At 31.8% G+C, this 144,179-nt stretch overlaps 3 protein-coding genes across 3 annotated transcripts in view; all 3 read right to left on the bottom strand.

Annotated features, from left to right (window-relative positions):
- The window catches only part of LOC113396629 (DNA-binding protein D-ETS-3), a 76,411-nt gene extending 36,054 nt beyond the window's left edge, over positions 1-40,357 (bottom strand). Inside the window, exons 1-3 of the mRNA XM_026634641.2 lie at positions 39,985-40,357; positions 38,685-39,070; positions 32,571-32,657 (exon numbers count right to left, since the gene is read on the bottom strand). Coding sequence (XP_026490426.1) covers positions 32,571-32,657; positions 38,685-39,070; positions 39,985-39,989 — 478 coding nt within the window. The 5' untranslated portion in view covers positions 39,990-40,357. The remainder of the gene's footprint in view (positions 1-32,570; positions 32,658-38,684; positions 39,071-39,984) is intronic.
- On the bottom strand, positions 20,713-23,418 carry LOC113396620 (dynein regulatory complex protein 11-like). The gene has a single exon (XM_026634629.1). It carries the CDS (start codon positions 23,416-23,418, stop codon positions 20,713-20,715), a length of 2,706 nt encoding a protein of 901 aa, XP_026490414.1.
- A 21,360-nt stretch (positions 40,358-61,717) lies between the features above and the next one.
- On the bottom strand, positions 61,718-127,364 carry LOC113396550 (succinate dehydrogenase [ubiquinone] flavoprotein subunit, mitochondrial-like). The gene is made up of 11 exons (XM_064220356.1): positions 127,177-127,364; positions 126,543-126,616; positions 123,548-123,720; positions 122,196-122,351; positions 67,011-67,168; positions 66,362-66,526; positions 65,177-65,376; positions 64,353-64,547; positions 64,033-64,177; positions 62,853-63,088; positions 61,718-61,870 (listed from the first exon to the last, which is right to left on the bottom strand). The coding sequence occupies exons 1-11, from the start codon at positions 127,190-127,192 to the stop codon at positions 61,718-61,720; spliced, it is 1,671 nt and encodes a 556-aa protein (XP_064076426.1). The 5' UTR covers positions 127,193-127,364.
- Between the last annotated feature and the right edge of the window lie 16,815 nt (positions 127,365-144,179).

Genomic DNA, 144,179 nt, shown 5'->3' with positions numbered 1-144,179 from the left:
CGTCACTACTCAATTTTACACGTAGGGGTGAATAAAAAAAGGTAGGGCCTTCCCCTGTACTCGAACTATCTCCATACCAAATGTCATCTAAATCGGTTCAGCAGTTAAAGCGTAAAGAGTTTACAGACAAAGTTATTTTCGCATTTATAATATTAAATATAGATACATGCAGATCAAGTCAATATTAAATCTCTAAATCATTATTTTCACCTTTGAAATATTGCTATAAAATGTTTTCAGCTGCTCAACAAAAATATTGTTATTAAAAGTTATCAAATGTAAATAAAATCTACCTGTCCCGTAAAATTCGTAAACTTTCCATTATTATCCCCTTAATTTTGAAATTTTCAGAAGTACTTGGTAGCTCGTAGTGGATTTCTTATTTATAAAAAACCCAATTAAAAAAAAAACGTCTTTCTATACTCGGCAGTATTCATAGTTTAGTTATGCGTAGTAGTATGCTTAGTGCGTAGCGTAGTAATTTCCAACATGATAGGACTTGGCAGATAGGTAGGCCGATTTTGAATGATTTTAGGGTCAATGAAGCTTCTCTTTTCTATCGACTTGTCTGCTACCATTCATAATGAAATATGTTTCTTGAAATTATGCGACGTGTTGTTTGCAAGTATCATAACGCAAGACGCTATTTGAAATGAATCCTTTTGAAGTTCGATATGGATCGAATTTACAACAATGATAAAATGAAAAAGTCAACTAAATATAGTTACTATTAAAAGTGAACCGTCAATTTATTATAATTAAATGATATTTCATTATAAATTAATTGTAATATATCACTTTTAATTATAACTATATTTAGTTGACTTGTGAACACCATAACGCTTCAATTATACATAATCAATCAAAAAAATAAATCACCAAAAGCTAACGAATGAAAATTAGTTTTAAAATGTAACTATTTAGAAAAAGCCATTTAAAATAGTTTCAAATGTAGACAATAAATACTACGGGTTCCCGTAGACATTGCTACACATATATGCTACGTAAACGTAGCATAAAATGAATTGTAAATTTTGTTTAAAACTTTTTTACGTTATATTTGTATTTATAAAAGGTTAACGGCATATCAATTAAAAGCTTTTCAGAACTGGTCGATATTAATAAATAATAATACTGTTTTTACTCGACCGAAAAAGACCATTTGTTTCAATGACAATAAATCCAATACTTATGAATAGGTATGACTTATTTAAGCTTACACATTTAGCTGCAATAAATATAATTGCTGTTATTACGTCTCTTTTCGTACTACCTAGTGAGTTATGTCATATATTAAGATTAAACAATATTCAAAACATCTTGGTTCCTACGGTTAGTAGTGTATTGGCAATATAAAGAACAGTTGAAATTTACGATTGGTAGTGGTGACCTCTTTCCATCAAGTGTTCCATATGCCGCCAACCAATTATATAATATATATATAAAATCATACAACTTTTTCATGTATGAAGTAAAAGCTATTTGAAAATAAAGTTAATTGTTAATTTAGAAACAGATCAAAAAATTCTATTTTGTATACTATGGATATATAAAAACCTGCTAGAATGTACTAGTGAATAATATAAACAAACACTGCACATTCGCTTGCATTGATCTGTGTACTTTATATATCATGTGTAAACAAGCAAAATGTTCGAACATTTACGGTTGTCGATGTGCAAACATTTTTATTGTTTACACATTTATTACCGTAACTGTTCGTTTTATGCACAAATCATTTAAATTAGTTTAAGTCACATATTTAATGGTATTTGAGTTGCTTTAAGTCGACTTGCAACCAGTAAAACAGGAATAAAAGATAAAAGGACTCTTGATGGTCTCTCCAAAAATGTATGAAGCATAATTATGTGGCGACATTGAGAATTCGAAACACAAATAGGAATGTGTCTTATTCAAAAGCGTGTCGAGCTGGTGCTAGTTACGTTAAAACCCTCTGCTGCAAAGGAGACTATGTGACAAGAGACGGTGATTAAGGGATGAAGCTATTCCGCTATCATTATGTCCTTTGGAAGTGCTATGAGCCGCGGGGTAGAGTGGCAAGTTTTAAAGGAACCTTGAAGTTGTAAATGGGCGTATTAACGCCTTTTGGTATACATTTGCCACTCGACTTTCAAATGCATGTTTTCGTATTTGGTGTAAGTAACCGACGACACGAATATTCGTACGTGACGGAAAATTGTTTTTTTGTTTTTTTGTTATTTTCGTCCGTTTTCAAATATTTTTATCGAATTAATATTATTTTATTATATTATAATATGATAAATGTAGTCAGATGCTAATAATTATTAATCTATCATCCGTATAAATTTATATTTCCGAGTAAAAAACGATTGTTATGTTCAAGATGGACACCGCACTTGCTAAAACTATCGCCAGTAAGGTTTCGCCAGTATTAATAAATATATAAATAATAATGATAGTACATATAAGTGAGTACTTTAGAACTTCCTTTATTTATTGCCGTCATTATTATAGTTGTCTTATTTAGGTTAAAACTAAAGCATTTACTCAGTTAAAGTTAACTTATGTATATATATTAAATATATAAACATTTACAAAATAGAGCAATCCGGTTTATTTATAATCTTGGAACTAGTTCCTGGACTAAACTAACTAGACTCTAGAGACGGGATGTTTATTAGTAGGAATACTCACGGTTGCGTCACAATTTATTTATAACATTAGTATTTATATTCAAAGTAACATTGATCACTTCGATGGAATGAGTGATAATCATTGTATGGATAAGCTTATAATTTCAAGTTGCCGACTCAAAGTCAATAAATCCTTCTCGGGGCAAGCTATCCTTTTGTATAATAAATTCCATAGATATTTTTAAATTTGTGTGAGTCATAAATTCAAATCATTTGTAAAAAATACGTCAATAAAAAATGCATATTATTCAACACTGGATTATATAAATGATAAAAAAGCGCGCAATAAATACTTGTTGACTTACAGGAAGCATATATTATATGTGTACATGTATTTAACTAAAATCTTTTGTATTTTAAATATTGGAAAAGAGAGACTACTGAGTTTCTTGCTGGTCCTTCTCGGTAGAATGTACATTCCGAACCGATGGCAGCTTCACATAATATACATTTGTAAAATGACGATTCAAAAATGTTTGTAAAAGCCTACTTGAATAAAATATTTATTTGTTTTTTATATGACAAAATGAGGAATTAACTAAGATAATCAGTAGGGAGAGTAAAACAGCTACCATCATCAATAAAAATAATTACGAAAAGAGCTAATATCATATCATCTTGTAAGACACCGGCTTTGTTCGTAGACAAGTTTCGGTGAAAGCCAGAGCGGAACTTGCTAAAGGCGTCCTCTTAATATATTGTAAAAATAGCCAAAATCTTCATAAAATATGTTAAGAGAACATAAAATCAATATATAATAAATACAAGTTTACAAAAATAAAAGCATTATCAATCAAACAAAGTACTTCGTACTAGGGTCAAGAAGGTAGCCGTATAGAGGATTTAAAAGACTAAGTCTTAAATTGAATCGGTTTAATTAAAACCCTTTTTTAAGACACTGAAGAAATATGACTGCGATCAAATACGATATATGAATTTGACGTTTTACGAGGGAGATCATGACAGCCATTTTACATATAGTCGTAAAACTGGAGATATTAAAATTATTTGTGTATGTATCACAATTGTTTGCAATATCTATTGATAGATAAATAAAAAATATAAAGTTGAATAAAAAAACCCTTAGAAAAAAACAATCACATATGGGCAATAAAAAAAAAAAGTTTCGTAAAAAAATACATCAAAAGTGTAATAATTGGTTAACAATACTTTTGAAACATTTTTGTACTCAGTCTGTGATATATCATAATCCAGAAAAGGTAACGACTAAAACTGATATGATTGTTACTTAAATATTTGTGCTATATAAAAAAAAAATTTATTAACTTATTTCTTATTTAGAATTTACTTGGTGGTAGTGATTTGTGCTGCCGTTCTATTGCAGTAGAATAACAGACTCTATTATTCTACCGCCAAACTAGTAATACTTATTATTATTATTGGTATTTTTGTATTCCAGTTTGAAGGGTAAGTAAGCCAGTATAACGACAGGCACGGGTCATAACATCTTAGTTCCCAACGTTGACGGTGCATTGGTGATATAAGGAATGGTTAATATTTCCAAGGCGCCATTTCTCTGAGCAGTGGTACCACTGCGATGTGCCCATCCGTCTAATTATTTTATAAAATAAACCTCGGGAAAGTATATTTTTACCGTAATTAAAACAGCCCTGTGATTATTTCAAACGATAAATTAAGGTTTAGCCAAAAAGCCAATATATATTATGAGGTATAATGCGACATCTGAATTATGTCTTAACTTTGTAACAAAAACATAACATTATTGATTAAGAATACATTCAGATCAATTTAAGTACAAGGATTTGACATGAATTCACGTACTGTATCGTTGCGGGTTTACTTTGAACATTTAATTAAAGATGTTACGTAATACGGAGCGCGTTTATATCTTTTGGTAAGTAATATTGTAAGTTTGGTGAGTAATATTGTAAAATCACCTCTTTATTTTGCTTTTATTTGCTTGATTGTTTATCAAAAAGGCTTAAAAGATAAATGAAATGAATAAATAGTAGGACTTTATATATAATAATAGACTTAGATTCAAATGTCCGTCTACTTGGTAAAGCTTAAAAACTAAGCTTTATGTTCATAACGTTGCAGTTCTGCAATGACAACTGACTGACATTTTACTGACTGTAAACATAACTATGGGGAGTTACTTACAAGATTAATTACATAATCATTATTAATAATTACGAGGTTATATAAATATATAAAGACCCTGAACACAACACCGGCGCCACTTCACACCACAATCACAAATAAAATGGCATATTCACCAGCGAACAGCATCGAGAAGTTGGTAAATGTGCCCGACCGACTGAGGTAGTCGGCGGATCCTTTGATGTCAAGCATGGCGCGATCAAGGCATCGACGGGCGCATCATATCGAGACGTGCGTTACTCATGGCGCTACCGACACTCTATCAGCCCGACAACCGTCAGTGTCTTCACTATCGTAGGCGGAGCCTCCCTTAACACCGCCCTCAGTCCGCCTCTCGCACCCTCGCAACACGCCCCGCCAATAGCGAAACACTCCGGCTAATCTTTATCAGAGAAAAATAAACAGGGAGAGGGGAGATAATGACGAGGCGCTTCGACGGCGCTGGTAATCACTGCGCTTTGTGGGCCGCGACAGCCTGTTAGCGAGCTTATCCGACGATGGTTTGGCGAAAATTGAATGCTTTGTGTCGCTCTTAGTTCTTTTTTATTCACGTTATTGCGCTGCCTCGCGACAGAGGAAAATCGAAGTTGGCATTCCGTTCATAATTTTGAAGCAATTTTACACTTGATGCGTTATAGAAGGATCGTTTACGACAAGATAGGGCCACTAACGAAAAGAATTATTGCTGTCTAAATATATATACGACATCAATGTCTTTGTAATTTTATAGGTATTATTATTTTTGAAATGAGTTTTATCCTTCAATCCTATTCTAGACAAATACTAATAAAGAATTTTATATCGATAAAAGAATATGTACTACGTTAATTGTTTTTATAATATTTTTACTCTTTTCAAAGGTCTTTCTCAAAAAAATATTTTTTTACATCATTTAATAAACCTTTATTTTTTTTTGTTCATATTTCAGCACCCCTTGTACTAAATAGCAATTATTCCATCTGCTGTTATATCTAAGACATTTTACAAAGAGAATAATGAGCGATTAAACACGCCGATTCTCGAACTCGAGTATTCATGTTAAAACATAAATTGGGGTCAATTAAAAGAACCGTCATAAGTTTATGATTGTCAATCATGTGACATACCTACATTACGTATATAAAATGAATGTATTCATAGGATAAATTTTAAATATACTCTATACAAGTATACTTTTCTAACCTCTTTTAAATTGACATTTTATAAGATTGAATTTAGGAAAAGCCTACGTGCCACGAGCGGTTCAGAGTGTAAATTCTACCGCGATGTAACGGCGAGAAGGACCATTATACATGTAATCATCATTTATTGTTTTTGTGTCGTGTATAAAAAAGAACGAATACTAACTCCAAGCTTTTTTATCATCCATATTCTATATTATAAGTATAAATATTTTTTTATATAATATAAACTTTTTTTATAAAATATCACGCTTTTGAACAATTACATTCAACAACAGTTAAAAAAGACAGAAAATTCTTCATCATTCTCAGAAGATCTTGGTATGTTTTTCGAATGTTATTCAGAATATTGACTTCAAAAGAACGGGACGCTTTTGGCCGTTTGTCCTGGACATATTGTTTTTATTTCTGTTGGTTTTGAATACTGGAACAATAAAAGCGGCCGTGTTTTATTTTTCTGTAAATTGCGCCACTGGCCCCTATCTTGATGATTGTCCATATAATTGGTTGAGTTTTAGACATATTGTCCGTTTTTATTCATGTTCCAACATGTATTTCATGTTGTCTTTTACAATTTTCATTGTTCATAAAATGACGCAATTAAAAGATAAAGTCAAAATAAACATTACAAATGATTTTATTGATTGTCAATATATATATATTTTTAATTGAATAGTATGGAAACTGGCACGAGATTTCAAGACTCACTCACATCCAAATATCCAAAGCTACACCGTTGGACTTGTATTCTTTCCAAGTTGTCTTAATCTTAAATATCTACACATAAACACGAATAACAGTACACGTCGAGAATAGAAATCCGCCTAATATTGTTATGGATTGAAATAATTTCGCATATCGTTTATCCAAATCAGTAATTGTTGATTCTTGATTTTTCGAAGATGTAAACGTAAAATTTTGTAACGCTGTCACGTACCCGAAACAGATAAGGTTACACTCCAAGATCTCGTAAACTTCGGGCCCCTCACGCTGTTTGCATGGTGTTTAATACGAAACACCATTACAAGCATCATTCATCATAACAGTCCCCCAAATATGAACTTGCTGAGCATAAACGTTACCGGCTACTGATATATAAGTACAAATCATTGAATTAATTATATTTGATATTATTTTTATTACTTTTTATACTTATTTAATATTTTGATAACTTTGTGATTATAACTTTATTTTATTTTTTAATCAATTGTTATTTCACCATATGTAATTTAAAATTAATGTTATGTCGTTTTATTTTTTCAATCAATTGAATGTCTCTATATTAAATTTGTTTTATTTTAATTGCAAATTTTAATAATTTAATATATATTGTTGATTTTATTTTTAATTTATTTCTATTGACGTAAATATTATTATGTAAATTTAGTCTTTTTTTACTTGGAATAAATGTTTTTGATTTTTATTAATTTGTCCGGTAATATGGAATACTAAGAATTATTATATACATAGAAAGTAGGCTTTTATGGTATTAGTTGTACTAGAAAACTTAAACTTATAAGTATATACTTAATGAAAGCTTCACTAGTTTAATAAAGTTATTACGTAATCCAAAAAGTCAATTATAACGAACTTTAAGTATCATGTCCAATTTAAACTTTACAGGATTATGTTTGCGGATATCAATAAAACAATTTCATACCTTTGAGCCAATTAAAAAAAAACAGCCAAAGACAAAAAAAACAAAAACAAAAAAAAAGCCAGAAGGTCTACGACAGCTAAGCAAGCAAGCACATCGAGTTTTGTCATTTGATTTGTTTTGACGATATATATATATTATTTATAGCAATAAATTAAATTGAATACAGTGAATGTACCAAAAAATAGGCTTACATTTGAATAAGGATAAGGTTTATAGGTTAATCCTTCTTGGAGCAAGGTATCCGTTTCTATAATAAAATTCCGCATAATTCCGATATAACTTAATAAAATATTTTAATAAAAAAACATATTATTCAGTACAAGATTATATATACGATAAAAAAGCGTCTATCTATAATATACGTCCATTCAGTTATCACAGCTCTAATTTTATTTATACTTTTTATTATTATAGTAAATATTTTTAAATAACAGAAATATATTTGCAATATAAATGAAATAGAAGCGAATTTGTCGTAGACATGTGTATGTATAACGTCTCGTCGACTTTTAGGGGTGAGTTCAGCTTTTATTTCTCTTTGCAGCTGCATCGCAGTTTAATTGAGTTTTACACGTAACAGAAATTCAATTTCTAGTAAAATGTATTTGATAGATTTTCCGTGTTTTCCTTTACATATCTAAAGGCGAGACGACTCATTGTGAATAAACTGTTAATCTAATCATAGAAACAGAGGTTTTTGTTTTTATTACGAAAGTATTTAGCTAATCAATATATATAACATTTTTTTTTTGTATATATTTCTGCTATGCGTGCCACAACTATTCATGCGATTCTGATGAAACTTGGACTTGTGATGCTGAGTTGCACGGCGAACGCCTGTGAATATACTTTTGCCACAAAACATTTATTAAGAGCTCCAAGGGACCGTATACCTTACTATTTGGTATTTTATTATTTTGTAATGACAGACATGTTTGACTTTTAATATATACATTTTTTTTAGCATTAGCAGCCTGTAAATTTCCCACTGCTGGGCTAAACGCCTCCCTTTGAGGAGAAGGTTTGGAGCATATTCCACCACGCTGCTCCAATGCGGGTTGGCGGAATACACATGTGGCAGAATTTTGTTGAAATTAGACACATGCAGGTTTCCTCACGATGTTTTCCTTCACCGCCGAGCACGAGATGAATTATAAACACAAATTAAGCACATGAAAATTCAGTGGTGCTTGCCTGGGTTTGAACCCGAAATCATCGGTTAAGATGCACGCGTTCTAACCACTGGGCCATCTCGGCCATTATACTCTTTATGTAAATACTTATTTCACTCATTCGAAGACGGGACGATTAACTAGTAGCTAACATTCTCAGGCGACAAAACAACTATTTACATCGAAGACTTGATGATAATGATGATGACGTGATGATGGCATTCTTATTGATATTCCACGTGGTCAGAATGTGCTCAATGTTTAATATCAATTTGTTGTTAAATCATACTAATGATATAAATGCAAATATTTTGTCTGAATAACATTGCTATTGAATATACATAATTCAATAGATAAGAAGATTCGGTTATAGGTACATATTATAGTAATTTTTGATTTGCTTCGTTCAGCTAAGATGTATTGTGAGCCAACCGAAGCTGTACAATAACAGCTTTAAACATATTAACTAAATGAAATGCGTTTAAAATATTTATCGTCCTTAATACTGTAATAATTCATCATATCAAGATCTCTTCACATTGATACAGATAAAAAAGTGTTATAAATTAACATTTTAACGTTAAAATTACAAATTCAATTCCAAATACGTGAAATGAAAAATTTTCTTCTAAAAACCCGAATGGTTTAATGAAAAATACGGCGACTCTTTGACAGAACGATCCGAGCTTTGATCAAAGCTTGTGAAAACCGATCGAGAAGTAAAGAGCTTTGGATACTTGATTGCTTTTTTCATTTGTGGTGTTTTATTTTTAGGGAAATTTATATCGTACCGGGAGACTTTATTAGTTTAAATGCACAGACGTCAAAAGTAAAATAAAATAAAACACTTTATGCTCATATTCATAAACAAAAACAATACAAGAGCTCGTTGTACAGAAATATGTAAATGAAGAAATAAAATTAATTTTATCGTATTAACTACTAAACTCATTTTAAAAGCCAATTAGTCAAAACAATCCAAAGGTCTTATAGTGATTAAACGTGACCTGAACACCTCGGGGCGTGAAGAAAGATGCCTTAGTGTGTGTTACGTGTCTTATCTTTGTATGTGTGCGTGGCGGCATGATCGATGCAGCAGCGACGTTGCCGCGCCGCGTACTTCCGCAGTGTTGCCGCTACTTACAGTAAGGGTGTTTAAATACTTAAGACAAAAATGTTTTTAATTATATATATCTATATAATTATACAATAATTGGAATATAACGTACAATACACTTTATAATATTAATTTTAAATATGATATAGCTATTTTATTTTAGCTTTCTATTTATTATAAGCATGTTATAAATTATGAGACTCTCGATATATGTATATATCCATATATACATATTAGGTCATCAATTAGAATTATCTGCAAGTAAATAAAAATATATTTATTTGAATTAAACTCTATTTATTTCGTCTTAATAATTATCGTATTGTATACCTACACTCAAACAAAGTGTTATGTAGTCTGTGCTCAGCTCACCAAAGATATTAAATGTTGACTTATTGGGTAAAGAAAAGAAATATCCTAACTGTTATACATATATGAGCAATAAAATTAAGTAAATATTTCCATGTATCGCTATTTATTGCATTCATATAATATTTTATTAAGAGTCGCTCAGCACATATCTAATATTGAAAGTAATGGTTATGAAATAATTAATAATGAAATCAAAGACTTTGTGCAAGCCCGTCTAGGTAGGTTCCCATTCATTACATTAGTTGTTGTTGTTGTACTCTTTAGCTGTATTGTTGTGTTCCGATTAAAAGGGTTGGTGGATCATTGGCGATGTAAGGAACTGCTAATATTTCGTACAGTGCCATTGTCTATATGGGCGGTGGTGACTTTTTTATGTTATAGGTAGTAAACGGGCAGGAAGGTCATCTGATGGAAAGTGACTACCACCGCCCATGGACATCTGCAACACCAGGGGTCTTGTAGATGCATTGTTAGCCTTTAAGAAAAGTGTATGCTCTTTTTTTGAAGAGTCATATCGGTTCGGAAAAACCGCTGGCAAAAGCTGGTTCCACAGAGTGGCTGTGCGAGGAAGAAAATGCCTTATATATCGCGCTTTTGTGGGTTTTCGGACATCTAGGTGGTTCGGGTGGAACTAGGAATTTTGGCTGCTGAATTGTAGTGAAATTTAGCAGCCCTGTTTAATCCAAACAATTCCTCAGAACATATCCCGTAAAAAATGCGGTGGAAGATCCAGAGTGAATACTCTACGCAAAGCCAAATGAACAAGCGGATCGGCTAGGACTTGATCGTCGAAAAATTCGAGCCGCTCTGCGTTGAATACGGTCAAATGGAAGAAGCTAGTACTGGGAGCACCCGCCTAGAGGTTTCAGGCGATGGGCCAACGTGAAGTACCGTCTTGCCTTGCTGAACACACCAAGCTTGCACGGCTAGCTTTAGCCGGCCCCAGTCCGAGACTTTGTTTAAGGAAGACTCATTTTCAGACACTAGTTTGTTCCGGTTTTCGTCGACGTTTTCCTGAGAAATATTAGCACGGCCGGTGTATAAAGTGTGTACCGACTGTCGTCTGCATACTAGAGAATATTTATGATTTGTAATAAGTCATTGATATGCAGAAGAAACAGACTGGGTGATAGTACGCAGCCTTGTGGAACACCAGTATTGACGAATTTTAAGCCAGAGCATGCACCATCCACAACGATCTTAATGCTCCGATCTGGCAAAAAGCTGGTGATCCAGTTGTATAATTTCTGGGATGCTGTAGGAAGGAAGTTTCGAAAAAAGCGCTAGAAGTGCCATACGCGATTGAAGGCCTTCCTTATTTCCAAACTGGCTGCTAATGCCTCTGCTGTTTTCAACTACTCCGCGAATCTATGTGTAAGGTAAACTCTAAGATTACCGGCGAGCGATCCCGGCAGAAACCGTATTGGCAGTCGCTTATCAGCTGGTGCTCCTCTAGGCACCGTAGGGGCTGGCAGTTTATAATGGACTCCATTACCTTGGAGAATTTTTGACGGGTCTTAGCGGTTGTCTTTTTTAAGGATCGAATGCACTAAATATGTCTTCCAGAATTTGGGTTGATGCCTAATACGTAGGATTGCCGGAAAACGCGTTACGACCGGTGCCAACTCGAGAGCACATATCCATTGCACCATTTGAGGGATGCCATCGGTTTCACTCGACTTATGAACAAGGAAATAAATGCAGACGTCATCCAGAGTCGAGTTCGATGTGAAGAGAGAGCCTAAAAGATCAGCTTTGTCCTTCACGGTATGAACCAATGACTCACCATCCCTGTGCAAAGATGGAAAAGAAGGCTGACAGAAATTCCCTAAGACAGCCTTAGCGAGTGACCAGAACCACCGCACCACTCTCTGGCCAATTCTGGTAATGTGCTCCGTCTTCGTCGTAGCAATGACGTTTCTGAAGAACCTAGAGGCAGAGTTACATTCCTTTTTGAATCCGCTGGTATTTACATCACGAGACGCTGATGCTTTAGCCCAGGCTTGATAGCGTTCCTGATTTCGACGTGACGACGTTTTGCGGAAGCGACCAAACCAATGCTGTGACATGCCACCGATGGGTATTGCAGAATAAGGAATGAATAGATCCATACCCTGAAGCACCGCATCAAGAACCGCATCCCTAACAAATACACGATGCCAGCTTACAAAGCGAGGCCGTGAGGAGCGTGCAATCAGCACTACTCTGGACGAGACAGTGATCCGACGATCTTAGAAGGGGATCTACGTTAAACTGGTAGCTGTCCAAAAGAGAATCCAGCAGAAGGTTCAACAAGGAAGGTGTATGATCCTCCACGTCCGGGATTCATATTAGAGAGGTGAACAGTTGTATCAGATCATATGCTAAAGCGATGTCAAGAACAGAACTACCCGCAAGATCGGTTGTGCGTGAGCCGAGGGCGTGTTGGGTATTAAAATCACCAAGAATAACGATCTCTGCGGATGGGATCTGCTGCAGCACAGAATCTGTAGCTGTAGCTTAAACAGTCGGTCGGTTACAGCATAGCCGCTATGATACGAATAAATGTATGCGTAGATTCGCGGATGACTATTGAAGCCTCCACGCAGCCAGATAACCGATAGGTTTTGCCCTTCAAGACTGCCGAGGTGTCGAGAGCATATCATCTCTAACGTAAACGCACAGCCCAGTTTTTGATAAAAATGAATCCAATTTGTAGCAAAGATAAGTGGTATCAGTCAGAGAGGACATCTGGGACTCGGTAAGAGAAAGCAAGGCCGGTTTTGCCATCTCAAGGTAGAAGTGAAGGGCATTCAAGTTGGAGTTGAGTCCCCTTATGTTGCATAAGTCCACAGCGAAGGTGGAAGGAATTGCCTTATGATGCCTGCTACGCTTGCCCCAAGCAGTGACGAGTGCAAACTTGACCCCCTCCCCAGAATTCGGAGGGCAGCTTGAGCATCCCTGCTCAGGCAGTGTACAGCCTGAGTATGAATGCCCAGAGAGTGAATCTCCACCGCAATCGCTGATGTTATCCTCCTGGGGTAATGATACCAAATTCAGCACAACCATCATGTTTTAGGGGGGGGGGGGTTCTCACATACCGGACGAAACGCGGCTTAGCTGCCACAACGTAGCGCCACCACTTTGATCTTAAGACCAAAATAAAAAATATGATATTTCACATAATTAATTTAATTTTATCAGAGGTAAATACTGAATCTGTAAATGAAAACCAAACATACAATAATAGAATAACCAAGTATTACTAATTTATATTTCATACTAATCAAAGAGCTTCATAATTAAATAACTCACACTCAACTGAACCGAAGTTACGAAATCAAAGCGTATTTATTTATGTTTACTTCGACAGATCCTGGCTTTATCCGTACTTAATTTAAAATTAATTCAGGCAGGCGGCGTGCAGGAAATGAGCTTAGAACGTAGAGAGGTGGCAGGGATAGGGTAGAGGGATGAGGGAGGAGTCGGTGCGTCCCAAATTAAGCGGAATTTTCATACGTGGCTATGACGACTTGTCAACATTTTAATCACAGAACTATTTAATGGTTATTGGTAAAAGCCCACGGGAAATACATGAAATCAGTTAGAGTGGAACTGTTATTACCTTTTAAATATATGACAACTTATATATATGATAACCTTATATGACAACTGAAAATGATGTGATGAGGTCGAAATTACTGTGGTTTGTCGCTTTTGGAATTAGGGAAATTAATCACCGAATCAACTTAAGAACAACAGGCTTGTCACTTTATAAAATATCAAATTAAAATGTATTATATTTTACAGCGAAAACGTATTTCAGTTATCGACCCTCAATTATGTTTTTTGTTATTAATGTATCCAATATATTCTCAGTAGTGCTTACTTTGTCGTTAAATTCAAGAGAAGTGACATCGCTATAACAAATTTCTGTCATTATAATTATATAAAATTTACAAGTACGAATTCGTTGTCTATGTTAAAAACTATATGATTATGAAAACGCGCCCTTATACCGATTGCTTATTGCGCGGTACATGGCATTATTTTTTTATTTCCATGATTTAGAGCCAAGAAACTCAATTATCCTCTGATTCGATTGTATGAATCGTTCAAGATTTACAAAAGAAAAACGTTTGATTTTTATTTTTTATTGATCGCTATAAAGATGTTAAGGAACAAGTAATAAGAGTCCAGTGAACTGAATGTGTGCCTCTAAATATAAAATCAGCAGCTCAAATCCAGGTAAGAATTATTGTTTTTTTTTTATTTGAGAGATGACTAAGGACATACAGTCTAACGTTTTTCAATAACACGATGTTCCTGGCAGTTTCCTAAAGCTAATTAATTCAACAAAGTTTTCACTCTCGATTATCACAAATAATATCAATAAACATCGTTTATTCATAAAAATTTACTATACAAATCGTACACATCTTGTATATCTTGTATATAGCGTAGGCCGATTTTTGTCCCAGTGATAAAAAATCGGTTATAGTTTCATTTTGAAGAGCTCCAGCTGTAGATATGCAGAAAATTAAAGAGGATTTTGCTAAATTGTTACAATTTAACAAAGAAATAGTTTTAGAGACCGGAAAAAAGTTACTGGCCGGTAAGAGAGCGGTACTATGGCTGTATAAGTAAAAAAAAACGAAAACGTAAACCTTCTAACTGAACTAATGTATACTATTTGATAGTAAAAATTTCATTTAAAAGAACTTTCATCATTTTGGCGCCAAATGTAGATGACTAAAAGAATGATGAAATAACTAATAGAATGAAATGAAATCAAAACAAAACCGAAATAGGTTTCGAAATTACTAAAAAATATTTTGAATAAACGCGAAGTTTCGCGCGAGACCTACTAGTTCATTTGAATATAGAAAATGTATAATGTTACAAATAGCGACTGGGTACGACTCTGCCTGTCTACTATCCATATGTCTATTTCTGTCATTTGAATTAAACTTAGGCATTGACTTCACGTGAAATCATACTATTGTGAGCAGTTTGATTATTATTAGTCGAACTCCTGCACTGTAAGTAGTACATAGGAAAATTAATTTCCTAATTAATAATTATATGTACATACGAATCTTATAGCGAATCCTTTTAATCTAGTCTTACTAACAACTTATTTCACTTGAAGTTGAAGATACAAATATATAGTTATTTTTTTAATTTTCTTTCAAAAAATGTTTTTTTCGTTAGATTTTAAGTAATAATTTTAAATTTCAATTCATATATTTCTTAATAGTATATTTGTTTATTTTTTCTATTTGACATGGATTTGTTTCATAAACATGATTTATTATAAATAAAATGAAAACATATAAAAAACTTTTGTAATCGGAACGGATTTAATTGTAAAAATTTTACACTTTGACAATACGAAGTGGAACATTCCGCTCTGTGGCGGACTCATCACAGACCGACGAGGGTCTTATTGAAAAACTTTGTAGTTTTAATTAGTTTACTGGGGAGATGGGATGAAGTACCTAAACCGACTCGCCTTAGGTTTTCACGTACAAGTCTAGACAGTACGGGGATAGGAGCTTTATAGGAGGTAATGAAATCATAAAAATATATAGAAAAAAAATATGTAAGTTGTGTCACGTAAATTAGATATTTAACCGACTCGATTTTAAATGTATTAAGGAAATGATGAATGTTATAAGACGAATCAGATTAAATGCACCATTAGTTAGTTAGTAATGCGTTATGAGGATATTTTTACACCCGAAAAAAAATTATACTTGGGTTTGTTATTTGTTTTTAAGTGTCGTATCGGCTTTTATTTATAATGCCCTTTTTACATATTGTATCATAAATTGTATGTCTATTTTTTGTTTTTTTTTTTTTTTTTTATGGCTTTGGTTGGCGGACGAGCTTATGGGCCACCTGATGGTAAGTGGTCACCACCGCCCATAGACAAAGGCGCTGCAAGAAATATTAACCATTTCTAACATCACCTATGCGCCACCAACCTTGGGAACTAAGATGTTATGTCCCTTGTGCCTGTGATTACACTGGCTCACTCACCCTTCTAACCGGAACACAACAATATAGTGTACTGTTATTTAGCGGTAGAATATCTGATGAGTGGGTGGTACCTACCCAGACGGGCTTGCACAAAGCCCTACCACCAAGTAAGTCTATATTAAGATAGAAGTATATTTAAGTAGAGTTACTAGCAAAATGCCCTTATCCCATATATTCGGGGTCGGCGTAGAGTGTTTTGAAACACTGCAAGAAATACGGACTTAGCAATCTTTTACGGTTGGCCGCATGCCACGCCAATCCTCCTTAGGAATATTGTGTAGGTGAATTTTCCGCCATCGCACTTTAAAAGAACCTCATTCAGGCGGCGTTTACGTATAAGACGAGTTGGCTTATTAGCAGGGCCGGATCTACTGTATGGCTTTTTGGGCTTCAGCCCAGAGCCCCGTGGATTCAAGGGGCCCCCATCTATGTCAAGTCAAAAATAGACCATAATGCGAAATAATCCATCATTTTTTTAATTAAGATCGTTTGGTTTGCGAATCCTGCAATTAATCAAACCCATTAATTTAATTCAAGTCTACGTTCAGGTGTGTCTTACGTGGGGCCCTAAGTAGTATTAGCCCAGGGCCCCCTAAACTCACGGTCCGGCCCTGCTTATTAGATCTCTATATAGTAATACTGTACTATGTCGGACACCACACGGTCTGTTTATGTAATAATTAAAAACTTTTTTTTTATATGTAACGGAAACATAAAATACTGGTGACCGCAGGGCTGATTAATTTTTGTCTAGAGAACAGAATCGCCATTCAATGCAGAAATGCTCCAAGCACTCTTACCACCATTCCTTACGGTCATGATTTGTACAGTAACTATTTTTTGTTTTTATCCGTATATAGTTAAGACCTTAATGTTAATAATAATTGTTATGTAAATAAATTAAATTATTTGTAAATGTATTAAGAAATGAAGTAGGAAATAAATATCTGAAATATATATAATATATGTAAAATATAGTATATTATGACGAATAAACAACACTAACATCACCGATGTTACTTGGTCAGTGTCAGTCAGTACGGAGTTTCTAAAACTAGGTCGTTGTTCGGACGATGGAGTCTCTTGCACCTAGTACCGCAGGGTTCACCTCCGGACGTCGCTGTCTCCGCTCCCCGCCGCCATTTCCGCAGGGGGGAAAGAGAGAGAGCTTCCGAGTTCGCAACTACAATGGACCCTTTATGTCTTCCTACCGCTAATCTACCAGCTGATAATGTGATTAAAACTACCTTTGGGGTCTTGAGCTTACAGTGGTTTTATGTTTGGTGAAATTAAAATAATTTCGTGAGACAGTGAGATAGATTGCTTGATAAATGTATTTAGGGGGTGTTTGAGTATCACTAATTTTCAATCTGATTTAAAAATCTTATAGAAATATTTCCTAAGTAGGTATTGGTTTATAAAATATACCTACCGATTCTATCGAAATAATTAAAAACATATTTCAGCTATTTAGTAAATTTATTGAACTAATTGATAAAATAGCTTAATATTTTGTTAGTCTATGTCTCCATTTATCTTAGAAATCTCATTTTAAATATATTTAAGGTTGCATTCATATATATATTCATAATATTTAATATATTCAATAATTTAGAAGCGCATAAAATATTTATTTTTTGTATGGTTAGATTATTTTGGAAATTGTGAGTTCTGTCTTTTAAAATCAACAAGTTGAAATATGAATGCCTTATGTACACGAAAGATTTTTGTAACAGATTTTGTTTCTATCTTTATTTTCACCGTTTTTTCTACAGATGGCTTTGGCGGTAAGTATTCATTGGCATATGTTCACATACCTTCACGTAGGTACGAGCAAAGTTAGTTGGTGCGTTTTAATACGGCCGAAGTTCTTCGAATACTCTTAAATATTTATAGTGAGATCTCTGTTAGAAAAAAATCTAACCGAAGTGGTTTCAACGCTTCAAGAACGATCAATTTTAAGTTTAGGATTGTCTCATGACAGAGAATTACTTCGAAGATGTTGAGTTGTAGCAATTACATAATGAAATTTCGTGTCAAAGTAAAAAATAACCGCCACTATCGTTAAGGGTGACTTGAGAGGAATATCCAAACGTTTCAATGCACATTGCATTCAGAAGAAGTCAGGAAATTAGTTGCCGTAAGAGTTGTAACCGAGAGGAAGGCGTTCGCTTGCTTGTAAACGTTATTTGAAAGCAAAGACGGAAGGGATTTCTGACTCTGACTGCACGTATCACTTGTTTCGATCAATGACACACGCCTGACTTGGATGATCTTAAGTGAAATATTGGAACAATTTGTGAATCGCACCAATGTATGACCAGTTTTTTCATACAATGAAAATTAAATAACAATCCTAAGTCTGATTTCAATTTCCAATTTTAAATACAGTAAAAAACGGAATTCGAAATAGGAGCTAATGAAACTTTTCAAAATGAATATACCTAATATTACAAACATATATGTTAACAACAAAGCTTATGACTGAAAGATGATTTTACCATCAAGAGACAAATCGGTTTTGGAGCCCCGAATAAATTTTATTGCATTTATATTTTATCATTCATATTTCTGTATCAGTGTTGTATCAGCTTAACATTTTTTTATTTAAAATACCAGTCGAAGACACTATACTTAAGTTTCTCGGAATATTGTACAGTTAATGCACTCGTATTGGAGCTAGTTCGTTAGTTGTAATATCGAATAAAACCTATTATAACATAGAACTCTGATTTCTGATTTGATCTTGGCTAAATACATTTATTCAAATCTCGTGTTAATAAATATATGATATTACTTATCATAATTAGCTTATTAAGTTATTAATCAATGAAATAAGTACTTAGTATGACAGCAGAAATAAAAAAAAATGTAATTCTATATTAATATAGAAGTATATTTAAGTAGAGTCACTAGCCATCGTCAAATGCCCTTATCCCATATATTCAGGATCGAATAATAAATAAAACCGACATTTTTAATAAATTTAAAAAATGTTGGTTTTATGATAGCTTAAATATTCATTTCATTAATATATAGTAGACGTTCTTGGGTGTTGTTTATGGTAGATTTGGGACTATTTCACATTAAATGTGCTATAAGAGACTACTTATATAGAATATTCAGATTTTAAAAACAATCAAGACCATATTTGTAATATAATATTATAAATACCTAAATGTATTAGATTCGTTTATTATTCTGAACTTACAATGAACATACTTTAACCATTTTATTTCATAATAATAATAATTATTATTTATATAAATAAATTATACTATTTATTATTATTCTTGCAATTTAACGGTAAAATTTTGATGCAATGGTGATTTGTATAGTAACTATTTTTAATTTTATATAATTAAGACCTTAACGTTAATAATTCTCATATAAACAAAGGAATACTTAAAAAACAACAATATAATAATAATAAATAATAATAAAATTAAAATTGTAAAATTAAATTTAAGTAGCTGTTACAATTTAAAATTACCATTATATAACAGTTTATATTGACAATATAATTTACGCAAAGCAAATTTTAAAAATAAATCTTAATTACATGAAGTTAGAAAAAACATAACACGCCATCTAGCGGAACGTCGCGTATACACGATGAACTAAACAGGCGGCGAAAGTTCATGCTTTGAGACATTATAGTATAATGCCCTCTATCGTATTATGCGAGAACTAGGTCCAAAGCTACGTCATTTCCTATTCTTTTGATGGTTCAACTTTTCAAGTCCATACGAAAGTGGTGCTATTAGTTAAATTGTTACCCTATTACCGCTACTTATTTCATAAAATTACTTATTGAAATATTATGCAGTAAGTACAATGCTATGATCATAAAATGCTATCCTATATTCTGTAAAGTTACAATGAGAATGGGTTTTAAGCAAGTTAGTGTATTTTTGTAAGAAAAATACAGCTCATTCCTGTAATGATTATAAAAAAATTCTCTAACAAAGACTAGAATATTTTATACTATCGTATGCAAATATTTAATTAATCCGACTCCACTTCTTATTTTTTATGAATAATGTTTAGTATATAATTATTACCCTTTATTAAAAAAAAATGTTTTGATTTATGTATATTTCTTTAATCATTATAACATGCCGGTCAATTCTATGCTTACTATAATTTATAAATATTGTTTGTTGTTTTTTTGTATACAATTGTCTGAAATACATGGAAATATCAATATGTATTAGTTAATATGAATTGGTTCCGCGTATGTTCAAAATTTATCCGTTTTTGTTCTTTCCAATATTAAGGATTCACTCCTCTCATTTATGACCAAAACAAAAAATGTAAGTAAAACCATTTCAAATTTATAAATAATTTAAAAATTAACAAAAAGTTACTTTTTCTTTTTATCTGCTTTTAATTTATAAGCCAGCTGAGACTCTAGCATCTGCATGTAGTCAAGATACTTTTTACCCCACGGGGAGTACGACTCGTACCATTCTTTATACATATCATAGTCTGCCTCGCCCGTGTAAACAACATCCTCAAAATCTAAAACGGCATTGATGATTTCTTCAGGCTTTAAAGGCTTGTAGTATAGTTCTGCAACACGCTTGCCATTCATCAATTTATCGATAGCTTTTCTTATAGAATTTATATCATATCCTCGTAAAACCTGTGCGACACAGTGAACATTAAACTCACGATTCATTCCGTGATATTTCATTAGTATTTTAGTTAGGATATATGAAATACTTCCGTAATCCGTTCTCGGCAAAAGAATTAATGAAGGAAAAACTTTGTACATCTGTCCATTTTTTGCCAACCAGGGTTCTGTTGCAGTGCCTAATATTAAAATTTTATCTTCACTGGGAATGAGCGGCTTAATTATCTCTTTAAAAAAATCTCTCTGAAGACGCTTAGGGTCAAACATTTTTTCTTCTTTTGGTACTTTTTTACAGAAAATTTTATCAGCGTTATCGACAAAAATAATAGTGGGTTGCATTAATCTACTTATTCTGTTAACGTACGCAAACATCGTTTTCAAATTTTTCGGTCCTGGAAATTTATCGTACACATTCATCGGCGATAAATCTATAAGTATAGAATTAGTTTCCGTAGCGATTGCATATATCAATGTCTTTTTACCAGAACCTTTAGGTCCGACAAGTAATTGAGAGCGAACTGCATTTGGACACGATGATCCAAGTGTTAGTAAACATCGTAATCTGACTTGTTCTTTAACATCGCCTAAGCACGCTGGTGGAAAACTTGGTGTCCAAAGTACTGCACGTGTATCAGCAGCAGCATAATTTGTATCTCCCCAATAATCATCTAATGTAATGTGTTCATATTTTCTTATAATACCTTCATCGACCAAAGCTTGGAACATAGCCGCTGGTGGAACCTTGTCTGGCTTTGACACTTTAATTTTTTTTGGTTTATTCCTTTTTTTACTCTGTGGAGGTTTCGCAATACCAGCTGCCTGATAGTCCAATTTCAGAGAGTTTTTAAGCATATTTAGTTCTAATCTCATTAGTTCATCGACAACTGGACGTAATTTTAACTGCAAGTCTTGATAAGCATTTTCTGTAATCAGTTTTGATATATAACCACGTATGACATCTAAAGGAGGATCTCTTGTATCTGTGTCTTTCCATTGATTTTGATATTTGTCCCAAGCTTCATGTACCTGGCTGATATTTGTACCAATGGTAATATAAATACCTGGATCATTATCAGGATTAAGTCGTGCCTTTTTATAATCAAGTAATCTTTTTTCTTCTTTTAACTTAGCTTCTAATTTTAATCTTTTTTCTTCCTCGCGAGCTGCTAATTTTTCCGCTTTAATCTGTTCTTTACTTTTTTGTGCACCTTCTGATTTTAGTCGTTTCTCTTCTTCTGTTCGCCACTCAATATACTCTTCTATAGTGAATGTTTCCCCTGTAACAATCAGTATAGAGCCCCCTTCTTCGGGAAAAGGAAACTCATCAAATAGTCTTACTTCATCGTACCATTCACGAAACCATTGCCTGATTTCGGCTGATATATCTTCCATCACGTCTCCTTCTCTCAGTCTAACTACACGACTATTTTCTTTAAGATTTTCTGCAAGCCAATTTTCATAATATTTATTTCTAAATTCACGTCGAGTTTCTTTAACTTTTTTTAATTTCTCCTTTGCTGAGGGTGGTACCCAAGATGGGATTATCATATCAAGCTTTTCTTTTTGCATATTCATAGTTACATGTTCTCGCTTAAGTTCCATAAATCGCCTGTATATTTTTTGGATAAAAGAGGCTGCCCTCGTTCTTAATTCTTCGCTAGCCTGTGGTGCTTTTAAACCAGCAAGTTCAAGATATAAGTCTCTATCCTTATTAAAAGTATGAGTCCTTTCCCGTATAGTATATTTCGACCGTTCCATCCGCTGAATATTTAAAATATGTTCATTATATTCTTGTTGAAGTTTTAATTCCTCTAATTCTTCTGGGGATAAATGTAAAGACTCGGAATCGGATAATACAATTTCTTCTCCCATAGCCAATTTTCTTTTCATCTCAGCTTCTTTTTCTAGGCGTATTCTTTCTTCTTCTTCTAACCTTTCTTGTTCTCGACGTTCAATTTCAGAAGCTGTTGGGGTCGGATCGCCTATTCGGTTACCAGCAAAAATTTGATCAATAATATATTGCATTTCTTTTTGTCTGATTTCGTATGGATAATGAAATGGACAAAGTATTCGAATATCTTGTGGCACCATGAGTAATTGTTGCAGTGCATTATCAGGATATGTAAACTCGAAAAGCTCTACTTCCTCTAGAGTTGTTTTCAGTTCAAGGATACGACAAGTTAGTGCATCAATTATTTTTTTTATAAATGGTCGTCTTTGAACTTGTTCCATTTGATCATAACACTCACACAACTTGTTGTATAAATCACAAAACTTACAATACACTCGAGCAACGATCTCTACTGCGGTTCCTTGAGGCTTGATTCCCACAAAGGCTGAAGCTAATTCTTGTAAGCGTTCATCTTCTAGTATAGCAATTTGCATTTGTTCTTTAATTTTTAGCCATTGCTCGTAATAAGTTACATTCGACATGCTGGATTTTAAATTATATTGTCATTTACTATTAATATTAGGTAATTTTTATTTTTAAAAAAAATCTAAATGTTTTAATAAACTAAGAACATGTTAACAATATATATTTTGACATATTATTCTGTCATTTACGGGCTAAACGCTAACAAAAAAAGGTTTTAAAAAATAATAGAGACCATACTAAAAACGGACATTAAAAAAATGTGAATGGATATGGATTTTGATGCGTTTTTTTAATAGATAGGGTAATTCAAGATAATTTATACGTATAATACTGAATATTATACGATTTTACAGAGTTTAAAATCCAGGGACACAGCGGTTTGTATTGTCTAATGTCAAAAAAACTGTGAACGTTATATATACAGACATTCTGTAGTATAATTAGTGTCAGCATTACACCTGTGCAAAACCAGGGAGGGTCGCTAGTTTAAAATATGTAAAATGGTAGTGATATACTCTTATATCCTAATCCAGTTATTTATTTTTGTGATGTTTATATAAAGATTCTACGGTCGACTATTGGTCAATTCGTCCGTTATTCATGTAATAAAAATGTAAGATGTATTAATTTGAAAGATACGTCTAACTAAAAGTAAAGGAAGTAAAATTACCCTGCAGGGCTAAGACCGCCCCTCCCTTTGTGAAGAAGGTTTGCTTATTCCACCACGCTGCTCCAATGCGGTTTGGTGGATACACACGTGGTAGGATTTCATTGAAATCAGTCATGCAGATTTCATTACGATGTTTTTTTCACTGCCAAGCATGAGATAAATTATAAACATAAATTAATCACATGGAAACTCAGTGATGCTTGCCAGGGTTTGAACCCGCAATCGATTCACATGCAAACGTTCTAACCACTGGGCTATCTCCGATCGTATAGTCTGTAGCCACTAAGTAATAATGTATGTATCTGCTTCTGTCTTTTCTTGGTGCAATTATATCATATACTCCCAAGCAATTTATTTCTTATATCTTGTTCTTTAAAACGTAGGGTCTAACAATACTACGCGGCCCCCGGCGCTGGTTACAATAAAAATGTTTCAAGTGTGCCTCCGTACGTTCCATTGAACATTAGAATCGGCGCACGCGCTCGTCTCTCGCTTCCGGCGAATGACGCGTGCCACTTTTCCTTATTTGGTACCAGTTATGAGAGGTAGCGGGTAACTTTAATATTATTGTACTACTTTAATTCAAACTTAAATGTAAACCGCGATGTAAACTTTAAAAACAATTATCTTTTTTTACTATTTTAAATTTATCTTATATTAAAATAGTATAAAGTATTACATACATCTATATAAATTGATTAAAAAAAGAAAAAAGAATGATGAAATTATTGTTCCAAAAATGATAAACCATAACTGATTACTTTAAATTTAATAGGTTTTTGTAATATATAAGTATTTTTGAATAGTAAGCTTTAGGAAGATTTTAACCGGTTTATTTATTTTAATATTTTCATATTTTAATAATGGTAAACTTGGTATTCAAGTTACTGATTGATACATATATCGTATGAGTATGTTATATATAAATTAATAAGCTTAAGTTTTTAGGATCTATAACGACGATTTGAGATACTTAAATTTTCAGACGTCTTAATTCGTTGTATTAATATTATTATTGCAAAAGTTTGTGATCCGTTCTATGTTTACTAATACGTCACGCTCGATTGATCTGAATGTTTCTATACAAGTATTTCGTGAAATAGAAGTTTATTTATTATTTTTATTATTTATTAATTATTTTAAATTATATCAATTAAATTTTCAAATAAATATATATTTGGTTTTTAATAAAAATTAAATATTTTGATATAAGCATTCGTCATAAATATTTAAACGCCATAGCTTATGAGTAGTACCAAAATTTTGGAAGAGTATCGTCCAAAATGCAACGTAACATTGATTTATTCTCTATCCCTCCGATGTATTCATTTCGGGTGTAGAAATTTTAGCCATTAATTTTGTTAACTCTGTCTCGGGCAATAAAGCCGACTTGGCGAGGGTTAAAGGGATCAATGCTGTTAGTTTATAGAGTTTAACTTTGCTTTGATTGTTCATTTCTTTACTTCAAATTGTAGGTATTTTTTATTTTATCTTATGCTATTTGTATAAACGCTTATCATGACATTATTGTATATTTGCTTGACACTTACACTAACATTTATTCACGAAACGATATCACATAGTTTAACAACTTATATGTATATAAGTATATAATAAACGCGTCACTCACACATGTTCAGAACCTAGCAATATACTAAATTAGTCAAAATATTTGCTAATTCACAAAATAATTAAGACAAGAACGGTATAATATTACTAGGCGTAGTCGCCAAGTGAAAAAAAAAACAGCGGATCAATTGACGCCTTTGTAGTAATGGAAAGGGAACTAAATATTGATTTATAGTAAATAAATGAACGATAATTAAGCATTTAATATTTGCAATGTTTGTATTAATGAAGCGAATATTATTCAATACGTCCTCCACGCATTGTCGTGTTTATATGCCGCGAATACTATAAATCGAACAAACCGTCACCACAGCGAACACTATACATATGCACAAAAATATATACGTATAATATTATAAATGCGAAAGTAGCTCTGTCTGTCTGTTACGCTTTCACGGCCAGCCCTTTTAACCGAATTTCATGAAATTCGGAAGGAAGCAAGTTTGAATTCCACGGATAGAAATATCCTAGTCTTTATTTAAAACCAGACAACCAACCCCCAAAAGGAGAGCGAAGCCGCGAGCGATAACTATGAATTTCATATGTTTCGAAATGTAATTAGTTTTTATGTAATGAATCACTAGGTTTTTTTTTACATATGTATTTAATATGACGTAACTAGCTATTTTATATAGCTATATATATAGGTTTATAGCTAGACTGTTTCAATAATCTGTGTTATGGCGTCCTCATCACTGTCAAGCCTACGCTTGTAGATTGACAAAGATTTAATTATATTAAGTCAATTTAAAATCGTTACAAGCCGATTTATGAAACCTGAAGATAAACTAACAAAGTTTTATTCTCACGAGACCATCACCATTAGTTGCACCGTGGTTAATTTGGACTCGTGATAAATTGGTCACGGCCCCACCCATCCAGTTAGCGACTTGGAGCAGCGGAACCGACCCACTGTTTGATTGACTGAATAATGCACCGCTAACTGTAAAATAATCATCCACGACGGATTATGGATCGCCAATATTAGGAATAGAATACCTATAAAGAATTACTCGTTTAAGAATTGTTATTTACAATTTTATTATAATCTTTCGTTTCTATTGTATTTGATTTATATATTACTAGTGATCGATTCTACCTAGTTATTATTCGTATAATAGTTATTGATTCGTGGAAAAGATATAAATTCATGTTTAGAACATATCTTTTTTACTACTAATTGGTAAAACTTACGTTCGTCAAAAACTAATGAAAAAAAATATCACTATAAACAGGATATAAAATTACGGGACGGTTTTGTTTCTGCCTATCAATACATAGATAATCTTACTACGTGTAAGCATTGCTATATGTGCTCCAACTATCATGATTAAAATATAAAATTTATCTTCCTACCTCTAGAACAAATGTTCTTAGCCACTCGCCTTTATACCGTATGTGTTTCTCTTACAATAGTATTCGTTCTAATTATGATATTTTTACCGACCGTCCTATAGTATCCTCAAAAATTGTTTTAAAAAACATATTTCAATAGATTAAGTAACACAAACTAAACCAATTAAACAATATGCTTGGTCTCTGCTGCTGACGCGACGCTAATTGGTACTTAATATTAAACGCATGTCGTGTTTACATCATGAGAAATGTAATCATATGTATTTTTTTATTGTCATTTTGTTTTGTAGACTTTTGAACATAAAATAAAAAAATAAAAAATCAAAACAAACAGAAATTACATCGCAGATAGAAAACCAAGTTATCAAACACAACAACAATTACGTAATTAAGTCAACCCTTAAATGTCGGAGTGCATGCCTTTTGTGCCGCGATGAGAAAAAACCAGTCCGATGCACGCTTGTCACCGCAGATTTGCCAACATTTGAAACACGCGCACTCATTCGATACGGGTGGTATCCATTAGACCCCCTACATCGAGCTCTATGCCGTATTATTTAAACGTGATTATTATCTTGAGTGTTTGTTATTTAATATTACACTAGACTTGAAACGGTTGGTTTGTGGCTTTTGACCATGCTTTGTAATGTATTTGTCATCAGCATGTCTAATAATACAGGTTGTTATTTTCAAAATCAATGGGTTCGATTCCCAAAAATACTATTAGTTTTTTTTAGAACTCTTTTAGCGTTTAAAATTTAATTTCAGTCGAGGATGCCTTGACTACATACATATTATAAATAAATAAATAATAATAAAAATAAATAAATTGAGAGGCCGTTTTGATATCAAACAGCCTCTGTTATTATCTTTGCCATCTTAACGATTTTTACGTTTAATATAAATATCTTGATATATTAATTTCAAATCTTATTAACAAATAATTCTCAGGTATAACTTAATAAGTATGATATTTTACGTTCGAACTTTGTAGAAATAAATGTAATACAAACATTCAAATGCATTCACGCAAGTACAATTAAACAATAAATCAACATATAAAACATACACGGACATAAAACTGCGTTACAACTGCGGCCAGGTGGGCGCGACAGCTGTGATATAATATTTAAACATAATCTATGATTAGTAGAACTAGTGAATAACTTGACGGATTAATTGATCCCAGAATTTTTATAATCTAACTTGCTCAGCATGCGATATAATAATATAGAGACACAGAGAAGAAAATCTCGAAAGGTCAATTGCTCGTACAGTTAAAGATTATGTCTCTTTCCTCTCAGGAAGAACGACGGAACTGACTCTTGACTCTTTTACGTTGCTCTACTATGCATTTGATAATATAAAATTTCGTCAGCGAGAAAATATGCAAATGATGAAAAATTATGAATGCGGATTTCAAACCGAATTTAAATTCCGATAATTGTGCGTAACGTAGACTGACGTAATAAAAAAGAGGCTGAGAAGTTGTTAAAGTATAATATATCTTTGTAATGTATTCTTTAAAATGATATAAATAAAAAAATACTCGTGAATATTTCGTCAAATACCGCTCCCTACGATTGATCCCATGATGTAAACCATGGAATATTATAGCGACAGCGTATCGAATTGAGTCATTATCATGAAGCACACTAGACTCAAGAGCTCTTAATTATTTAGAAATATGATTTGACGACGCGTGCCGGTGTTTAGTCGCGGTCTCGGCGGACCAGTAGTAATATTTTTAACACATATATGTTTTATTTTATAATGATTACGTTTAAATTTATCATTATAATTATGAAACGAATTTATTTGTAAAGTGTCATGTTAATTTAATAATAATAAGTTAGTATGTACAATATCAGCTCAAACTGTGGCTTCAACCGCTTGGTAACAGTTTGTGACGAAAATGCTTCAATAATTTGTTTACAAATACTTTTTCCAAACATTACTCTCTCACAGGGTGAAAAAAGCATCCTATGCCTTCTTGGGGTTGTCCGTACCGAATTTCGTCAAAATCGTTTCTTTGATGAAAAAGTCGTGAAAGCGCAATAGAGTTACTTTCGCCTATATTTATAATATTAGTGCAGCTCAGCATGAGATTTTTATCTTATATTCAAATTTAAATACACTGCGTGGTTGCCGCAAATACTTAAACACGTATAAATAATATACACACACACGTATAAATAAAATACGAAATAGAGAAAAAACATCTTTATAATATTAGTGTCGATGTATTGGTTGTAGAATACATTAATATATTAAATTGTCTGATAAAAAGCATGGGGACTATTGTCTTGTAGACCTGATGTTTAAAGGTCACTTAAAAGTGCTTAAGACGTAAATAAGAAAATATTGGAAACAGGCTTCACAAGCAATAGCTGGTATAACGAGAAATATATCTCATGAGATATTGTTCAAAACATCTGCAACCAAAATACGTAACATTAAAACGCCCTACTGAGCGCGATAACCATCCCTTTGACAGTACTCGGCTAACTTTTAATTGTCTAACCTATCCTTTGAATTCACGCTCCGTTTGCAACTCTAACTTACCGACTGTAATTGTGGCTGTTCGTTTTGCGTAATTTCATATTTAATTTTTTTTTATATATTTTAATCGTTGGATTCTCGATCACGCTACGATAGTTTCAAAATTGCGTTTTTGTGTCATTAATAATGCTTTTGTTCTTTTAATGGATGGTGCATATTTCGTTGAACGATTTCAATCGTGTGATGACCTAGACGCGGTTATACAGCCACGGCACTTTTTAAAATGATAAACGTTATTATAATAACAAAAAAGAGGCTTCATTGAATTAAACATATCGAAAATATAGAGACAAAAACATGTCTCTTTTTGTAAGCGATTATACTTTCATCTTTCTTTCTTTCTATTCTGTTTTTATAATAGTATTTCGTACGATCGTACTTTTTTATTGTACGATGGAATAAAGTTACGTGGTTGAATCGTCATTATTCATTTTTATTAGCTGTTCTCAATAAAATTTCCCTTATTCTGTCACCTACAATTTGGCATTCCGTAGTCAAGGAATCGACGTTGACCGATATATCAATTAAAAAGTTGAGCTCATGTTAAGAAATATTTAATAGATAACGCTTGTTATACAATGCAAGGTTGAATGATTAGAGATCCTGGACTTAGTTATTCTCCAATTTTAATAGAGTACATACATAGAATTTATGAGGTGTCATGGAACGGGTCTAGTATTTTGTTGTTAGGCTTTATGTCCATAAGACTGTCTGGAAAGCTACACAACCACCCACCCAATATTTATTCTAATGCTAAATAGCACTATGTAGTTATTTTATATTGTAAAATTATATCTAACTAACAAAATAACAGAGATTGTTAGTGTTATGGGAGTGCAGAAGGGGCATAACATCTTACGTGTCCAGGGTTTATGACACATTGACCGTACAAGATATTTCTTAAGGTGTCAATCTCGATAGATGATGATGACCATTTATCATCAGGGGCCTACAATAATATATAAGGAGCATCTTAAGTTACCATGAAATGCCTCTGACTTTGGTAATCAGTTCTGATTTTGTGATTAATTTGTATTTAGAAAATATGGTGAGATAAATAATGAAGAATATTCTGCCACCTCAGTATCCACTGGAGCGTCTTGGAGTTGTAACATCTAAAGAAAAGAGGCCAATAAATTAAAAAAAGAATGTGTCAATCGTTTAAGGTACACTTATTATAACTATTTTTATTTATTACAGTTTCGTAAAATCTTTAGGTTATTTACGAAGTCATTTTCTCCAATTTTTTAATCCTTATTGATTATAAAATTGTTTACACTTATTATTAGATAAATACTTCAAGATATATCACTGATTTCAGATTACGTGCTACCAAAAAAAACGGTCGCTGCAAAATTTGTTTTCCGTAACGATAACATTTTGGCCTTGGCAATGATAAATACTCAAATTTGAATTCATAAGCCGGGGACAAATTTTGATCTATATTAGCAAAGAAATTACGACTTAAACCGTTTTTTATACAATTCGTCCTTAAGGTAATAAAAATATAACTAGTATGAAACAATAACGCCTTGCGATTTCTAAAGCAAGATATGTCACGAAATCTTTAAATCGTAAATGTTATTTGTAAAGTAAAATAAGATAAAAGCTTAAAGCAATACTTGGTGTCACTATTTGGAAAACCAAGTTCGGTGGGGCGTAACGGCATTAATAAGGGTGAAGTCATAAGGCGAGATAACTAGAAGGGAGAGGCTTTTTACATAGAAAAGGCATTGCGAAATAGCTTTATATATTTTGCTAAATTAATATAGTCTTTATGTCGCACATATTAAGAGTTGAAGATTTATAGTAATTCAGGGGATCACCGGGACGCCCTTCAAATATATTGTGACTAGAGATAATTTTATTCTAGGTACGTTTGTGAAGACATCGTTTGTGAATATAAAGTATCAATTGCTTACTATAGATTGGAAAAAATCACAATATTTCCATGAAAGACCACCTAGACCAATCGAAGTATCGATGAACCTCTCAACAGAATTGTAACATCCTATAATATGAATTGTTACCTGTTTCACATTGGATTCTATACAATCGAAACTGAATAGAATGACATCAAAGAAAAATGTTTAGCACAAAATCAGACGATGAATTGTCAACCAAATTATTCTGGTTTTCCACATTTTTATAACTACATATATCTTAATTATATTTTTTTTAGTATGGAAGGAGAAGACATGCTGCGCCGACCCCAAGTAAAATTGGGATAAGGGCAGGAGGATGATGATGATCTTAATTATATTTTTTCTTGAGTCTAGGATGATTTTAACAATCACCAACTCTAAAGATAAAAAATTTAGATTAGTAGCGTAATATAACTAAAATATAGACGTTTATAAATAAATATCAGCGCTTTGAAAAATATTTCTAGAGCATAGAGGATAATAAAACGTCACCCTGTGACCCACGGAGCCGGGGCAGTAACGAGGGTCAGATAGTATCTAGTAAAATATATGACTTTCGCTTAATTAGCTTAGATACACGTTATAAAGAAAAAAGTCGTATACGACTAGTTTACACTACAGACTAGCGCCTAAGCGTCCGTAGGTATCTTCACTTCACTGTCTGGGCCAGACAGAAGAAAAACACCTCGGTCTGCAGCACGTTTGAAGCGTGAAAATACGACAAATCAACAAGCTACCGAACACTCCAATACATTTAAAATATTGAATAGAGTGATGCAAACAGAAAATTGCATGTACTTAAAGAAATTATATCTTTAATTTTGCTAGTGCAGTGATAATATAAGTATATTAAATGTCAAAATTTTATTAAAAATTGTCGAAATAAAAACAGGAAAATATCAAATATATAATATCAAATAATATCAGAAATTAAAGATGTTTTAAAACGGAACAATTTATGAAATAGGCTCTATTAAATTAATGCCTTAAGATGTAATAAAGTAAATGGATGAAAAAATACACGGTCTCTACCAAAAATATAAGATTTTTATCTTGCATCACTAACCTGAACATTTCGTTGCTCTCAGTGTATCAGACAGGGTTGAAGAAGATGTATAACCTTTAGTGATGCCACCTGACAGCTTGTCTGAACCTGAAAAATGATTTTAGATGAAAAAACTTTTTAAGTATTTTTTTAGTACTTTGTCTCTATTAGATACTAAACAACTCAAAAATTCCCAAAAAAAACAAATTCTCCCACGCGTATAAAAAGTTAATGCATCATTCTAAATCGGAATCACTCGGCGCAATATGTTTTGTAACTATTTATTTATTGTATAAATATGCTGAGGCACTGGTGGGTCGAGCAGAACGCATAAATCTCACCCGCGAGGGGGACAGCGCATCATTACTGGTGTTTCTTTCGCACAATTAAGTGTTCATTGTCCCCGCCACGGTTCCCATGAAATGGCTGACATAACAAACGGATAGGAAAGCTTGCGCGCGCGCATCATCGACGCGCGCCATCTATTGTCATGATATCGAACTAAAAATGATGTCACTCAATCTGGCCTATTATCATTCCTGATTTATACTTCACGCGCGAGTGCCCATTGATTGTACAATAATTGTTTGTTTGTAGGGATAATTCAAGGGATGACTGTGAGAGTTTTCGTTTGCGGATGACTTTATTGGATTAGTGGTGTTAATGTTTAATAATCTATTTGGTTTCGACTCCCTTCCTTTAGTCAAATATCAAATATGTATTTGTTTAATTTAAAATTATACTTCAAATATTCTTGTATTATGAAATTGATAGACTTTTTTTTTAAAAGTTTCTGTGTAAAATAGGTTTTGTTTAAAATAACCCTATAATATTTATCTTCTGTCTCGTGTTCTGGAGTTACGCGTGCTTTTTTAATGTTTTTACGAAATTTAACTAATAGTTCTGTGTTTTTTTTCTATCTATTAATACTATTGTAATAACCGTCCATTTTAAGTATTTTTAATAATGAATACCAATGAGACTCTCGGCTATTTCTTTATTTTTATTATAGAAATATACCTGCTAATTTTCTTACGCCAGATCTTCTCATGGTGGCAATTCTCCTAACAAAATATCACTTTGTCGCAATCGAAACGAAACAACTTTTAACCGTTTTGCTATTTTATTAACTCAACGATTTAATTTGGGAATAGAATTGGGAACGCATCATAACCGTTTTAAATTTATAATATTAGCCCCTGATTACGATTCAATTGAAGTTTATTTTTGTAAGGAATATAATTCGGAACGTACCATAACTATTGCAAATTAGAGGAATTGGTCAGAGTACTACTTAATTGTAATTTTCACTTTAACTATCAATACGTAAGTGTATTTTTTTTATGTTAAATAATGTAGTTGATATAAATTTACGAAAAATAATAGTGATGAATGATCGCATACTTATCAAATATCATTTGTTCTAAGGATTGTTCTTTGAAGAATACCTACGAGAAATGGGCTGCGAATCATAATTTTTAAAATAATAAGTAAAACGATCCGTTCATAATATACGCACACGCAGAACGTGTATACGTATGAGAGTTGTTAACTATCCCAATCGGGCAAGCCCTGTTCTCTAATGAATATAAATTACGAAACAACAAACCGACCCCAGCCCTTTCGTTACGCAATAAACATTAAAAAAATCAATATACGCGTATCAGGCCAGTTGCAACATGATTTATTGAAATATATTTTATCACGATACGATCTAAAGTACGGTATCATAATTGATGACGATTGTACCAGATTATGGATATAACGCACTCGTGTTTTGTACACTCGTGTTCGGTACGTTTTCAGTGAGTGAGGGCGTTCTGTAATCATTTTCGTGTTAACAACTCTTTAAGTTAGCCCTCCGGGGCTTATAAATTTTAATACGTAGCTCTTAATGACTATAAGATTAGGGTTGGACTTTAAACGTGGCGCATGGATTTTTGCACTTATTTGAATATTATGCTAATAGGTTACGCTCAGTCGCTTTCTTGTTTGTTATTCTTGGCTCGAGTTGAATATTTATCAAACCGTAACTTAGGAAGGTGGAACGTATTACGAGCAAGACATCAATATATTTTTTTTATTAAAAACCATTGTTTTTAATATTAGAAGTAAATGTATATGAACGATCTTCGCCATCCGCCACCGACACCAAAATGTAATAATGTCTTATGTAATAAAAAAATATATATTCGAAATGTTTAAATTTAGAACGCTACTATTATTCAAATCAAATTGATTTTCAGCTGATCTCATATAAGTTTTCGTGATGTTTTTCGGTATTTTTCTTTTTAAATAATTAGGTAGACTGGCAAATGGGTCCCCTAATATTAGGTCAACATAATCCCTTACATCGTCTATGCACCACCAACCTCAGTAACTAAGATATTACGTCCTTTTATCGAAATTAGCAAGTTTACACTCAACGTTTAAACCGGAACACAAAAGTATCATTTATTGCTGTTTGGTAGTAGAATAAACGCTGTGTGCTGTGATACCTACCTATAAGGTTATACGGGTCTGTACAAAGTCCTACCACCAAGTACATAAATGTAGAGACTAAATTTGTATTCATTTTAAACCATCGCATTAGAAAGAGATAGAATAATTTCTACTCTATTTAAACCCAATAAATAATTAATTGCATTCCACAACTTGTTCATAAGTGCTCGGTGAGGTTAAAATATTGAGATCGTTACTTAGTAAAATAGTTTAGTGCATAGATTGTATATATCAGGACTATAGTGTCGATTAGTAAATTACATAATTATTTTAAAATAGCTTCAACTTTTAACCCTTAACATAATGAATGCTCCGGCGTGGCGGCTACAAAATATTTAAAGAATTGCGAAAAATATATTTCAAGTGAGTTTTATAATAGACCGCCGCGAGACAAGATAAAAGCTCTTGGAGAAAATCTACAATTTTAAGTAATTTTTTTTTAGGTGAAAGAGTGTATTGTGTCATTGTGGAGAACTCGCTTTTTTACCTCGCCTCTTGTTTTAAAATAAAAAAACGTCCATATTATAAAGTATGTATAACAATTACTCTGACTAAGCTATACGGTTCCAGTTTAAATTGTTTTTATAAAATATATCAACATATTGGTCGTTTATAAAAAAATCATATTCATAAAATAAAAATTAAAGTTAGAAGATGATTGTGGTATATAGAGACGAAAATTTACAAAAATATTGGAAAATATAATTGTCTCATATTTAACAAACATTATAATTCAAAATTCATCAAATTGCGTAACTTGTATAAATACCTGTAAAATAATCGCATTTGAATAACATAAGTTTAAAGATATGCCTTTCGTTCAATCAATTCGAGATACATTTCAAGAATATAACAGCCATCTCATTTTATCGCCGCACTCGGGAATCTAAAACTGAACAAATCATTTATTTCTAAGCCGCTTTGAATATGAACATTTGAAATGCACCGATAGCAATCTGACTGCAAATTTTCCTCACAAGCGCCGCCCTCGTTAAGGCCCGGGAAACGGGATAGCGCACCCCCGGGTAAGTTTCGAAATAATGAACTCAACGAAGATAATAAAATTTTATTTTCCCAACTAGTATTTATAAGGCTACGATGATCCACCGGGGTGAGTGGGCGGGCGTGTTGCCATAGCAACCGTAGGATAAATCCCACACGCCCCCATTTCGCTCCCTTGACAGCGATTGTAATCTGAACAAGAAAGACCCCACCTTGCCTGTACCTACAGCCTCCCTAGCCTTAATCTGAAAGAGTTCAACCACCGTCCACCGCAAATACAACCCTATCTCCTGCTTCTAAGGTTACTAATACAACACTATAGTTCACAATCGATTTAGTTTGTATATGAACACCTACTTCTAGTGTAAAGAGATATACTAAAGTATGTTATGTTGCTCTGGTTTCATTGTAACCCATTTATGCGGGAGATATTTCTTTGTTTTCTAAAACGCAATATCTGTCTCTTTGTTAATGCCTTTTTATTGTTAAGTTTCTTGCCTACGGCTGGCTTGCGTGAAATGTGAAAATTTCAAAAGATTTTATCGCTTTATTAAGTTTAAGTCTAAATAATTTTATTTTATAATATGATTTCCCTTATGAGATGTGAATTAATAGTTGTCGATTATACAAAATACTATCACTATTCGTGTCATATAGCGTCGCTCTCTCGCGAGTCTTTATTCGATCTCAATCTAGGAATGAGTAAAATAAACTAAGATTTAAGTATTCCATGCGTTTTAACAATAGCTCTGTTAAGCAAATCGTTTTTGTTTATCATAACTTTATTTATTACTTATAAAATCCACTTTAAATAAATCAACTTTACATTCATAGTTTCGAAAGTGAACTCGCCGATATTCAGCACGATAATCGTTATGGATTCTTAAAAAAGATCTTCAGGAATCCATATTTAATGCCCTGGAATCCCTAGATTTTACAGAACTCGAACAACGATGTCAACCGATTCAATTTCAAAGTTATATATATAGTTTTTTCTCCTCCTTTAAATAGATTACGCTTAACACTTGATGATCTATAAACAAAAATTAAGCACATGAAAATTCAATTGTGCTCGCCCAGGTTTGAACTCGGAATCATGGGTTAGAAGTATATCTATCTAATGACTGGACCTTGGTGTTTAGGATTAAATTAGAAATACAGTTTTGTGAACATTATTTTAACTATGTAAATAAATCTTATGTCATATTTGTTATATTACTAACGGATTGAGAGATTAAGCTTAGAGGTGGATTTGTATGTATGCGTGATCAGCAGTGTATGTTTATGTTAACAAGTACGAGTATGTCTCCATGGATAACGCGTCGGTTTTAAAAAATAAATGAAAATGTATACTGTATTTAAATGAATTTCCCAGTGCAGGCAGTAACGTCATACGCCAATGCAGTTAATATTTATACAGATATTTCTATTGATACATTTGTGAATATTTTTCTGAAATATTATCATTGCAGTTGGATAATTTATTTTAGAAAAATATCGACAGCCACATGTGTTATTGAATATTACAATTATAACCTTTAGTCATCAAAATAGCGCATCGCCGTAAGTCGGTTCACAAGATTTCACGGGTGAGATACGATGTGAGTTTTTACAGAATATCACTGCAGATTTGTGTAAAAAATTCTGTAAGACATACATAACGAAACTTTCAATATAGAGATTGTAAATCAAATATCACCTACATATAAACGATATTAGACAAATAAAATAGACATAATCAGCCTGTAAATTTGCCACTGCTGGGATAAGGCCTCCTCTCCCGTTGAGGAGAAGGTATGGAGCATATTCCACTACGCTGCTCCAATGCGGGTTGGTGGAATACACATGTGGCAGAATTTCGTTGAAATTAGACACATGCAGATTTCCTCACGATGTTTTCCTTCACCGCCGAGCATGAGATGAATTATAAACACAAATTAAGTACATGAAAATTCAGTGGTGCTTGCCTGGGTTTGAACCCGAAATCATCGGTTAAGATGCACGCGTTCTAACCACTGGGCCATCTCGGCTCGAAACGATATTATGTTTTAATAATTTTATTTATTTTCTTTTTTATGGAAAACATATTTATTTTTCTTAATTTTATACGTTTATAATACATAATTGAATTGTATGTATCGGTTTAGTTTCCACTTATATAAACAATATATCTTTTGCTTTCTAAGTAAATTAATATATGTTTTTTAGAAATATGTCTTTAGTCTAATAGTTTGGGTTGGTACCACCCACTCATCATATATTCTACCGCCAAACAGCAGTACTCAGTATTGTTGTGTTCATTAAGAAGGATGAGTGAGCCAGTGTAACAATGTGCTTGTAGCACAAGGGACATAACATCTTAGTTCCCAAGGTTGTCGCCACGCCATTGTTTATGGGTGATGGTGACCACTTACCATCAGGTGGACCATGTGCTCGTCAGCTTACCTATATCATAAAAAAACACTAGAGTGATTTATTGTACAGAAAGCTTGTTTGACATTTTATAAAACTATAGAGACTGCCCTTGGAATGGAATAAATATGTATAACTAGAAACTAATTCGAGATAAAAAACGCAATGAATTGGATATAATTCGCAAACAGTAATTTGAATAAATAAATAAATACTCACCTAAACCTTTGTTTTTGTCTATGGAAGCTATCATAGAGTCATCTGTTCTCGTCGTCCTGCCGAAGCCGAGGCTCGTGCTCGTTGTATCCTGGCCCAATTGTCCTCCATAAAAATCACCGAACGCAGTTGCCGTACCCAGCAGCCCAGACCTGTCTTGCAGAGCTGCTTTGGCTTTCTCTACGCTCTGTTTCAGTTGTTCGAACGTGGACTGATGTAAGCGGTAAGGCGGCCATTCTGTAGTTGGCCAGGGGTCTTCTTTTAATGCGCTTCTCTTCAATTCAAGAGCTCCGCCATAGGAGCAGCTACTTTCGTACATTGCCGCTTTGACTCCAGCACGGAGTGTGGAGCACGCTTTGACTCCACACTTCAGTCCCCGGATGTCAACCCTGAAACAAACAAAAAAGGTTTTTTAAATCTATTTTTGCAACACTGAATATAACGCTGATACACGAATATTATCTTTCATTAATGTTTGTTTCTTTATAAATAGAATATTCATATTTTTGTTAAAAAATAAATTGAGATTTCTATACATTTAAATATTAAAATGAAAATGTTTCCAACATATCTTTTTTATTTATTATAATCATACGACGATATATAATTGATACGTTTTTACAAATACATTTTAAGTACGAGGATTTTTAATTACCTTGTTTTTTTTAAAAAAAAAAACATTTATTCCTTATTTTAAATTTAAAAAATATAATGACCAAAGTATATTCGTAACATGTCACAAGAGACTTGATTATGAGTTGTATATTATTTATAAATATGGGAATGTCTTATTATTGAACTTAGTTTCGTAATGCCCTTGTCAACTAACTCCGTGCCTCGGAAAGCACGTTAGGCCGTCAGTTCCGGCTATTATTATACACATCACTATAATCACTCACTCGTAAATTATCATATCCTTTACCTGTTTCTACTTATTATTTACTAGTTAATTTCCGTCTGCGGGGTAGGGGGGAGTAAACGAATACCACTTATACCTGAGTAGGTTTATGCACCTACCTACCTTTTTAAATATCAATATATTATATAAAAGTATCATATACGCAATTCCAGATTATATTTAATATATTTATACATAATCTATTAAGTTTAATTTATTTGCATATATTTATAACAAAACCCTTCGATCTCAACTCAAACATATCTTTAAATAAATAACTTTAAGAGTGTATAATACTCATAAAATTTCTTTTCTATTCATCATTTTGTAATGAAAAGACAGAGACACATTGATGTTTCCGTTGCAACTTTGAATATTCAAAATAATATAAACAAGGAATCTCACCTCATATCGGATATTCTTTTTCGTTTCGGTCGCTTTCCGTCTTTCTTATTCTTATCCGTGGTGACGTTTTTATTTGTGGTATCACATTTCAGTGATACCACTTGACGTTGAACATTCACCGTTTTAATGCGAAAACCAGAAGGTATTAAAGGGAATAACCCTTAAAGGAACATTATCACTATTATTCCAAGAACATCATACACTTTCACATATCGAATAGAGAGTTTTGAAGCTGTTCTGGAAAGGATTTTGCCAATTCACCGTTTGAATGACAGTGTTAATGACCCCGAGGCGAGGAGGTGCTGGACAAATATTGCCTTATTGATCTTAATTTAGAAATCTAGTTAGATATAGTGATGATATCGTGATGATGTCCTTCCGACGACTGTGTGTAACGCGCCTGCGCTGTGCGCCATAGCATTCAAATTGATTGCATCCGGCGTAAGGGAAATGTGTCGTATAACCAATTTATATTTGCTGCTCGATTTGACCACAACGTTGCGCAAACTTTCCAAGGCTCGTATATTTCTTTTGTATTCATATTATTTCTTGATTTCTCAAATTTATTCATAGTTTTTTTTTATGATTTCTAAACGATTTATTATTAAAGATTAAATTACATGTATGTTATAACGTCGCTTGACTATCGGTTAATATTTTTCAATAACGGCTAATCAAAAGTTATTTTATATATGAAATAAAATGATCAAGACGATTAATGTATATTTCATAAACTCTAATTAATAAATAGTACAGTTCCGTAGTCAGTCCGTAATAGTCCCCTTGCTAGAAGAAGATTTCTCAATGGTTTTATTCGATCACACTACTTCACGGAGTGTTGGCTTGCATGTGGCAGAATCTGACACTGTGCCTTCACCATCGAGCAGGAGATGAATTAAACTGAATTAATTATCTGTATATCTGTGAATCTGTTCAACGAGTCTATTCTCACTCGAAATAATATAGATATCATATTCAATTACTGTTACCATCATAGTCTCAACGATAAGTAATATAACTTTGAAGATGATATTCTTTTAACCGACCATATTTCCAGTGCATTAAAAAAAGAGTGATTTTTTATACAATTGGAACAGCGTGTCCCGAAGCTAGTGGCACACGCGTGGGCGTTTGGCGAGGCGGCCACTTCACCGCAGGAAGTCTGGATTACCTTATTATATATCCGACAAAGCGTCATCCGCCGCGTCTCGCTACCGGCCTTCACCTTACTATTGCTCTTGACTTCAATTTGCATATATGAATGTTTGATATTTTTACACAGCGAAAATAAGCCTATTCCGTGAAAGGTGTTTATTTTACTTATAGAGCGTGTACTAGTTTATATAATGCTATTGAGTTATACGTGATTGGAGTATTTTTTTTATATCAATAGCTTAAGATGTTAATTTATAGATATAAAGGTTTTCTTATTGTAATGAAAGTATACTTATATTTTTATATAAGTGTTAATTTAAATGATTCTGATTTATATATTTAAAAATACAATAGTTAGTCTAAATTAGTTCTCAGTAACAATACTTAAAACACATTGCCTGATATAGTTTCTTACAATTTATTTTTGTAAAGGAGCTGATTAATTGCTTGTCATTTTTCGGTATCAAACACAAATGGATGTCGCAAGCAACAACTTCTGATTTATTTTCATTTTCATATTTTATTATAGTGTATGTATTTATTATATATATTATGTATTTACAAAATAATACGAATTATTCACTTCGAGTTAAAATCCAATCACCAGAATGTGTCAAGACTATAACGAAACGGTTGATGATAATCCATATCTAGACAGTTCCACGCCTAAATTGTACAGGTTTAAAAAGACATTGAATCATAATTTTACTAAATACTTAAAAATGAACAGTGCCTAGTTACGCTGTCTTTGAACGCATTGTGTAATATTATAGCGTAGCTTTGAATTTGTACTAACTATACGTCCCAACTTCGCTCGGATACAATAAGGTTCTATATTATTAAATTGAAGAACATACATACATTAAAATACCTGTTATTTCGCCGATATTAATTCTCGAAATTTCTCTGCTATATTATATCTGCTATATACATGTATTACATATATAAGCCCACCTCTTGAATCACTCTGTTTATTGATGAAAACAGCACTAAAATCCGTAGTTTAGCTTAAAATATCGAAGCATTCGGGCGGCGGGAAGCGAGTTTGTTTTACACTACTTTTTGTATAATAATGTATTGTTTTACTGTATTTCATTAGTTATGTGTGTCAAATAAACGGTACGGTTGCTTATAAGTAGTCACTATTTCCTAAACATTTTGTATAAGAAATATAAACGTATCTGTCAACATCACTTTTCATTCAACCATGGGATTCAAAATGCTATGCCCCAACTCATTAAAATCATATTATTGATATGATCTAAGGTGTACAATACTACAGTGTTATTTGATCTATCTCGTAGGGTTCAGTCCGCGTTTGCAATGTAAGCAAAAATGTGTTTATTTACGACATCACAGTAGAAACCTCTAAAATTGACAGTGTTTCTTTATTATATTATCTGTGTATTGTATATATTAAACTTCCTCTTGAATCACTCTATTTATTAAAAAAACCGCATCAAAAACCGTTGCGTACTTTTAAAGATCTAAGCGTAGGTACATAAGGACAGACAGACATAGGGAAGCGACTTGGTTTTATACTATGTAGTGATTTAATAACGCAAAAACAAGGAAAGCTTATATTAAGTGTGATTACGTCTCTGGCTTTAATAAAAACTCTTTTGATATTTAATATTGTTCTTGGTTACTTGTCTGATTTAATTAAATCTTTTTCAGAATCAATTTAAACGAGTACTTCATTCAAGTCGATTTCTTTAATTCAACGATTATTTTTCATAAATCAAATTATTATTTCACGCATTGCTTAAATATCAACTTAAAAATATATATATATATTAGTATTATGAACTTTAAATCAATTAGTTAAAGGCAAAGTTGAAGAGATGTAATCAATTCATGACTTTTGAAAGAACAACTTAAATTCACTTACTTACTTACCCTTATAAGTTATTTCATAATTTAAACATAAAATTAAGTACAAAAACAGAAAATAGTAAGATACGACTGGTCACTTATCACGGAACCAATCGAGCGGGAAATCGATCTGGGTAGCGTGGGGATGAAACTTTTACTGGAGGTTCTACACTTCATTGATTTGTGACACAGATTGTGTGTCTAAGTTTTATACTTCATGTACCTTTCCCTTATTTTATTTTCTTTACACACAGAATGTTATTTTGTCAATAATAGTATAGTGTGTATATATCACCGTAGAATTGTAAATACCGTTAGATTGTAATATATACAGTGAGATTGTGAACTGTCAAAAGATTGTGAACATACTGCTTAAAATTTAACGCATTATTTTCGATTTTACACTGAATTTACAGTGATTTATATGTAGTTGGTGTAAAGATTTTGTGCAAACCTTGGTAGTTACCATCAAATCAACAAATATTCTACCGCCAAGCAGCAATACTAAGAACTTATGTGTTACGTTTCAAAGGTTGGTGAGTTAGTGCTGTAGACACAATCGACATAGCATCTTGGTTACCGATATCTGCATCACATGGTTGGTGTAAAGGTTGGTTCATATTCTTTACAGTGCATTTAATAGGCGTTGGTACCAGATGGTCCATTTTCCAGTCTTATCTTTTAATATCTCAATATCAAATTAAAAAAAAATGTTACTAATGTCATTTATGGTGTTAAAGTTCTTAGTACTAACGTTTTTAACTGCAAGTATTTTTATAAGCTAGTATTTTAATTCTAGTATTGAGTTAATTATTGAGTCTATTTTTATGTTTGTATGAAATTCATTCGTCTTTACAGACGTTTTTTTTAATTAAAAATTTTGAACAACTTCTATAAAAACATTTAAGCATTTCGTTTCTAAAGTTATTCGTATAACATTAAAGATAAATTGTAAAACATAATTTTCAATCTATTTAAATCTATTATATGTATGTATGTTTAATTTACGTGAACACTATATCACTATTTCATGAATCATTTCGTTCCAATTTTACCGCCTCAAAAACTATTTTATTACAATATAAAGTAATTAATTTGGTTTATGAATAATAAATAAAAAAATAAACGAATATATCACTGGCACAAAGGCCCGTTTGGAGCTGGTTTACGGTAAATAGTGTTGTATATCAGTTTAATACTAACAAAATGCATCATAACGCAATACAAACCACCGCCGATGCGTCCATTTGGCACACTCGTGTAAAGCTAACGCATTCATCAACCCATATTATGTTTATGTAAACAATACGATTCTTTCCGAATAACTTAATGCATTTGCCAATGGTAACTTGATGCATTTTTTTGTTTTAATTTTACCTATGATTATAACGAATATTAAACAAGTCGTTAAGTTAGATAAGAAATTAATTGCTAAAGTATCTCTTATTTGTATAGATTTTTCGTATAAATATCTATGTTCTGTGTTTCTTTGTCTAATTTTTCTTACATTTGTATAAGTAAATGATATTTTATAAAAACAGTCGCTATTTATTTTCGATTGTAGTTAAAATCGCTGAAAATCTGGAAAGCACGAAATAAGAGAATTTTGTTGTGCTAATTGATTATCGGACAACTATTAAATTTTTAAATCTAATTAGTAGCTTCTAACGACAGAAAATTAGTCAAATTATGGTAGTTTAGAAGATATGCAAAAACAGATGATCATACATACATAGCCCGTAGATAAAAAAGCATCGTTCGACATAGGTTGTCTGTAAATCAAAACAAGACATATTCTAAAAAGGATTTACCTAAATTCAACCTCTTTTGTTATTCAGAGTGAATGGGAAAGTTCGAATTTTGCAATAACAGAATGTTTTTTTACTGTATATTATTGTAATACTTATTGGCTTTATTTAAAAACGAAAGGGTTCAAATTTCCATTAGAAAATATATAACCCATTTTGATACAATTATTTTTGTTATATTATGTTAAGATATTTACGGCTTATTATAAATACAGAATATAAATAGAAAAAAAGAACAAAATGTTTCATACGTTACCGTCCGTCATAAAATATTTCTACTTTAAGTTTAGAGATAACGCCGTGTCCTACGTTATATATTGTGGTTTAGTAAATTGGGATGACCACTTTTACTGCAAAGTAGTTCTTACTCCTCAGACAATAAGATTCATAGTTTCCACGTAAATTATTTGCGTACACGAATATATTGTAGGTGGTATCAAGTTGTATTAACATAGAGGCATAAATTTCGTCGTGCTTCAAGTCAGCGCTGTAATACTGCTGAATAATATTCGCATAAATCAGAGGCGAATTAATTATTGTTGTCGACTCTCTTACATATGTAGTGGTTGAATACACTACAGTCATAATAACGTATATTTTTTTATGCTCGTCGACTTACTTTTCGAAATTAGTCTCCATGAAAAACCTTTCTACTTTAACGGGATAATATACGAAGATTCGTTTCAGTAATGATAAAAGTTATTTTTTAGTTACCTATATGAATAGTTTCGAGGGATGTCTCTTACTGGATGTAAGTCATACGTCTTTAAAATATTGTTTAATATATAAAAGGATAGATATGCTGAACAGCAATGTTATTTCTCATCAATATAATTCTATTTAATCTGTGTTATTGTAAGTATAAGGGACGTGGCTGACATGATGGCATATTGACTAAGTAAGTAATGAAATGTCATTAGTAATTGTACCAGTTATCCAAACTTAGTTATGTTGGTTAGAATTTTTAGTTACTTTTTCTTAGGCCCATCTAGTTTCGAGTTCCTTTTATAAAAATAATTGGTCTCTCTATCCATTACCGATTTTCACTCATATTTTCATCTCTCTTACATGAACAGACGTCAATAGCTTCGGTTTTGCATTATTAGAACTCCTCGATTCTCTCAATGTTGTTCTCTTGTTCCACCGAGAATTCGTTTGAGCACCGCCTTATATCAAATAAATAATTATAGATAGAACGATACTGTAAAGAATCTTACTCGTTAACATAAACGCAAAATCAACAAATGTGTTATTCTATAAAAACACACTTCGTATCTCACTCGTGAACGATGATGAAAACTGACTTATATTCAAAATCATATAATACTTTGGGTCGCGTTCTGTGTTTCGAGTTTCGATTGTGTTCTAACAGCTAAAAGCTTTAATCATCATCAGATCACATCCGCTCATAAATTTGGGATATGAATTATAAATAACTAGCGACTTGCCCCGGCTTCGCACGGGTGCAATGCTGATACTAAATATAATACGTTCACATCTTTTTCAGTCAGTTCATATTGATCTATATTTTCTATTTTTATATTATTTTCAGTAAGACAACCAAAGGTAGATTACACGAAAAATCAAAATTACATTTCAAAATGTTCTCGGCTAATGTTCTAGTATTCACAGGTAGTCTCACCATGTACTATTACATTACACAATGTGTATCAAAACATAATCAATGATTAGAGATGAGAATTATAATATTGTTTTTAACTATTATATAACAAATATTAATTAATAAAACCAACAAAATATACCATAAAATTAGAAATGAGCACAGATAACATTCTTTTTTATTCGATTGAACTGAATTAGGGTATGTTAAATACACAATGTATTTAAGGTACTTAATTGGATAAGGATTAATGTTTTTATGCTTAAAATCGCTTTGTAAATAAGCCTTTATTTCTCGAAATAAGTGAAGGATAAAAAATGGTTAGGTTTTGTGGGTTTTCCCTAAGAGACAGACATAGGTATACCATCACGGACTTTTTAGTACACCTTTTTAAGGTGTACAATATTGTAGTACATTATTGTAATCTATCTCGTAGGGTCCAGCCAGCGTTTGCAATGTAAGCGCATAAAAATGTGTTTATTTACGTCATTACATTGGAAATCTCTAAAATTATCAATGTTTTTCTACTATATTATGTATATATTATACTTATAAACCTTCCTTTACGCACACTTGTGTCATATATATGACGTGGACATAAACAAAAAGACGCTTTACTATAAAAAAAAATAGCTTACAAATTGTTGATAAATCTTTGTAACAAAACGTAATTTGTCTAACAGATATATTTTCGCCTGGTCATGCAAATAATTTAAGTGCAATATTGAAGAGTACTTTTCAATGGGCTGCTGCTAAAATGTGCTGGCTTGCACCATATATCGTAGCTTAAATGCGTTCAGGCGTGGATTACACAAATAATTAACTGAAATTCACTTATTAAAGAATTCGCAATAGTAAATTGTATATATCTTAAGATCTATCTACCTAGAACTTATGCATATACTAGAAAATCGCAAAGACAGATGGAGCGCGGTGTTTGTTTTCCAAATCATTTAAAAATATTTTAATTTGTCTTATATACATATAAAATAAAGAGGCAAAGAATTTTCAATATATTTTATTACAGCTCCATTTAACTAATGTCCTTCCCTTATAACTTGGTAAATGTATATATTTAAAATATATCAAGAGATCCACAAAACTGTTTCTCAGACAAAAGAAACAATAATAATAAAAGCGGTGCCTTTCGCTTTCCTCAAGACGGTAATCATGTCGTTACATGTAGAACCCATTCACACATATACATGCCCCAATGAATCGTCGTTAGTGGATAAAATGTGACAGATTTTCATTCAACATATCCAAATATAACGATTATTTAAATCCAAATATATATGTATTTAATAGAAACCTAGGTGATTTTTTCTGAACGTTTTTTTTATGTTTAAGGCATATTTGTGGTATATAGTACGAGCTTATGAGCTAGTTGTGAAACACAAAAATTATATGTAATAATTCAAGACTGTAAAGATTATTAAAGGATTAAATGACAATTTGTCGATGTGAGAATGAACTGCTATTGTTTGTTTAATATAAGGAGTAAGATATAATATTTTTATAAATAATTTAATAAAAATATTTATAATATTGATAAGTATTTATAAATCTAAAGGACTTCAGATATAAATAGAAATATTTTGGTGAGCAAAGATCATTGTCGGATGTAACTATTTGAGGAAAATTAACTGAAAAAAATTGGATTTATATAAAACAATAAAGCATGTATTATAATAATAACTTATTTATTAGTAACCTTATGACCGTCGGTCATCCTAATGAATTATTAATAAAAATATTAGAATCAATAACATAATTTTGAAAATAAATTATGTATAGTACATCAAGAGGAACGAGAAACGAATTCAAAATCCTTTGGAGGCAAATGGTGTACGTAACGTCTTGGGTGGTGGCAATTTGGCGTCTTACCTCGAATCACCTGCATCACTTGGATACCGGGGTACCGTCACCGTCCATGTCTGCGGCGCCGGCGGCCGGACACGTACGTCACACCCGGAAGAGCTCGACTTGCCCGCGCGGTAAAAAAAATAAACAAATCGATATATCGGAGAAGCAAGCGAGCGTTCGCGGACAGGAAGCTAGGATAATAGCGAAGCCTCGTCCGGTGGTCGGAGACAGCGGGGTGGGGTGGTTGACGACCACGCCCCTAGGCGGAGCCACGCTTCGCCTGCGCGGGATTATCACCCCTTCGATGCGCTGGCTGATTCTAAACATTTAACAAAAGACCAGCCACAATGCCTCCTTATTTTTGAGATAAGTCACTCCTTCCTATCACTGAGGTAGCATTATTCCTGATACAAAATGTTTAGATAGTGATAAACGTTATTACTTCAGATAACTTAAAAACAGATAAAGTTAAAATTTTTCTTTTTTCATTATTTTTTCCGTTTTAAATTTATTTGGAATTTAAGATTATTTCTAAGCTATCTTTGATTTGCGTATCGTAGGTTACATTGAGGTCACTTTTAATTAAACCTTTCTCGATCAAACTACTTTTTTAATTAAAATCTTGTGATGAATTTGATTTTATAGGATCACCTTTACCTTCCTGTTTAATAAAGATTGTTATCTAACGTGTACGATTTCTTTCAATAAATATATAAAAAATCTACTTGTATTTTAAAAGCCCTAAAACCAATACTATAATGTTTGTGAGACTTATCTATAAAAAGTAAGTAACCGATATAATTATTATTAAAATTTAATCAAAACACAGAGACAAATATAATGTATGCTAGCCTTATAAAGAATCTTTGAAATCGAGGATTGCGGGTACAAACCTGGGCTAGCACCATTGTGTTAAGGTTGTAACAATTATAATTAATCTCCTGCTCGGATGCGAAATACGGAAACCTACATATTATGTCAGAGGAAATCATGGTCCACCAGTACGGTGAAAATGTGAAGTTTGAGCCTTCTCAAGACGAGTAGAGAATTTTCTCAGCAGGATATTTTTTTACCAGGTAATTTTATGCGCTTTTTTCATAAGTGGGAATGAAAATTTTCCCGTAGATTAATTTAAATATAGAAATGATGAATTTGAACATAAGTACAAAAGGATATTCGTGGATTATTTTTTTCCAAAATTGTTGAATATTCCATAGTTTTCGGTAGTTACGGAATCTGGTAAGAGTTTGCAATTATGGTTTTGATACAAGAGAATAGAATAGTTTTATTTTATGCTGTTCCTATTACGTTTCCTTACGACTTTTGACGTCAGTCTGTACGACTGCAGAGTATGAGGTGATTTTATTTGAGAAAAGGATAACTAGTGATTTTCATGCCATTTGATCTCGGTAGAAACTGAATTCCTTTGAATCTTTGGCACTAGATATATGGCATCTATATCAGAACTCTTGGAAGTAATTATGGATGTATAAAAACTTGCTTTTTAGTCCTAATTTTTTTTAGTTTCTCATTGGTCTTGTTTTGTTTACAATTATATTCGTTGATTCCGTACAGAACATAAAGGCTACTATTATGTATAATATGTGTATAATTATTTATTTATTTATTTATTTATTTATTATATTTATAACTATTTAAAAAAATACTATTATATCTTGTCGTGTTTTTTAGCATTAACTCCACGCTTTTTCATCATCAATATAATCTTGTATCGAATAATATGCCTTCTTTACCAATGTATTTTTTACAATTGACTTGAATTTCTGAAACGGCAAAGTTAAAAATGTCCGCGGAATTTTATTATTAGCAGATACCTTGCCCCAAGAATGATTTATTGACTTTGCGGAGTCGGAAAATCAATAAATCATTCTGAATCCTTCTAAATCCTATGGAAACTCTAGGATAGTTCAATGTGAGCGCAAATTATAAGTTTTTATATCTGCTACTTTACTTAACAAGTAAATATTGAGCACGATGATATCTTTTTCAATGAATTCTTCTTATTCGAAACCGTCAATCGATCGCGATTTGCTACAACCATTTCTCCTTAAAACAGATTTCGTTTCGGGCGTACATTTTTGAACACACGTGTTTACTCATTAATTTGCGCGCACACAACAAATAACAATATTGTTGTCATTTGTATGTTATGTTGTTATGTTCTGGTCCGAATATTGAAGGAGAAATTGTATTCAGGCACAAGGGATTTAAATTTAGATACATGACTAGCGGCATTTCGGCTATCAGCTAAGACTACCTCTGACCATCAGGTTTGTTTGCTCGCCTGTTTATTATAAGAAAACTACGTATTGTAGCTAAAATAACCTTAATTATTTCTCTAAAATCATTTATCCTTATCTCATCAATTAATCAATTAGGAGATCGGTTAAATAATTATGTAATAGTTTAGATAAACCTTCATTTTTATTTTTCTCGAATGTAATGTTTTTTTTAAACACACAGATAATATAATCGTTAATTTTAAGATTGACTTTTCAGTTCAGGTGGTTTGGCCGTAAAAGCGTAACACACATAGTAACTTTCGCATTTATAACATCAGTGTAATTAACTGCGATTAACGCATAACAATTTCCATGGGAATATTTCTGTTTTATAATTCTTAATAAAAAAAAAAAATAGGTGTTTGTTTGCATTCAAATTAGTACGTACTTAAATATAAACAATAATTAAAAATAGCTACTGCACAAATCATGAAAGCGTGTTATTGTGACAAGTTCGGAAGCAGCATTTTCCTTTTGAAAAGCAATTCCGTATAGTAGCTAAATCATTTACGTTCGTAATTGTTATATGACGAGCTATTATTAATATAACAATTAGTTACATTTTCTATGTGTAAATCTCATTGTACTTAATAGTACGGTAACAGCTCTATTAAATTACGGTCTATGTCGGTAGACTCTCCAGTAATACTCAGTAAATAGTACTAAAGAACAGCAACTAATACTCGTACTTAAATATTATACTAACTAGATATAATATAATTTAAGTGTAATTTCCAATTTACTTTTAATCTTCACTTAGTGGTAGGTACCACCCACTCATCAGATATTCTACCGCTAAACATCGTACTCAGTATTGTTGTGTTCCAGTTTGAAGGGTGAGTGAGCCAGTGTAACTAAAGATATAAGGGACATAACATCTTAGTTCCCAAGTTCGGTGGCGTATTGGCGATGTAAGGAATGGTTAATAAATAGGAGAGCTGGCTAATATTTAGTTAGAGAATCGGAATTGCTTTTCAAAAGGAAAATGGTGCTTGCAAACTTTTCACAATAATACGTTTTCATGATTTGTGCACTATCTATTTTTAATTTTTATTTATATATTTAAAAGGAAAAAGGAGGATAAACGAATTCAAAAATTAAATAACCTCTAATCATCTACGGAGGATTACGCGTCGATTGGTCATAACATAACCGATACGTGCAGTAGTTTTAAAAAAAGGAATGCATGTGAAAAAAGTAGGTACACATTCTAAAACCCTCTATTTAAACAATTTTTATATAAAATTTTAGAACGGTTTGAGGTAATTAAAATATATATTTTGTAAATAGGTTCTCAATCTATTACATTTTTTTTTATTATTCCCTTAGCTGCTAAATATTCGCGTAGCAGGTCGATTCGTTTAATAGAGAATCGCATAAATTCGCCTGGCAACTACCGCGACAACGGTGAGCGGTACTCGCATTTCGTGTCCCAACCAACCGTACGAATGTGTGCTTCGACGTACCGGGCGAGATAATACTTTATTTAATTATATTATTTTAATAAAATATACCAAATGATTATTCCATGGGATAAAATATATATATATAATCTATATCTAACCTAATATTATAAATGCGAAAGTAACTCTGTCTCTTACTTCTTCAAGCCTAAGCCGCTTAAGCGAGTTAGGTGAAATTTCGTACGGAAATAGTTTGAGTCCCGGAGAAGCGCTCAGACACAGACTCCTTTTTTTTGTGTGACGGTGGTTGTGATGTCGGTAAGTTCAGCTAGTAATAATATAATAAACAGAAGGCATGAATTTTGTGCGTTTGTATGGAACGTAAATTCCGAAACCGTAGTACATATTTGAAAAATTTTGAAAAAATAAAATTCGTGACGATAATAGTCCACTAAGTCGTCCATCTTAAAATCTTCCATTGCGTACGCTGCGTAAATAGTTATAGTTACACGAATATTTGACCGAATAATTTATAAATAATAAAAAGTCTATTGCGGAGTTTCATGTATTCATAATTCTTCTAAAGACAATTCACGGTTTTCATTTTTATCTTTTAAATTTTCGACAAAAGTAATTAATTATTTGCGAAACTTTTTCAACCGGTATGTTAAACTTAAGTATTTAATTTTGTACATATTTTCCAGCACACTGTATAATAATAAATAATTATCGTGGCGATCAGCGATGCGACGGCGAGACTCGTCAGTGCAGAGGGTACAGTTAAGTGGAGCGGAGGGTTCCGACGTTATTATACATACATTATTGGTACTGATATTATTTATACTAAAATTATTATCAATACACAACACTAAATATTACTTTTTGTATGGGAGAAACTATCCACTCATCAAGGGTGGGTGGTTCCTACCTAGGCGGGCTTGCACAAAGCCCCACAACCAAGTTGTAGCAGTAGTTTTAATGTCATATTTTAATATTTCGCGCATGCCACAAAGTGCTGGTGGCTTTATCGTCAAGATTGGTTTTATTTTGTTTGATTTATAATTACTTTCCAATGAGATATAGTACCAAAAATGCCATATCGCTTTTTCCTGAAAATTTTGTATATTTATGTATCTTACTCGCTGGGGAAGAATATTCTTTTTGGATCCGGAACGTTTTTTCCGGGAGCGTAGTTGATTTTTGACTATCAGTCACTTACATGCTAATAGTCAAAAGGTCATTCTATATTGAACAAAGTTTTGATTTTGACTTAGATTTTGATTAGTTTTTAAAATATCAATCAGATGTTGAATAAAAAGAATATAATTATTTATTTATTTTAGTATGTATAAAAATATAATATTGTATTTTTAAATGTTCATTTCTGGAATATTAAAGTAAAGTAAAGAAAAAGCAGCATTCAAATTAGAACTTATTCCACCACGCTACTCCAATACCGGTGGATATATATCTGGCAGAATTTCATCTACACGTTCAGCCGTTTATTTGGAATGTTTTCCCGCCCAGCGTAAGATGAATTGTAGACACTAATTAAGTATACTCGGACTCAAATTCAAGATCCTAAGCCTTTTTGAATAACAATACTTTGATTTGATTTTTCAGTTTTATGCATTTTACTCATGATTAAAGTCATAAATCCCGTATAACAAACTATTCCAGATTCCATTCATATGTCTTGTCGATCAGAAATATTTATGTTTGTGTGTCTAAACACAATCAACCTTAAATTTTAGTCGTCCGCACTAAAAAATGTCTATAGTTTGTAATGTCACGGGCCCGTTTTGTGGGACCGCTACATGCATTGACACGAAATTAGGCTCGTCACATTTCAGAGAAACAGTGTTAAGGATAGAAGCTTGTAGCTTTTGTTCGTTGTTAATTCTAAAATATGTACTTATAGCCTTTGCATACAGAAGCTTGAACTCTGGAGTGATACTGCATAAAAAATTTTAAAAGTTTAAGCCTTATGTTACTACTGAGAAAGGGATTCATTTGGAAGCAATATTTTCCGTAAATTGCTAAGTATTCTTCTTCATTCAAATAGTGTGTCGTGAATTGTCCAATATATACTTTTAATTTATAAGAATAAGAAGAAGCTTAAACTAATTACGACATAACGTAATACAGCCACGAAATTATAATGAATCTATGTACTTATAAAATTGAATAATTAATTACTTGGTGGTGGGGCTTTGTTCAAGCCATCAGGTTATTTCGCCGCCAAACAGCAGTACTTTGTGCTGTTGTGTTCCGGCTTGAAGGGCGAGTGAGCGGAACTACAGACCCATTTTAGTTCCCAAGGTTGGTGGCAATATTTTTTACAGCGCCAATATCTTTTGGCGTTGGTGACCACTTAACATGAGGTGGCCAATTTGGCTGGCAGCCTATTACATAAAAAAATATATAACTCAATTGTAATTACCTATGTAAAATGAATATCAGAAACGAGTACCTACTAATTTTCTTACCGGCTCTCGATAAAAACTACGTTCCGAACAGGTAACTTTAAAATGAAGTCTGGTACGACTCACAAGTGCTCGTAAGAGCCTACTTGAATAAAGTAGATTGAGATTTATTTTAATCTTTTTCATAATAGAAATATAATATGCAACATTGTAAACATACAAAAACTGTCAAGAGGCAAATTTAGTTTGGTTTTTCTCGTTTTCACGTAAGAAATACAAGATCGATTGATGGAATTTTCCTTTTTAGTTTAACAAATTAGATCGGACATCTATATAGTGTTTTAAATGATAATAAATAAATATTAAATATTGGACAACATCACATACATTACTCTGATCCCAATATAAGTAGTTAAGGTACTTGTGTTATGGTTATAACACAAGATATGATATGATATGACTGTACCACAAACACCCAGACCCAAGACAATATAGAAACTGAACTTTTTCTACATCGACTCGGCCGGGAATCGAAACCGGGACCTCGGAGTGGCGTACCCATGAAAACCGGTGTACACACTACTCGACTACGGAGGTCGTCAATATTTTACGTGTTATAATGTATTATATATATATTGTTTTATATCAGTCAGTTGCGTAGCTAACATAGGGCAAGGTGTACTAAAACGATAATGGTGTGGCACATCCGGGCTCCTGAGGCGAGGGGGCTAAGAGTAACATATTTAAATTAAATCAATGACTTGAGTATTAAACTAGATTATATTTCCATATGACGATAAAAAGAGGCGATTCACGACAAATTTAGTAAAGGTTTTGTTTAATTATATATTATCGGTACAAAGTTCTTGTAGGCCTTATGTAGTACAGGCGTAGTAGAGTGAGCTGGCAGAACTCGTCACGAAAGGAAAAAGCGTTATGCCAAAAAAGAGAAATGAGAGGTCTCTAACCTCTCTTTCACTATCTCTTTGTTTCTTTCTAAATGGTTTTATATAAGACTAGCGGCTCGGTACGTGCTTCGCTACGATAAAGTGATATAATACAAAAATGAGTTAGAACATCGATTCATTTCTTAATAAATATATTTACTTAATTGTTAGCTATTTAAAAAAATAATTCAAAACATTTGGATAAACAATATTCTTGGTTTGAGTGTGAATAAACAAACGGCTGGGGGTACCGACTCTGGAACAGGCAATATAAAGTTGGCCGCGTGAAAAACATGATTCTTCCAAATTCACACCACAAACGTGAAGTGTTTGCCCTTGGGCCTTGTTGATGGACATCGCAAATAATAAACAGGATATTGTAATCGTTTGAACTCGAATGGCATATCAGTTTGAGTCATAGGGATACGCAGTATCAAACAAACTTCACCTTTAGATTTACCAGTTAAGATCGTAGTTTCGATCAAATTTGGCAATAACTTTTTCACTGTCAATCTGGTGCCATTACACAGTTTTGGTGGCTTAATATTTCGCAATCGTATAATTAAAGAACATACTTTCAGATTTAAATAGTCCGGTGGCATACCAGCCGGTTCCAATGTATTTAAAAATTCAACTGGAAAGTTCAATGCCTCATCTTGATTCATAAGCACTGTCAATTGATTTATATGTCGTGAATACACCTGGCAGTTTCTCTTGAATTTGAAAATTAATAGCATTGATATTAATGTTCTTTGGTGCTAAAATGGAGCGTTCTCTCAACCAATCATGTTTTATATAATTCTGAAGAATATTCGGAAAAAAACATTCAATCAATTCATCTATCGATTGCACAATAGTACAAAAATTGTTCGGTATAGCGATCAATCCATTGGTCATTGGTCATTTTGTGCTTGTGGACGAACCATCAATCGATACGAATAAAAATTCATGGCACTAACTTTTTTCTGTATATATAGACCTGAAAATAAATGCAAAATGTGATTTTGGAAAATGAAAATGTCAACACACAGAAAATAGGATAATTATTTACCGGTTTGTGGATCAGTCATTGGTATATTGATATGGTAGCCATCGTCACCTTTCCAATGCAATATTGGGTATTGTAATGCATCATAACTACGATGAATTTCCGAAACACGTTGCAATTCCTCATTTCTGCGATGAAGTACAATATCACGGGATTGAAATTATCACCAACAATTACAATTGCAACCTCATCAATTGTGCATTGAATCGCCTGGCATGTTCTCCAAAAGGTGTTCTGTCAGCCCTTATTACGATTTTGTGATTATCAGATGGCATACGATTGAGAGCAATTTTAAACAATTGAATTAATGTGTTATGCTGATGGAAAAACCATTGTAGCTCTCGAATAATTTCTCGTCTTGTATTAGAAACAATTGTACAACGTTGATCCAATTCACGATTTTCATCACCAATAAAATAAATTTGCAAAAATTGATTATCAGCGTCGGGGTACGGCAATAACGAACCAACTTGATGATAAATCTGGCCCTGAATCTGTAACATGTATGCAATTTTAGGTTGTTGGATAAGAATTTTTAAAACTATCGAATACTTTATGATTAAGATTGATACAAATATGGGACAATCCAGTTGAAGTATTTACCTTAAACGTCGGCATGAAATTATCTCTAATAATTTTAGTAGCACCAAAAGAAGTAATTTGAAATGCCGAATTGTATTGTTGAATATGACTCAAAAAATGCTTCGATGTTTGAGATGTCCCAAATATTAATGAATATAATGGTTCGGGTGGAATTTCTAATGCTGGCAATCTAACTTTGCCATTAGCACAACACATGCCGGGCGTTTCAGCTGAAAATTTTGCCGCATCACAATGTGGACATATTACATACATCATTCCAATGTATCCGTACATACTATTATCAATCTGACTGTTATAATTAAAAGCAGCACACATCGTTTCAGTGAAAGTAGCACGACGTATTCGTGATCGCCGTGGAAGATTCAGTACAGGCACAGAGGCAGCAGATCTATTTCGTGCACTACGTTCACGAAATTGCATCTTGTGTGCGTTCATCTGCAGTCTGTGATCATCTTTGTGATGTCACATAATTTGTATTACGCGTTCGCCGACCTTATTTGCTCGTCTGGCTCGTGGCATTGATCCTTCATCCTTCATATACAAAAGAAAAAATGAAATTGAAAACAAATTGCTACATTAATAGTGGTGTATCAATATTTATACATGTGTGTCTGGAAATATACGGGATGAAATATTGGTGGTTATTTTCCCGCAAGATATCGATTCAGTTTCGCGTAAAAATAAAAATACAAAAGGAGTTGGTATTGACTACTAAATCAATTCTTTGCGGGAAAACAACCAACAAAATGTCAATAAAATAATCCATTACAAAATAATAAAATACACAGCAATATGTTTTATTCAAATTAAGAAACACACATACAAGTAATCACTTCAACAGTTCAAAACTTACCGTTTGTGTAAATGTGCGTTTGACAATTTAATTCAAATAAAGCCTGCTAACTACATGAAACACCGACAGCGCACTAAAAAACTGAGTAAAATTTAAAAATTGAAAGTACACGCTACTTTTAAATCGACAAACGTAAATAAATATTTATATGATTTTAGTTTTTAAATAGCAATTAAGTAATATATTTTTTAAAGAAATGAATCGATGTTCTAACTGATTTTTGTATTATTTCTAATCATTTTTAAAATAAGAAATTGTGTTACATGCCAGTATTTAATGCCATGGGTTATTTGGAAATAATAAATTGAATTAAGACGTTTTACCTATTGAAACTGGTGGATGAGTGTACTCATTTTTATTTGATACTTTTAATCTGACAGACAATTCCCAGTCTAAAAAAAAAATTGACCCGCCATTTATTGAAATCATTTGTTACAAAAAATGTGATAAATGATATGAATGAATGAAACACTCGACCGATTTTGTGCAAACTTCACATAAACCATCTGCTAAATAGTCCGAATAAACCCTGAAAATTTGGTTTGGATAGATGAGCCCGTTCTTGAGTTATAAAGTGACAACGAAAAATGCCACTTATTTTTATATATAAGATTACTTCAAATATAATTTTTAATAATTATTATTTTTCTTGTCATTTAATTATTTTCAAATATTTCTACGTGTCTGTAATTTAATACGTAATATATAGCAAAAACAACTTTATTCCAAGTGGGTGTCTGTGAAAAACATATTTTTTTCTAAATAAGTGTACCATTCATATTCAAGGTAGGGTTTCACTTCGTGGCTGTGACGGGTCACGTCAAATGTCAACATGTCGGTATAATTATATAAGATAAACAAATATTACACAAAAACAATAATATTGAAATATCAAAAACATAAAGTATAAAATAATTATGACAAACTATGTAAATAATACAGGATAGCAAAAATGTAATCACCCTGAAAACTTAAAAGTTCAACTCGTAGAACATAGATGGCGTTCTAATTATTACTAATAAACATAATGTTATTTTTGTCACTTGAAACGATTTTGTATGTTTTTGATGAAATAATTATTAAATTAGCCAATAGCTCGAATATTTTATTTTTCAATAATAAGATGGAACTTACTGGAAGGTACCACTTTACGTGTAATCGAGGAACCACGTTGTAGTCACGCTTGATAGCCTTTAGTCATCGTAAGTCTAGGGAAAATATATAGATGTCGCTGCTAACAAATATTTCTACGTGCATTAACTTGGTATATATAACCTTATCTACTAATACTTAACTAAATTAAGTATTAGTGAATAAGTTTATATATTAAAACTTAAGTAAATCAGTACATATTAAAACTTAATTTTATGTACATAAATATTAACTAATAATAAAGGAATAAGTTTGTTGTTATGCATTTGAACATATTGTCATTGTAGGTCAAGCGAAAATATATAGATGTCGCTAGTAGCACATATTTGTCGAGCATGTTTTGAAGAAAAGTTTACAACAGAAATTTTGTGCAAGAGTATGTGAGTCATATTATTAAAACATAAACTACTTGAAACATATTAATATATACTGCATATACGATTTATTTTTAAAATTACAATCATAAATTTTATTCCTTAAGAGGACTACAAGAGCTAAGTGCCCTTGAGAATCGCACGCACACACTTACAAAATCGACAAAAACGGCAAGCCCGTGAACTAAGGGTTAAGCGAGGTAACGAGGTTACGCCCAAATATTCTAATAGATGGCGCCAAACCGAGCGAAGTAAGATTAAACATTAACTTAAAAATAAGATCAATCATAAATCTCATAAAAAATAGATAGGATAACAGAATTGTTTTTTATTTCTTTCGATGTTAGTTATAGTTAACAAATGATTATAAAATAAAACTGATTCAATTAAACTTACAATATTTTTATTTATATTTTGTATACAATAAAATAGACAGTTAGTTTTAACCTTTTTTTCTTTTATTTATATTATTATACCACAATTAGTTCTTATACTAAATATTAAAACATACTAAATTTAAACATTTTATAAAAGTTTGATAATCTATTTATATAATAAAATCGTAAGTGTTCGAAATCTGTAGTGTAGTAACCGTGGGGTAACATACAGCGTAGTGTTTGTTCGTTTTATTAATATCGGTTCACAAAGAAAAAAATATATATCCAATTTAAAAAAAAAATCTAAATATTTACTAGAAAAAAATGTCGTCAAGTCGATTTGATTGAATTATTGGTTAACTAGGTTAATCATACTAGGTTTAATCATAAATCTCATAAAAATGGATAGGATATTAGAATTATTTGTATTGCTTTTGACTGTTATTCGAAAATTATTAAAAAATAAAACTGATTTAATTAAACTTAAAATATTTTTATTTATATTTGGTACTACAAAAAAAACATTTAGTGTTAATTTTTTTATTAAAATCTTTTATTTAATTGCGCTTGTATGTATGAATGTATGTACATATGTCCTGGAATCTTGCAATCAATACTACACCCACTTCCACTAAAGCTATGGAGCTAAAAGTTGGCACACGTATTTAGTCTCCATGACAATGCACGATTCATGAATTGCTGCCACATTCAATCCAATATGGTGGACGTTATAATGAAATTAAAATTTTTGAATTAAAACAATAAATCGAGAGTGATAAAATCTAATGTCAATATGATTATTAAATTTATTGTACAGACGTAATTGTTGTAATGGTAATACAAGGTAGTCTAAAAACTCTTATACACATATTAAATATCTTGTGCAAGCCTAATGCAAACGTTGACTATAATTTAAAGGTGTATTTCGCCGGTGGTTTTTCCGAACCGAGACGACTTGGGAACCTTCAAGAAAAGAGCGTACTTATTCCTGACGGGCCGGCAACGCACCTGCAAGCCCCCCGGTGTTGTAGATGTCCATGGGCAGTGGTAGTCACTTTCCATCAGGTGACCCTTATGCTCGTTTGCCACCTATAACTTAAAAAAAAAAAGAAAAATACAACTTTTGGTGCTTCTGTCGAGCTACTCTTCTCTAATATAGTAAAAGTGATTTTAAGGTCCTCATTATATCTATTTTAAAGCTGTAGACTACATAATACTGCCAAGAAATTCCATTCATGATATAAGTAATATTTATAACTGAATTGTAGGGCTTATATGTTCATCATATTCTTTTAGATCTCATAGTTTTATTAAGTAAATTTGTAACTTTAATTCGTATCTAACGCATGTCTAAAACTCTATAACATACTTTCATATCATCAAAGCCACAATGTTGATTGCCACAATGAAACTGTTTGAGTAGATGTTAATTTATCACGTAATCTGGTACTGACTACAGACAGCTTTGCGTTACCTATATGAAAGCGATCAATACATAAATAAAACTAACTATAACTCTAACCTTAAAAAAAATAATTAAACAAAACAACGGTCGTTTAGTCTGTGGAAATCATATAAAAATAATTCCTGTTTATTATTTATTAATTATAACCACACAATTAAACCATTACATGGAAATTTGTTATATTGTATGTGCACAAGTAATTGGATATTCGAAAATCTATAATCGGTATACTATAAATTGCACGGAGTTTGGAATATTGAAATCAATACTGTTGTTGTGAACTTCATAAATCAAATAAGGTATCATAATTTTTCTTGATTGTTACAATACACAAAAAATAAACTACTAAATACAGCATTTGCAAAAAAAAAAAAACATTTTTCAGTAAAACATTTATATTTAAATATTTGAAAATAACATTAATTATTTAAATAACATTGAAAGGTTTATTTAAAAATTAATACACTCTCGGTACTGGTGGGATGGTTTCAACTTCATTGTCCAATGTCTTATCAATAACTCGCCGGTAGGTTATATCGACTTTCCCAGTTTTTAAATCGACTCTTGACAGGCTGTGTTTCCTCCAATGTTGGTTGATTGGTTTCGGTGTCTATAACAATAAAAAAAAAACGATAAAAAATCCATCTATACTAATATTATAAATGCGAATTTAACTCTGTCTGTCTGGCTTGTTGCTCTTTCACGATCAAAATACTGAACCGAATTTGATCAAATTTGGTTTAAAGGAAGCTTGAACTCCAAGGAAGGATAGTTACTTTTTATGTCGAACAACGAATGGGGCTGGTCAACTAGTAATCTATATAATATAATATACAGCAGACAAGTTATTTAACTATTGCATGATTTTTTATCTATTGTCCACGGGCGGTGGTGATCATTCATTTGCACCGTCCCGTCTGCCTACCTATAAAATAAAAACATAAAATATTTTAAATGTAATAGATTTATTCTATTGTGCCAGTATCATGCAGTATCGTGTGTCCCTATGTTAAGATATGATGTATGTAAATGTATGTGAGAGCAGAGATGGCCCAGTGGTTAGAACGCGTGCATCTTAACCGATGATTTCGGGTTCAAACCCAGGCAGGCACCACTGAATCTTCATGTGCTTAATTTGTGTTTATAATTCATCTCGTTCTCGGCGGTGAAGGAAAACATCCTGAGGAAACATGCATGTGTCTAATTTCAACGAAATTCTGCCACATTTATATTCCACCAACCCGCATTGGAACAGCGTGGTGGAATATGCTCCAAACCTTCTCAGAGGGAGAGGAGGCCTTAGCCCAGCAATGGGAAATTTACAGGCTGTTAATGTAATGTAAATGTATGTGGATTGTCCGGCAACCGTTGTTTGCAGGTCAATGTTAGAAAAGAGACCGTGTATCGGCTAACGCAGTGAAGAACGTCCTCCACTCAGGTGGAATGATGATCTGAAAAAATTGGCGGGACTAGAGGGGGTGACCAGCAAGACTTCATTATTTGGCGTAGTTTGAGAAAGGTCTATGTGTAGCAGTAGACTAATATTATCTAAATAATTATGACGCTAATGATTTCTGAGGTTGCATTTTCACCTGTCCCTTAGTAGGCTTGCTATAATCCATTTCATCAATTCGTTTCGGAAAGTCATCTCTAAAATGGGCGCCGCGACTCTCCTTACGATTGAGAGCACAAGCTACAACTTGAACAGCAGTCTGGAGCATGTTCTGAAGTTCCAAAGTCTCAATCAGATCGGAATTCCAGTTAAGCCGTTGATCTGTTACACGTATGTCTTCGAACATCTTATACCATTTCTGTATCTCAGTGTTTGCTGAAAGGTAATGAAGATTTCATGTTTAAAGATGGGAATAAGTTTTTGCAAATGCATATGCTTGTGATGTCAACATGGCACCATCAACTTAAGGCCATTCTGTATATTTTATATACTACTAGGGATACATACCATCAACCTTCTTCGAGAACGATTCCATGGGATAAAAACAATAATCATGCTAATCATATTTCTTTTGGAATCGGTGGTAAATTTATGAGCGTCAACGAGCAACAGTAATGCTACTTCTTTTTAATGAATGCTATTTAGAAAAAAATTGCCATTGAAGTGTTCTCTCTCATCTATCTCTAACAGTAGTTGTTTTTTCATAATATAGTTTGTACTACTACAGTAGTTTTTGTTTCTCATGGGGAGGGGGGGGAGGAATGGGTATAGACAAATATTGAATTAAATCAAGAACATAAAATTTAAGCTTGTCAATATTCTAAATTTAAACAGTGTAATAGCGAACTCTGACCTTCTGGTAGAAATTTTATATATTTATTTTTAGCGTTTTAAGCGTCCCTTTTTTTAATCGCTACAAAAACGTTTACTCGTTTTTAATGTTGATAAATAGATAGAATTTAGTTATACTAGATTTCTTTCAATATTTGTAGTCACCTGTATAGTTTTAAAATCTTTCCGACTAATAATAGTAAAACACAGACAATACATATTACTAAAAAGGTTATAAATTTTCTGATTTTAGTGCGGTTTTTTGCAAATGGTCTGATGATGATTAAATTAGTTTGAAACTATGCACACTTTTTTATCCATGACAATTAAAATGATAAAGAATATTACAATCTTGACTAAATTAGTTTAAACATGATATGCAACAAAATATTATTTTTATATTGGCATATCATAGTTTGTATTATAGATTATGTTTCTAAATCATTTAAATCCTTCCCAAGCATACAATACAATTACAAATATATTACCTTCACTAAGTAGTTTTTGGTCTCTGAACACACCACATTTGTTTTGCATAGTGGACCTCATTAATTCTCGCAATTCGTGTACAGATGTAGAACCGCCTAAATTTCGCACCTTATTCAGATTGTCAAGGGCGGAGTCGAAAATGCTCTGAAAATATTTTTTATTATTGTTTTGTTATAGTAGGAAGGCACGTCCGCTGGTACCATCATCATATGGTGGTACCCTTTCACCATCTATGTAACTAAATACTTTGTATAAACTATTACCATTTGGTAAAGAATATCTGAATACTATATTTAACAAATGTAGTTAAAGCTCTTACTTTCTTTAAGTCTGGTTGTTTTGCACCGGGCTTATATATTTTAGCTATGTTTAAACCGATTGCTTTGCCGAAAACAACCACATCTAGTATAGAATTTGCTCCCAACCGGTTAGCACCATGGCAGTTGCTTACAGCTTCCCCGGCAGAATGTAGACCACAAACAACCTTGTCACATCCATTATCGTGAATTAACGCCTGAAATTATACATCGTATTGTTAAAAAAAGGTCATGACAATGAAATCTATTGGAAAAAAATAACAGTCAAATTACAGTCGAAGTAGTCTGGAGCGAAATGGAATAATAATAAGAAGAATTAGTGGGTCAGCGTGCACAGGCGAAGCCATTTAGCAATTTATTTTATAGTTAAAACCAAAATGTATAAACATAATATTATGTATTCGATTTATTCCAAGATTGACAAGGATTCGGAATCACTTTGTCGATTTCACCTTGTCTAGTCTACTGAAAGTTACAACATTTCTAAAATCTAATTTGAATCCCTAATTTTTGGAGCTTGTCCAAAAATATTAATTCGTTATTGCGAAACTCGACTCCTTGTGAACCACATTCAACTGTTTTTGTTAAGTACATTTTGGAATAAAGCCCGTGACTGATAGACAAGAGTAATTATTAAAATGTTTTACATTGGATGTACAAAAATATTTTTATACATTAAATTTCAACATCTGTACGAATATTACAAAGCAGAAAAGACATGTTTGTAAAAAAATATATATTAAAACCGGACAGAGTAGCTAATTCATTAAAATAATTGTGAATTTTATTTTTTTCTTTTTAACCTCAACTTTAACAATCTTTGTACCTCTCCTTTGTAATTAATTGGTATGCCACCCATCGTATAATGAACTGTTGGTACGATAGGAACAGGTTGCGTGTAAACATCAGCTCCCGTAAATGTCCATGCCGTCTCAGAAATACCGGGAAGCCTTTCTCGAATTACTTCTGGAGGAAGGTGATGGAGTTGAAGGTATACGTGGTCTTTCTTCGGTCCGACGCCTCGACCTGAAAAACGTAATGTCAAAAATTATCGCTAAATACTTGTTTATTTGGTTAACCATCAAGTAAACAAGAATACAGTGGCTTTGTGCAAGTTTGTCTCGGTATGCGAAACCGCTGGATTTTTAGTGGGTGTCTCGAGGGTATTAGGGCGCACCAGGTGTCCTGAGCACCGGCGAGTTCTATACTCCGTTACTTAATGCGTAAAGCATTTTTCCGACGAGATAAAAAAAGTAGGTGCTACCTTATTAGTTATAGTAATTTTATCTACTGGTTTATAGCGTGAGTGAGCCAATGTAATTAAAAGTACAAAATATATTCGTAATTCCCGAGATTAGTGCAGCATTGATGACGTAAATAATGGTCAGTATTATTCGTCAGGTCGCCTACCGTTATTATTATTTAACTGTGGAAGATATATTGTTTGAGCTGTAAAAGTCTTAGGAACTGTTAAACATAAACCAACATTTAGTAACTTTACCTATATCAATAAAAAAACCCCTACTTATTGCAATCCTATTCACAGAACGAAAAAAAAACCTTACAAGATTTGGTAACAAATTTTCATAACTATTATTTAAAGGCGACTGCTGGTTTTTGCCCTGAACATCTACAGAAATGAAACAAGGTACTACGAACCAACCAGTTCGCCAGTTTTTTTTGTATTATATACTTTTTATAATTTATTCATAAATTCAAATCATTTGTAAAAAATACATTGGTAAAGAAGACATATTATTCAATACAAGTTTATATAGATGATAAAAAAGCGTGGAATTAATGCTTGTCGACTTCCAGGCAGGAGACATAACATACATATATAATTGTATTTAACTAACATGACTGTATTCTTGTCGGTTCTTCTCTGTAGAAACTGCATTCGAAACCGGTGGTACCTTTATTTATCCTCATATAGTTTGTAAAATGACGATTCAAAAGTGCATGTAAAAGCCTACTTGAATAAAGTATATTTTGATTTTGATTGTATTACCTTGTCGTATCTCAGTTGCGATAGATCTTGAAACAACATCTCGACTTGCTAAATCTTTAGCTTTTGGAGCATATCGTTCCATAAACCGTTCTCCTTCACTATTAACGATGTATCCACCTTCGCCACGACAGCCTTCCGTCATTAAACATCCAGACCCATACATGCCTGACAACGACAAAAATATTTTTATGTACCCTACCCTACTTCGTCATTAATATTATATTTATGCTAAACTTTTTTTTATGAAATAATTAAATATATAGTTCGAGAAGTTAATTATAAAATAGCTTTAAAAAAAGTTTAACAAAATTAAAAAAAATTACAAAATACAATTGACTGGATAAAATAATACAAAAAAGAACCAAAATTGCAAGTATTTCAATAATAAACATATAATAAAATAGTTCTTACTATTCATTGATTTTACTCTTATCATGATCAAATTTTTGTAGTATCAATATTTACACAAATTTCACAATGAATCATTCTTATTTTGCAAAATAAAAGAGCATACGATTTTTTTCCATTTAATATAGCCTACGGACCCTAGTAGCGAAAATCACGGAGTTACACCGACATACATACAAATACAGTTCAAGTAGCAAAATAAGAAAGACATCATAAAAAATAAATCAACGTCAAGTTATACCTGTTGGGTGAAACTGTATAAACTCCAAGTCTTGTAGTGGAATGCCGGCCCGGGCAGCCATGGCGCAACCATCTCCCGTGCAGGTGTGCGCAGCGGTGCAGGAAAAATACATCCGAGGGTAGCCTCCTGTTGCTATGACAGTGTTCTTTGCCTGGAAACTGTTACGAACATTTACATTTTAATTGCATTATATATTTATTGAGTTATGCTTTTGGCGCGTTATGAAAAAATGATGAGGTGACATAAAAACTACACGATTAAGTCGCTTGAAATAGGCGAGTCACCCCTTATCATAGTTTAACAAGTTTATTTTATTAAAAAAATTTAATTGTAAATATTTAAATTTGTGAGTGTGGGAAAAGTTATATTTATTTATACTAATACATATTTCTTTTTTATTTTAATTATTATTTATTTATATAAAAAGAAAATATATGTATATCTCTAAAGGTGTAGTAAAAGTAAATTTATGTGAATTAACATAAATCTTTACCTTTATCTTTACTTATTTATTGCGGTTTAGATTTAGTATCCTCTTGTTTTTAAATGTAACGTAATAAAAGAATACGAGTAATCAAAAAACCTATGTAAGTCTTACTAAATTATATATATACAAACGATAAATTTCTCCTCGCTCACTATGCTACAAAAAAATTGAATATAATATGCTACGAAGTCAAACGAAGTACCATAGCCAATTTAAGTCGAGATATTTCTTCGGCTTTTTGTTTCTTCCTGCTGATGTTTATTTCTAACATAATATTATAAGTCAAGTTAAAAAACAAACGATGAGACCTCCTTGCACAGACAATAGCAAGAAAGAATCCCTTCCTTAAATTCAAACGAAGTGATTTAGTCGTGCAAAACAATATGCAAGTTTAAGGAAAGACACGTCTTTCTAAATCTTTGTCTTGCATGTGGTACTTCATACGAGGTCCTCTATAACTCGTGAAATTAGTAAAATCTTAATATTAAGAAACACAGAAATAGAGCTCATCACAATAATATAATCAGCTTAATAACTCTTTTCGAAACAAACGATGAGATTTCTTCGTTTAACTTGTGCTATGAAAAAATAACTTCTTTGAAATAAACGAAGTCATTTTGTGGTAGGCAAAGTAATCTTGTCGTAACCATAGCATAAGTCAAGGCATGTGCTCCTTTCTGTAGACATTGGTGCTGCTGAAACGATTGACGAACACTGAACGTTCAACAAGAAATATTGAACTGTAACAGAATTCGAAATTTATACATTATTATATATTGAAGACGTTAATTCGTCATTGTCCAACGTCTTTAGATAATTTGGAATTTAAATGTACAAAGTTTCATTTTGTTTACTCTCAAAACATAGAACATCTGTAAAATATATTTATTCGAGATTTATTATTTCATGGAGCCTAGTAACAATGAAAAAAAAATCATATTTTTCTTGCTTGATTTAGTTTATTTGTTGTATTGAGACATAAAAATCAGCAATTTTCTGTATTTAGTGATGGTTAATTTTATGGAAAGGAATATTAAGTGAAGGTTTAATGTTGATGAGAATTAATTCTACTTCATTATGCTAGACAATGTACCTATAATATATTTCTTGCATCAAGCTTAGAACATCTTATACGTGTAATATTCTCAAGTGAGTTTACAAATTAAGTATCGATTTTATAAATATTAACCAGAAAACATGTAACATTTATATTATAAACAAAAAGATGAGGATATATCTATAGCGATTTAATGAATTAGATGAATCTTCTTCAAAGAAATGATGACTGAATCTTTCTTAAACTGGGCTAAAACAATAACACTTTTTTTAAATAAACAAAGTGGTATTATCCAGGTCCAAGTTTAAGACAAGACATTAAACATTAGCGCTGCCGGAACGACTCTTACACAATACAACACGTTTGACAAAAGATAATATAAATAAAAACTTAATTCGAGTAAACCTTTGAAAAGTAGAATACGCATAACATTTATATTATAAACAAAACGATAAGGATATATCCATAGCGATTTAATGAATTAGATGAATCTTCTTCAAAGAAATGATGACTGAATCTTTCTTAGACTGGGCTAAACCAATAACACTTTTTTTTACATAAACAAAGTAGTATTGGTACTGCCAAAGCTTAAGACAAGATATTAAACATTAGCGCTGCCGGAACGACTCTTACACAATACAACACGTTTGACAAAAGATAATATAAATAAAAACTTAATTCGAGTAAACCTTTGAAAAGTAGAATACGCATAACATTTATATTATAAACAACAAAATAAGCATATATTCACAATTAGTTAATCAATTAAATGAGTCTTCCTCGAACAAATGATGACTTACCCTTGCTTAGACTAGGCTATAACAAAATCACTTCCTTGAAATAAACGAAGTCATCTTGTGGTAGCCATAGCTTAAATCAAGGCAGGAGGCACTAGTGCTGCTGAAACGATCAGTACACAATATACAACAAACGAATAAGATTTAACAAGATTTATTAAAAAGGAAATTTAAATAAAGTAAATTTAAAAACACAAATAATAAGCAGATATCACAATTAAATATTATCAACGCAACCTTTTAAATCGTGAAAAAGTTATAAATAAAAAATGTAATATACAAGAGTAAATGATCGAACAAAGCCTATTTGAACATTTCGTATAGCTTATAATAACTTAATCAGCTGACTAATTACGATATTAATTGCAGAATCAAGTTGATTAGATTCTTCGTGCCGTCATTTCAATCGAAGTCATCGTAAAGACCTTATTCTATTTAATAAATCGTACCTTACGATGACTGTGACCGAAGTGAGGTAACGAGGTCGCCCTGTTGTACATTTTTATTCTTGATATATAGATTATAAATGTTTTGATTTCATATATTCAAACTAATATCATAATTCAGCTTTAGGAAAGACAATAAGTATTATTTATATTTATTAGACAAACATATAAATATTTATTACATATTATATCTTATAACAAAGATGGCCGCCCAACACCCCTCCAACCGAATCTATTCACTTACGCTGTTTTTTTTATATTTAGCAAAAATTTCTTATTATTTTTATTGCAACTTGACAATATGAGATTACAAAAATTGTTAAAATAAATAGATGCGATTGAGCCACCGCCGACCCGACCTTTTCTACTTCCAAAGGAAGGGGAGGAAATATTTTTCAATTACAATGAACTAAGTGTTCTTTAGCCATTGTAAGCCATACCATCACTAGAATTCCACCAATGTAATGTTTAAAAATCAGAATCGAGTACATCCAACAAAGTCAGATCATAATAAATAAATAGAACAACGTGCCATTTCCTCTATACAACCCATTCTGAGAGAAATTTCAAAAACTTTCGTACAAATATTTAGACATTAATACTTATACTTAATATATATGTATTACTAATAAATATTTAAAGATACTAAAACGTTACAAATACACACATGAAAATCATTTAAGTCGTCTAAATCATTATACAAGTGATAATCTTTAAATTATGAAAGATAATGATCAAAAACAAAAATATTATCAATTAATCGACTTAATAGCTTGTTATATCTTGAAACGTCGTCGAACGGCCGATGATTAGTATGTACTTTAACTTTAATTCTACAAATACACGCTTTTATACTTAAACCCAAATAAAAGCATGTACATGTAAGTATTAAAGTAAAAGTTTCTCTAAAATTAAAGTAAGATAAAATCTTAATAATACAAGAATGACATCCTTAAGAAAACATATATATAATAAACTAGAGTCTATCAGAAAAAAAATCACTAGCTTTACTACCCGAGGCAAATAGCACAGGTTAACACTTGTGCTGCTCAGGTTAAGTCATGCTATGCTGTTTTTTACGGTAGGCAAAAGTGTTGCTGAAACGATTAATAAATTATATAACAAACTGACTTACTAAAACAGATATTCACAATGATTTAATTTTATTACAGATGTTTAATGAGCTTGCTCGAATTAACGATGACTTCTCCTCACTTAGACTAGGCTACAACAAAACCGTTTCTTTGAAATAAACGAAGTGATCCTGTCGTAACCATAGCTTAAGTCAAGGCATGTGCTCCTTTCTGTAGACATTGGTGCTGCTGAAACGATTGACGAACGCTGAACGTTCAACAAGAAATATTGAACTGTAACAGAATTCGAAATTTATACATTATTATATATTGAAGACGTTAATTCGTCATTGTCCAACGTCTTTAGATAATTTGGAATTTAAATGTACAAAGTTTCATTTTGTTTACTCTCAAAACATAGAACATCTGTAAAATATATTTATTCGAGATTTATTATTTCATGGAGCCTAGTAACAATGAAAAAAAAATCATATTTTTCTTGCTTGATTTAGTTTATTTGTTGTATTGAGACATAAAAATCAGCAATTTTCTGTATTTAGTGATGGTTAATTTTATGGAAAGGAATATTAAGTGAAGGTTTAATGTTGATGAGAATTAATTCTTCTTCAGTATGCTAGACAATGTACCTATAATATATTTCTTGCATCAAGCTTAGAACATCTTATACGTGTAATATTCTCAAGTGAGTTTACAAATTAAGTATCGATTTTATAAATATTAACCAGAAAACATGTAACATTTATATTATAAATAAAAAGATGAGGATATATACATAGCGATTGAATGAATTAGATGAATCTTCTTCAAAGAAATGATGACTGAATCTTTCTTAGACTGGGCTAAAACAATAACACTTTTTTTTAAATAAACAAAGTGATATTGGTGTTGCCGTAGTTTAAGACAAGACATTAAACATTAGCGCTGCCGGAACGACTCTTACACAATACAATACGTTTGAAAAAGATAATATAAATAGAAACTTAATTCAAGTAAACCTTTGAAAAGTAGAATACGCATAACATTTATATTATAAACAAAACGATAAGGATATATCCATAGCGATTTAATGAATTAGATGAATCTTCTTCAAAGAAATGATGACTGAATCTTTCTTAAACTGGGCTAAAACAATAACACTTTTTTTAAATAAACAAAGTGGTATTATCCAGGTCCAAGTTTAAGACAAGACATTAAACATTAGCGCTGCCGGAACGACTTACACAATACAACACGTTTGACAAAAGATAATATAAATAAAAACTTAATTCGAGTAAACCTTTGAAAAGTATAATACGCATAACATTTATATTATAAACAAAACGATAAGGATATATCCATAGCGATTTAATGAATTAGATGAATCTTCTTCAAAGAAATGATGACTGAATCTTTCTTAGACTGGGCTAAACCAATAACACTTTTTTTTACATAAACGAAGTGTTATTGGTGTTGCCATAGTTTAAGACAAGACATTAAACATTAGCGCTGCCGGAACGACTCTTACACAATACAACACGTTTGACAAAAGATAATATAAATAGAAACTTAATTCAAGTAAACCTTTGAAAAGTAGAATATGCATAACATTTATAGTATAAACAAAAATATAAGGATATATCCATAGTGATTTAATGAATTAGATGAATCTTCTTCAAAGAAATGATGACTGAATCTATCTTAGACTGGGCTAAACCAATAACACTTTTTTTTACATAAACAAAGTGTTATTGGTGTTGCCATAGTTTAAGACAAGACATTAAACATTAGCGCTGCCGGAACGACTCTTACACAATACAACACGTTTGACAAAAGATAATATAAATAGAAACTTAATTCAAGTAAACCTTTGAAAAGTAGAATATGCATAACATTTATAGTATAAACAAAAATATAAGGATATATCCACAGTGATTTAATGAATTAGATTAATCTTCTTCAAAGAAATGATGACTGAATCTTTCTTAGACTGGGCTAAACCAATAACACTTTTTTTTACATAAACAAAGTAGTATTAGTACTGCCAAAGCTTAAGACAAGATATTAAACATTAGCACTGCCGGAACGACTCTTACACAATACAACACGTTTGACAAAAGATAATATAAATAAAACTTAATTCGAGTAAACCTTTGAAAAGTAGAATACGCATAACATTTATATTATAAACAAAACGATAAGGATATATCCATAGCGATTGAATGAATTAGATGAATCTTCTTCAAAGAAATTATGACTGAATCTTTCTTAGACTGGGCTAAACCAATAACACTTTTTTTTACATAAACAAAGTGTTATTGGTGTTGCCATAGTTTAAGACAAGACATTAAACATTAGCGCTGCCGGAACGACTCTTACACAATACAACACGTTTGACAAAAGATAATATAAATAAAAACTTAATTCGAGTAAACCTTTGAAAAGTAGAATACGCATAACATTTATAGTATAAACAAAAATATAAGGATATATCCATAGTGATTTAATGAATTAGATGAATCTTCTTCAAAGAAATGATGACTGAATCTTTCTTAGACTGGGCTAAACCAATAACACTTTTTTTACATAAACAAAGTAGTATTGGTACTGCCAAAGCTTAAGACAAGATATTAAACATTAGCGCTGCCGGAACGACTCTTACACAATACAACACGTTTGACAAAAGATAATATAAATAAAAACTTAATTCGAGTAAACCTTTGAAAAGTAGAATACGCATAACATTTATATTATAAACAAAACGATAAGGATATATCCATAGCGATTTAATGAATTAGATGAATCTTCTTCAAAGAAATGATGACTGAATCTTTCTTAGACTGGGCTAAACCAATAACACTTTTTTTTACATAAACAAAGTGTTATTGGTGTTGCCATAGTTTAAGACAAGACATTAAACATTAGCGCTGCCGGAACGACTCTTACACAATACAACACGTTTGACAAAAGATAATATAAATAGAAACTTAATTCAAGTAAACCTTTGAAAAGTAGAATACGCATAACATTTATATTATAAACAAAACGATAAGGATATATCCATAGCGATTTAATGAATTAGATGAATCTTCTTCAAATAAATGATGACTGAATCTTTCTTAGACTGGGCTAAACCAATAACACTTTTTTTTACATAAACAAAGTTGTATTGGTGCTGCCATAGTTTAAGACAAGACATTAAACATTAGCGCTGCCGGAACGACTCTTACACAATACAACACTTTTGACAAAAGATAATATAAATAAAAACTTAATTCGAGTAAACCTTTGAAAAGTAGAATACGCATAACATTTATATTATAAACAACAAAATAAGCATATATTCACAATTAGTTAATCAATTAAATGAGTCTTCCTCGAACAAATGATGACTTACCCTTGCTTAGACTAGGCTATAACAAAATCACTTCCTTGAAATAAACGAAGTCATCTTGTGGTAGCCATAGCTTAAATCAAGGCAGGAGGCACTAGTGCTGCTGAAACGATCAGTACACAATATACAACAAACGAATAAGATTTAACAAGATTTATTAAAAAGGAAATTTAAATAAAGTAAATTTAAAAACACAAATAATAAGCAGATATCATAATTAAATATTATCAACGCAACCTTTTAAATCATGAAAAAGTTATAAATAAAAAATGTGATATACAAGATTAAATGATCGAACAAAGCCTATTTGAACATTTCGTATAGCTTATAATAACTTAATCAGCTGACTAATTACGATATTAATTGCAGAATCAAGTTGATTAGATTCTTCGTGCCGCCTTCTATCGATGAGATGGTCATTTCAATCGAAGTCATCGTAAAGACCTTATTCTATTTAATAAATCGTACCTTACGATGACTGTGACCGAAGTGAGGTAACGAGGTCGCCCTGTTGTACATTTTTTATTCTTGATATACAGATTATAAATGTTTTGATTTCATATATTCAAACTAATATCATAATTCAGCTTTAGGAAAGACAATAAGTATTATTTATATTTATTAGACAAACATATAAATATTTATTACATATTATATCTTATAATAAAGATGGCCGCCCAACACCCCTCCAACCGAATCTATTCACTTACGCTGTTTTTTTTATATTTAGCAAAAATTTCTTATTATTTTTATTGCAACTTGACAATATGAGATTACAAAAATTGTTAAAATAAATAGATGCGATTGAGCCACCGCCGACCCGACCTTTTCTACTTCCAAAGGAAGGGGAGGAAATATTTTTCAATTACAATGAACTAAGTGTTCTTTAGCCATTGTAAGCCATACCATCACTAGAATTCCACCAATGTAATGTTTAAAAATCAGAATCGAGTACATCCAACAAAGTCAGATCATAATAAATAAATAGAACAACGTGCCATTTCCTCTATACAACCCATTCTGAGAGAAATTTCAAAAACTTTCGTACAAATATTTAGACATTAATACTTATACTTAATATATATGTATTACTAATAAATATTTAAAGATACTAAAACGTTACAAATACACACATGAAAATCATTTAAGTCGTCTAAATCATTATACAAGTGATAATCTTTAAATTATGAATGATAATGATCAAAAACAAAAATATTATCAATTAATCGACTTAATAGCTTGTTATATCTTGAAACGTCGTCGAACGGCCGATGATTAGTATGTACTTTAACTTTAATTCTACAAATACACGCTTTTATACTTAAACCCAAATAAAAGCATGTACATGTAAGTATTAAAGTAAAAGTTTCTCTAAAATTAAAGTAAGATAAAATCTTAATAATACAAGAATGACATCCTTAAGAAAACATTTTTATAAGATAAACAATATTTGCAAATGACGTTGCGCAATTACAATATATTGTAATTGATATTGTGTTTTAAATGATATGTTGAAGGAACTGAGCAGCTTAATAATAATGCTGTATAGTAAGTATTGCCATATAGTCTAAAGCTCCCTCAATTATTTCTTTAATTTAAATTAGGTTACTTATTCCCTGAAACGGAAGGATTCTTGATTTCAATACAAGATCAAGTCATAAACACAAAAAAAAAAAAATAGGAAACACATAATTAGATTCAAGCGCTCTAGACGACCGATGTACAAAATTTCATATCAATAGATTCGATTCAGCCGCCGCCTACTCCGCCCATAAATATATATATGTCAGCACAAATAAAAAAAGACGCTGATTTGACTTTTTTTAAAGGCAAAGTGCGTAGTCGGTCGGCAGTTGGCGTGGCAGTTCGCACTGACGGAACGTCGGGGCCAGCGCAGAGTCGACTCTCAGAGACACATTTCTCGATCGACAAGCGTTGGATGCACTCGCATTCCTCCGACGGAACGTTTGCCTCGGTTACTCTAAACACTTATTATCTAGTTAAAGACTCGTGTTTTAAATGATATGTTGAAGGAACTGAGCAGCTTAATAATAATTATTATACATATATAATAATTCCTACAGTGAAAAAGGGAAATAATATCCAACATTATCAAAGGATAAAATTCGAGCTGCATGTTAATTTAAGCGCCAAATTTTAAGAGATGCACAAGACATTAAATAGAAACTTAAATCAAGTAAACCTTTGAAAGTAGAATACGCATAACATTTTTATTATAAACAACAAAATAAGCATATCTTCACAATTAGTTAATCGGTTAAATGAGTCTTCCTCGAACAAATGATGACTTACCCTTGCTTAGTAATAGTAGTGTAAACGATGAAATAAGTACATATTCACTGTTATTTTAGTACATTTATAAATCTCCGCCCAACAAATGCTGCCTTCGCCTTGCTTAGACTGTACTGCAACAGTACCATTTCAATGAAATAAACGAAATGAACCTGTCGTAGTCACAGTTTAAGTCAAGACATCTCTTAATTGCTCTTTGTGTTTCGTTCTGCAGATGTTGTTGCTAAATTGTGAAATTAGTAAAATCTTAATATTAAGAAACACAGCAATAGAGTCCAACACAATAATATAATCAGCTTAATAACTCTTTTCGATACAAACGATGAGATTTCTTCGCTTATCTTGTGCTACGAAAAAATAACTTTTTTGAAATAAACGAAGTCATTTTGTCCGAAGCACAAATTAAATCAAGGAATATGTTCTTTTCTTCAGACAAAAGTCCTACCGAAACGAATTAATACAATATATCAAATAAACAAAAAGTAAGGTCATGCCGTAAATTAATTCTGAAAAATAAACCAAGAGTTTCTTCCAAAACAAACAATGAATCATTTATTCCTTAGCCTGTACTACGACGAAATTACTTCTGCAAAATAAAGGAAGTGATCGCGTCGTAGTATTAGTTGAAGTCAAGATATGCCTTTCTTCTCAGTGTTTTTCTTATGCGGGTGTTTAAGCTACAACAATATTACGAATTAAAACTTCAGATAATTCACAATACTTAAATGTTCGATAAATGTTATATGTGATATGTTTAAATATACAGCAATCCAAGGGACTATGACACCTCTTCTATGCACCAGATGCAAAACCCTCATGGATCAGGACTACAAAACATTTGTCACCTCTGTTGAATCGACTCTAGATAATGGCTTAAAACATTTTTAGAACTTTGTTAATAATAAAAAAATCTAACAAACCAATTCCACAAACGATGACCTACGGTTATCTTATATCTCATGACCATAAAGGTATATGTGAGCTTTTTTCCTCCTATTTTGCATCTATTTATCAATCAACAACATACAATACACATTCAGATGGTTCACTTCTAAAAATATCAGCTAAATATAATGGCGCTCTCAGTACTAAGAATTTTCTGCCTTGTTATCATATATTAATTTTAATATAAAATTTAGATATCATCGTGCACACTTGAATAGTTTCGTATTCAGTGTTCACAGTAATAATACATCATATTATAATCCAATTGTTAGATTTTGTCGTACTTACAACGATTTACTTTTAAAACACAGTGACATATTAAACATATTCAATCACAATTTCCCAAAATTTAAAAATATTGTAAGGAATATTATACCTACGATTCAATGATCGACTGGAAATACTTAATAATTTATTGACAGATATTTCTGAATTTATGAATTTAAATCCTCTTCTCTTTTAATTCTTTCTCTTTTTTCGATAATTGTATTATTTTATGATTATTTGATTTCATTTATTATCATGGTCTCATAATTCAAATGGATGTATTGTTATTAGTTTAATAGTAATAAATATTCAATGTTATTTAGATAATTTAATTATTAATGTTACATAATTTCAATTTATTTTAATTTATATATTTGCGGTAATTTATTAATTTCTGATTATTATATAGAATAGTACTAGACTGCATTGATATATAATTGATATGAGCATGCCGTGTGCACATGCTTAGGAATGTAATCTAGCTCAAAATTGTGTAATTCCATAAATTTAATGTATGTTCTGATTATTGAGTATTCTGTTTTTGTTCCTATGAATAAATAAATAAATAAATGAAAAAAAGGAAAACTAGCTCTAGTTAGAATAATTTCATAAGCTTAATGAGTTTTTTAAATGAAATAATAAGATCTGCTGCCGTAGACTGTGCTTCGAAAATCATTTCTTTCAAGTCAAACAAAAAGATGAAATTATAGCCATAGCTTATCCTATACATAAATGTTAGTAAGAAAATTCATCTAGAGTAACCTAAGAAATTACTTAAAATTTAATGTTTATATTATAAAGTACATTTAAATAAACTAGAGTCTATCAGAAAAAAAATCACTAGCTTTACTACCCGAGGCAAATAGCACAGGTTAACACTTGTGCTGCTCAGGTTAAGTCATGCTATGCTGTTTTTTACGGTAGGCAAAAGTGTTGCTGAAACGATTAATAAATTATATAACAACTTACTAAAACAGATTTTCACAATGATTTAATTTTATTACAGATGTTTAATGAGCTTGGTCGAATTAACGATGACTTCTCCTCACTTAGACTAGGCTACAACAAAACCGTTTCTTTGAAATAAACGAAGTGATCCTGTCGTAACCATAGCTTAAGTCAAGGCATGTGCTCCTTTCTGTAGACATTGGTGCTGCTGAAACGATTGACGAACGCTGAACGTTCAACAAGAAATATTGAACTGTAACAGAATTCGAAATTTATACATTATTATATATTGAAGACGTTAATTCGTCATTGTCCAACGTCTTTAGATAATTTGGAATTTAAATGTACAAAGTTTCATTTTGTTTACTCTCAAAACATAGAACATCTGTAAAATATATTTATTCGAGATTTATTATTTCATGGAGCCTAGTAACAATGAAAAAAAAATCATATTTTTCTTGCTTGATTTAGTTTATTTGTTGTATTGAGACATAAAAATCAGCAATTTTCTGTATTAAGTGAAGGTTTAATGTTGATGAGAATTAATTCTTCTTCAGTATGCTAGACAATGTACCTATAATATATTTCTTGCATCAAGCTTAGAACATCTTATACGTGTAATATTCTCAAGTGAGTTTACAAATTAAGTATCGATTTTATAAATATTAACCAGAAAACATGTAACATTTATATTATAAACAAAACGATAAGGATATATCCATAGCGATTTAATGAATTAGATGAATCTTCTTCAAAGAAATGATGACTGAATCTTTCTTAAACTGGGCTAAACCAATAACACTTTTTTTTACATAAACAAAGTGTTATTGGTGCTGCCATAGTTTAAGACAAGACATTAAACATTAGCGCTGCCGGAACGACTCTTACACAATACAACACGTTTGACAAAAGATAATATAAATAGAAACTTAATTCAAGTAAACCTTTGAAAAGTAGAATACGCATAACATTTATAGTATAAACAAAAATATAAGGATATATCCATAGTGATTTAATGAATTAGATGAATCTTCTTCAAAGAAATGATGACTGAATCTTTCTTAGACTGGGCTAAACCAATAACACTTTTTTTTACATAAACAAAGTAGTATTGGTTCTTCCAAAGCTTAAGACAAGACATTAAACATTAGCGCTGCCGGAACGACTCTTACACAATACAACACGTTTGACAAAAGATAATATAAATAGAAACTTAATTCAAGTAAACCTTTGAAAAGTAGAATATGCATAACATTTATAGTATAAACAAAAATATAAGGATATATCCATAGTGATTTAATGAATTAGATGAATCTTATTCAAAGAAATGATGACTGAATCTTTCTTAGACTGGGCTAAACCAATAACACTTTTTTTTACATAAACAAAGTAGTATTGGTTCTGCCAAAGCTTAAGACAAGACATTAAACATTAGCGCTGCCGGAACGACTCTTACACAATACAACACGTTTGACAAAAGATAATATAAATAAAAACTTAATTCGAGTAAACCTTTGAAAAGTAGAATACGCATAACATTTATATTATAAACAAAACGATAAGGATATATCCATAGCGATTTAATGAATTAGATGAATCTTCTTCAAAGAAATGATGACTGAATCTTTCTTAGACTGGGCTAAACCAATAACACTTTTTTTTACATAAACAAAGTAGTATTGGTTCTTCCAAAGCTTAAGACAAGACATTAAACATTAGCGCTGTCGGAACGACTCTTACACAATACAACACGTTTGACAAAAGATAATATAAATAGAAACTTAATTCAAGTAAACCTTTGAAAAGTAGAATATGCATAACATTTATAGTATAAACAAAAATATAAGGATATATCCATAGTGATTTAATGAATTAGATGAATCTTCTTCAAAGAAATGATGACTGAATCTTTCTTAGACTGGGCTAAACCAATAACACTTTTTTTTACATAAACAAAGTAGTATTGGTTCTTCCAAAGCTAAGACAAGACATTAAACATTAGCGCTGCCGGAACGACTCTTACACAAAACAACACGTTTGACAAAAGATAATATAAATAAAAACTTAATTCGAGTAAACCTTTGAAAAGTAGAATACGCATAACATTTATATTATAAACAAAACGATAAGGATATATCCATAGCGATTTAATGAATTAGATGAATCTTCTTCAAAGAAATGATGACTGAATCTTTCTTAAACTGGGCTAAAACAATAACACTTTTTTTAAATAAACAAAGTGTTATTATCCAGGTCCAAGTTTAAGACAAGACATTAAACATTAGCGCTGCCGGAACGACTCTTACACAATACAACACGTTTGACAAAAGATAATATAAATAGAAACTTAATTCAAGTAAACCTTTGAAAAGTAGAATACGCATAACATTTATAGTATAAACAAAAATATAAGGATATATCCATAGTGATTTAATGAATTAGATGAATCTTCTTCAAAGAAATGATGACTGAATCTTTCTTAGACTGAGCTAAACCAATAACACTTTTTTTTACATAAACAAAGTCGTATTGGTTCTGCCAAAGCTTAAGACAAGACATTAAACATTAGCGCTGCCGGAACGACTCTTACACAATACAACACGTTTGACAAAAGATAATATAAATAAAAACTTAATTCGAGTAAACCTTTGAAAAGTAGAATACGCATAACATTTATATTATAAACAACAAAATAAGCATATCTTCACAATTAGTTAATCGGTTAAATGAGTCTTCCTCGAACAAATGATGACTTACCCTTGCTTAGACTAGGCTATAACAAAATCACTTCCTTGAAATAAACGAAGTCATCTTGTGGTAGCCATAGCTTAAATCAAGGCAGGAGGCACTAGTGCTGCTGAAACGATCAGTACACAATATACAACAAACGAATAAGATTTAACAAGATTTATTAAAAAGGAAATTTAAATAAAGTAAATTTAAAAACACAAATAATAAGCAGATATCACAATTAAATATTATCAACGCAACCTTTTAAATCATGAAAAAGTTATAAATAAAAAATGTGATATACAAGATTAAATGATCGAACAAAGCCTATTTGAACATTTCGTATAGCTTATAATAACTTAATCAGCTGACTAATTACGATATTAATTGCAGAATCAAGTTGATTAGATTCTTCGTGCCGCCTTCTATCGATGAGATGGTCATTTCAATCGAAGTCATCGTAAAGACCTTATTCAATTTAATAAATCGTACCTTACGATGACTGTGACCGAAGTGAGGTAACGAGGTCGCCCTGTTGTAGATTTTTTATTCTTGATATATAGATTATAAATGTTTTGATTTCATATATTCAAACTAATATCATAATTCAGCTTTAGGAAAGACAATAAGTATTATTTATATTTATTAGACAAACATATAAATATTTATTACATATTATATCTTATAACAAAGATGGCCGCCCAACACCCCTCCAACCGAATCTATTCACTTACCCTGTTTTTTTTATATTTAGCAAAAATTTCTTATTATTTTTATTGCAACTTGACAATATGAGATTACAAAAATTGTTAAAATAAATAGATGCGATTGAGCCACCGCCGACCCGACCTTTTCTACTTCCAAAGGAAGGGGAGGAAATATTTTTCAATTACAATGAACTAAGTGTTCTTTAGCCATTGTAAGCCATACCATCACTAGAATTCCACCAATGTAATGTTTAAAAATCAGAATCGAGTACATCCAACAAAGTCAGATCATAATAAATAAATAGAACAACGTGCCATTTCCTCTATACAACCCATTCTGAGAGAAATTTCAAAAACTTTCGTACAAATATTTAGACATTAATACTTATACTTAATATATATGTATTACTAATAAATATTTAAAGATACTAAAACGTTACAAATACACACATGAAAATCATTTAAGTCGTCTAAATCATTATACAAGTGATAATCTTTAAATTATGAATGATAATGATCAAAAACAAAAATATTATCAATTAATCGACTTAATAGCTTGTTATATCTTGAAACGTCGTCGAACGGCCGATGATTAGTATGTACTTTAACTTTAATTCTACAAATACACGCTTTTATACTTAAACCCAAATAAAAGCATGTACATGTAAGTATTAAAGTAAAAGTTTCTCTAAAATTAAAGTAAGATAAAATCTTAATAATACAAGAATGACATCCTTAAGAAAACATTTTTATAAGATAAACAATATTTGCAAATGACGTTGCGCAATTACAATATATTGTAATTGATATTGTGTTTTAAATGATATGTTGAAGGAACTGAGCAGCTTAATAATAATGCTGTATAGTAAGTATTGCCATATAGTCTAAAGCTCCCTCAATTATTTCTTTAATTTAAATTAGGTTACTTATTCCCTGAAACGGAAGGATTCTTGATTTCAATACAAGATCAAGTCATAAACACAAAAAAAAAAAAATAGGAAACACATAATTAGATTCAAGCGCTCTAGACGACCGATGTACAAAATTTCATATCAATAGATTCGATTCAGCCGCCGCCTACTCCGCCCATAAATATATATATGTCAGCACAAATAAAAAAAGACGCTGATTTGACTTTTTTTAAAGGCAAAGTGCGTAGTCGGTCGGCAGTTGGCGTGGCAGTTCGCACTGACGGAACGTCGGGGCCAGCGCAGAGTCGACTCTCAGAGACACATTTCTCGATCGACAAGCGTTGGATGCACTCGCATTCCTCCGACGGAACGTTTGCCTCGGTTACTCTAAACACTTATTATCTAGTTAAAGACTCGTGTTTTAAATGATATGTTGAAGGAACTGAGCAGCTTAATAATAATTATTATAGATATATAATAATTCCTACAGTGAAAAAGGGAAATAATATCCAACATTATCAAAGGATAAAATTCGAGCTGCATGTTAATTTAAGCGCCAAATTTTAAGAGATGCACAAGACATTAAATAGAAACTTAAATCAAGTAAACCTTTGAAAGTAGAATACGCATAACATTTTTATTATAAACAACAAAATAAGCATATCTTCACAATTAGTTAATCGGTTAAATGAGTCTTCCTCGAACAAATGATGACTTACCCTTGCTTAGTAATAGTAGTGTAAACGATGAAATAAGTACATATTCACTGTTATTTTAGTACATTTATAAATCTCCGCCCAACAAATGCTGCCTTCGCCTTGCTTAGACTGTACTGCAACAGTACCATTTCAATGAAATAAACGAAATGAACCTGTCGTAGTCACAGTTTAAGTCAAGACATCTCTTAATTGCTCTTTGTGTTTCGTTCTGCAGATGTTGTTGCTAAATTGTGAAATTAGTAAAATCTTAATATTAAGAAACACAGCAATAGAGTCCAACACAATAATATAATCAGCTTAATAACTCTTTTCGAAACAAACGATGAGATTTCTTCGCTTATCTTGTGCTACGAAAAAATAACTTTTTTGAAATAAACGAAGTCATTTTGTCCGAAGCACAAATTAAATCAAGGAATATGTTCTTTTCTTCAGACAAAAGTCCTACCGAAACGAATTAATACAATATATCAAATAAACAAAAAGTAAGGTCATGCCGTAAATTAATTCTGAAAAATAAACCAAGAGTTTCTTCCAAAACATACAATGAATCATTTATTCCTTAGCCTGTACTACGACGAAATTACTTCTGCAAAATAAAGGAAGTGATCGCGTCGTAGTATTAGTTGAAGTCAAGATATGCCTTTCTTCTCAGTGTTTTTCTTATGCGGGTGTTTAAGCTACAACAATATTACGAATTAAAACTTCAGATAATTCACAATACTTAAATGTTCGATAAATGTTATATGTGATATGTTTAAATATACAGCAATCCAAGGGACTATGACACCTCTTCTATGCACCAGATGCAAAACCCTCATGGATCAGGACTACAAAACATTTGTCACCTCTGTTGAATCGACTCTAGATAATGGCTTAAAACATTTTTAGAACTTTGTTAATAATAAAAAATCTAACAAACCAATTCCACAAACGATGACCTACGGTTATCTTATATCTCATGACCATAAAGGTATATGTGAGCTTTTTTCCTCCTATTTTGCATCTATTTATCAATCAACAACATACAATACACATTCAGATGGTTCACTTCTAAAAATATCAGCTAAATATAATGGCGCTCTCAGTACTAAGAATTTTCTGCCTTGTTATCATATATTAATTTTAATATAAAATTTAGATATCATCGTGCACACTTGAATAGTTTCGTATTCAGTGTTCACAGTAATAATACATCATATTATAATCCAATTGTTAGATTTTGTCGTACTTACAACGATTTACTTTTAAAACACAGTGACATATTAAACATATTCAATCACAATTTCCCAAAATTTAAAAATATTGTAAGGAATATTATACCTACGATTCAATGATCGACTGGAAATACTTAATAATTTATTGACAGATATTTCTGAATTTATGAATTTAAATCCTCTTCTCTTTTAATTCTTTCTCTTTTTTCGATAATTGTATTATTTTATGATTATTTGATTTCATTTATTATCATGGTCTCATAATTCAAATGGATGTATTGTTATTAGTTTAATAGTAATAAATATTCAATGTTATTTAGATAATTTAATTATTAATGTTACATAATTTCAATTTATTTTAATTTATATATTTGCGGTAATTTATTAATTTCTGATTATTATATAGAATAGTACTAGACTGCATTGATATATAATTGATATGAGCATGCCGTGTGCACATGCTTAGGAATGTAATCTAGCTCAAAATTGTGTAATTCCATAAATTTAATGTATGTTCTGATTATTGAGTATTCTGTTTTTGTTCCTATGAATAAATAAATAAATAAATGAAAAAAAGGAAAACTAGCTCTAGTTAGAATAATTTCATAAGCTTAATGAGTTTTTTAAATGAAATAATAAGATCTGCTGCCGTAGACTGTGCTTCGAAAATCATTTCTTTCAAGTCAAACAAAAAGATGAAATTATAGCCATAGCTTATCCTATACATAAATGTTAGTAAGAAAATTCATCTAGAGTAACCTAAGAAATTACTTAAAATTTAATGTTTATATTATAAAGTACATTTAAATAAACTAGAGTCTATCAGAAAAAAAATCACTAGCTTTACTACCCGAGGCAAATAGCACAGGTTAACACTTGTGCTGCTCAGGTTAAGTCATGCTATGCTGTTTTTTACGGTAGGCAAAAGTGTTGCTGAAACGATTAATAAATTATATAACAACTTACTAAAACAGATTTTCACAATGATTTAATTTTATTACAGATGTTTAATGAGCTTGCTCGAATTAACGATGACTTCTCCTCACTTAGACTAGGCTACAACAAAACCGTTTCTTTGAAATAAACGAAGTGATCCTGTCGTAACCATAGCTTAAGTCAAGGCATGTGCTCCTTTCTGTAGACATTGGTGCTGCTGAAACGATTGACGAACGCTGAACGTTCAACAAGAAATATTGAACTGTAACAGAATTCGAAATTTATACATTATTATATATTGAAGACGTTAATTCGTCATTGTCCAACGTCTTTAGATAATTTGGAATTTAAATGTACAAAGTTTCATTTTGTTTACTCTCAAAACATAGAACATCTGTAAAATATATTTATTCGAGATTTATTATTTCATGGAGCCTAGTAACAATGAAAAAAAAATCATATTTTTCTTGCTTGATTTAGTTTATTTGTTGTATTGAGACATAAAAATCAGCAATTTTCTGTATTAAGTGAAGGTTTAATGTTGATGAGAATTAATTCTTCTTCAGTATGCTAGACAATGTACCTATAATATATTTCTTGCATCAAGCTTAGAACATCTTATACGTGTAATATTCTCAAGTGAGTTTACAAATTAAGTATCGATTTTATAAATATTAACCAGAAAACATGTAACATTTATATTATAAACAAAAAGATGAGGATATATCCATAGCGATTGAATGAATTAGATGAATCTTCTTCAAAGAAATGATGACTGAATCTTTCTTAAACTGGGCTAAAACAATAACACTTTTTTTAAATAAACAAAGTGTTATTATCCAGGTCCAAGTTTAAGACAAGACATTAAACATTAGCGCTGCCGGAACGACTCTTACACAATACAACACGTTTGACAAAAGATAATATAAATAGAAACTTAATTCAAGTAAACCTTTGAAAAGTAGAATACGCATAACATTTATAGTATAAACAAAAATATAAGGATATATCCATAGTGATTTAATGAATTAGATGGATCTTCTTCAAAGAAATGATGACTGAATCTTTCTTAGACTGGGCTAAACCAATAACACTTTTTTTTACATAAACAAAGTAGTATTGGTTCTTCCAAAGCTTAAGACAAGACATTAAACATTAGCGCTGCCGGAACGACTCTTACACAATACAACACGTTTGACAAAAGATAATATAAATAGAAACTTAATTCAAGTAAACCTTTGAAAAGTAGAATATGCATAACATTTATAGTATAAACAAAAATATAAGGATATATCCATAGTGATTTAATGAATTAGATGAATCTTCTTCAAAGAAATGATGACTGAATCTTTCTTAGACTGGGCTAAACCAATAACACTTTTTTTTACATAAACAAAGTAGTATTGGTTCTGCCAAAGCTTAAGACAAGACATTAAACATTAGCGCTGCCGGAACGACTCTTACACAATACAACACGTTTGACAAAAGATAATATAAATAAAAACTTAATTCGAGTAAACCTTTGAAAAGTAGAATACGCATAACATTTATATTATAAACAAAACGATAAGGATATATCCATAGCGATTTAATGAATTAGATGAATCTTCTTCAAAGAAATGATGACTGAATCTTTCTTAGACTGGGCTAAACCAATAACACTTTTTTTTACATAAACAAAGTGTTATTGGTGCTGCCATAGTTTAAGACAAGACATTAAACATTAGCGCTGCCGGAACGACTCTTACACAATACAACACGTTTGACAAAAGATAATATAAATAGAAACTTAATTCAAGTAAACCTTTGAAAAGTAGAATATGCATAACATTTATAGTATAAACAAAAATATAAGGATATATCCATAGTGATTTAATGAATTAGATGAATCTTCTTCAAAGAAATGATGACTGAATCTTTCTTAGACTGGGCTAAACCAATAACACTTTTTTTTACATAAACAAAGTCGTATTGGTTCTTCCAAAGCTTAAGACAAGACATTAAACATTAGCGCTGTCGGAACGACTCTTACACAATACAACACGTTTGACAAAAGATAATATAAATAGAAACTTAATTCAAGTAAACCTTTGAAAAGTAGAATATGCATAACATTTATAGTATAAACAAAAATATAAGGATATATCCATAGTGATTTTATGAATTAGATGAATCTTCTTCAAAGAAATGATGACTGAATCTTTCTTAGACTGGGCTAAACCAATAACACTTTTTTTTACATAAACAAAGTGTTATTGGTGCTGCCATAGTTTAAGACAAGACATTAAACATTAGCGCTGCCGGAACGACTCTTACACAATACAACACGTTTGACAAAAGATAATATAAATAAAAACTTAATTCGAGTAAACCTTTGAAAAGTAGAATACGCATAACATTTATATTATAAACAAAACGATAAGGATATATCCATAGTGATTTAATGAATTAGATGAATCTTCTTCAAAGAAATGATGACTGAATCTTTCTTAGACTGGGCTAAACCAATAACACTTTTTTTTACATAAACAAAGTAGTATTGGTTCTGCCAAAGCTTAAGACAAGACATTAAACATTAGCGCTGCCGGAACGACTCTTACACAATACAACACGTTTGACAAAAGATAATATAAATAAAAACTTAATTCGAGTAAACCTTTGAAAAGTAGAATACGCATAACATTTATATTATAAACAAAACGATAAGGATATATCCATAGCGATTTAATGAATTAGATGAATCTTCTTCAAAGAAATGATGACTGAATCTTTCTTAGACTGGGCTAAACCAATAACACTTTTTTTTACATAAACAAAGTGTTATTGGTGCTGCCATAGTTTAAGACAAGACATTAAACATTAGCGCTGCCGGAACGACTCTTACACAATACAACACGTTTGACAAAAGATAATATAAATAGAAACTTAATTCAAGTAAACCTTTGAAAAGTAGAATATGCATAACATTTATAGTATAAACAAAAATATAAGGATATATCCATAGTGATTTAATGAATTAGATGAATCTTCTTCAAAGAAATGATGACTGAATCTTTCTTAGACTGGGCTAAACCAATAACACTTTTTTTTACATAAACAAAGTAGTATTGGTTCTTCCAAAGCTAAGACAAGACATTAAACATTAGCGCTGTCGGAACGACTCTTACACAATACAACACGTTTGACAAAAGATAATATAAATAGAAACTTAATTCAAGTAAACCTTTGAAAAGTAGAATATGCATAACATTTATAGTATAAACAAAAATATAAGGATATATCCATAGTGATTTAAGGAATTAGATGAATCTTCTTCAAAGAAATGATGACTGAATCTTTCTTAGACTGGGCTAAACCAATAACACTTTTTTTTACATAAACAAAGTGGTATTGGTTCTGCCAAAGCTTAAGACAAAACATTAAACATTAGCGCTGCCGGAACGACTCTTACACAATACAACACGTTTGACAAAAGATAATATAAATAAAAACTTAATTCGAGTAAACCTTTGAAAAGTAGAATACGCATAACATTTATATTATAAACAAAACGATAAGGATATATCCATAGCGATTTAATGAATTAGATGAATCTTCTTCAAAGAAATGATGACTGAATCTTTCTTAAACTGGGCTAAAACAATAACACTTTTTTTAAATAAACAAAGTGTTATTATCCAGGTCCAAGTTTAAGACAAGACATTAAACATTAGCGCTGCCGGAACGACTCTTACACAATACAACACGTTTGACAAAAGATAATATAAATAGAAACTTAATTCAAGTAAACCTTTGAAAAGTAGAATATGCATAACATTTATAGTATAAACAAAAATATAAGGATATATCCATAGTGATTTAATGAATTAGATGAATCTTCTTCAAAGAAATGATGACTGAATCTTTCTTAGACTGGGCTAAACCAATAACACTTTTTTTTACATAAACAAAGTAGTATTGGTTCTTCCAAAGCTAAGACAAGACATTAAACATTAGCGCTGTCGGAACGACTCTTACACAATACAACACGTTTGACAAAAGATAATATAAATAGAAACTTAATTCAAGTAAACCTTTGAAAAGTAGAATATGCATAACATTTATAGTATAAACAAAAATATAAGGATATATCCATAGTGATTTAAGGAATTAGATGAATCTTCTTCAAAGAAATGATGACTGAATCTTTCTTAGACTGGGCTAAACCAATAACACTTTTTTTTACATAAACAAAGTGTTATTGGTGCTGCCATAGTTTAAGACAAGACATTAAACATTAGCGCTGCCGGAACGACTCTTACACAATACAACACGTTTGACAAAAGATAATATAAATAAAAACTTAATTCGAGTAAACCTTTGAAAAGTAGAATACGCATAACATTTATATTATAAACAAAACGATAAGGATATATCCATAGCGATTTAATGAATTAGATGAATCTTCTTCAAAGAAATGATGACTGAATCTTTCTTAAACTGGGCTAAAACAATAACACTTTTTTTAAATAAACAAAGTGTTATTATCCAGGTCCAAGTTTAAGACAAGACATTAAACATTAGCGCTGCCGGAACGACTCTTACACAATACAACACGTTTGACAAAAGATAATATAAATAGAAACTTAATTCAAGTAAACCTTTGAAAAGTAGAATACGCATAACATTTATAGTATAAACAAAAATATAAGGATATATCCATAGTGATTTAATGAATTAGATGAATCTTCTTCAAAGAAATGATGACTGAATCTTTCTTAGACTGAGCTAAACCAATAATACTTTTTTTTACATAAACAAAGTCGTATTGGTTCTGCCAAAGCTTAAGACAAGACATTAAACATTAGCGCTGCCGGAACGACTCTTACACAATACAACACGTTTGACAAAAGATAATATAAATAAAAACTTAATTCGAGTAAACCTTTGAAAAGTAGAATACGCATAACATTTATATTATAAACAACAAAATAAGCATATCTTCACAATTAGTTAATCGGTTAAATGAGTCTTCCTCGAACAAATGATGACTTACCCTTGCTTAGACTAGGCTATAACAAAATCACTTCCTTGAAATAAACGAAGTCATCTTGTGGTAGCCATAGCTTAAATCAAGGCAGGAGGCACTAGTGCTGCTGAAACGATCAGTACACAATATACAACAAACGAATAAGATTTAACAAGATTTATTAAAAAGGAAATTTAAATAAAGTAAATTTAAAAACACAAATAATAAGCAGATATCACAATTAAATATTATCAACGCAACCTTTTAAATCGTGAAAAAGTTATAAATAAAAAATGTAATATACAAGAGTAAATGATCGAACAAATCCTATTTGAACATTTCGTATAGCTTATAATAACTTAATCAGCTGACTAATTACGATATTAATTGCAGAATCAAGTTGATTAGATTCTTCGTGCCGCCTTCTATCGATGAGATGGTCATTTCAATCGAAGTCATCGTAAAGACCTTATTCTATTTAATAAATCGTACCTTACGATGACTGTGACCGAAGTGAGGTAACGAGGTCGCCCTGTTGTACATTTTTATTCTTGATATATAGATTATAAATGTTTTGATTTCATATATTCAAACTAATATCATAATTCAGCTTTAGGAAAGACAATAAGTATTATTTATATTTATTAGACAAACATATAAATATTTATTACATATTATATCTTATAACAAAGATGGCCGCCCAACACCCCTCCAACCGAATCTATTCACTTACGCTGTTTTTTTTATATTTAGCAAAAATTTCTTATTATTTTTATTGCAACTTGACAATATGAGATTACAAAAATTGTTAAAATAAATAGATGCGATTGAGCCACCGCCGACCCGACCTTTTCTACTTCCAAAGGAAGGGGAGGAAATATTTTTCAATTACAATGAACTAAGTGTTCTTTAGCCATTGTAAGCCATACCATCACTAGAATTCCACCAATGTAATGTTTAAAAATCAGAATCGAGTACATCCAACAAAGTCAGATCATAATAAATAAATAGAACAACGTGCCATTTCCTCTATACAACCCATTCTGAGAGAAATTTCAAAAACTTTCGTACAAATATTTAGACATTAATACTTATACTTAATATATATGTATTACTAATAAATATTTAAAGATACTAAAACGTTACAAATACACACATGAAAATCATTTAAGTCGTCTAAATCATTATACAAGTGATAATCTTTAAATTATGAAAGATAATGATCAAAAACAAAAATATTATCAATTAATCGACTTAATAGCTTGTTATATCTTGAAACGTCGTCGAACGGCCGATGATTAGTATGTACTTTAACTTTAATTCTACAAATACACGCTTTTATACTTAAACCCAAATAAAAGCATGTACATGTAAGTATTAAAGTAAAAGTTTCTCTAAAATTAAAGTAAGATAAAATCTTAATAATACAAGAATGACATCCTTAAGAAAACATTTTTATAAGATAAACAATATTTGCAAATGACGTTGCGCAATTACAATATATTGTAATTGATATTGTGTTTTAAATGATATGTTGAAGGAACTGAGCAGCTTAATAATAATGCTGTATAGTAAGTATTGCCATATAGTCTAAAGCTCCCTCAATTATTTCTTTAATTTAAATTAGGTTACTTATTCCCTGAAACGGAAGGATTCTTGATTTCAATACAAGATCAAGTCATAAACACAAAAAAAAAAATAGGAAACACATAATTAGATTCAAGCGCTCTAAACGACCGATGTACAAAATTTCATATCAATAGATTCAATTCAGCCGCCGCCTACTCCGCCCATAAATATATATATGTCAGCACAAATAAAAAAAGACGCTGATTTGACTTTTTTTAAAGGCAAAGTGCGTAGTCGGTCGGCAGTTGGCGTGGCAGTTCGCACTAACGGAACGTCGGGGCCAGCGCAGAGTCGACTCTCAGAGACACATTTCTCGATCGACAAGCGTTGGATGCACTCGCATTCCTCCGACGGAACGTTTGCCTCGGTTACTCTAAACACTTATTATCTAGTTAAAGACTCGTGTTTTAAATGATATGTTGAAGGAACTGAGCAGCTTAATAATAATTATTATACATATATAATAATTCCTACAGTGAAAAAGGGAAATAATATCCAACATTATCAAAGGATAAAATTCGAGCTGCATGTTAATTTAAGCGCCAAATTTTAAGAGATGCACAAGACATTAAATAGAAACTTAAATCAAGTAAACCTTTGAAAGTAGAATACGCATAACATTTTTATTATAAACAACAAAATAAGCATATCTTCACAATTAGTTAATCGGTTAAATGAGTCTTCCTCGAACAAATGATGACTTACCCTTGCTTAGTAATAGTAGTGTAAACGATGAAATAAGTACATATTCACTGTTATTTTAGTACATTTATAAATCTCCGCCCAACAAATGCTGCCTTCGCCTTGCTTAGACTGTACTGCAACAGTACCATTTCAATGAAATAAACGAAATGAACCTGTCGTAGTTACAGTTTAAGTCAAGACATCTCTTAATTGCTCTTTGTGTTTCGTTCTGCAGATGTTGTTGCTAAATTGTGAAATTAGTAAAATCTTAATATTAAGAAACACAGCAATAGAGTCGAACACAATAATATAATCAGCTTAATAACTCTTTTCGATACAAACGATGAGATTTCTTCGCTTATCTTGTGCTACGAAAAAATAACTTTTTTGAAATAAACGAAGTCATTTTGTCCGAAGCACAAATTAAATCAAGGAATATGTTCTTTTCTTCAGACAAAAGTCCTACCGAAACGAATTAATACAATATATCAAATAAACTAAAAGTAAGGTCATGCCGTAAATTAATTCTGAAAAATAAACCAAGAGTTTCTTCCAAAACAAACAATGAATCATTTATTCCTTAGCCTGTACTACGACGAAATTACTTCTGCAAAATAAAGGAAGTGATCGCGTCGTAGTATTAGTTGAAGTCAAGATATGCCTTTCTTCTCAGTGTTTTTCTTATGCGGGTGTTTAAGCTACAACAATATTACGAATTAAAACTTCAGATAATTCACAATACTTAAATGTTCGATAAATGTTATATGTGATATGTTTAAATATACAGCAATCCAAGGGACTATGACACCTCTTCTATGCACCAGATGCAAAACCCTCATGGATCAGGACTACAAAACATTTGTCACCTCTGTTGAATCGACTCTAGATAATGGCTTAAAACATTTTTAGAACTTTGTTAATAATAAAAAATCTAACAAACCAATTCCACAAACGATGACCTACGGTTATCTTATATCTCATGACCATAAAGGTATATGTGAGCTTTTTTCCTCCTATTTTGCATCTATTTATCAATCAACAACATACAATACACATTCAGATGGTTCACTTCTAAAAATATCAGCTAAATATAATGGCGCTCTCAGTACTAAGAATTTTCTGCCTTGTTATCATATATTAATTTTAATATAAAATTTAGATATCATCGTGCACACTTGAATAGTTTCGTATTCAGTGTTCACAGTAATAATACATCATATTATAATCCAATTGTTAGATTTTGTCGTACTTACAACGATTTACTTTTAAAACACAGTGACATATTAAACATATTCAATCACAATTTCCCAAAATTTAAAAATATTGTAAGGAATATTATACCTACGATTCAATGATCGACTGGAAATACTTAATAATTTATTGACAGATATTTCTGAATTTATGAATTTAAATCCTCTTCTCTTTTAATTCTTTCTCTTTTTTCGATAATTGTATTATTTTATGATTATTTGATTTCATTTATTATCATGGTCTCATAATTCAAATGGATGTATTGTTATTAGTTTAATAGTAATAAATATTCAATGTTATTTAGATAATTTAATTATTAATGTTACATAATTTCAATTTATTTTAATTTATATATTTGCGGTAATTTATTAATTTCTGATTATTATATAGAATAGTACTAGACTGCATTGATATATAATTGATATGAGCATGCCGTGTACACATGCTTAGGAATGTAATCTAGCTCAAAATTGTGTAATTCCATAAATTTAATGTATGTTCTGATTATTGAGTATTCTGTTTTTGTTCCTATGAATAAATAAATAAATAAATGAAAAAAAGGAAAACTAGCTCTAGTTAGAATAATTTCATAAGCTTAATGAGTTTTTTAAATGAAATAATAAGATCTGCTGCCGTAGACTGTGCTTCGAAAATCATTTCTTTCAAGTCAAACAAAAAGATGAAATTATAGCCATAGCTTATCCTATACATAAATGTTAGTAAGAAAATTCATCTAGAGTAACCTAAGAAATTACTTAAAATTTAATGTTTATATTATAAAGTACATTTAAATAAACTAGAGTCTATCAGAAAAAAAATCACTAGCTTTACTACCCGAGGCAAATAGCACAGGTTAACACTTGTGCTGCTCAGGTTAAGTCATGCTATGCTGTTTTTTACGGTAGGCAAAAGTGTTGCTGAAACGATTAATAAATTATATAACAAACTGACTTACTAAAACAGATATTCACAATGATTTAATTTTATTACAGATGTTTAATGAGCTTGCTCGAATTAACGATGACTTCTCCTCACTTAGACTAGGCTACAACAAAACCGTTTCTTTGAAATAAACGAAGTGATCCTGTCGTAACCATAGCTTAAGTCAAGGCATGTGCTCCTTTCTGTAGACATTGGTGCTGCTGAAACGATTGACGAACGCTGAACGTTCAACAAGAAATATTGAACTGTAACAGAATTCGAAATTTATACATTATTATATATTGAAGACGTTAATTCGTCATTGTCCAACGTCTTTAGATAATTTGGAATTTAAATGTACAAAGTTTCATTTTGTTTACTCTCAAAACATAGAACATCTGTAAAATATATTTATTCGAGATTTATTATTTCATGGAGCCTAGTAACAATGAAAAAAAAATCATATTTTTCTTGCTTGATTTAGTTTATTTGTTGTATTGAGACATAAAAATCAGCAATTTTCTGTATTAAGTGAAGGTTTAATGTTGATGAGAATTAATTCTTCTTCAGTATGCTAGACAATGTACCTATAATATATTTCTTGCATCAAGCTTAGAACATCTTATACGTGTAATATTCTCAAGTGAGTTTACAAATTAAGTATCGATTTTATAAATATTAACCAGAAAACATGTAACATTTCTTTTATAAACAAAAAGATGAGGATATATCCATAGCGATTGAATGAATTAGATGAATCTTCTTCAAAGAAATGATGACTGAATCTTTCTTAAGCTGGGCTAAAACAATAACACTTTTTTTTACATAAACAAAGTGTTATTGGTTCTTCCAAAGCTTAAGACAAGACATTAAACATTAGCGCTGCCGGAACGACTCTTACACAATACAACACGTTTGACAAAAGATAATATAAATAGAAACTTAATTCAAGTAAACCTTTGAAAAGTAGAATATGCATAACATTTATAGTATAAACAAAAATATAAGGATATATCCATAGTGATTTAATGAATTAGATGAATCTTCTTCAAAGAAATGATGACTGAATCTTTCTTAGACTGGGCTAAACCAATAACACTTTTTTTTACATAAACAAAGTCGTATTGGTTCTGCCAAAGCTTAAGACAAGACATTAAACATTAGCGCTGCCGGAACGACTCTTACACAATACAACACGTTTGACAAAAGATAATATAAATAAAAACTTAATTCGAGTAAACCTTTGAAAAGTAGAATATGCATAACATTTATAGTATAAACAAAAATATAAGGATATATCCATAGTGATTTTATGAATTAGATGAATCTTCTTCAAAGAAATGATGACTGAATCTTTCTTAGACTGGGCTAAACCAATAACACTTTTTTTTACATAAACAAAGTGTTATTGGTGCTGCCATAGTTTAAGACAAGACATTAAACATTAGCGCTGCCGGAACGACTCTTACACAATACAACACGTTTGACAAAAGATAATATAAATAGAAACTTAATTCAAGTAAACCTTTGAAAAGTAGAATATGCATAACATTTATAGTATAAACAAAAAGATGAGGATATATCCATAGCGATTGAATGAATTAGATGAATCTTCTTCAAAGAAATGATGACTGAATCTTTCTTAAGCTGGGCTAAAACAATAACACTTTTTTTTACATAAACAAAGTGTTATTGGTTCTTCCAAAGCTTAAGACAAGACATTAAACATTAGCGCTGCCGGAACGACTCTTACACAATACAACACGTTTGACAAAAGATAATATAAATAGAAACTTAATTCAAGTAAACCTTTGAAAAGTAGAATATGCATAACATTTATAGTATAAACAAAAATATAAGGATATATCCATAGTGATTTAATGAATTAGATGAATCTTCTTCAAAGAAATGATGACTGAATCTTTCTTAGACTGGGCTAAACCAATAACACTTTTTTTTACATAAACAAAGTCGTATTGGTTCTGCCAAAGCTTAAGACAAGACATTAAACATTAGCGCTGCCGGAACGACTCTTACACAATACAACACGTTTGACAAAAGATAATATAAATAAAAACTTAATTCGAGTAAACCTTTGAAAAGTAGAATATGCATAACATTTATAGTATAAACAAAAATATAAGGATATATCCATAGTGATTTAAGGAATTAGATGAATCTTCTTCAAAGAAATGATGACTGAATCTTTCTTAGACTGGGCTAAACCAATAACACTTTTTTTTACATAAACAAAGTAGTATTGGTTCTTCCAAAGCTTAAGACAAGACATTAAACATTAGCGCTGTCGGAACGACTCTTACACAATACAACACGTTTGACAAAAGATAATATAAATAGAAACTTAATTCAAGTAAACCTTTGAAAAGTAGAATATGCATAACATTTATAGTATAAACAAAAATATAAGGATATATCCATAGTGATTTAATGAATTAGATGAATCTTCTTCAAAGAAATGATGACTGAATCTTTCTTAGACTGGGCTAAACCAATAACACTTTTTTTTACATAAACAAAGTAGTATTGGTTCTTCCAAAGCTTAAGACAAGACATTAAACATTAGCGCTGCCGGAACGACTCTTACACAATACAACACGTTTGACAAAAGATAATATAAATAAAAACTTAATTCGAGTAAACCTTTGAAAAGTAGAATATGCATAACATTTATAGTATAAACAAAAATATAAGGATATATCCATAGTGATTTAATGAATTAGATGAATCTTCTTCAAAGAAATGATGACTGAATCTTTCTTAGACTGGGCTAAACCAATAACACTTTTTTTTACATAAACAAAGTAGTATTGGTTCTTCCAAAGCTTAAGACAAGACATTAAACATTAGCGCTGCCGGAACGACTCTTACACAATACAACACGTTTGACAAAAGATAATATAAATAGAAACTTAATTCAAGTAAACCTTTGAAAAGTAGAATATGCATAACATTTATAGTATAAACAAAAATATAAGGATATATCCATAGTGATTTAATGAATTAGATGAATCTTCTTCAAAGAAATGATGACTGAATCTTTCTTAGACTGGGCTAAACCAATAACACTTTTTTTTACATAAACAAAGTCCTATTGGTTCTGCCAAAGCTTAAGACAAGACATTAAACATTAGCGCTGCCGGAACGACTCTTACACAATACAACACGCTTGACAAAAGATAATATAAATAAAAACTTAATTCGAGTAAACCTTTGAAAAGTAGAATACGCATAACATTTTTATTATAAACAACAAAATAAGCATATCTTCACAATTAGTTAATCGGTTAAATGAGTCTTCCTCGAACAAATGATGACTTACCCTTGCTTAGACTAGGCTATAACAAAATCACTTCCTTGAAATAAACGAAGTCATCTTGTGGTAGCCATAGCTTAAATCAAGGCAGGAGGCACTAGTGCTGCTGAAACGATCAGTACACAATATACAACAAACGAATAAGATTTAACAAGATTTATTAAAAAGGAAATTTAAATAAAGTAAATTTAAAAACACAAATAATAAGCAGATATCACAATTAAATATTATCAACGCAACCTTTTAAATCGTGAAAAAGTTATAAATAAAAAATGTAATATACAAGATTAAATGATCGAACAAAGCCTATTTGAACATTTCGTATAGCTTATAATAACTTAATCAGCTGACTAATTACGATATTAATTGCAGAATCAAGTTGATTAGATTCTTCGTGCCGCCTTCTATCGATGAGATGGTCATTTCAATCGAAGTCATCGTAAAGACCTTATTCTATTTAATAAATCGTACCTTACGATGACTGTGACCGAAGTGAGGTAACGAGGTCGCCCTGTTGTATATTTTTTATTCTTGATATATAGATTATAAATGTTTTGATTTCATATATTCAAACTAATATCATAATTCAGCTTTAGGAAAGACAATAAGTATTATTTATATTTATTAGACAAACATATAAATATTTATTACATATTATATCTTATAATAAAGATGGCCGCCCAACACCCCTCCAACCGAATCTATTCACTTACGCTGTTTTTTTTATATTTAGCAAAAATTTCTTATTATTTTTATTGCAACTTGACAATATGAGATTACAAAAATTGTTAAAATAAATAGATGCGATTGAGCCACCGCCGACCCGACCTTTTCTACTTCCAAAGGAAGGGGAGGAAATATTTTTCAATTACAATGAACTAAGTGTTCTTTAGCCATTGTAAGCCATACCATCACTAGAATTCCACCAATGTAATGTTTAAAAATCAGAATCGAGTACATCCAACAAAGTCAGATCATAATAAATAAATAGAACAACGTGCCATTTCCTCTATACAACCCATTCTGAGAGAAATTTCAAAAACTTTCGTACAAATATTTAGACATTAATACTTATACTTAATATATATGTATTACTAATAAATATTTAAAGATACTAAAACGTTACAAATACACACATGAAAATCATTTAAGTCGTCTAAATCATTATACAAGTGATAATCTTTAAATTATGAAAGATAATGATCAAAAACAAAAATATTATCAATTAATCGACTTAATAGCTTGTTATATCTTGAAACGTCGTCGAACGGCCGATGATTAGTATGTACTTTAACTTTAATTCTACAAATACACGCTTTTATATTTAAACCCAAATAAAAGCATGTATCCGTAAGAATTAAAGTAAAGTTTCTCTAAAATTAAAGTAAAGTTTCTCTAAAATTAAAGTAAGATAAAATCTTAATAATACAAGAATGACATCCTTAAGAAAACATATACATAATAAACTAGAGTCTATCAGAAAAAAAATCACTAGCTTTACTACCCGAGGCAAATAGCACAGGTTAACACTTGTGCTGCTCAGGTTAAGTCATGCTATGCTGTTTTTTACGGCAGGCAAAAGTGTTGCTGAAACGATTACTAAATTATATAACAAACTGACTTACTAAAACAGATATTCACAATGATTTAATTTTATTACAGATGTTTAATGAGCTTGCTCGAATTAACGATGACTTCTCCTCACTTAGACTAGGCTACAACAAAACCGTTTCTTTGAAATAAACGAAGTGATCCTGTCGTAACCATAGCTTAAGTCAAGGCATGTGCTCCTTTCTGTAGACATTGGTGCTGCTGAAACGATTGACGAACGCTGAACGTTCAACAAGAAATATTGAACTGTAACAGAATTCGAAATTTATACATTATTATATATTGAAGACGTTAATTCGTCATTGTCCAACGTCTTTAGATAATTTGGAATTTAAATGTACAAAGTTTCATTTTGTTTACTCTCAAAACATAGAACATCTGTAAAATATATTTATTCGAGATTTATTATTTCATGGAGCCTAGTAACAATGAAAAAAAAATCATATTTTTCTTGCTTGATTTAGTTTATTTGTTGTATTGAGACATAAAAATCAGCAATTTTCTGTATTTAGTGATGGTTAATTTTATGGCAAGGAATATTAAGTGAAGGTTTAATGTTGATGAGAATTAATTCTTCTTCAGTATGCTAGACAATGTACCTATAATATATTTCTTGCATCAAGCTTAGAACATCTTATACGTGTAATATTCTCAAGTGAGTTTACAAATTAAGTATCGATTTTATAAATATTAACCAGAAAACATGTAACATTTCTTTTATAAACAAAAAGATGAGGATATATCCATAGCGATTGAATGAATTAGATGAATCTTCTTCAAAGAAATGATGACTGAATCTTTCTTAAGCTGGGCTAAAACAATAACACTTTTTTTTACATAAACAAAGTGTTATTGGTTCTTCCAAAGCTTAAGACAAGACATTAAACATTAGCGCTGCCGGAACGACTCTTACACAATACAACACGTTTGACAAAAGATAATATAAATAGAAACTTAATTCAAGTAAACCTTTGAAAAGTAGAATATGCATAACATTTATAGTATAAACAAAAATATAAGGATATATCCATAGTGATTTAATGAATTAGATGAATCTTCTTCAAAGAAATGATGACTGAATCTTTCTTAGACTGGGCTAAACCAATAACACTTTTTTTTACATAAACAAAGTCGTATTGGTTCTGCCAAAGCTTAAGACAAGACATTAAACATTAGCGCTGCCGGAACGACTCTTACACAATACAACACGTTTGACAAAAGATAATATAAATAAAAACTTAATTCGAGTAAACCTTTGAAAAGTAGAATATGCATAACATTTATAGTATAAACAAAAATATAAGGATATATCCATAGTGATTTAATGAATTAGATGAATCTTCTTCAAAGAAATGATGACTGAATCTTTCTTAGACTGGGCTAAACCAATAACACTTTTTTTTACATAAACAAAGTGTTATTGGTGCTGCCATAGTTTAAGACAAGACATTAAACATTAGCGCTGCCGGAACGACTCTTACACAATACAACACGTTTGACAAAAGATAATATAAATAGAAACTTAATTCAAGTAAACCTTTGAAAAGTAGAATATGCATAACATTTATAGTATAAACAAAAATATAAGGATATATCCATAGTGATTTAATGAATTAGATGAATCTTCTTCAAAGAAATGATGACTGAATCTTTCTTAGACTGGGCTAAACCAATAACACTTTTTTTTACATAAACAAAGTCCTATTGGTTCTGCCAAAGCTTAAGACAAGACATTAAACATTAGCGCTGCCGGAACGACTCTTACACAATACAACACGCTTGACAAAAGATAATATAAATAAAAACTTAATTCGAGTAAACCTTTGAAAAGTAGAATACGCATAACATTTTTATTATAAACAACAAAATAAGCATATCTTCACAATTAGTTAATCGGTTAAATGAGTCTTCCTCGAACAAATGATGACTTACCCTTGCTTAGACTAGGCTATAACAAAATCACTTCCTTGAAATAAACGAAGTCATCTTGTGGTAGCCATAGCTTAAATCAAGGCAGGAGGCACTAGTGCTGCTGAAACGATCAGTACACAATATACAACAAACGAATAAGATTTAACAAGATTTATTAAAAAGGAAATTTAAATAAAGTAAATTTAAAAACACAAATAATAAGCAGATATCATAATTAAATATTATCAACGCAACCTTTTAAATCATGAAAAAGTTATAAATAAAAAATGTGATATACAAGATTAAATGATCGAACAAAGCCTATTTGAACATTTCGTATAGCTTATAATAACTTAATCAGCTGACTAATTACGATATTAATTGCAGAATCAAGTTGATTAGATTCTTCGTGCCGCCTTCTATCGATGAGATGGTCATTTCAATCGAAGTCATCGTAAAGACCTTATTCTATTTAATAAATCGTACCTTACGATGACTGTGACCGAAGTGAGGTAACGAGGTCGCCCTGTTGTACATTTTTTATTCTTGATATATTGATATATAGACTGGCCGAGATGGCCCAGTGGTTAGAACGCGTGCATCTTAACCGATGATTTCGGGTTCAAACCCAGGCAGGCACCACTGAATTTACATGTGCTTAATTTGTTTATAATTCATCTCGTGCTCGGTGGTGAAGGAAAACATCGTGAGGAAACCTGCATGTGTCTAATTTCAACGAAATTCTGCCACATGTGTATTCCACCAACCCGCATTGGAGCAGCGTGGTGGAATATGCTCCATACCTTCTCCTCAATGGGAGAGGAGGCCTTAGCCCAGCAGTAGGAAATTTACAGGCTGATTATGTTATGTTATATAGGTTATAAATGTTTTGATTTCCTATATTCAAACTAATATCATAATTCAGCTTTAGAAAAGTCAATAAGTATTATTTATATTTATTAGACAAACATATAAATATTTATTACATATTATATCTTATAACAAAGATGGCCGCCCAACACCCCTCCAACCGAATCTATTCACTTACGCTGTGTTTTTTATATTTAGCAAAAATTTCTTATTATTTTTATTGCAACTTGACAATATGAGATTACAAAAATTGTTAAAATAAATAGATGCGATTGAGCCACCGCCGACCCGACCTTTTCTACTTCCAAAGGAAGGGGAGGAAATATTTTTCAATTACAATGAACTAAGTGTTCTTTAGCCATTGTAAGCCATACCATCACTAGAATTCCACCAATGTAATGTATAAAAATCAGAATCGAGTACATCCAACAAAGTCAGATCATAATAAATAAATAGAACAACGTGCCATTTCCTCTATACAACCCATTCTGAGAGAAATTTCAAAAACTTTCGTACAGATATTTAGACATTAATACTTATACTTAATATATATGTATTACTAATAAATATTTAAAGATACTAAAACGTTACAAATACACACATGAAAATCATTTCAGTCGTCTAAATCATTATACAAGTGATAATCTTTAAATTATGAATGATAATGATCAAAAACAAAAATATTATCAATTAATCGACTTAATAGCTTGTTATATCTTGAAACGTCGTCGAACGGCCGATGATTAGTATGTACTTTAACTTTAATTCTACAAATACACGCTGTTATACTTAAACCCAAATAAAAGCATGTACCTGTAAGAATTAAAGTAAAGTTTCTCTAAAATTAAAGTAAGATAAAATCTTAATAATACCATAATGACATCCTTAAGAAAACATTTTTATAAGATAAACAATATTTGCAAATGACGTTGCGCAATTACAATATATTGTAATTGATATTGTGTTTTAAATGATATGTTGAAGGAACTGAGCAGCTTAATAATAATGCTGTATAGTAAGTATTGCCATGTAATCTAAAGCTCCCTCAATTATTTCTTTAATTTAAATTAGGTTACTTATTCCCTGTAACGGAAGGATTCTTGATTTCAATACAACATCAAGTCATAAACACAAAAAAAAATAGGAAACACATAATTAGATTCAAGCGCTCTAGACGACCGATGTACAAAATTTCATATCAATAGATTCGATTCAGCCGCCGCCTACTCCGCCCATAAATATATATATGTCAGCACAAATAAAAAAAGACGCTGATTTGACTTTTTTTAAAGGCAAAGTGCGTAGTCGGTCGGCAGTTGGCGTGGCAGTTCGCACTAACGGAACGTCGGGGCCAGCGCAGAGTCGACTCTCAGAGACACATTTCTCGATCGACAAGCGTTGGATGCACTCGCATTCCTCCGACGGAACGTTTGCCTCGGTTACTCTAAACACTTATTATCTAGTTAAAGACTCGTGTTTTAAATGATATGTTGAAGGAACTGAGCAGCTTAATAATAATTATTATAGATATATAATAATTCCTACAGTGAAAAAGGGAAATAATATCCAACATTATCAAAGGATAAAATTCGAGCTGCATGTTAATTTAAGTGCCAAATTTTAAGAGATGCACAAGACATTAAATAGAAACTTAAATCAAGTAAACCTTTGAAAGTAGAATACGCATAACATTTTTATTATAAACAACAAAATAAGCATATCTTCACAATTAGTTAATCGGTTAAATGAGTCTTCCTCGAACAAATGATGACTTACCCTTGCTTAGACTAGGCTATAACAAAATCACTTCCATGAAATAAACGAAGTCATCTTGTGGTAGCCATAGCTTAAATCAAGACAGGAGGCTCTAGTGCTGCTGAAACGATCAGTACACAATATACAACAAACCAATAAGATTTACCTAACAAGATTTATTAAAAAGGAAATTTAAATAAAGTAAATTTAAAAACACAAATAATAAGCAGATATCATAATTAAATATTATCAACGCAACCTTTTAAATCATGAAAAAGTTATAAATAAAAAATGTGATATACAAGATTAAATGATCGAACAAAGCCTATTTGAACATTTCGTATAGCTTATAATAACTTAATCAGCTGACTAATTACGATATTAATTGCAGAATCAAGTTGATTAGATTCTTCGTGCCGCCTTCTATCGATGAGATGGTCATTTCAATCGAAGTCATCGTAAAGACCTTATTCTATTTAATAAATCGTACCTTACGATGACTGTGACCGAAGTGAGGTAACGAGGTCGCCCTGTTGTACATTTTTTATTCTTGATATATTGATATATAGACTGGCCGAGATGGCCCAGTGATTAGAACGCGTGCATCTTAACCGATGATTTCGGGTTCAAACCCAGGCAGGCACCACTGAATTTACATGTGCTTAATTTGTTTATAATTCATCTCGTGCTCGGTGGTGAAGGAAAACATCGTGAGGAAACCTGCATGTGTCTAATTTCAACGAAATTCTGCCACATGTGTATTCCACCAACCCGCATTGGAGCAGCGTGGTGGAATATGCTCCATACCTTCTCCTCAATGGGAGAGGAGGCCTTAGCCCAGCAGTGGGAAATTTACAGGCTGATTATGTTATGTTATATAGGTTATAAATGTTTTGATTTCATATATTCAAACTAATATCATAATTCAGCTTTAGGAAAGACAATAAGTATTATTTATATTTATTAGACAAACATATAAATATTTATTACATATTATATCTTATAACAAAGATGGCCGCCCAACACCCCTCCAACCGAATCTATTCACTTACGCTGTTTTTTTTATATTTAGCAAAAATTTCTTATTATTTTTATTGCAACTTGACAATATGAGATTACAAAAATTGTTAAAATAAATAGATGCGATTGAGCCACCGCCGACCCGACCTTTTCTACTTCCAAAGGAAGGGGAGGAAATATTTTTCAATTACAATGAACTAAGTGTTCTTTAGCCATTGTAAGCCATACCATCACTAGAATTCCACCAATGTAATGTTTAAAAATCAGAATCGAGTACATCCAACAAAGTCAGATCATAATAAATAAATAGAACAACGTGATCCGAACTTTAAATCGAGGTCATGAAGGTCTCTAAAAGGTAAAGTAATGACGAGCCGATACCCTACAGAGCATCGCCGACGCGACTATTCATAAGGAGGAGTTTCAGCCTACATCGCGGGTCAGGAACCGCCTCTCCGCCTCCAACGCAGGCACACCTTTTACTCTTATTATTTTAAACTATCACAGTGATGGCACGTCATCGTATATTCTTTGTCCATTCGTAGAATAACTGCCTCAAATTAGATATATAGATTAATTATTTTTAAATTAGATTTTAATGAAACAGATATCCCAGCTGATAGAGGCCGGGGCGGCCCTCTATCTATCAGTGTTTCGGGCGTATGTAGGAGTACCGGCTTTTGCGATAAATTTTAATTTTAATAGGTACAATATTTACACTTTAACATTAAATAATGGATTATCAACAGCGAAATATTAAATTCAATGAGTCTTCCCGAAACGAACAATGTTATCTTGCTTTGTCTCGGTTACGATAATATCACTTTTTATTAGTCAAACGAAGAGAGATTATCGTAACGAAAGTCTAAGTCCAAACACATCTTGCTTCCTCTTTGAATTGTTTCCGTGTTCCGCTCAGCGCCGCATTGATTGTACTCATTGTCGCCTATTCGTGTGTGTCTTATATCGCTTGCGAGTTTGATCAGATTTTTAATTTATATTTAATCATCCTTACTATAAAGTATTGGATTAATTATTGTCTAAATATAAATGCCTGACCTGCGGTAAATCGTATCTAAAGGATTTGCGGTAATAATATAATGAAACCGTTTTTGAAATAATCATAGTATAGATATCTTAATTACTTAAATAATGTATAATAAATATAATGTAAATAAAATAGAAACAAGCAACAGTCAAAAATAAATAATTAATAATTAAAATAATTAAGCATAATAGAATATATTAATAATAATAATATCTGACTTATTATTTATTACTGCCGGTCTAATGACTTTTATATCTTGTCTAGTATACTTTGTTGTACACCATAAACATAATACAGAAAAATCCTAACTTTTAGAAAATAATTGATGTGTTGTATGTACAACGGGTGGACTTGAGGCGAATTAGCAATTTCCTCTATACAACCCATTCTGAGAGACATTTCAAAAACTTTCGTACAAATATTTAGACATTAATACTTATACTTAATATATATGTATTACTAATAAATATTTAAAGATACTAAAACGTTACAAATACACACATGAAAATCATTTCAGTCGTCTAAATCATTATACAAGTGATAATCTTTAAATTATGAATGATAATGATCAAAAACAAAAATATTATCAATTAATCGACTTAATAGCTTGTTATATCTTGAAACGTCGTCGAACGGCCGATGATTAGTATGTACTTTAACTTTAATTCTACAAATACACGCTGTTATACTTAAACCCAAATAAAAGCATGTACCTGTAAGAATTAAAGTAAAGTTTCTCTAAAATTAAAGTAAGATAAAATCTTAATAATACCATAATGACATCCTTAAGAAAACATTTTTATAAGATAAACAATATTTGCAAATGACGTTGCGCAATTACAATATATTGTAATTGATATTGTGTTTTAAATGATATGTTGAAGGAACTGAGCAGCTTAATAATAATGCTGTATAGTAAGTATTGCCATGTAATCTAAAGCTCCCTCAATTATTTCTTTAATTTAAATTAGGTTACTCATTCCCTGTAACGGAAGGATTCTTGATTTCAATACAACATCAAGTCATAAACACAAAAAAAAATAGGAAACACATAATTAGATTCAAGCGCTCTAGACGACCGATGTACAAAATTTCATATCAATAGATTCGATTCAGCCGCCGCCTACTCCGCCCATAAATATATATATGTCAGCACAAATAAAAAAAGACGCTGATTTGACTTTTTTTAAAGGCAAAGTGCGTAGTCGGTCGGCAGTTGGCGTGGCAGTTCGCACTAACGGAACGTCGGGGCCAGCGCAGAGTCGACTCTCAGAGACACATTTCTCGATCGACAAGCGTTGGATGCACTCGCATTCCTCCGACGGAACGTTTGCCTCGGTTACTCTAAACACTTATTATCTAGTTAAAGACTCGTGTTTTAAATGATATGTTGAAGGAACTGAGCAGCTTAATAATAATTATTATAGATATATAATAATTCCTACAGTGAAAAAGGGAAATAATATCCAACATTATCAAAGGATAAAATTCGAGCTGCATGTTAATTTAAGTGCCAAATTTTAAGAGATGCACAAGACATTAAATAGAAACTTAAATCAAGTAAACCTTTGAAAGTAGAATACGCATAACATTTTTATTATAAACAACAAAATAAGCATATCTTCACAATTAGTTAATCGGTTAAATGAGTCTTCCTCGAACAAATGATGACTTACCCTTGCTTAGACTAGGCTATAACAAAATCACTTCCATGAAATAAACGAAGTCATCTTGTGGTAGCCATAGCTTAAATCAAGACAGGAGGCTCTAGTGCTGCTGAAACGATCAGTACACAATATACAACAAACCAATAAGATTTACCTAACAAGATTTATTAAAAAGGAAATTTAAATAAAGTAAATTTAAAAACACAAATAATAAGCAGATATCATAATTAAATATTATCAACGCAACCTTTTAAATCATGAAAAAGTTATAAATAAAAAATGTGATATACAAGATTAAATGATCGAACAAAGCCTATTTGAACATTTCGTATAGCTTATAATAACTTAATCAGCTGACTAATTACGATATTAATTGCAGAATCAAGTTGATTAGATTCTTCGTGCCGCCTTCTATCGATGAGATGGTCATTTCAATCGAAGTCATCGTAAAGACCTTATTCTATTTAATAAATCGTACCTTACGATGACTGTGACCGAAGTGAGGTAACGAGGTCGCCCTGTTGTACATTTTTTATTCTTGATATATTGATATATAGACTGGCCGAGATGGCCCAGTGGTTAGAACGCGTGCATCTTAACCGATGATTTCGGGTTCAAACCCAGGCAGGCACCACTGAATTTACATGTGCTTAATTTGTTTATAATTCATCTCGTGCTCGGTGGTGAAGGAAAACATCGTGAGGAAACCTGCATGTGTCTAATTTCAACGAAATTCTGCCACATGTGTATTCCACCAACCCGCATTGGAGCAGCGTGGTGGAATATGCTCCATACCTTCTCCTCAATGGGAGAGGAGGCCTTAGCCCAGCAGTAGGAAATTTACAGGCTGATTATGTTATGTTATATAGGTTATAAATGTTTTGATTTCATATATTCAAACTAATATCATAATTCAGCTTTAGAAAAGACAATAAGTATTATTTATATTTATTAGACAAACATATAAATATTTATTACATATTATATCTTATAACAAAGATGGCCGCCCAACACCCCTCCAACCGAATCTATTCACTTACGCTGTTTTTTTTATATTTAGCAAAAATTTCTTATTATTTTTATTGCAACTTGACAATATGAGATTACAAAAATTGTTAAAATAAATAGATGCGATTGAGCCACCGCCGACCCGACCTTTTCTACTTCCAAAGGAAGGGGAGGAAATATTTTTCAATTACAATGAACTAAGTGTTCTTTAGCCATTGTAAGCCATACCATCACTAGAATTCCACCAATGTAATGTTTAAAAATCAGAATCGAGTACATCCAACAAAGTCAGATCATAATAAATAAATAGAACAACGTGATCCGAACTTTAAATCGAGGTCATGAAGGTCTCTAAAAGGTAAAGTAATGACGAGCCGATACCCTACAGAGCATCGCCGACGCGACTATTCATAAGGAGGAGTTTCAGCCTACATCGCGGGTCGGGAACCGCCTCTCCGCCTCCAACGCAGGCACACCTTTTACTCTTATTATTTTAAACTATCACAGTGATGGCACGTCATCGTATATTCTTTGTCCATTCGTAGAATAACAGCCTCAAATTAGATATATAGATTCATTATTTTTAAATTAGATTTTAATGAAAAAGATATCCCAGCTGATAGAGGCCGGGGCGGGCCTCTATCTATCAGTGTTTCGGGCGTATGTAGGAGTACCGGCTTTTGCGATAAATTTTAATTTTAATAGGTACAATATTTACACTTTAACATTAAATAATGGATTATCAACAGCGAAATATTAAATTCAATGAGTCTTCCCGAAACGAACAATGTTATCTTGCTTTGTCTCGGTTACGATAATATCACTTCTTATTAGTCAAACGAAGAGAGATTATCGTAACGAAAGTCTAAGTCCAAACACATCTTGCTTCCTCTTTAAGTTTCTTCTTGTAGATATTTGTTGCAAAATCAACAATGTAATTCACAAAATATCATAAAAATAAATAAAAATAAAAAAGCCTTTTATTTCTTACAGCAAATGCTTATTTACAGAGTTAAAATGTTTGTGGTAGTATATATGTTAGTATTAGAGAAAATATATATGTATATATATATATATATATATATTGTTATGTTAGTAGTTTTATTAATGAATTTTAGATACGTTGATAAATAATTTTGAAATTATAGTTATTCTGTAGGAACCCCCTGCAGATAAAGGCCTCCTCCAAATTGAGCCAGCTTTCTCTCGCCTTCGCTGTTAGCATCCAGTTTAGACCCGCTGTGCGTTTGATTTCATCCTCCCATCTGTTGCAGGGTCTCCCTTTTTTTCTTTGGCCGCTGGTGCCCCCTATGGTGCCCCCCATTTTGTTACTTTTTTGTCCATCTTTGATCTTGCAGACGTGCTATGTGTCCGGCCCACTTCCATTTTAATGCAAGGGCTTGTGTTAAACCGTCTGTTGATTTTGTGATATTGCGTATTTTTGTATGTTTTATTTTATTTATTCTTTTTATGTTTAGCATACTGCGCTCCATTCCTCGTTGGCACGTTATAATTTTATTTCTGATATTTTTATGAAATTTCCATGCTTGAGAAGCTTAGGTTAGGCATGGTATGAGACAAGAATTCATAACCCTAGTCTTCAGTTTGATTGGAATGTTACTCTTAAATATTTCTTTCAAACTCCAGTACTTGTTCCATGTTAACTGAGCCATGCGCTCAATCTCCTGATAGTTGTTTGTTCTGTCGAAGCTTATTTGCTTGCCTAAGTAAATGTATTTTTCGGTGTATTGGAAAAGTTCTTTGCCGACGTATATTGGTACCTTGGTGCTGTTTGTAATTAACATAGTTTTAGAGAGGTTCATTACTAGCCCGGCGAGCTTGCTGGCTTTGTTTAGTGACTCTACCATATATTGTAGTTCTTTTCCTTCCTCTGATATCAGGACCAGGTCGTCGGCAAAGCGTAGGTGGTTTAAGTATGTAGTTTTAACTTTTATGCCACATTTATTCCATTCAAGCTTGCTTATTATCGACTCTAATGTGGCTATGAATAGTATAGGTGACAGGGGGTCACCTTGTCTTACGCCTCTTTTTACCGGGAACCAGGAACCGGTTGTTTTTAGTTTAACTCTACTTTTGCTTTTCTTGTATAAGCTTTTGATTACTCTTATATATTCGTTTTCTACATTTTGTGTTGCTAAAGTTTCCCAGATATAGCTGTGGGACACCGAATCAAATGCTTTTTTGTAATCGATATATGCCAAGTACAATGGTCGATTTCTCTCTTGATATTTCTCGATGAGAAGTTCGAGTGTGTGTATATGATCGATAGTTGAGAAGCCTTTTCTGAATCTTGTCTGTTCGACGGGTTGTCTTTTTTCTAATGTATAGCTAATTTTTTGGTCAGGATTGTAGAAAATAGCTTATATACACTTGGCAACAGGCTTATAGGTCTATAGTTTTCAATATCATTCGGATCGCCTTTTTTATATAACAAAATATATATTTATATTTTTTATTTGTCAGTTTGTTGACAAGGTTGTAGAGCGCCGAGATTTCATTTCTTGTTGCTCTAATCTTATTTGGGCTGTTTTGAAGATCTTGTCTTCTTTTAAGAAGTTTTAAGGTATGCTCTGAAATAATTTTGTGGGCTTTCTTTGGGTTTTGCACTATTTGGGCGTTTTGCAAGATTAGGTTGATAATTTTGATTAAGTTATAGTATTTCTGGACTGGGATTGTAATCTCAGAAAACGTTAGATTCTTCGATATGTAGGAGTTTAGATATTCTTTGAATTTGGTGATTGCTTCTTCATTTGTTAATGTGCTACGTTGACAGTTATTAAACTTAGCTCTACTTTTTTTGAAGTGTGTATCATATGTTATTTTAGCTCTTACTGGCCTATGATCAGAAAGGAAGTTTATGTTAAGAACTTCTATGTTTTTAAAGAGACGAGGTGGATTTGATAGGACTAAGTGGATTTCATTTTTATAGGCTCTATCTGGTGATCGCCAAGTTCATTTGTTTTTTTTTGTTTTTCCTTGAAAAATGTGTTCAAAATTTACAAGTTGTTTTCACTGGCGAATTCGATTAATCTTTGTCTTCTCTTATTTATTTTTCCATATCCATGTGCTTTCATGATTAAATATTCCTCTGCTTTTGGTACCCCAATTTTAGCATTTAGGTCCCCCATTAATATGAAAATAATACATACACTTTTAATTACACAAACACAATCACAAATGTTATAATTAAGCTTAAAGCAAAATATATAGTAATCTTAAAACAACGATGGCCATGTCAAGGGAATCCAACCATATCTGTTATATTTTATAATGTTTTTATTAATTTTATTTCAATTAAGAAAAAATTGGCAACCATTTGTTTATATCAATAAATCCGATTGAGCCGCCGCCTACTCCGCCCATAAATATATATATACATATATGTCAGCGCAAATAAAAAAAGACGCTGATTTGACTTTTTTTTAGAGGTAAAGTGCGTAGTTGGTCTGCAGTTGGCGTGGCAGTTCGCACTAACGGAACGTCGGGGCCAGCGCAGAGTCGACTCTCAGAGACACATTTCTCGATCGACAAGCGTTGGATGCACTCGCATTCCTCCGACGGAACGTTTGCCTCGGTTACTCTAAACACTTATTATCTAGTTAAAGACTCGTGTTTTAAATGATATGTTGAAGGAACTGAGCAGCTTAATAATAATTATTATAGATATATAATAATTCCTACAGTGAAAAAGGGAAATAATATCCAACATTATCAAAGGATAAAATTCGAGCTGCATGTTAATTTAAGTGCCAAATTTTAAGAGATGCACAAGACATTAAATAGAAACTTAAATCAAGTAAACCTTTGAAAGTAGAATACGCATAACATTTTTATTATAAACAACAAAATAAGCATATCTTCACAATTAGTTAATCGGTTAAATGAGTCTTCCTCGAACAAATGATGACTTACCCTTGCTTAGACTAGGCTATAACAAAATCACTTCCATGAAATAAACGAAGTCATCTTGTGGTAGCCATAGCTTAAATCAAGACAGGAGGCTCTAGTGCTGCTGAAACGATCAGTACACAATATACAACAAACCAATAAGATTTACCTAACAAGATTTATTAAAAAGGAAATTTAAATAAAGTAAATTTAAAAACACAAATAATAAGCAGATATCATAATTAAATATTATCAACGCAACCTTTTAAATCATGAAAAAGTTATAAATAAAAAATGTGATATACAAGATTAAATGATCGAACAAAGCCTATTTGAACATTTCGTATAGCTTATAATAACTTAATCAGCTGACTAATTACGATATTAATTGCAGAATCAAGTTGATTAGATTCTTCGTGCCGCCTTCTATCGATGAGATGGTCATTTCAATCGAAGTCATCGTAAAGACCTTATTCTATTTAATAAATCGTACCTTACGATGACTGTGACCGAAGTGAGGTAACGAGGTCGCCCTGTTGTACATTTTTTATTCTTGATATATTGATATATAGACTGGCCGAGATGGCCCAGTGGTTAGAACGCGTGCATCTTAACCGATGATTTCGGGTTCAAACCCAGGCAGGCACCACTGAATTTACATGTGCTTAATTTGTTTATAATTCATCTCGTGCTCGGTGGTGAAGGAAAACATCGTGAGGAAACCTGCATGTGTCTAATTTCAACGAAATTCTGCCACATGTGTATTCCACCAACCCGCATTGGAGCAGCGTGGTGGAATATGCTCCATACCTTCTCCTCAATGGGAGAGGAGGCCTTAGCCCAGCAGTAGGAAATTTACAGGCTGATTATGTTATGTTATATAGGTTATAAATGTTTTGATTTCATATATTCAAACTAATATCATAATTCAGCTTTAGAAAAGACAATAAGTATTATTTATATTTATTAGACAAACATATAAATATTTATTACATATTATATCTTATAACAAAGATGGCCGCCCAACACCCCTCCAACCGAATCTATTCACTTACGCTGTTTTTTTTATATTTAGCAAAAATTTCTTATTATTTTTATTGCAACTTGACAATATGAGATTACAAAAATTGTTAAAATAAATAGATGCGATTGAGCCACCGCCGACCCGACCTTTTCTACTTCCAAAGGAAGGGGAGGAAATATTTTTCAATTACAATGAACTAAGTGTTCTTTAGCCATTGTAAGCCATACCATCACTAGAATTCCACCAATGTAATGTTTAAAAATCAGAATCGAGTACATCCAACAAAGTCAGATCATAATAAATAAATAGAACAACGTGCCATTTCCTCTATACAACCCATTCTGAGAGAAATTTCAAAAACTTTCGTACAGATATTTAGACATTAATACTTATACTTAATATATATGTATTACTAATAAATATTTAAAGATACTAAAACGTTACAAATACACACATGAAAATCATTTCAGTCGTCTAAATCATTATACAAGTGATAATCTTTAAATTATGAATGATAATGATCAAAAACAAAAATATTATCAATTAATCGACTTAATAGCTTGTTATATCTTGAAACGTCGTCGAACGGCCGATGATTAGTATGTACTTTAACTTTAATTCTACAAATACACGCTGTTATACTTAAACCCAAATAAAAGCATGTACCTGTAAGAATTAAAGTAAAGTTTCTCTAAAATTAAAGTAAGATAAAATCTTAATAATACCATAATGACATCCTTAAGAAAACATTTTTATAAGATAAACAATATTTGCAAATGACGTTGCGCAATTACAATATATTGTAATTGATATTGTGTTTTAAATGATATGTTGAAGGAACTGAGCAGCTTAATAATAATGCTGTATAGTAAGTATTGCCATATAGTCTAAAGCTCCCTCAATTATTTCTTTAATTTAAATTAGGTTACTCATTCCCTGAAACGGAAGGATTCTTGATTTCAATACAACATCAAGTCATAAACACAAAAAAAAATAGGAAACACATAATTAGATTCAAGCGCTCTAGACGACCGATGTACAAAATTTCATATCAATAGATTCGATTCAGCCGCCGCCTACTCCGCCCATAAATATATATATGTCAGCACAAATAAAAAAAGACGCTGATTTGACTTTTTTTAAAGGCAAAGTGCGTAGTCGGTCGGCAGTTGGCGTGGCAGTTCGCACTGACGGAACGTCGGGGCCAGCGCAGAGTCGACTCTCAGAGACACATTTCTCGATCGACAAGCGTTGGATGCACTCGCATTCCTCCGACGGAACGTTTGCCTCGGTTACTCTAAACACTTATTATCTAGTTAAAGACTCGTGTTTTAAATGATATGTTGAAGGAACTGAGCAGCTTAATAATAATTATTATAGATATATAATAATTCCTACAGTGAAAAAGGGAAATAATATCCAACATTATCAAAGGATAAAATTCGAGCTGCATGTTAATTTAAGTGCCAAATTTTAAGAGATGCACAAGACATTAAATAGAAACTTAAAAAGTAGAATACGCATAACATTTTTATTATAAACAACAAAATAAGCATATCTTCACAATTAGATAATCGGTTAAATGAGTCTTCCTCGAACAAATGATGACTTACCCTTGCTTAGACTAGGCTATAACAAAATCACTTCCATGAAATAAACGAAGTCATCTTGTGGTAGCCATAGCTTAAATCAAGACAGGAGGCTCTAGTGCTGCTGAAACGATCAGTACACAATATACAACAAACCAATAAGATTTACCTAACAAGATTTATTAAAAAGGAAATTTAAATAAAGTAAATTTAAAAACACAAATAATAAGCAGATATCATAATTAAATATTATCAACGCAACCTTTTAAATCATGAAAAAGTTATAAATAAAAAATGTGATATACAAGATTAAATGATCGAACAAAGCCTATTTGAACATTTCGTATAGCTTATAATAACTTAATCAGCTGACTAATTACGATATTAATTGCAGAATCAAGTTGATTAGATTCTTCGTGCCGCCTTCTATCGATGAGATGGTCATTTCAATCGAAGTCATCGTAAAGACCTTATTCTATTTAATAAATCGTACCTTACGATGACTGTGACCGAAGTGAGGTAACGAGGTCGCCCTGTTGTACATTTTTTATTCTTGATATATTGATATATAGACTGGCCGAGATGGCCCAGTGATTAGAACGCGTGCATCTTAACCGATGATTTCGGGTTCAAACCCAGGCAGGCACCACTGAATTTACATGTGCTTAATTTGTTTATAATTCATCTCGTGCTCGGTGGTGAAGGAAAACATCGTGAGGAAACCTGCATGTGTCTAATTTCAACGAAATTCTGCCACATGTGTATTCCACCAACCCGCATTGGAGCAGCGTGGTGGAATATGCTCCATACCTTCTCCTCAATGGGAGAGGAGGCCTTAGCCCAGCAGTGGGAAATTTACAGGCTGATTATGTTATGTTATATAGGTTATAAATGTTTTGATTTCATATATTCAAACTAATATCATAATTCAGCTTTAGGAAAGACAATAAGTATTATTTATATTTATTAGACAAACATATAAATATTTATTACATATTATATCTTATAACAAAGATGGCCGCCCAACACCCCTCCAACCGAATCTATTCACTTACGCTGTTTTTTTTATATTTAGCAAAAATTTCTTATTATTTTTATTGCAACTTGACAATATGAGATTACAAAAATTGTTAAAATAAATAGATGCGATTGAGCCACCGCCGACCCGACCTTTTCTACTTCCAAAGGAAGGGGAGGAAATATTTTTCAATTACAATGAACTAAGTGTTCTTTAGCCATTGTAAGCCATACCATCACTAGAATTCCACCAATGTAATGTTTAAAAATCAGAATCGAGTACATCCAACAAAGTCAGATCATAATAAATAAATAGAACAACGTGATCCGAACTTTAAATCGAGGTCATGAAGGTCTCTAAAAGGTAAAGTAATGACGAGCCGATACCCTACAGAGCATCGCCGACGCGACTATTCATAAGGAGGAGTTTCAGCCTACATCGCGGGTCAGGAACCGCCTCTCCGCCTCCAACGCAGGCACACCTTTTACTCTTATTATTTTAAACTATCACAGTGATGGCACGTCATCGTATATTCTTTGTCCATTCGTAGAATAACTGCCTCAAATTAGATATATAGATTAATTATTTTTAAATTAGATTTTAATGAAACAGATATCCCAGCTGATAGAGGCCGGGGCGGCCCTCTATCTATCAGTGTTTCGGGCGTATGTAGGAGTACCGGCTTTTGCGATAAATTTTAATTTTAATAGGTACAATATTTACACTTTAACATTAAATAATGGATTATCAACAGCGAAATATTAAATTCAATGAGTCTTCCCGAAACGAACAATGTTATCTTGCTTTGTCTCGGTTACGATAATATCACTTTTTATTAGTCAAACGAAGAGAGATTATCGTAACGAAAGTCTAAGTCCAAACACATCTTGCTTCCTCTTTGAATTGTTTCCGTGTTCCGCTCAGCGCCGCATTGATTGTACTCATTGTCGCCTATTCGTGTGTGTCTTATATCGCTTGCGAGTTTGATCAGATTTTTAATTTATATTTAATCATCCTTACTATAAAGTATTGGATTAATTATTGTCTAAATATAAATGCCTGACCTGCGGTAAATCGTATCTAAAGGATTTGCGGTAATAATATAATGAAACCGTTTTTGAAATAATCATAGTATAGATATCTTAATTACTTAAATAATGTATAATAAATATAATGTAAATAAAATAGAAACAAGCAACAGTCAAAAATAAATAATTAATAATTAAAATAATTAAGCATAATAGAATATATTAATAATAATAATATCTGACTTATTATTTATTACTGCCGGTCTAATGACTTTTATATCTTGTCTAGTATACTTTGTTGTACACCATAAACATAATACAGAAAAATCCTAACTTTTAGAAAATAATTGATGTGTTGTATGTACAACGGGTGGACTTGAGGCGAATTAGCAATTTCCTCTATACAACCCATTCTGAGAGACATTTCAAAAACTTTCGTACAAATATTTAGACATTAATACTTATACTTAATATATATGTATTACTAATAAATATTTAAAGATACTAAAACGTTACAAATACACACATGAAAATCATTTAAGTCGTCTAAATCATTATACAAGTGATAATCTTTAAATTATGAATGATAATGATCAAAAACAAAAATATTATCAATTAATCGACTTAATAGCTTGTTATATCTTGAAACGTCGTCGAACGGCCGATGATTAGTATGTACTTTAACTTTAATTCTACAAATACACGCTTTTATACTTAAACCCAAATAAAAGCATGTAGATGTAAAAATTAAAGTAAAGTTTCTCTAAAATTAAAGTAAGATAAAATCTTAATAATACCATAATGACATCCTTAAGAAAACATTTTTATAAGATAAACAATATTTGCAAATGACGTTGCGCAATTACAATATATTGTAATTGATATTGTGTTTTAAATGATATGTTGAAGGAACTGAGCAGCTTAATAATAATGCTGTATAGTAAGTATTGCCATGTAATCTAAAGGTCCCTCAATTATTTCTTTAATTTAATTTAGGTTACTTATTTCCTGAAACGGAAGGATTCTTGATTTCAATACAACATCAAGTCATAAGCACAAAAAAAAAATAGGAAACACATAATTAGATTCAAGCGCTCTAGACGACCGATGTACAAAATGCCACAAAAATCCAGAAACCATTCAGAACATAATAAATACATGCCCACTTTTAACAAAGAACGACTACACACACCGATATAACCAAACTGCACATTGTTTGTATCAAAAACTTGCTATTAAATATAAACTGTTACCGCCAAAAGTGAAACCATATCACCTGTACACACCCAAAGCCGTCTCAGTTATAGTATGTACTTCGATCGGGCTATACTAACAGACAAAACTATTTTTTGTAATAGACCAGACTTTACCGTAGTTGATAAAGCCAACAAAACTGCATATTTAATAGACATAGCCGTTCCTAATACCAATAATATAAAACAAACAATTGCAGATAAAATACATACGTACTCTGAACTTAAAGAAGAGATACTTATAATATGGAATCTGGATAAAGTCAACATCGTTCCTCTGGTACTCTCCAGTACGTACATAAATAAGATCATTTACTTAACCATACCCATAAATGGTTTACAAAAATACCAACTCTCATGCTCAGAAAAACACGCATACATATGTACAATAAAAATAATAGATATAACGAAATATCAATAAAATTTTATAAATATGAGTAATAAGGCATTAACGTCTATTTGCAAAAGGATTGCACAAACTTGTTACATTTTCATATTTTTATGTAAAATAGTTACCCGAAATATTAACATAAATATTAAAATGTTGTATTTGAACGAATCGAATGAGATTGCATTGTAAAGATTAGCCTAGACTAGTTAAGCTACGTAGTTTTCAAGATTGATACTAAAAATTAAAAATATTTATATTCATATACTGAATTCTTGTAAGAATGTTTATGTACTTTAAAATTTGACTCCAATTCTACATTTAAGAGGACAGTCCTTGCGGAACGCCTAAATAGCGCTTACTATTTTCGAAATATCTTAAAACTGGAGCATTGATTATGGATGAAAAAAACATTCAGTATCTTAATAGATAGATCTCAAGTTTCACCGCATGATATTTATAAAATTTGTATTAATAACTCAGTAAATTCATCGTCAACATCACTCCAAACACTGAAATCGACCTTTTCTATTAACGATTTTTAAGCTATTTAGCTGCTAGTTTATACATGTATTTTTGGTTAAGTGGGGACACAAAAGTGTAAATAATAAGTTCACCGTGTTAAATTTATATTATATCACATAATATTATAGTAATTTTTATTTAAATATTGCTTACTTTTTGGCATTCGTCGTCCATACTTTTTAGTATGGAGAAAATCATTTGACGGTTTTGACTTATTATTCGACATCGCTGTCAATAAATTTTCAGTCCCTCCCCAGATCTCAAGGTGAGAGCACGTCAGTTTTTATTTCGAGCCGAGTCTTATAATTTCGCGAATCGTCTACGCACACATAGACAAGTTAGCATAAGGGTGGGGCGCGAGTGTCGTGGGATGCAATTGTTAATTTTTACTTTTCAAGATTTATCGACTATTAGTCAAGTCACATATTATTAAGTTAGTTCTTTGATAAATAAATATTTTTGTAATAATTAATAAAAATTGAACGATTTTAATTGGCTTTTTAATTACCCTGTATGAATCTACCCCATGGCGTACGAATTTACCGCATTTACTGTACGAACGTACCCCTACCATACCAATACGTGGGGTACATTCGTACAATTATTTTATGTAGAAAAAAGCCTATAACCCTTTAACCTTTTGTCATAATAGTTTTGGACTTTTTTGTAATAAACTATAATATATTTGTTACACTTAAGCACATAAACTAGGTAAATACGACAATTAATCACATCGTAAAAAAATAAAATCTGAAAAGTATATGAAGGGTAACTATTTTGCCCCTAATGTCGAATTAAAAGTACAAAATTGTAAGGATGAACATAGTGAATACCCGAATGAACCTGAATGTAATGTAATTTTTGCACTATCCTGCTTATTTTTTTCTCTTAATACGAAATTTAAAACAAACGCCAACTCATACCCAAACTCATGTCGTTTAGTTCGTCTGCTTAATTCCTAATTATTTAAATGCTTAATTAAAATAGTGCATAGTGCTAAGCAAAAACGGTTGATATACATTCCATTTTGTACTGATGCTATACTTAGTTAGTACCTTTCATGACCAGATACCGTCAGCAGGCCTCCCCCCTGATTTTTGTGTAATATAAAATAATTTTAATTGACTTGTTTAACCAAGAAGATTTATGTCTTTAGTTTTTAGTTAATTAAAAAAAAACTGATTAATATTTACCTCCATTATTTTTATTTATAAAATTTAAGTAAGTGATTATTTAATGTGTCTTAACGCCCTAATTCGTTATACCTACGAACCTTAAAATATCCAGAAAATAATAATTTTGTTAGAGGAGAGCAGTAGAATCAATAAAAATCATAATGTATATGAGGCATCTTAATGCACTCTGACCGCACCCTATGCTAACAAATAATTTATAATTGTGTTTGCGAGTGACAACCTTATAGCTAATACATTACTCATAAATAAATGTATTTTTATAAATCCTACGTTATGAACGCGCAATGAAAATTTAATTTATTCGTTGCAACGAAAACAAGCAACTAATTGTCTAGGGGGTGCATACGATACACTGCACAATGCAAGTGTATTATTGGAAAGTACCTATATGTGTGTTCTAAAATAAATTCCCACGCTTACAAACTATGCTCTTAACTAGCTGGACCAATTTTGATGATTTTTTGTGAATATCTTTGGATCTCTGCATGATTTAAATTGGACCCGATAGGTAGCGCTGAGATCGAGTTTTGGCTTTCTTATTAAACAAAAAAATAATACCAATGCTACGAGAAGTATAAAAATAATGATGTTATGCACCTGTGTAAACTGCTGTCATCCATATCTAAGGCCAAGGCACCCACAATTACTTCATCTTGCACCAATAGGTCCAGTACAAAATATTCAGAGAAAAGATCAATGTTCTTGAATTTTGTCGTGTACCCGTATAAGGTGTGGAGGAGGGCATGCCCTGTTCTGGAAATCATGAGTACACTAAGCGCTGATTATATTTTATAAAATACGCTAAGGTACCTGAGTATTACTTAATCACAAAAATGACATTAAAAAAAACAAACAAATCCCGCTGAGTTTCTTTCGCCGGTTCTTCTCAGGTCCTAATTTTTTTAAGTAATTTACGAGCCGGTGGTAGATGTTTGGCTATCAATAGGCAAGTTTAACATTTCTAAATTTAATAAAGATTTTAGATTTTGACTTTGTTTCCAGAATTCCAGAACATGAATCATATTGCTGGACAAAGAGCTCTTAAGAAGGCTAGGCTTGTTTGACCAAGTTGCTATATTGCGTATTAGATATATGTATATATATATATACAAATTTCAATTGATATAAGTTACGAAGTTGCGGCCCTCCCCGCTTAATTAATTATCGGTTTGAATTAATATAAGTGAGGGACCCCCATGCTTGCAAGATGTCTTAGTATGCGTGAGTCGATTAGTAAGAACAGCAAAAATAAATAAAGTATATTTTATTAACAAATGAGGAAATTTAACGCGGAGAAGTTTAACTTCATGAGTTAATAGATTTATATCAACATATGTATATCATGTAAATGAATTCTATTCAAGTATATCTTTATCATTATTGATATTTAGAAAAATCTTATTTCGTCACAATAACTAATAATAATACGTCTATGATACTGTTTTTGGTAAAACTCGAACGAGTTTATGGTAATGCACGTTGAAGCCACATTTCAATCCTATGGGCAATCAAAGCAAGACACCATGATAAAATAAATAAAAATAATGTATCTATTTATTTTTAAACAAGATAAGTTTTCATCGTTACGGCATAATTGAACAGATCAATTTTATTTATTTATTCCTCGACTCGGCCTTCTAGTAGTTATTTGCAGTACTATTTAGCTAGTCTGTTGCACGCCACCCGACAGATGGCGCTGTTACTTTGGCGAAATTAAAAAAAATAGTATCGTCACTCGCCTCTATAGATGGCAGTACTGGTCAATATTATATTTGTTGGAAAAAAAAATTATTCAACAGTTAAAAAAAATATTCAAAATATGTTTCGATTTTACATTTTAATACGATTTTGAAATTATATAAAATGGATTTGATCGTGTGAAAAGTAAAATATCTCGCATATACACTATTAATTCAGCTACTGTAAATATATAATAAAAAATTACTCACCTATCAGCAACTGCACACGTTCTCTTCGCGATCTCCTTACCGTTTTTGATGGTACCACCGCCAAAGGACCGTTGGTAGATCTTGCCATCCTTAGTTCTGGAAAATGGCATACCCATGTTCTCTAACTCAAAGACGCAATTGGGAGCATTCATCGTCAAGTACTGAATGGAGTCCTGAGAGAAGAGAAAAACATTTTTTTTTTTTTCAAATGCAACAAATATTATTTTCTATCGATTTGAGAACCGAGGCTATGTAGTGGTTAGAATCTAGATCCTTTATTTTTTTAATTTAATACTGACATCTAGTCTAATGAATGACCTGACGGTAAGTGGTCAAAGATGCATATGACATACTGCCAATGCTCCACCAACCACAAGAACTAAGCCGTTAATTATGTCCCTTTTGTCTGTAGTTACAGATACTCGTTACAACTGCAACACTCGAGACCATTAAAACTGCCAGAGTTCCCGCTACTTCGCGACACTAGACGTCCTAGGATCCAGACGCTAGTAAAAGTCAAACATTTTTTGTATTAACTAAAAAACTAGTGAACCAATATTCATGAAAATTACCAAACGACTGATGCAGAAAGTTTTTAGTACACAATACACGACAGGACAATGTCTGCCGACGCTTTTGTTTGTATCTAAGTATGTTTAAACTCGGATTCACACCGACACGGCTTTATTAAAATGCAACTTCCACAAACGGACAAACACATAATATGAAAGTGCTAAAACAGGTTTTATTAAATAACTTTCGTGTAACTAATAACTATTGCATCAAATTTATAACAAACTACATACCTGAACCGGCGGCTTAACCCGCGCGAAATTTATAATACTTTACACATTTTGCCCAAAGCGTCTCCCGCCATTTTACCGCCTCGAGGGGTGAATTAAAAAAAGTAGCCTATAGTCGTATCCAGAACTCAATCTCCATACCAAATTACATATAAATCGGTTGTGCGGTTTAAGCATGAAGACGTAACAGACAGAGTTACTTTCGCATTTATAATATCAGTTTAGAGTATAAATTGTAGTGAGGTAAAATCATACAATAAAGAGATAGTTTTTTAAGCAGCGACGGTCTCATTACAAATGTATAACATTTAGCGTTTTGTAGAATTAGAGATTACATTAACAGTGCTCGGTGCCAATACATAGGAGGCTAGCGAAGTTCAAGTAGATTATTTGCTTATGTCTCGTTACTTCTCCTGGGATCTAAGTCAAACTCAATGCGCTTCGATTTTATCTAGTACAAATTACACATAGACACTGAATTATGATGCGTAAGCTGAATCTTTGTCTGCTTTAATCATACAAAAAATGATAAGTTTAACTCTATTTAAATATAAACGCTCAAGATTTTATGTGTTTGATTGAAATTTAAAATTTTCATGTTTTCAAATGAAAAAATAATAATCACCAACCTTAAATATATAATCATTTGATAATATGATTGAATTCATATATTCTCATGTATCAATGACATATATTTTCATTTATGTTGTACTTGTATTTTGTCAAAATCAAAATCATAAATTAATATCAAATATTTCAATTTAAATCTATAAGTGTTGGTCAAAAAGGCGTTTTTATGATTTCCAAATAGATCCAAACTCTACTGAATATACGAACGTAATTGTACAAAAGTTTTTTTTATAAATGTATTGGCATATCGTATATCCTATATATAGCGTAAGCCGAATTTTTTCCCAGTGATGATATAGCTGCACATAAAAAATCGGATATGGTCTCATTTTGTGCAGAAAATTAAAGAGGAATCTTTGAATTAAAGAGGATTGCAATATACTAAATTGTTACAGTTTAACAAAGAATTAATTTTAGAGAGCGGTACTACAGCTGTATAAGAAAAAAAATAAAAACGTAAACATAATTAAATTGAATTGTTATCGACAAACTTCAATTGTAACTGAACTAATATATGTATACTATTTGACATTAAAGATTTAATTTAAATATGGTTTCACAATTTTTTTGCCAAATGTAGATGAGTTACTTGCAGTTTACAATTAAATGAAATGAAAACAAAAACTGTCATAGGTTTCGAAATTCCTAAAGAATCTTTTAAATAAACGCGAAGCTTCGCGGGAGACCCACTAGTAATAAATAATTGACATTAATGTGAGCCGCCATTCTGACATCAAGATGGCGGCTCACATGAATAAATGCTAAATAAATTAATTTTTAGTTCGTAACGTTCCGAATTCTCGTAAACGCTAATGAAGTTTTCGTGGTTTTCGCATTTGGCAATTAAATAATCAGTTCAAAATTTTACGTTACGCGTCCTCACCATTAAATGATGTAATGTCACACAAAAGATTTTTAATACCTACTTGAGGGTTCTAAAAAAAATACACGAGCTGTAATTTCACTAACCAATATATTATTAAAACGTTGACAATGAAAATTTTTTCTTTACTTATTTGTCAAATAGCCTTATTATATTATTTCAAGTCGTTTTGTAAAAAGGCTAGCTTGCTTAATAATTAGGCAACTAGCTTATTTAGCCATTCGATTAACATTAATCGGACGAAAAATTAAGTTTATTGCCTGCGACAAACATATATTTGTTTTTATTTACGTACCCGTCTATAATACTACATTTTTGTAAAACATTATTTTATTCCTTCTTTTATGAACCTACCTTTATAATTGTCTGTATTTTTGCAGACAAAAGTAACTTCGTTAAGCTCGCTCTCTCGGAATTCCCGATTGTGCAATATTCTTATCGAAGTAAACAACTTTATAGTTATCATTTTTATAAAAGTATATCAGCGAACGTCAAACATAATAATAAATATAATAAATATCTAAAGTAAATGTACCACTGCTGCTGGCTAGGAGGCCACACAGGCAACTTAAAAATTATCATCAAAAAGAGAGGACTCTATTTGATGAGAAGATTTTAAGTTGATTCGACGATTGATATGTGTTTTAAATAATATTTTGTGTCATTTAATCACTATTACCTGATCGCCCAGCCAATCAGATCCTTTGACAGTATCATAGAAATGCCACCGCCAATCATCTTCATGCATGCTGCCTATTGACAGATTCGAAAATTAAATTACTTTTATAACATACTAGTAACTCGTCCCCATGCCAGACACAAATAACACTATTGGTTTACACGGCACAGCTAAGCACCCAGTGGACGTGATTTTTTCCGACATCCTTTCAACGATCATTCCCATATTTCAACTTACACAAAATCTTAATGAATAATACATCTAAACCTTAATCATGAATCACTACATCCATTGGTGAAAACCCTTTCAGTGGTTTTTTGCTTTATCGCGTTCAGACAGGCAGGCTGACAGAAGGATAGACAGGCGTGGCGGGGGGGTCTTTATTTTATAACATGTAGTAATACTAACAGCTTTGATACCTTCTAATATGTAAGTGTACAATTTATTATATTTTTATTGTTAACAGTGTAAGTCTGTAGATGACCCACAAGATTAAGGCCTCCTCTCCCATTCAGAAGAAGGTTTTGGGCTCAGCCGGATACCACAAAAGTATATTTTAAATACGGGTCTGTCAAATATTTGTAAATCGTTTGATTGAAATTGTAGTTTCTATGACTTCAGTTTAATTATTTACCTATAGACGCATTCATTCCACCTTGAGCAGCAATCGTGTGTGAGCGAGTGGGGAAAAGTTTGCTGACGAGTGCAACGGAGAATTTAGCTTCAGCGAGCCCTACAGCCGCTCTAAGACCTGCTCCACCCGCACCGATAACCAAACAGTCGTGTTTGTGTTGTTGAATCGTATATGATGCATTACGTTTCGTCCCTGAAAATATACCTAAATAGAATTCGTAACTCTTAAAACTATTTAAGAATCAATATATAAATTATAATCGTTAAATGAAATTGACAAATTCGCCACTTGCTCTAATGAGTGCTGGTTGTGAAATGTTAATATTTATATAAGAACTAGCCGTGCCCGCGACTTCGTACGCGTTGTTTGAATTTAAGTTATTTGGATATTGTAGCGTGATTTTATTTTTATTTCATATATATTTCTAAAATAAAAGTTACTCCTTATTACATTCGCTATCTGCCAGTGAAAGTCCCGTCGAAATCGGTTCAGCCGTTCCAGAGATTAGTCAGAACAAACAGACAGATAGACAGACAGACAAAAATTGTAAAAAATGTTATTTTGGTATATGTACCGTGTATACATACATATGTATTTAGTAAAAATGGGTTATTTTAATATTACAAACAAACAATTCAATTTTATTATATGTTTAGAAGATATAGATAACCTCTCAAGACTGACTTCGCGATCGCGCTGTTATGCCATTTCATAAACATCAATGTCTGCAAACATTTAAAATATATTACAATACAATAAAATACAACTCAAACATATCATACTATTTCAATATAAATACAAATCGCAATAACACAATTGGATCGGACGTTAATTACATTTAAAAGCTTTATGAGGACTAATTAAGAACATTAGTAAAATTAAATATGGCTTTTTGTATGTGTAATATTACAGAATTCAAGCGTATTAGTTGATAATAATAAGCTTAAAATCAAAACAAGTCGCGAATAAATGAAACGCACTAATTGTTATAGTATTACACGGACGGGAAATCAATTTGCAAGTTTATTCGGAGATAGACAAGTATTGTATGACATATGAATGTATCGCACATTACGAGTATCTTACAACGCCGTGTCGCTTGATATCAGAGAGAACGTATAGTTTGTTGCGTTTCCATTGTCTGTAAGATAATGAAGGATATGCAATTATAGAAGTTGGGTACTTTATAATGATTTGTTTTGAAGCCATGTATCGTGTTCGCGAACAGATTATCGCCCATTTATAAAGTAATAAATCTATTAATGGTTTTTCTATTGAAATTAGTCATCTCCATATCAACTCCACAACTATAAGTTTCGCTAAAGGTGAATATCAAGTATTTTGTGATGTGTTCCGGTTTGAAGGTTAAGTATTGTTGAGCCATTGTAATTATGATTAAAAGAGGTAATAACTTCGATTTCATGGCTGGCGCTACATATGTATGTAGTATATAAGATTAATTTACAGTGCCAGTGTCCTTCATAAAATAATCAAATAACATAACAGACCATAGAATATAAATATGACCAAATTATAAGGAAGTATTTTGTTTATATATTATATACTCCACAAATGTAATCTTATAATAAAATGAAAGTATACTTATGGCTCAGCCTTACCCGCCCTGATTTTATCATATTCATTTTGATACTTTTTTAGTACCGAACACTCAAATGACCAATACGTGACTGATACTTTTGTTTATTGTCATAATAATTTACTTTTTTAATAAATCGAATGACGAACCAGTATTTAAAGTTAACATCAATATATAAAAACTGTTCGAACGTTTGTTTGTATCGTAACGTTAAAATATTTACAAATTAATTGAAAATGTGCCGCAAAGTGAGAAAGCTATCCATGGACGTCACTGTATTTAGTCTCGGCATCATCGCACGTGTTGCAACATGTACTCTTTAAAATTGTATTAAAATTTTGTCGGTAACGTTTCCATAATGGCGCTTCGTCAGCCCAATGTCATTAACTGGTTGGACGGATATCCGGTGGACGGTCAGCCTTACAGCGTTTGATATTATACGAGTATATTATATCTATACTCGAATACCGTTAGACGCAACGATAATATGGAACCTATTTAAAATTTATTACGTTTTAATACAATAATCTCAATATGGTAAATCTAATTCACTTTCGAGTCTTCTATACTGGGCTTTTTTTGCACCAATGACGTGAATTCTACTGAACGTATCGATATGAGTCTATGATTAGACACGGAAACGTCCGTAAATGTGTAAGTTCCGTCGATCCTTTACCCTTTTTTTATATCCAGCGTAGCGGGCAGATAACAGCTTATGACTTCTATACTGACGGTTGCATAAAACTTCGATCGGATCATAATGTTAAAGAAACTTAAAATTAATTTAATCATGACAATAATGAATGTCTCTGCGCTATATAAGGAGTCAATGCCCAATATACGGTATATTGGGCATTATTAGCTTATTTTCACTCCTCGTGTTCAAACAATGTATCCGTTGATGTTATATTTCCAATTGTTCATTTATAACATAAAGGTATATGATATATTGGTAAATAGTTTTGTAAGGTAACGAAAAATATGTCTACATTAGCAGTGTAAAAGTAGAGTTTTTGTTATACTTCTGAAATTATCATACAGGTACTAATTTTAAGTTTAGATCCTCAAACTCGAAAAAATGGAACAAATGACAATAGAAAAATTCAATGTAATCAATAAAACATAAGTTTCGTGGGTGCAGGTCAAACACCTCATGGTGTATAATTTTTTTATAACAATAATATCGTCAGATTTAATTAAGTACTTATTCATTGCTTTTGGCATTCGTTTCCACTTAAAGCGTGCTAGAGTACGTAATAGGTTTGTCTAATCAATCAAAAATGGTCGACTGGGTTTAATTGGATTCGTCAAATTCGTTCGAATTTTCTAATACTGGAACTGGTGTTGGGTTATAACAAAAATAAAATAGTAGGCGTTTGGAAATATGTTAACTGCAATATTTGGAAAATGAACACAGTACCAGACATCAAAGGCTGGAACGCAAACAAATTCTCGCGGTGAAATATCAAGTAACATCATAAAAAAAAACATAAAAATAAACATCGGTCCGCATCAAATAAATAAATGAAACCTTTTTTGTAAAAGTGTTCATATTTCATCAAAACTTTCATCGGAATCAAATCGATTCTCCTAGAATAAATAATAAAATGTGCAGATCAAACGTTGTAACTTTATTTGTTGCTTCAATTACCGTCGCAACGAATTTTATATAACTAAAATCAAAATAATGTCAACGTGTCATCGTTGAGAAGGTTCGCCTATGGCTTTGAATCGATTTTAAATAGTTATATATCTATATAGTATTTTTTTTATGTTGGAGGTGGCTAACGAGCAGGAGGCTCACCTGATGGAAAGAGACTACCACCGCCCTTGGACATCTGCAACACTGGGTGGGGGGTTGCAGGTGCTTTGCCGGCCTTTCAGGATGGAGTACGCTCTTTTCTTGAACGTTCCCAAGTCGTATCGGTTCGGAAAACCGCCGGCGAAAGCTGGTTCCACAGCGTGGTTGTGCGAAAAAGTATCTACTTATATCTTTATATGTATAATAATTTTGTACTTGTGCTTGTCTCTGAACTCCTTAGCATCTTCATTAAAAGTATAACATCTCGCCTTCTAGCCTCCACTGGTGACGGAGGGCTAGTTAGTTTTTGCCTAGAGGATCGAAATTGCGATTAAACGGGGAAATGCTGTTAGCATTCTACGCGGTCAAGATTTATACTTTATTCATATTTGTTTTTATTTAAGGACTTAATGTTAATAATTATTATGTAAATATTGTACAAATTTATATAACAAAGTTATAACTACATTGATATCACCTACAGTAACTCTTTTACTGTGAAAACCGTCAAACTTTGGAAAGCACTACCCACTCATATACGGCAGGCTAAATCCTTGTCCATCTTTAAGCATCGTTTGAAAAACTGTTATCTATCCATATCTGAATAATGTATGCAAGTATGAACTTATATATGGTTTATAATTATGTGTATATATTTTGATAGTCTATAATTATATAATATATATTATATTATTGGGATGTATTTGTGTGTAGTTTATTATTTTACTTTAGTATAATATAATATAATATAATATAATATAATATAATATAATATAATATAATATAATATAATATAATATAATATAATATAATATAATATAATATAATATAATATAATATAATATAATATAATATAATATAATATAATATAATATAATATAATATAATATAATATAATATAATATAATATAATATAATATAATATAATATAATATAATATAATATAATATAATATAATATAATATAATATAATATAATATAATATAGTATAATATAATATTATTGTTGAACGAAGTTTGAGTGACGTCGCCGGGGAAGTGACGTCACCGGACAGACGACGTGGAAGAAGAAAAGATATGACAGGCGGGCGGCGAGGCAGCTATATTTAGTTGACAGAATAGATAGAATTGAATAGTCGGTTGCTTATGATATGAGTTCTTTAATGTTTTTGTTATTTTGCTGTATATGATTGTTACTTGTGTATATTTTTTTCAATATTTGATGAAAGATAGATTATAATATAATATAATTTCTGCAAAACGGCTTCACGCCGAAAATGGGAACGCTACCAAGACTGGGCTAACGCATCGGCGTCTCGTGATGTAAATACCAGCGCATTCAGAAAGGAATATAACTCTGCCTCTAGGTCCTTCAAAAACGTGATTGCTAAGGCGAAGACGGAGTACATTGGCAGAATTGGCGAGAGACTGGTGCACCTCCCTTCAGGAACATGTGCGTTCTGGTCTCTCGCTAAGGCTGTCTTAGGGAATTTCTGTCAGCCCTCTTTTCCATCTTTGCACAGAGACGGTGAGTCATTGGCCCATACCGCGAAGGAGAAAGCTGATCTTTTAGGCTCTCTCTTCGTGGCGAACTCGACTCTAGATGACCGAGGAAAGTCACCACCAACAATCCCGCGGTGTGACACCACGATGCCGGAGGTTACATTCCGGCAAAGTGCAGTTCGTAAAGCACTTCTTTCCTTGGATATTCATAAGTCGAGTGGACCCGATGGCATCCCTCCAATCGTGCTACGAACTTGTGCTCCCGAGTTGGCACCAGTCTCAACGCGTCTTTTCCGGCAATCCTATGCATTCAGCGTCGTCCCGAACTCCTGGAAGACTGCTTTGGTGCATCCGATCCCTAAAAACGGCAACCGCTCAGACCCATCCAATTATAGGCCGATAGCCATCACCTCCTTGTTCTCCAAGGTAATGGAGTCCATTATTAACTGCCAGCTCCTGCGGTACCTAGAGGAGTACCAGCTGATTACCGACCGCCAGTACGGTTTCCGTCGGGGTCGCTCAGCCGGTGATCTTCTAGTTTACCTGACTCATAAATGGGCGGAAGCAGTTGAGAGCAAGGGGGAGGCATTAGCAGCCAGTCTGGACATAGCGAAGGCCTTCGATCGCGTGTGGCACAAAGCGCTTCTTTCGAAGCTTCCTTCCTATGGGCTTCCCGGGAAATTATGCAATTGGATTACCAGCTTCTTGGCAGATCGGAGCATCAAGGCCGTTGTCGACGGTGCATGCTCCGACCAAAAATTCGTCAATGCTGGTGTTCCACAAGGCTGCGTTCTATCACCTACTCTGTTTCTTCTGCATATCAATGACTTGTTGCAAATCAGTAACATTCACTGCTATGCAGACGATAGCACCGTAGACACCTCATACACCGGCCGTGCTAATATTTCTCGGGAAAACGTCGAAGAAAACCGGAACAAACTTGTGTCTGAAATCGAGTCTTCGTTAAACAAAGTCTCGAACTGGGGCCGGCTAAACCTAGTCCATTTCAGCCCCAAAAAGACGCAAGTTTGCGCGTTAACTGCTAAAAAAACACCATTTGTCGTATCTCCACTATTTGAGAACATTCCATTAGCCGCCACAGCTAGTATAGGAATACTTGGCGTCGATATTTCAAACCTCGTTCAGTTCCGCGGTCAATTGGAAGGCAAAGCCAAATTGGCATCAAAAAAGCTCGGTGTGTTCAGCAAGGCAAGACAGTATTTCACGTCGGCCCATCGTCTAAGACTCTACAAGGCACAAATTCGGCCACACGTGGAGTACTGCTCTCACCTCTGGGCGGGTGCTCCCCAGTACCAGCTCCTTCCATTCGACCGTATCCAACGTAGAGCGGCTCGAATTATCGACGATCAAACCCTTTCCGATCTGCTTGATCCTTTGGCTTTGCGTAGAGATGTTGGATCGCTCTGCATCTTCTACAGAATTTATCACGGGGAATGTTTCGATGAATTGTTCGGATTAATCCCGGCTGCTGAATTTCACCTTTGGACATCTCGCCAAAATTCAAAATATCACCCACACCACCTAGATGTCCGAAAATCCACAACAGCGCGATTTTTAAGACATTTTCTGCCTCGCACAACCACTCTGTGGAACCAGCTTTCGCCGGCGCTTTTTCCGAACCGATACGACTTGGGAACCTTCAAGAAAAGAGCGTACTCTTTCCTGAAAGGCCGGCAACGCACCTGCAAGAACCCCCCCCCCCCAGTGTTGCAGATGTCCATGGGCGGTGGTAGTCACTTTCCATCAGGTGAGCCTCCTGCTGGTTTGCCATCTCTAACGTAAAAAAAAAAAATCTTATATTGTAGTTATAGTCTCCTCTCTCTATCTATATCTGTACTTACCTATTTTCGTTCTAAGCTCCTTTCACCAAAGTTTGTCTGTGAGAGATCGCTAAAACCGCCATTGCGCAGAATTTGTTAAAAAAAAAATTTTCTCTTGATTTTCTCTTTCTTTTTCTGTACTGATGTTTTGTGCAATAAAGTATTTATATAAATAAATAAATGATCACATGATATTAAATTTTTATTCTGATCACCATCTCAAAAAGACAACAATTGGACAACGCATGTAAAATTGTAAATGCTCTACATCCATCTTATAGAAATCCGGCAAATCTTATAGAAACTTTGAAAAGTGACAACATTTTCTGAGATCAAATCGGACATATATCCGAATACACATAATGTTAAAATCATAATAATTCTAGTGAATGAGTCGAGAGAGAAATATCTAATGGACGCCATACTTTACAAACATCCATCTATTTCGGTTTTCTCTTTTAGCGCTTGTTAAAAGCGCTTTTATCATTTCGATAACGATGCTTTACTATGAGCGTTGCAACTTCAATATTTATTTTAATTAACACTGTGCTGATTCTATTTCAATATTAAAAGTAGAAGTACTATAATTATTTTTATTCTTAAATTAATTAATATTTTGTATTGTGTGTTTAGTATAATAAATCATTATAATTTTCACATTTCGCCCATACCTAACGTTTCCATGTTGGATACAAATTACGAATTAAAGTTCGGTAGATCCATTGTATCGAATCTCGACCAGGATCTTGTCCTTTCTGACGTTCAGCGTTCATCGAAATATAGATTGTTTGATGGTAATTTTGTATATATATTACTACCAAACAATCGTAGGTACTATTATAATAATAGATATATTTTTATAAGACATTCCGAATTATGGTCGTGCCGCAATCTTTGCAGCACTGTTTATGATTCCAGCTATCGTCTATCGAAGTGATGATTGCGCTGTTTATTTGCATTTTTATGGGAGAGTTTTATAAAATAATTTGAGAATAATTATTACATCATCAAAATATTAATTGTTTCCTTAGATTATTATTTGTATGCAAAGATAGAGTGACGTACTTTAAAATAACTAAAACAGTTTGCGTGAAAGTTACGCGCGACACTCGCGAAACTTCATTCTACTGTACTAGTGTGCGTGTATTTAGTAGGCAAGAGTTCACCACTACTTCTTTCGACACGTTCTCAGCTTTACATATGTCTAGAAATATAAATAATCTAAGATTATTTCTTTTATATCATTTAAATCTAAATACAACATAATCATTACTCGGTTGTCGGACAGCGCAGTTTATTTTTCAAGTGAAAAATAGTATATTTTATTGCAAATTAAATGGCAAAGCGTACTCACACTGATAAATCCTCTGATGAGGTAATTCGAACCTAATAATTATTTACCAATAATATTACATAATGATCACGACTTTGGTTGACACTTTCACAGATTTCGTATTGTTTATTTTGTCTCTGTGTTACCCCGTACGTTGATCAGATTTAGATGAAATTTTGGTATGAAAATACCAAAATGTTATTGATATTGATAGCTTCGCTGACGTACGTACTAGCATAGAGTTCGAAGGGAACTTCGCCCGGCCATGAGCCGTGAACACAGTATGGTGTGAATGTGGATGCGTTGTATTGACACGACCCGATTCGTGCCAATCGAGGCCAACGCAGTGGTTTTAGTGTGTAGCGAATCTTACAAACCCGGTTGCCTCAAAATGAACCGCAACCTTTAGGAAGTTTTTTACTGTGTAAAGAAAAAGAAGTAGGGCACTGGTGATGTAAGATATTGTTAATATTCTTGGGCTAATTATCCAGGTAGCCCGTATGCTCTTCCTCCACCTGCTTATTTTAAAGAAAAAAATAAATCAAGCGCAATCATTAGTTTCAATTTATGCAAGAGCTACTGAGATTTCGTTTGCTTAATTTGTACTTATAACAAAGAATATCGCGCTCGGTTAATGAAGAGATCGTGAACAACCTGGAATTTTATCAAAACAGACACTCCAACCCACACTAAAACAACATTTTACCTTTTATCTAGCATAGGATATTTGTTACGTATTTGCAGTATACTACTGCTATATTTTATTTTTTCGTATTATGAATACCTACTATATTGCACTAGTTTTATAAATACTAGAGTAATTGGAAAGCGAATTTGATTCTGGCAGATGGAGCGCACGAAGCATGGTTGCGAAGCAACAAAAAAGAATACAAAGTTAAAAGCGAATACTTAATTTTTATGAATACGTCAAAAGTGCTGTTCCTTGTATTCTTAATTACTGACAAAGTAACAAATTGTTAATAATTAAAGCCACTCTAAACTACTGAACCGATTTTAATGAAATTTTGATTAAATTTTGATTAAAATTTGTTCTTGAGCAAGGCCAACCCTAAGGGCGGACATAGACTACTTTTTTTAATTAACCCCTCAAGGGAGATACAATGATGGATTATTTAACCATATTAAAATACAATTTCATTATCTGAAACATAACTAAGACTATTAAAATTACTAAAATCAAATGATACTTAGGCTACGCAATAAAGTAATGTTTCTGTTCTTCTATTTATTTAATGCGTCTCTTGTTTTATAAATTTATTTTATAAATCTCTGTTTAATTAATACCAATAATAATATTTTACATATTTAATTCAAGAAGGCATAATAATAGGAAAATAACAATAATTAAATATTAAAATAGTAAATTATGATAGAATTTCGTCACGAGGTATTTCACGCTGGCACGCGAGTTTAGTCAGTGGTAAAATAAACAAAGTCAGTTAAAAACAACCACATTAATTCATTATTTATAACAAAGATACACATATCATGAATAGCAATAGTGATATTCAGTTGCTTCAAATTTACTTGAACAAACACCGAAAAGTCTAAACTTGAAGGTTGATAAAAAAAGCAGAAAGCACTGAAAATAAAGTCAAGTTAGTACTCTATGTAGTCACAAATACCATTACATAGCTAACGTTTCATCCTAGACGCAAAAAATAAATAAACACAGACTACAAACAAAACAAACAAACAAAACATTTGTTTTGCCGCAAAACAGGAGATACACATAATATTTTACGTGTACTAACTAAAACTTTAGTAGACATCAATGTCATCTTTATTTTGCTCGACATCTACAAAGTTCATGATTACTATAGGATGGGATTTAGTGAAGATGACGTCACTCATTGAGTAGACCGCGAAAGAGGGGCGAGGTCGACATAGCAGGCGCATGCGTTATAAACTTGCTTGTGCAATTAGGGTAACAACTCCAAGACGATTTTGTGAACTAGAATATTTTTGGCAGTCGACAAAGTAACCGCTAAAATTAACCCACAGTAAAAACAACAAAAAAAACTGTTCTAATTTATTAAAGTAAAAAAATATTGTACAATCATTAGTTGTTTTGGTGTTATCTTATGTTTAATTGATTCTGTGTAAAGAAGGATATAATATTAATATTTTAAATATCCCCACTGCGATTATTTAATAATTTATATGTGAAAATAATTAATTCTTAAACAAAGTGAAGTCAGTTTTAATCACTCCATTAATTTATGTGCTAGATTGTAATTGTTTATTTAATAAATGATAGAAGTCAGTGCCTTAACTAGTGATAATTAGTAAAATATAGTGCTGTTTTGGATATAGCCTGTGTGGAACGAGTGATAAGGTATGTTTCTAAATTTAAGGTTTCGGTTAGCAAAAGCAAATCGATTTCAATGCGGCATAACCTTAACCTCACTTACTTTGCGGAAAGGTTGGTATTTTTCTCCGTTTTTACATATAAAGCTACATTTTAAAGATAATTTCATACAATTCCAACTCTTTATTTTTAATTAGAAGTTTTATGACGTTTAACTAACTTTTAGGTTGTAAACGTGTTTATAGGTTATGATACTTGACAGTTGTTAGTGGCATACTTTGTAGTAGTGTTATATAATACCTGACTTAATAATAATTTCATTACAAATTACTTACAATCATATAAACTTAAATCATTTATACAATAGGATACATTCAGTAAATTTGCGGTTGTTAAATGAAACCTGTCCTTAAGTTATTAGCGTCCTGGAATAATTGTATTCCTAAGTATGTATTGTAATATAATTTGAAGTTATATTATGATTTTAAATGAGATATTGTAAATTAAAATATAAATGTAGAAAAAAAAGTTACTAAAATCACGTATAATTTTTAGTATAGTCAAATATTTTTCAATTAATTATTACGATTACTTGTTTTTTTTTTTTTAATAAATAATAATCATTTAATAATAAACATAACCTTACATAGTATTCATTTCATCAGCATTATAATTATATGAAATTATTTTAAGAAATTCTCCCTTTTTATAAAAATGATAACCAAAAAGGTTTTTATGTCACAAAAGAAAAATATTTAATTAATCATCTAAACCGTATCGACATCAAAATGAATATACTAAGTATATTAAATTTGAAATATGGTTACCTTTTTTAATTTATAAATAGATAAAAATCGTTCCAAATTAATTTTATTATTATATTATTGTAAATGAAAATTTCAAAAGTAACTTTTAGACACTTAGGTTGCAATGTGTAACATGACTGTATTACGTTCAGGAGTAACCTTGAACTTTAGCGTAGCACCGTTGAAAGTGAAACCTAAGCAAAAATTATTATTAAAATTGCACTAAGAGGGGGAATTTATAGTCGCTTCACTGTTCCCAATTCTTGCTACTAATAATTACTACTATTTTATTAAAACTATACTTCATACTTTGATTATTTATATATCTATATAGACTGTCAAAGCTGAGAACGTGTCGTAAACGAAAAAAGTACCGCCAGTTATGACGTTTGACAAGTGTCAAGCGTAGATAACGCACATCACTATATTTGTCGTGCCAAAGGACAAAGGAGCCAACTTAATTAAGTTGGCTCCTTCGCTTAAGTCATTTTGTAGTGAGGCGCTATCTAGATAGTCTATATTTCAATACGTGAAGTAAAAACTTCGAAACCCTTTTTAAGCTTAAATAGGTGTGTGATATTTGGCATAGTTGAAGTTCAAATAGAGAACCAATGCAGAAAACTAAAACTTATACGTAATATGTGTTACAACTATATTATATTAAATTAAATAAAACATTCATTTAAATTCATATTACCAATGTTAACACATATCATGTCAAACTTTAATTAATTACGCTTTTATTGAAATGTGCTAAAAATTAAAAATAACTTTTACACTCAAACTTTTACTGTTTACTTACAATGTCATATTTAAGTACTCGTATTTACTTAGTTTGAAAGTTTTGATAGATAAAATTATTCACATCAAAATATTTATTTTTCCTGTAAAGTAAATCTCACGACAAGCTTTTATATATTAAAAAAGTACTAGTCTATAACTATCTAAAGACGATTCTGCGTCGACAAGTCAAATCAAATGTATTTTATTCAAGTAAACTTAACAATGAAGCGTTTTTGAATCGTCAATATTTAAACACTACCATAACCAAGTCATCAAACCCAGTATCGTTGATTTTTTACTTACAAAGAGAATCAAATCACCTATTTTCATGTTTCAAAATGAAAAATGATGTACTTCCATTCAAACTTACATCCCCAATTTCACTTTCTTGGGTGATGAATTTTCAAAAGCCTATGAAATCTTTCTTTAACTCCTTAACAGAAGCATAAATACAGATATTTACATCGTAATAAATACCAATATTTGTGTATCTCATATTAAAAAGATTGAAAAAATTCGAACTTCTATATAAACTAACATTCTCAATTTCACCGTCTTGGGTGATCTATTTTCAGAAATTCATTAACATGGTGAGTTACAGACTCATCACGGAGAAATATCAATTTCCATATTTCAAACTTTTATAAATTACGAACTTCCAGACTAATTTTTATACTAAGTTTCAACCTCGTAGGTAATGAATTTTCGAATAAAAATCCTTAACGCCTGTCTTCAACTCATTAGCGTAAGCCTAAATACCTATATAAGCCTAAATAGAATTGACGAATTTATTTACGCCCCTGAAGATATATTATTTGCCAAAAATCCTCTCTCGCATTACATAAAAATTCTGTGAAAATAGAGAATGACCTCTGTATTGTACGAATGGGATGAAAGGTTTATTTAATAAGAACATAATTTAATACGAAATAAAATAAAAAAATATTTATTTTTCAATTAAAATTAGTCAATCTCTATACAACTTCAATTAAGCATCCGATGTCGCCCTGATATTGATTTTTCGTGTACCCTACCCTGTTTACAATATACGACGCAAGAAGGGTTCGAATGATGCATTTCGCACCGGTACAATGTCAAAGGAAATTGGTCGTTCTTGGCATGAATAAAAACCAGTACGGTGTTAGATAAAAATTATATTAAATTTATTTTTCGCCACATCTGGTTATCATATACTGTGATTTGAACCGATGATTCCATGGCGACAAATCATTCAAATATTGATTTAATAAAAGTTCGAAATTAATTAACAATACACTAGTGTCGCAAACAATTATACAAAATAAGGTAATCGATACGAGTAATTATGAAATATATATGAAATATATCAATACTATCGACACTCTTTCCGTGGTGGTAGGGCTTTGTGCAAACCCGTCTAGGTAGGTACCTCCCACTCATCAGATATTCTGCCGCCAAGCAGCAATAATTGTTATTGTTGTGTTCCGAATTCATGGGTGAGTGACCCAGTGTAACTATAGGCACAAGGGACATAACATACTAGTTTCCAAGGTTGGTGGTGCATTGGTGAAGTAACCGCGCCAATGTCTATGGGTGGTGGTGACCACTTAACATCAGGCTCATTTGCCGGTCCGCCCACCTATTACAAATAAAAAAAAGTTATTGTTTGATCTATTTAATTCTTATTAAAAAGTAATAATCAGTCAGTTAAACAATAGTACAACATTTAACAATCTACCTCTGTCTACCATCTGCCAACAGACACGACAGAGAGGTTTTGATAATATAAAACTTATCTATGTCTGTATTTTAGATTCGCAGAAAAATAAAAAACGACACATTAGAGACTATCTTATGACGGAATCGAAGTGTTAATCGACTTATTAGCATGCAATTATTGACATTGTCATCGATTCGCGTAGCCGCGAATAATCGTTTTTAATCAAAAATATAATATAGCAACTTCGGCACATGATAAACAATCATGTTTTTAATTAGTTATTCGAGTTTTAAAGCGTCAATATATGCTATATATTGAAACAAATATAAGCAAATATATTGTTATAACGCGTGAAAGTATATTAATTACGGCACGACTTTTATCATTATGTTTAGTTTGCGTGTCTCTTTAATATTTCGTTGTACGTTGAAGTTATTCTATTGTTTATTTATAACGTGGTAACAAATTGCATGTCGAGTTTACAATACGAACATTCGATCGGAAGAATCGCTGTATCCAGTGGCGTAGCTAGGTGGGCAAGAGCCCCGATGCATAGAAAAAGAATAGGGGCCTCTCCCCTATAACTTATTTATTATCCTTCAAAATTATAGATAGAAATAATAGAATTAATAGATAGAAAGAATAAGATACAAGATACAGTGAGTTGAACTTATCATTAGTAGGCTAAATCCATACATCTTTATTCAAAGCTCTTTACAAAGCTTAGGTTAGAAGACCCCCTGAGCTCCGGAGCCCTGGTGCACTGCACCACCTGGCCCTACGCCACTGGTTGTATCACCTGTGAATTTTTGATTTGAACTATTCGCTTAATGAATATTAGAAGCATCGATAACTCATACATAGGTAATCAGATTCACCTTCCCCGCCTCATTGATATAACCAACTTTATAACAAGTACCAACATACCATTGTATGAAGTCACTAAGAAGAAAAAACTTTTAAAGAGTAAATGTATCATTACCATGTTGTTAACATTAACTCAAATTATATATCAAGTCAACCAGATTAGGTTGAAAAAACAAATGATTTCAAAAATTGAAACGAATAAATGAATGTAAAACCAAATACTTAGTTGATGAGGTTAAGTCTCGCCTATTTACTGACTGTACGAATATTTAAAGAAAGGAGTTATTAATTCTCCCACACATTACGGTAAGGTGTATATCATACTAACTCGGACAAAACGAATCTGTAAAAAACTCGCTGTCTAACTCAAAAGTGAAATAAGTGCTTTGTAATATAGAATAGAAATTCTGAAATCATAATTCCTAATATAGATAAAGTTTTAATTAGTTAATCTATTTTAAGTATATACATATAATAAAATCATAACTGTGTCTTTTAACATAATATATCAAATAAATATGATTCTTAGAATTTTTGTCTGTTATCATCATTTTGCATTTGAAAACAAATATAAATAGGTACGGGGTAGATGATTTTATGTTAATACCCCGGTTACTTCACATTCCAAAAAACTATGCGTTTAATTTAAGGGAGTCCATTTTCCAGTGCACACGGGTAGCCTTGTGTGGTGGCTCTATCGCGTGTTCGCAACTGAAAAAAGACTATACTTTCATTTCCGGCAGCACTACGCGTAATATAGTGTAATAAACATTGCGCAGTTAGACAAATACATCATAACTTTTTAATATTACAAGATTAAATTTAAAACGTTGGGTTAAATGTAATAATCACTCCATCAATTTGGGAACTTTAATGCCACGACAGACGCAAAGATACACAAATATGTCAACCATATAATACCCCTATTTTTCCCCTCAGTCACGCGAACGGAGTCGCGGGCACCAGCTGGTATGGACTATATTAAATTATATTAAAATTATATTTATGGATATAAAATTATATTTTTTGGCAGTACTTATTTATATTATGATTAGTTATTTATTATTAATTTCCTTCAATTCTTGTTGTTGCTCCTACGTATTAATAAAATCTTTACCATTTTAAAATCACAAATATTGTAGCTAAGGATTGAGTCAGCAAAATTTCTAAATTATTTATAACTTGTGACAGGCATTATTACCAGTCAATCAAACCTATCAAGGGCCACCCCGTCTACCGCTTTTATATGGATAATGTGAAAGACCACAGAAAAACGGTGTGCCAGCATATTGGCTCTCTATTGTCAATTTACAGTGCTCCAAAAATGCTGAAAAAGGTGTCTATATAATTTTTATAATTATAAAGTTTTTGTAGCTAGGATAATTTTAACAATCAGTCAGTCAGACAGACATGAGCTAATAATTTAGTACATTTTCCTATATTTACAAATTTTATATGCCTTAGTTCGAAAACATAGAGGCGTAGAGCTTTGTTTAACTAGACAATTAATCAAAGCCCAACGTAACTGCGTAGGGATTTAATGAACGATCGTATTGATCTCAACTTAAATCGTTATCGATATGAAATATGAGCAAGCATACGCACAATACGTCAGTTATCTATAGGTATTCGCTGAGACTAACCAATATTGTTATTCGTCAAAATTATATTGTGATAACGAAAACTCTAAAAAAATAATTTTAGCTGCTAAATAATCAATAGAACACGTTAACTTTTTGTATAATATTATAAATAAACTAATACACGTATACAGATAAGATATCATGTTAATAAGGCTTATAATAATCCCTTAGATTTTTAAGTAACATATTCAATTAAATGTACGAAGCTGAATGTTTGTTATTTGAGATACTAGTGGATTCGTTTTATAATTGTTGGTCAACTGGATATGTCAGCAGGAATATTACATCCCTAGGTTAAACCATTGTCATGTTACAATATTTCGATGCCCCGAGCAATAAACTACCAAACATAGAATTCAAATTTTACAGGAATAACTATAGAGCGCATCCATTTTCGATATTGAACCGAATTATAAGTCAGCCATGTATTTACTGGAAATGAATTTTACATTATTGAGAAACGTGGAGCCATAAGAGTTACTCGAATTGCACTTGATACATTATTACACTTAATACAACATTTTCATTTTTGTTGTTGTGTTTGTACGTAAAAAAAATTAAAGAAACTTTATATATTACTCGCGCAACACTGTTGTTTTCATGTGGTTTATTCATGTTTTTTCAACAATTATCACGAGCTCGTAAAAGAAACACATGCATATACGTAGCTTAGTGGCATAAGTTTCAAACCTCTTGAAGAGGAGACGAGGCGCTTGCCCAGCAGTGGGACATTTACAGATTGTTAAGGCGAGCTAGCTATTTGAAAGAGCTATAGAGATATTTTAAAAGTCGCTTTATT

The sequence above is a fragment of the Vanessa tameamea genome, chromosome Z, assembly GCF_037043105.1.
Source record: "Vanessa tameamea isolate UH-Manoa-2023 chromosome Z, ilVanTame1 primary haplotype, whole genome shotgun sequence".
Taxonomy (NCBI): domain Eukaryota; kingdom Metazoa; phylum Arthropoda; class Insecta; order Lepidoptera; family Nymphalidae; genus Vanessa; species Vanessa tameamea.
This window is presented reverse-complemented; position numbering and strand designations above follow the sequence as displayed.

Excerpts from the sequence above, each read along its gene's own strand:
- LOC113396620 (XM_026634629.1), bottom strand. The coding sequence starts at position 23,418 with ATGTCGAATGTAACTTATTACGAGCAATGGCTAAAAATTAAAGAACAA.
- LOC113396550 (XM_064220356.1), bottom strand. Across the intron at positions 65,377-66,361 it reads CGCAACTGAGATACGACAAG|GTCGAGGCGTCGGACCGAAG; the intron begins GTAATACAATCA and ends TACGTTTTTCAG. Across the intron at positions 63,089-64,032 it reads CCAAAAACTACTTAGTGAAG|CAAACACTGAGATACAGAAA; the intron begins GTAATATATTTG and ends ATTACCTTTCAG.